General features: G+C 36.8%; 4 protein-coding genes and 1 pseudogene across 4 annotated transcripts in view; 2 read left to right on the top strand and 3 right to left on the bottom strand.

The window, feature by feature from the left end:
• LOC121421387 (SAM pointed domain-containing Ets transcription factor-like) overlaps positions 1 to 3,013 on the top strand; it is an 8,586-nt gene extending 5,573 nt beyond the window's left edge. The window contains exon 7 of the mRNA XM_041616083.1: positions 1,120 to 3,013. Coding sequence (XP_041472017.1) covers positions 1,120 to 1,298 — 179 coding nt within the window. The 3' untranslated portion in view covers positions 1,299 to 3,013. The remainder of the gene's footprint in view (positions 1 to 1,119) is intronic.
• An 8,191-nt stretch (positions 3,014 to 11,204) lies between these two features.
• LOC121421732 (synaptonemal complex protein 3-like) lies at positions 11,205 to 32,105 on the bottom strand. The gene is made up of 9 exons (XM_041616514.1): positions 32,007 to 32,105; positions 29,765 to 29,936; positions 29,106 to 29,208; positions 27,994 to 28,028; positions 27,203 to 27,320; positions 26,576 to 26,675; positions 25,153 to 25,251; positions 22,157 to 22,261; positions 11,205 to 13,555 (listed from the first exon to the last, which is right to left on the bottom strand). Exons 2-9 carry the CDS (start codon positions 29,901 to 29,903, stop codon positions 13,502 to 13,504), a joined length of 753 nt encoding a protein of 250 aa, XP_041472448.1. The 5' UTR covers positions 29,904 to 29,936; positions 32,007 to 32,105; the 3' UTR covers positions 11,205 to 13,501.
• Positions 32,106 to 37,876: 5,771 nt separating this feature from the next.
• Positions 37,877 to 57,752, bottom strand: LOC121421383 (annotated as a pseudogene).
• An 11,031-nt stretch (positions 57,753 to 68,783) lies between these two features.
• LOC121421433 (histamine N-methyltransferase B-like) lies at positions 68,784 to 98,105 on the top strand. The gene is made up of 4 exons (XM_041616126.1): positions 68,784 to 68,806; positions 90,054 to 90,288; positions 94,145 to 94,471; positions 95,585 to 98,105. The coding sequence occupies exons 2-4, from the start codon at positions 90,099 to 90,101 to the stop codon at positions 95,929 to 95,931; spliced, it is 864 nt and encodes a 287-aa protein (XP_041472060.1). The 5' UTR covers positions 68,784 to 68,806; positions 90,054 to 90,098; the 3' UTR covers positions 95,932 to 98,105.
• Positions 98,106 to 99,204: 1,099 nt separating this feature from the next.
• On the bottom strand, positions 99,205 to 129,395 carry LOC121421380 (hemicentin-1-like). Its single transcript, XM_041616077.1, has 14 exons — positions 129,264 to 129,395; positions 127,024 to 127,188; positions 123,571 to 123,775; positions 119,701 to 119,840; positions 118,450 to 118,588; positions 117,879 to 118,006; positions 115,710 to 115,834; positions 114,978 to 115,128; positions 113,973 to 114,263; positions 104,197 to 104,469; positions 103,001 to 103,084; positions 102,196 to 102,355; positions 101,223 to 101,387; positions 99,205 to 100,402 (listed from the first exon to the last, which is right to left on the bottom strand). The coding sequence occupies exons 1-14, from the start codon at positions 129,391 to 129,393 to the stop codon at positions 100,204 to 100,206; spliced, it is 2,355 nt and encodes a 784-aa protein (XP_041472011.1). The 5' UTR covers positions 129,394 to 129,395; the 3' UTR covers positions 99,205 to 100,203.
• Positions 129,396 to 144,179: the final 14,784 nt, after the last annotated feature.

The following is a 144,179-nucleotide window of genomic DNA, read 5'->3' as shown; positions in this document are numbered from 1 at the left end:
AAACAAGGGTGTTTTGTGTCAGGTGATATACTTTTTAGGGCCATCCATCTGTAATCTAATCATACTTGAACCTACCAGTATCAAAAATAGTCGAGAAATTTAGCCGAAATCTTGAGCGTCATAAAAATGATTAAGTGAGTTTCAAGAAACAATAGCCTTCATAGAAACAATGAAGAGTTTTATGCAGGCATAGGGATAGGTTTCCATGGCCTACGTGTAGTTTTGGGGTGATTGACATGTTTTTTGAGTGTCAGTTACCAAGACTTCTCAATCAGTTTGAAGTTCTAGGTCAAACTCACTTTTCAGGGCTACCAGCAGATATAAAATAAGACACCTCAAAATATAGCTTGGCCTAGTTGGTAGATATCCCTATACCAAGATGTTTTTTAAATATGATAGTATCATACACAAAGTGATATAAAAAGAACCTTAAAATAGGATTTTGTTTGAAAGTCTGTATCTCTGTATACTCTGTATACCATGTGACTAGTTTATGTTTTCTATAAAAGATCAAGCTTAAAGTTTTATTGATTACAAAGCAAATTTAGGGACCATGACACAAAGCATAGCGAAAGCTAGAGTGTTGGAAAGGAGTTATAATAATAGTTGTGGGGGGGGGGGGGCTTGCCTATGCTATGTCTAATGAATATTCATAAACCCTCAGTGAGTTCTGGAATGTGATTGGCTGACAATGATGTAATGGGTGTGGTTATGTGTCTTTGTGTTGACTGGTGAAGCTGTACTTTTTGTCTGCTTCTGTATTTATCCTTGTGGAACAAATCATAAAGATTTATGGCACAAGGAAAAATGGGAGATCATTATTGCAGATAAACTGCATATTCAATCATAAAGGATTTTTTCCCCCCAATATCCTGGAAGAGTAAACGGGATCCTGGTTTACTGTTCCTGTCTTTCAAACTCCCAAGGGTACTTGACAGGGTTTATGAAATATTGACAAAGAAATCTATGCAAATTCCTGACTCCAAACCCAGTCAGAAAAGATACAAAGTATAAATTGATTATTGATATTCATGCTTTGTTTGTCGTAACATTTCTCCTGTTTGGATTTAATATTTAACAATTTCTTTCTTTTCTTCTGTTTTTTTTTTGCCAAATTAGGTATCTTTAAGATTGAGGATTCCGTAGAAGTAGCCCGACTTTGGGGATTGAGGAAAAACCGACCGGCCATGAACTACGACAAGCTTTCCCGATCCATCCGGCAGTACTACCGCAAGGGAATTATGAAGAAGACCGAAGTGTCGCAACGACTCGTCTACCAGTTCGTCCACCCCTGCTAGGGAATGGAATAGTCCATGAACTCTCGCGATCATGTGCAAATTGAGAGAAGAGGGGAGCTGAATATACAACCCCACCCTGCACATAACATTGCCACGTTGTATTGCCAAGTCAAATCGTGCCTCGTCTTCAAACGCTGACAGGCGGCATAGACTTATTTTACTTGTTATAATAACATCGGTTTTTATATGTATTTTATGAACTTTTTATCATTCTCATTCTTGCCCAAAAGATGTGTTACCATGGGTACTAGATAATTGCAGTACTAGGGTGGAATGAAGTGTCGTATTTTTTTTTAAACCCTGATTGTGTCATAATCATGAATCATGTAGCAAATATCTTGCAATTATATTAAGTGGAGGGAGCGGTGGACATGGGGGTCTTTTCTATGGAAAGGATGGATGTGTTTTCCCCTCATTTTGGACAGTTCAATAGAAGTTCTTTCATAACTGTACTGAATTCTCACTTTGAGGGTCCATTCTCTATCTAATTTTGATGATTTTTTTTTAATTCTCATGTGATTTTTGTTGTACATATTCTTATCTTCTACTTGTATCATGATGATTTTGAGAGGAAAAAAGACTTTAAAAAAACCCTGAAGCACGTGCTTCAGCCTAATTATGTATGTTCTATGAACACGATGGCACGATGAGTGAAAACTTCATTAATTGCTTTAGATTAAATTAAATCAACCCATTTAGGCCAATATCAATTTTTTGTTCTGTCTTTTCGAAAGACTTGCTTCAGTTATTCTAGTTAACAGAGCATGAAAACAGAATCATTGTATGCTCTGTCAAAGAATTTCTGATATGCGTTAATTATCTTGCTGAATGCTGCTTGACTTTGGATTTAAATTAATAAGCAATGAACTTTGAATTGGCGACAAGTTTAAAACTTCAGCATAATTGTATCTTCATACAAACTGGCAGGTTTTGTGCCACATAATGTTCTGTCTGTAACTGAAGATACAGACAAAAAGTCGTAGCTTATAGTTGCCAATTTGAGGAGCAGCTTAGTGTTGCCAATTTGATGTCTTGTCCCAAATGAGTTGATTTTACTGATTTCCCTGCTTATCTTATTTACTCAGATTACGTTACACGTCTGCACAATTGATTACGTCTTTTCTCTAAATTTCCTACGCAACTCGCACACAGAAATCAATTTTTACATGGGAATCTGTTTCACAAAAAATGATGGCTCTAAATTCATAATGATTGCACCATTTTAGTATTCAATTTTCATCACACTGGAGCTTTGTGGGATAATTAGGTGCACATTTTCAAAGGTACAGAATATCTCAATTCATTTTTTAGTATAGGAAGGTATATATGCAGTATTTTCAAGACGTTTGGAAATGCTATGGTATGGTATCAAGCAATCTTTAAAAAAAGCATGGGTGCTAGCTTGTTTTTTCAATTTTTATTTTTACATCAACGCCGCTGTCAGATTTCTAAGGTGTCTTTGTACATGTATGTAAATATATGGGCTTTCGGTGCCTCTATTTATTAACTGTATAAACGTCAGTTATGATATTGTATGGAATGCTTTTCAATGTTTGTGTCTTAAATTGTTATCAAGCGAATTGAAATGAATCAAATGAAATGTGACAAGTACATGGACAAGTGCAGCTTAATGATTAAGTGGGTGCTTACCGGATAGTTAATTTTGTTATTTTTGTAATTTTATAATAAAATTGCTGCTTGCCTTTGAAAATCAATGATTTGTTGAATATTTAGGTTTCATTTTGGGTTGCTTGGGTTGTTTGCTAGTTAAGGGGAGGGGGTGATGTCACAGTGGTGGGGGAAATCGGGAAGAGTGGCAATAAAAGAGAGGAGAGAGAGAGGTTAGGGGAAGAGAGGTTGCATTTAGAGAGAGAGAGAGGGGGGGGGGGGGGTAATGTGAAGGACTCCATACATGGATGAAATATAGAAGAGGCGGGATTTTTCACAGGGGGGGGGGGGGCAAAACCATCCACCAAAAAATTGACAAGCCAAATAAAAAGTTCTTCAATCACAAATAAAGGATTTCGTACCGGAATAAAAATGTAAAAAAATTGGCAAGCAAAAAAAAAAAAGGTCTTTAATCACAAAGGATTTCGTACCAAAAAAAAATTAAAAGAAATTACAAGCAAAAAATGAAAGAGGTCTTTATTCGTACCCCCAAATTTTTTTAAAGAAATGACAAGCAAAAAAGGTTTTCAGTTTTTAATCACAAATAAAGGATTTTGTACAAAAAAATATAAAAGAAATGACAAAAAAAATAAAGGTCTTTAATCACAAATTAAAGGATGTCGTACCAGAAAAAAATTGACAAGCAAAAAAAAGGAAAGACATTCAAGCTCGTCAGGGGGGGGGGGGGCAGGGATACGTCATTTGCATGGGTTGTGGCTCGTCAAGGGGGGGGGGCAGACTGCCCCCTGCTCCCCCCCGTAGATACGCTAGTGGAGGGGTGGAAAGAGAGGGGGAGAGGGATAGGGAGATAGAGAGAATAAAAGATATAAAGAGGAGAGAGAAGGGGCGGAAATAGGGAGACAAAGAGGGTGGGGTAGGGGATTGAGCGAGGGGAATGGGTAAGTTTATTTTAGTATAGATGATAGCCTGTTACCATTTCTAATACATCGGATATGTCATTTTGACGGTAAAAAAGAAAAAGAAAATTCATTACTAAAACAAATCATAAATACAAATAAAATGGAAAAAGGAACAAATTGAGAAGTACAATATTATACAAACCAATTGCAAAGTAGGATACTCTCTATCATAAAATACAGACCACTTCATACTGGATGGACGCTAATAAACATAGCTATGATGTTGGGTCAGATGATTAAATAGTAGCATTTGTTCGCAAACAATAGTTGCTCAATGCTCATTCTTATGCATACGGAATCGAGAGGGGGGGGGGGATGCAAGCAAATGCCCAGCAAAGGCAATCGCTACCCTTTATTTGACCGTGAGTTCTTAACACTTTTAGTCACCTCTAAACTTTGTGTGAATTTTTCATCATAGATTGGGTTAAAAAGTAGATTGATTTTGTTTTATTAACAATACCTAGAATCAGTCAGATTGTTGCAATGTGGGGCTACGGGCCAGTCGTTGAAAGATTTACGTTTGAAATAACTCAAAATAACTATCAAGTGCAAGTCTCGAAAGGGTGCTTTTGATTGGTCAGAAGTCAGTGTGCGTTCAGTGACGTGCAGCGAGAGCGCGCAACCGCAAATCTTTCTCTAACGAGCACCAGAGAGGGCAAGTTTTCGGATCGGCGCGGCGTCTCACATCATATATTCCCGCATCTATTCAAATTATGTAAACTCTGGTATATTTTGAAACGTGTATATTGATCGCGGTGACTTGGCGAATCGTCCTTTATCATCAAAATCACTGAACCCACACAAAGGGATGAATGCATGGATGTCAAAACTATTAAAAGGAAGCCATTAACAATGGTGGTTTTACGCCACTCTGCTCACGTAGCTAGCCTACGTGATGTAGTTAGACCCAAATGGGTAACAATACAGTGACGTCACAATACTTTCTTCTTTTTTCCGCTTCAAATATGTTGGCTTGATTGTCATAATGGTGATGTGCGCAAAAGCTGGCTACTTCTAATTGGATAATGGATTTTATCTGACGATCTTTGAAAATTCCAGAAATTCATTCAGACAAAACGGGTTCGACTTACTAACGCCGAGCCTGGCTGTTCCACTACCATGTATCAAAAGAATTATATATATCCTGACGCCCAGTAACGGTGCCCGGAGGGGGGAGGCAGGGGCAACCACCCTTTATGGATTTTTTTGTCAAGGATAGCAGTGAAAATATAGAAGAAATGAGAAAACAAAAAATGAAAGATAAAGTATAAGAAAAAAAATCAGGGAGGTATTATCGGTCATATCAGTTACCCCTGTAATTCAAACGAGAGAGACAAAAAGGATCGTGCTTGTCCCCCTTCAATCTTATATAGCATGAACATAAGCCTTCAAATTAATTATGCGAGGTAGTTTCGAGATTTCATACACACATAAACATGGTAATGGTAAAGGTTTTTTTTATATTAAATTTATTTCCACAATAACAGCAAAGTATACAGTATACATCTCAACATCATTATGGGGGACAGACAAGCTACAATAACAATATAGTACATTCGTGCAAATTCAGTGAATCAGTTAAACAATAATGATCACGTCAGTTAAACGCTGACAGGTGGAGTAAACCTTGCGAAATTCGAAAGCAAAGCTTGTGAAAAAGGTTCACTATTCTATCTGCTAAATCATGATGATGATGATGAGGCGGTGATATCGGCAATGACGATTAGGATGATGGTGATGTCGATGATCATGATGATGGTGGCGATAATGATGATGGTGGTGGTGATGATGATAATGATGATGTTGGTGATAATGATGATGGTGGTGGTGATGATGATAATGATGATGATGATGGTGGTGGTGATGATGATGGTGGTGGTGGTGATGATGATGATGATGATGATGATGATGGTGGTGGTGATGATGATGGTGGTGGTGGTGATGATGATGATGATGGTGGTGGTGGTGATGATGATGATGATCATGATGATGGTGGTGATGATGATGGTGGTGGTGGTGATGATGATGGTGGTGGTGGTGATGATGATGGTGGTGATGATGATGGTGGTGGTGGTGATGATGATGATGGTGGTGGTGGTGGTGATGATGATGATCATGATGATGGTGGTGGTGATGATGATGGTGGTGGTGGTGATGATGATGATCATGATGATTGTGGTGATGATGATGGTGGTGGTGATGATGATAATGATGATGATGATGGTGGTGGTGATGATGATGGTGGTGATGATGATGATGATGATGATGGTGGTGGTGGTGATGATGATGATGATGGTGGTGGTGGTGATGATGATGATGATCATGATGATGGTGGTGATGATGATGGTGGTGGTGGTGATGATGGTGGTGGTGATGATGATGGTGGTGGTGGTGATGATGATGATGATGATGATGGTGGTGGTGGTGATGATGATGATCATGATGATGGTGGTGGTGATGATGATGGTGGTGGTGGTGATGATGATGATCATGATGATGGTGGTGATGATGATGGTGGTGGTGATGATGATGGTGGTGGAGAAGATGATGGTGGTGGTGGTGGTGATGATGATGATGATGATGATGATGATGATGATGATGTTGGTGATGATGATAATGATGGTGGTGGTGATGATGATGATGATGATAATGATGGTGATGATGATGGTGATGACGTTAATGATGACTGTTTGGATTTGGAGTTCCAATAAACCTTCCATTTCATCCAAGCAACATTATGCGTGCTGATAATTTTAGGAACATTGCTAATGTGATCATGAGACTCAAGGGGACTCAATGTACTCCCAGAAAAACCATTAAGACATGTTTGACCCTTTGTCGTTTTAAATAATAAAAAAACAACACTATATAAATATAAACACTAAATTCAGCTAGTCCTTTTCAATAATATTTCATTTCTCTGGTCTCTGGAGGCGACAGAGTTGGTGGGCAGAGGAAAACGCCCCCTCCCTGGTTTTCAAGTAGTAAAAAACGGGAAACGGGAAGAAATCGAAGAAAGAAATGCATGTAAAACGAGTATGAGAGGGGTTCTCTCAAGCTCTGTTTTCCTAACGACGTTGAAACAGATCATCCCTCACACGCCCTCGTGTATAACCTAAACAATCGTTTATTATAAAAATCTATATGAAAACATATATCACTACAAAATGATGATCAAGTATCACCAACGAATAACAAAACAATCATCCACGATTTACAGAGGTGTCGATCAATTGTTAAGCTGATATATAAACAGCATGGAGAGATAGGGGCGCGTCTACCCCTCCCCCTATTATTTCCCATTCAGTAGCGAAAGAAGGACTTCATGAGAAAAAGAATTTTAAAGAGAGCCCTGATTGTACCCCTCTAAAGCGGCGGCGGGGGGGGGGGTAATATGCCACCACTATGACGTCTTATCCCCCCTCCTAATTTCATAGCCTGCCGCTCTTGTGGACAGGGGATATTTTCATAGATCTAAATTATTATCAAAACATGTTCGACGAACAGATAATTAAACAATAAAAGACTTTACATATCCACCAACACGAGGAGAAGTCGTGTTTGTTTTGCAAGTCAGAGAAATAAACAAGGAACTTATTGTATAGCCAGAAGGAAATTATATACCCTTCCCTTCCTACACGAAATAAGCAATTAAAAGGAAGTAATTATTCATTCATTTACTCTCTTTGAATACACATAAACCCATGCGGGCCATATAGTACCATACATTATTAGATTTGCGTAAAACAACTACGGCTTATAGTACATTGTATGAAGGCACAGACCCTGATTGAAAATTTGATCAACAATTGGGTCTCCACGCAAAGACTAGCAGTATATAACGGGTTTTCAGTACACAGGTCGTTTGTAGGCTGCACATTCAGACCCTTAACTTGAGGGAAGGGTTCGCACAGCAGACTACCTCTGGCTAACAGTATATGGTGGTTTCAGACTTGACGAAATTGAAAGTTTCACTAAATAAACAGTAAAAGGGAGAAAGGGGTGTCAAAATTTGGAGGAGGCATCTGCCCCTAAATGATTTTAGCCCCATCCCAATGAATCATCATGCATGGGGTTTCACCAGATAGAGAAATCAATATAATAACGATAATAATAATAAGCATTTATATAGCGCCATCTATCTAGAAATATTCTATTTAGTTAAATTTCATTAGATGCTATTATCATAATTATTCAACTGATTAATTTGCAATGATCATGGTGATAATCAACAGGCCTAATTATGGTATAGATCCCGGGAATTACACGGATTTAACATATTAGGAGGGGCGCCCAAATAGACCCAACATGATCGCCGCCGGGTAATTTTTCATGTGGGCAGCTAGGCGTTGGGCACACCCAAACTCGCAATTTTCCATATTTCATACCATGAACCAAAACCATATCATACAAGATCTCATTCAAGTATTCGTAAAGGCCTGATACACCCTAATTTATAATTGCCTGGGGAATCGCAAAAAGTATTCCCGGTTGGTGATGACTTCGTCAGTGACAACACAAAATTACAAATGATACAGTAATAATTAAAGGATATATTGAAGCAATGGAAAGTGATACTTCCATCAAGAGACAAAAAACATTTTAAACTTGACTTGCAGCTGTCAGCTATTGTGTTTAGAAACATATTTCAGACGAGAGTTGATCTCTGCAGTTTCACTTCTGCAGTCTTGCCGAAATCGTTCACAAAACTGGGTCATTATTATTCATAGTGTTTCGATCGTTACATAAATTCAGCGACATATCACCCCTTCGTCCATATCATTTATTATTACAGCGCCTGGGTATTTTGATAGGTATATATATATATATATATATATATATATATATATAAAAATATAATATGTTACAACAGGGGAAGACTATAAATATATATATTTTTTTCTAAATGGAATGCTGAAAGATTATTGCCATCACTAAGGATTTATTCCATCTCAATTCTTCTCCCTCATCATCTTCTCATTACAACAAAAACAAAAGGGGCGCCCCCATCTCCTTTTTGCCCGTCGCACCGCCTCTGTCTGTTCACTGATAAGAATAATTCGATTGTAAGCAGTATATAGCGTACAGATGGGGGGGGGGGGCTTGCCCCCTAAAAATGAGAAAGGGAAAGAGAGAAGGGTGGAATATATTATCTGAATATCTATAATGTCAAAATTGATCATAAAATTGGATTTTGGTAATGAAGATATCAAAATTTTTATCAAGATTTTTTGCCCATTACGCCACTGGTTGTAAGCCTCGCTAAATGAAAATGGGAACAAGTTTTGCATTTATCACTTATAGTTTTAAATATGGAAGAAAACGTGTCTTGAAAATAACAAAAAAATTATCTATCATACATGTCATACACGATTGACACTTCGATATCCAAACTTTGTTTTAATTATGTAGGAAATTAAACAGATCCCATCATAACATTGGCTTATCAATCAAAAAATAAAAATATACAAAAAAAATATCCTGGTCCCATATATCATTCTAGAGGGGTCTAAGATTTCTTATGGTGTTTTTTCCCATCATAATACAGGATAGTTTATTTGTAATGTATAAACACTGATAAATAATGTAGGCTTAGATATATCCATTGCTATTTTAGATGTCAATTATAGAATACTGAATGGTAAAATTCCCTTTCCGTATGAAATATGACAGAAGAAATAAATTGCAAAATCAAGTTGCAACCACTAAGCCACACAAAAATGTAAATATAACAACTAAATTAAACAAAGGATTGCAACATTCATGACAATATTGGTCATTGTCACCGTCATCCGCATCATCATCACCATCACCATCATCACCATCACATCACCATCATCACCATCATCATCATCATCATCACCATCATCACCATCATCATCACCATCATCACCATCATCATCATCATCATCATCACCATCATCATCATCATCACCATCATCATCATCACCATCATCATCATCACCATCATCATCATCATCATCACCATCATCATCATCATCACCATCATCATCATCATCATCATCATCACCATCATCATCATCACTATCATCATCATCATCACCATCACCATCACCATCATCACATCACCATCACCATCATCATCATCATCTGACATCATCATCACCATCATCATCATCTGACATCATCATCACCATCATCATCACATCACCATCACCATCATCACCATCACCATCATCAACATCATCATCATCATCATCTGACATCATCATCACCATCATCATCAGCAGCAGTAGTAGTATATAATCTGATACCATCATTATTATTCATCACAAAATCAGAAAATCCATCAAATTAGTCTACCCTCACCCCCGGGATAGATGCATCGTGAACCTTCTATACAAGCCTCAATCTACATCATTAATACCATAAAATAATGCAGGACAACTATATCAGAGAACCACAATGCTAATTATCTACCGTTTATTGTAAATAAGGTCACACACTCGATAATTATGTGAAACAGAGAGGGAGGGAAGAATAAGAGAACAAAGAGCGGGAAGGGAGAAAGAGAGAGATTAAGCAAGAGTACGTCTAAAAATACAACACTTGAACTTAGAATGCCATGGAAAATGGTCTCTCAATATTAACGAATATTTGAATACAAACAATTGTTTTCTCTGCATTTTTTTGTATACCAAAACATGGTTTTGAAAGTTATTTGATCGATTTTTTTTCTGTGAAAATGGAACATTAAAAGAAATATATTTTCCAACGCTATTTACAGAAATACATGAACATTCCCATTTACAAAACAAATACAACTCTTCAATGCAATAATTAAAAGTCTAATAAATTTATATGAAATAAATATATATATAAAAACTCATCATTTTGCGTTAATAGAGCAATACTACAAAACTTATATCAAATAAATTTTTATTAGAGTTCATGAAGGCAAGATTGCATTTGTAAGAAATTCACAAAAGTATGATAAATAAATCATAATTCATATTTCAGGTGTAGAATGGCAAAAGATAATAAATTATAAAACGTGATGTATTTTTAGGAAAACAGGTTATATTGAATTTCATTATATAATGAATGCAATCAGTCTCTCAATATATGAAATAACCATATCTAGGGTGCATATAATGCATTCATATGAGATTAGAAGTTTATAAAGGGGAAATGTCCTGCACAGCAAAAACTGTGGTACATAGAGGACCACACCAGTTATTTTACACTGGTGTTAAATTGGTGGTGTTAGTTTTACACCTATAGGTGTTATTACAACACCTATGGTTGTTAAATTTACACTCTTTGGTGTTATGTTCAATCTCTCTCTAGGGTGTTATTTTAACACCTCAGGGTGTGGTCCTCTATTAACACCAATTGGTGTCAGTTTTAATACCAGTTTTTACAGTGTGTGCTTGTACTTTACAGTACAGACCAATATCAAAGAACATGTATTCTCATACATGTAGAATATCAATAAACCAAATGGTTTAACAATATTTACATATATTCACATTTGATATAATAAAATACAATGTATTACTGTGAGAATGGGGAAAGGAATGTCTTTTTGCTTGTACTTTTGGGTACAGACCAACATAGAAGCTCACAGCATACTCTATCAAACTAAATGGTTTCCAGGTTATAAACATTATTCATATCTGAAATAATCATACCTGTATATATTTAGGATGCATACAATGTGTATATTTTGTGAGAATAGAAGAAGTTCAGGGGAAGATATGTCATTTTAGTTGCTTGTCCCTTTCAGTACAGATCGATTTGGACAGAAGCTTGAGTTTACTCTAATTAAACAAAATTGTTTCAGGGTATAAAAATATTTATATAAACTATGAAATAATCATATCTAGAATGCATACAGAGTGAGACTAGAAATTTGAAGGGGGGGGGGACATGTCTCCTTGCTTGAACTTTTACCAATTTGAAAGCTGGCTTCTAGAATTTAATCAAACCATATGGTTTCAGTGCATAAAAACAGGGCCGGAAATCTCCCCCTAAAGGTAGGGGGGACAAGGGGCTGGAAAATTTGACCCCCCCCAAAAAAAAAGTTATTACCCCAAAAATAAGCTCATCTCATCCTAAAATACATACCATCATGAAAGACCAGTGATGTATTTCTTACCATCATAAAAGACCAGAAATAGTAGGGGGACATTAATTGTGTCCCCCTGGGATTTCCAGCCATGCATAAATATTCATATAAACAATGTTTATATCTGAAATAACCATATTGAGGGCGCATACATTGCACTCACGTGACACTGGAAGTTTGAAGGGGAAGGTTATGTCCTTTGCTTGCACTTTTCGGCCCATACCAATATAGAAGCAAGCTCATAGAATACTTCAAATCAAACCACAAGTTTTCATGTTGAACTTCCCCTTAAACGTTGACAGAAACACGTGAAGTGCTAAGTCATTTCATACAGAGTATGTACTTAGTGTCATCTTCAGGAAATACTACTAATGGGACAGATAATTCATTCACACAATTTGGCCTACATCCAACTGGAGTAGTTGTGATCTCCATATAGTACTAACAGAACATTCTAATTTTAGATTATATACACGTCATACTGGAATTAGATAAACACGGAATGATATTAATAAAGTAACAAATACCTGATACGAAATAAGTGTACAGTTTGACTTGTGTTTTGAGAGTAAATGTGTAGCAAAAGTTATCAAAATATTGATGGAATTGATTTTGGTTAGTAAACATTTTTATTACATCACACAGTAGAGGTGTCAGAGGGTCAGAGCCTATAACATATACTCTATGCCCTTTTTTAAGTGGTAATTTTTACATGTATTATAAGTGATTTCTAAAACTTTTGACAACTTCACACAAACACATTTTTAAATGCAAGAAATATATTGAATCGAAGTAACAAAATTTCCTTCTTTTCTTTGGCCATTTCCTCAGTTTTTTTTTAATATTTTCATTCTATCTGCTCATTTGAGTATGACCAAGACAGGTCAGAAGTGTCACAGCCTAAAAAGGTTTATTACTTTAAAGGGGAGTTCACCCTGATGAAAAGTTTGTTATAAAAATAGAAGGGAAAAAAATATTGGTGAAGGTTTGAGGAAAATCCATCATAGATTTATAAGAAAGTTATCAGAATTTTAAAGTTTTGGATTTGTGATGTCATATACCAGCAGTTGCCCTATGTTATGTAATATCAAATGCATAAATTTCAATTTTTTAATGGTTCCCTATGACTCGATCATTTAAAAAATTTCTTCCAGGATCAGTCGTGAAATGATTTGTCTATTGATATACTGAAGGTACAATAAAAACTATTTTCTTTTTGCCCAATAGAAGTGAACACCCTGTATAATGTTGGTAAGCAGTTTCCCTAAACAATTGTCAAATGGTCATAACAATGGAGACATCCTGTCATATCTTCATTAATGATTGTTTGCATTCAACATTAAAGGATTTTTTTATGAAGAACTGCACTGAAAAAAATTCTGCTATTGGGAGAGGTTACTCACCCGGGATACTCATGCACTTCTGTTGGATATAATATGAACGATAACTTGAGTGAGTTTCTTTGAGTATTCATGAGTGACCAGTGGGTGAACTTTGACCTTGAAATGACCCCAGTTTGACCTCTAGAAGAACATGGATTGTAAGGACTTTCGGAAGTTGGCCATTTCTTGATGTTGCTGCATGGGATGAATGAAAAAGGATATAAAAAGGATCAAAGAGAGCACATTCATGGCACAGTCACAATTTCCCTACGTTGGCCGTACAGCAAGTCCAAAACAGCCGTTTCAACATTTTTTGTACCAGCTACATATGGGTGGTTTGAATAATATTAGTTAAAACGATCGTTTCCGACTCGCCGTACAGCGGGCGTAGAGGAAGTGTGACTGCGCCATTACCAATAGAGATACGGTATACAGCTTTTATTATGTCAATATTGTTATTCTTTTGTCCTCATATTGGCAGCATTCTTGACTTTTCCATTCATTTTCATATTAAAAAAGGAGAATATATTAACAAGTCAAATCTAATGATAATAATATATACAAAAAATTTCAACAAATTTTTCAATTACATTAAAAAAAAATCATTATTTGTTTTTAATTTGCTTTGTCAATTTTGAGTGTAATGATTAGCATATAAAACAGAATTTAATGAAAACACTGCACTGGGAACATACGGGTATGACATCACAATGAGAAATTGGGGGAAATCCCCCTCATCAGCAGCATGCTGTGAATGACCTCACTAACAAATGACAGCTCTCCCATGATTTGTTCCTACATTTTCTTAACGATCACCAGTTTGTTTGTCTAACACTTTTTGTGTTTCATTCAAGGCAAACATATAGAAGGAAATTACCCTTGACTGGTCATTTTTTTTTTGCTTGGAATTTAATTTTCCAATTCCTGGGTTGCACCACAGATGGTGAAATAAAATGGGGAAATAAAAGAGAAAAAGGAAAATAATTGAGTCAACTATTTCCTCAAGGAGCAGGGTCTGGTATAATAAGTGTACAACTTTCATTTCATTGTGATGAGGTAATGATATTTATATCATTAATACTAATCATAATTTATAGTGAAAAAGGGCATTTTGAGTTGACTAATCATGCCATATTCCATAATGCTTTTAATTCACATTGTAAGAATTTCCAAATCTTCCCTTCATCTTTGCTTTTTCTTTGCCTTTTGCAAAAACTTGCCCCATTTCCAAGTGACAAAACAATATTGACCTAAATCAAAGTGAAACATTTACAATTAATTTAGTCAGGAATTATTAGGGCATATAGTACATGTATTCATATGGAAAAAGGCATTGTTCAATACTTTATGTTTCAGTCAAGACAGTCCTTATTGTCAAATCTGTAAAAAATGAAATATTATATTATTCAAACAATAAAAAGCAAAACAAATAGTGAGTGAGGGACATCAACTGTCTCATTTGCATGTGACTGAGTTGTGCATATCAATATTTTGTGAAAAATAAAATAAACTTTAAAATGTCAACTTTTTTTTTTATTTTTCATCCGATTTTGATGAAATTTTCAATGTTATGCTAGTTTGATTTTTCTCTATTTACTCAAATCATATTTTTTCTGGGGGTGTACTTGACCTTTAAATGAGAAATAGCTGAGCTACCATTACCAAACTGATCAAGAACATTTCATTATTTTAAAACCTGAAAACCAGTATTTTGGTGAGAAATCAGTATTTTCAAAGAAAAAGCATAAGACAAACATCTACAAATAAAACTTTAGAAATCGTCTTTTTCCATGAAACCATCAGTATAAATTCTCATTTCAGAGTTCGTATTACAGAAACCAGTACTACTTGGTAGCTTTGATATAGGAATAGTCCTTAATTTGGACTGACTCCCTCCCAGTTCAAACCTCTCTTGTGAATTCCATGCAGCAAAAGTGGCACTTTTTTTTGGTCAATGGTTTATTCTTTGTCTGCTGGTATAATGGATTGCCATCAAAAAACAAAATCATTAATAATACTGATGAATGATATTGAAGCTATAACCCTTGAAACTTGGTTTTGATACCATATTCAATAACTTACTGGTATATTAGGTTACTATTGTTTACAATAAATGCCTCTAAATGATAAACAGAGCATGGTCATATTAAATGAACTTGATTCCATATCGGTGGGTATTATTGAAATCTAACACATTAATAGCGACCAGTCATTCACTAGTTTTCAAGCCCAGACCCTTGGTTTTCGCCCGGGAGGGGGGGGGGGGCAGTCAAATATATTGCTGTACACACACGTGATCAAGGAATTTCCAAACACCCCCTAAACAAGTTGTCGCCAAAATATGACCTCGGGGAAAAAGCTTGGGGGAAAAATACTCTTATCAGTTTGGCTAGTCTTAAAAAAAACTTTGGGGAAAAAAAATACCTAAAAATTTATACATTTGACCCGTGATTGACCAATCTTTCAAAACCACCCTTTTTCTTGAAAATCTAGGTTTTTGATACCCTAACGAGTCCATGCACAGACCGCGTCCAAAACTGAAAAAACACCCCTTTAAACATGTTTTTTGGGTCCCGCATGTGTACAGCAATATATTTGACTGCCCCCCCCCCCGGGGGTGTTCGCAATTCGCATGATGCAGACTGTTCAGCAGAGTCTGAATTAGTGAGACTATATTCACTATGTAGAGAGGTTGGCTCTTATTTGACATAGACAGATAGTTTGGAGTCTAGTCTTTACTCTACACATGGTATAATTGGTTAATGTGTCATATCGTGTCATATCAAGCACCACGAACCGTCCTCTCTGCGCACTTCGATGCGAAAGATAGTTTGGCAGAAACGCACTTACAGAAAAGTTTTTTTTAAACCAGCAATAAGTGCACCTTCAAGGAGAGCAAATTGTTTACTGGTGTCTTCGTTTTATAGTTCAGGTTACAAAGTGTTGTCCCGTATCTTTAAATTTTCTTGAAGTTAATTATTTACGCTACAGTGGGCATCGTAACAGAGCGGACAGTTTGTGGGAAATCGCGAGGCGCGATAGTGCACTGTATCTATTCCTCTCTGTTACGATGCCCACTGTAAATAACTTCAAGAAAATATAAAGATACAGGATAAAACTTTGGAACCTGAACTTTTGAACGAAGACAACCGTAAACAATTTGCTCTCCTTGTAGGTGCACTTATTGCTGGCCTGGTCTTAAAAAAGCTTTTCTTTAAATGCGTTTTCTGCAAACTTAACTTTCGCATCGAAGTGCGCAGAGAGGACTGTTCGTTGTGCGTATGACGATATAAGAGTCTGTGCATGCAGGCTACTAGTAGTAGTAGTCTTTCACAGTGACCATTGTATGTCTTTTCATTTGCACAAGTACTAGTACAATTTTATGATGGATCATTAAGAGGTAATTGCCCTCTGGTCTTCACCCGGACCCACTGTGTCTACTTTCCGTTTGGCTGGGCCGTTTGTTCTCATTCCACATGCTACATCTTTGTTTGTCAACAAATGGCAGTTCATCTACTAACCATTTGTTCTCAACCCGTATGGTCTAATTTTATTTTTTTTTCTCTTTAAAATCAGTTCATCAAATAACCATTTGTCCTAAAGTGCCATTTAGCCAATTTACCATTTTGTCTACCATGTCTACATGTATACCCACTTGGCTAATATCCACTTGATCTGACACATCTTTATAGTTCATCATCTACTATTAAACCATTTGGTCTCATCCCACATAGTCTAATTTTAGTTTACGTACACCGCACACCTTACGACTGTTCGCGATCCGATTTTGGAACAGATCGCACTTTGCTCATTTTCTGAAAATGTGAATGGAACATATCATTTTATTTGAGGTTAAAATTAATTGAAATAATACTAATCAATATCACCATTTTGAAAGATTGCAAATCTTTATTTCGGAGTAAAGGCCAACTTAGTTTCAAATCGTAGCCAATCGTAATTACGACTAGGTATTACATTCGCTTTTATTCTAAGACAGACGATAGCATAATCACATATTTGAACATCTAGAGGTATTCGTCTGACGATTTCCAACATTCACAGTAAGATATTCCAAGTCTCAATATTAGCATCAAATTCTACAACATTTTATTCCGAAATCGGGTCGCAGACCAATCGTGAGGTGTGCGGTCGCCTCTACATCAACTACCATTTGGTCTAATTTCAATTTAGCCCACATACTTATGTATAATTTCCAGTTAGGCTTTACTGATTTGACTAATATTGACCTGACCTAACACATCTGAGTCTATACGTATAAATTTTAAATTTTATGAACCAGACTTATTTTGAAGGCAGACTAAGCAGTGATTAGACATTGTGGATTCTGGCCTTTATGGAGTAATGATGAATAGATCAGGGATGGTTTGACAAAATGACAAAGACTGAGAAGAAACTGAGGGCCTTTTCACACGTTAATCTTGAATCATAGTATTCATGATTGCATTTCATCTTAAGAATTATTGGACCTTTCACACGCTCACTCGAAAACTGTGATTTGAATTTGAATTCCTGAGCGAAGGCGGAATGCGTCCTGTGACTTGTCAATCAAAGCACTGCATTGATACGATGAGTGCATGACAATTGTATTACCTACGGAAGTGCTTGAAAAAACATGTAAGCTCCACCCCCAAAGAAGTTTTGGAGGTCAAGCCTTTCACAAGTAAAATTTGTACCATGATTTGAGTGAAACTAAATTGAAATTCACCTCCGGAGTAGAATTTGAATTCATGATTGTGATTAGCGTTTATGATTCTCCTTTGATTTCACGTGTGCTAAAAATTCGTAATCAGCCTTATTTTTCACTGGAATCATCATTCAAATTAATTTTTTTTTACCGTGTGAAAGGGGGTAAGTCAGTTTAACCAGGATGGTGTTAAGATGACCTGAGAATGAGACTCTACTTGTGGTCCAAGTGAATCAAAACCATAATACAATGCCAAAGAAGACAACTTCTTATTTTTACATAAAAATGTTAGATTAAGAAACTACAAAGGCGTTTTATTTCTATCATGGTTGGACTCGATGGGGGTATGATCTGATGACAACAATGACTATCATGATATTTATGACAATCAGTGAATTAAACCATTTACATTGCCTGAAAAGACAAATTATTATTCTTATATAAAAAGGATAAGTTGGATCAATGACTTCAAAGATTGGTTCTTTCTATAGCATTGCGCTCAATGGGAGGTACGTTTTAACAATGGCAACAACAATGACTCTCATATTTACGACAATGAATAATAAAGAGAAAATATCAATCATACGAAAACAATCATAATGAAAGAGAAAGAAATATAAGAGGTAGAAGGAAAAAAAGGAGGATAACAATGCATGGTGGAAGGAGAAGGGGGAAAAAAAGGGGGGGGGGGAGGACCAAGAAATTATGAAAAGCCCCCCCCCAAAAAAAAAAAAGCAGATGAGGAGAAAAAAGAAATGACAAAAACAATGATGATGAAGATTGAAGAAAGAATTGGCCCTCTTCCTATTGGCTGTAATAAATTTCAGGGTGCTACATAAGCACTTGCCCGATTGCCCGGGGCAAGTTAAAGTTAGAGTCGGGCAAGTGTTTTGAAGTAAAGACCAAAACTACTTGCCCGAATTGGGTAAGCAAAATTTACACAGTAGAATGACCAAAATGTCGACATGATATGATATTGACCATAATTTGGGTCAAGGCAGGCGAGATAAAATCACTTTGGAAAAGGAAATGCAATAACAAGGTAGATCAGTTCATGTCAAAAGAGAGAAAAGGGCCAATGGTTTATAAAACCAAACAAGTGGAATGCCTCTGGCCGTCTCACCTGCACCACGCGGTTCAATATAGCAGCAGTGCTGACTTTGAATACTACTCTAACTCGCACAAGATGTTCAGTGATACATGGTTACTCTTATGTCCACTTTTTATGAACTAGACCAATAAACTTACAGAGATATGATGGTTATTCAACAAAAAACCCCAACATGGCCAAAGTTCATTGACCTTACATGACCTGTGACCTTGATCATGTGACCTGAAACTCGCACAGGATGTTCAGTGATACTTGATTACTCTTATGTACAAGTTTCATGAATCAGATCCATAAACTTTCAAAGTTATGATGGTAATTCAACAGATACACCCAGTTCGGCCAAAGTTCATTGACCTTTGACCTTGGTCATGTGACCTGAAACGTGCACAGGATGTTCAAAGATACTTGATTAGTATAATATCCAAGTTTAATGAACTAGACTAATAAACTTTCAAAGTTATGATGGTAATTAAACAGATGCCCCCAATTCGGCCAAAGTTCATTGACCCTAAATGACCTTTGACCTTAATCATGAGACCTGAAACTTGCACAAAATGTTCAGTGATGCTTGATTACTATTATGTCCAAGTTTCATGAATCAGATCCATAAACTTTCAAAGTTATGATGGGAATTCAACAGATATCTGCAATTCGGCCAAAGTTCATTGACCCTAAATGACCTTTGACCTTGGTCATGTGACGTGAAACTCGTGCAGGATGTTCAGCGATACTTGATTAACCTTATGTCCAAGTTTCATGAACTAGGTCCATATATTTTCTAAGTTATGACGACATTTCAAAAACTTAACCTCAGGTTAAGATTTCGATGTTGATCCCTCCAACATGGTCTAAGTTCATTGACCCTAAATGACCTTTGACCTTGGTCATGTGACATGAAACTCTAATAGGATGTTCAGTAATACTTGATTAACCTTATGGCCAAGTTTTATTAACTAGGTCCATATACTTTCTAAGTTATGACGTCATTTCAAAAACTTAACCTCAGGTTAAGATTTGATGTTGACGCCGCCGCCATCGGAAAAGCGGCGCCTATAGTCTCACTCTGCTTCGCAGGTGAGACAAAAATAGCGGAAAAATCTGAAAATTTACCTTACTATATACTATCGCCAAGCCGCTGCATTTGCCCATCACGATTCATGGTGTATTCTAGACCAAAAGCTTCAGTCTCTGTATTTTGGTTGTTCCGCTGAACTGCGTTGGCTCACTCGCCAATACATAGACTGAAGAGCTTGGAGGCCCGTACGTACAGACAACGTATTTTAGCAGTAACGTTAGATCTAACAGTGGAAACCCGATTTTCCGATCGTTTTTTTTGTACATAAAATGTCACATTATGAAAAAGAAATCACATCCACATTTACGAAAAATGTTTAAAATTCAGAAATATCATACCTTAGACCGCAGTTACCGCTAATTCCTTTGAAATAATGATCGAAACATCGTCATCTTCGATCCTTTCGTTGGTCAACGTAAGTTGCCATCTTGGATGACGTCATCATCCTTACAGACGTATTTACCAGTCGCAAAATATCGCGATTTGAGCCGCTGCTTTGCGCTTGTATGCCAACAACGGCAACGGTGCATGGTGTGATCCGCAGCAGTTTTCACAGAGTTACTAAACATTCGAAACTTCGCGAAGGCAAAATACAAGGCCCCGTATTCACAACACACACATTCTGCTCGCATCCATTTACCTAGACTTGTTTTCCAGCCGTTTTGGATAAAATAGCGGAATTTTGACTTAGAAAAAACGGAAATGGAACACAGGAAAAAAGCGGAAATTGAAATCGGTCTTAAAAATGAAAATAGCGGATTTCCGCTAAATAGCGGAGATTTCACAGGCCTGTAAACTAGTACTATTAGTACTTTGACCACTGGAGTAGTGTTGGAAGACATTTCTATCAGTATTATCTTTATTAGTAGTACAGATGTTGTTAGTAGTTGATGTATAACGTGTAGTAGTAGTAGTAGCAGCAGCAGCAGCAGAAGTACAGTTGTACATGTATAGTAAAGGATGCATTCATATCTAAGGTTATTTCCCGACCTAATTATACTGTTATAATTCATATAAAGAATATATTTCCAATCATGAACTCAGCAAAATCAGATCTCTTCAGCCCATTCAATTAGTGATAAACAGTATGGATATGTTGCAAAAACAAAACTCAACAAAACAAACATTACAACAAGAAAAACTCTATAACAATTGAGCAAAACAAAGCTAATAATGGACGGTTGTTAAAAGTATGAAGTACTTGTAGTCCAAATTAATAAAAGGTACGTCTAAAGAGGGCGCTAGTCCAGAATTTGCTACAGTGCCCCAATACAGTTGAGAAGAGGGAAGTGGTACTTCCTGCACTATAGGCAAGATGTAAATGTGTTTTAGGGGCAGGGATTGAACAAAAGAATGAGTGCTACATGGTTCCAACTGGATCCAACTCAGGCACTGAATATTTAAGACTCTAAATATTCATGCACTAGACTTGCTGTAGAAGGCCCATCTCAGCAATAACCACAAATATCAACTGATATATTTTAGAAGATACACAAGTCTTTCTCCTCCTCTTTTCCTCCTCGCTCTTCTTCCCATTCCTCCTTTTCTTTTCTGTCCTCATGGTTATTGTTTTCATTTTCATAATTACTGAAGATTTCTCTCTTATTTTTTCCCTTCCCCACTCCTCCCTCCCTCCTTCCTTCCACCCACCCACCCACCCATCCATCCACCCACCCACCCACCCACCCATCCATCCACCCATCCATCCATCCATCCACCCACCCACCCACCCACCCACCCATCCATCCATCCATCCATCCTCTTCCTTTTTCTCATCACTTCTTGTCTTCTCCCCCTTCTTCTTATTCTTCTCCTCCTTCACTTCCTTTTCCTCCTCCTTCTCTTTCTCTCATTCCCCCTCTTCTTCTCTGTTTTCTCTATCTCCTATCATCTTTGATTACTCACTGTATCCATGAGGATCTTCTTATGAAGGAGGTTCAGCTCCTTCTTCAGTTCTCCTTGAACATTGGTCTGCTGGCCTTGATGACACTGCTCCAGCTCTCCCATCGTCTGCAGGAACAGCAAAGAAAAACAACCGTCAATGAATAGGGGAAAGGACATGACATTGCTGGCATGTTTAAACCTTGTATCTCAGAATACAAAAGTTTTGAGGGCAGTAAAGAATAAACTATTTCCCACTGTCTGTAAGAACAGAAAACAAACAAACAAAAGAACAACAAACAGTCAATGGATAGAGAAAATAATGTAAAAGTGCTGGAATTTCAAATCCTTGTATCTCAAAATTTAAACATATTGACGGCAGTACAGGATAAACTATTTGGAAAGTTTGCAATGGTGGTAACCTAGAATTGTCTGAAAAGAGCCTTCTACTTTTTGTGGAGAATTATTCTAGGTAAATGCCGGTTACGATTTGTACGGTATTCATTAATTTTTGTTTTTCGTCAAATCTTTAAATAAACATGATTGATGTGGGTAAATGACAGTGGCCATAGGTTTCAAGCAGGGTTTTATTCCAAGTATATAGAACTACACGTATTGCTTGATGAAATTTGCTTTTGCTTTGTGATTTTACAAGAAAAACTGACTGTAAACCACAAGGTCCAGGTTCAAACCCCACCGCAGCACTGGCGTCCTTTGGCAATGCATTTATCTACATTTGCCACTCTCGACCCAGGTGTAGTAAATGGGTACCCAGTAGAAAGAAATTCCTTGAATGCTCAATGCGCCCGATCAGGGTAGCCGTACTAAAACCGGGGTAATAGTACGCAGCGCTCAGGAACATTTGTATTAAGCGCTATATAAATGTTGCATATTATTATTATTATTAAGAAAAACTTCACCTTTGCTCTCAATATTGGCTACTACATGGAAGAGTGACAGTATCAAACTACTTTGAAGTTACCTTGATGGCCACATCTCACATCTCATGAGGGTGTACAGATGAGTGTGGCAGGGTTAAGGAGGCTCTTAGAGCCCATTTAAAAACCCAATTTTGTCTTAAATTGCAGGAGTGTTGGTGCCTCAATTGTGGACTGTGGGAGTTTATTCCATCGATTGACAACCCTTTGGCTAAAGAAGTGTTTCCTTATATCCAGTCTAGATCATTGCTTGGCAAATTTAAGGGAGTGTCCCCTTGTTCTGGCACACTCTACTCTAGGCCCGTTTTGAAAGTCCATTTTTGATGCACGTGTACACGGCGTGTTTTTCGGTCGTGTACACGTGTACACGTTGTAAACACTGTGAGAGCGAGTTCTGTTTTCATGTCGACACGGACCCGCATCAATATGTCATAAAAAGGGGTCTATATAGCCTAAGTCACGGTTTTAAAGCTTACCTGAGAAGTTTGAAGTATCAATCCACAAAAATTGGTGCAAATTAAAAGTTTACTCGGCTTAGCAGCGCATTAAATTAATAAAGAATGCAAAAGAAAATCAGTGCAGGGCCCTAGCTATCGCCGACGCTCGGTGGATGCGCATTTTGTATACTGTACCGTACATGCATGCACAGATCGCTGCAGAATAAGTGTAACTGAGGTTATCGATTAATTTTCATTATTATGTTGCCAATTTGAAGAGCGTTTGTTTGTAGGCTTGTGTGCGAGCGTATAACACGTAAGTTATAGCGATGATCGCTATCGCAATTGGTGATTCTCAAATTGACTCTGAGTGTGATTGAGCAACGCTTTCGAGCTTTTGAGACCGGAGCAGACCCATTTCGTGCCGATTTCATGGTACAAAAACGTGAGTCTCCAGAAAGAATGTGGATTAAATTGGCGATTTTGGAAGTGAACTCACTCTGGATTAATTGAAATATGTTGACATATTAGTAATTAAAACATGTGCAGTGTCTGAGAACTAAGATTTAATGTGAGGCTGTGAGCTTGTTTATGCAGCTGCTACCGTGTACACGGTGATGGAATTTAGTACACGTGCACTGACTTGACCGTGCGTGTACCCGAAACGGGCCTACTCTACTCTCTGGAAGTAATTGTCCGGGTTTGATTTGTCCATTTGTGTAATGATTCGTTATGTTTGATTGAGGTCTCCCCTTTCTCTCCTTCTTTCTATCATCTTTGAGCTGAATGGTTACCAATGATATTGTGTGTGAACAGACTGAACATACTAGGCCCGTTTTGAAAGTCCATTTTTGATGCACGTGTACACGGCGTGTTTTTCGGTCGTGTACACGTTGTAAACACTGTGAGAGCGAGTTCTGTTTTCATGTCGACACGGACCTGCATCAATATGTCATAAAAAGGGGTCTATATAGCCTAAGTCACGGTTTTAAAGCTTACCTGAGAAGTTTGAAGTATCAATCCACAAAAATTGGTGCAAATTAAAAGTTTACTCGGCTTAGCAGCGCATTAAATTAATAAAGAATGCAAAAGAAAATCAGTGCAGGGGGCTATCGCCGACGCTCGGTGGATGCGCATTTTGTATACTGTACCGTACATGCATGCACAGATCGCTGCAGAATAAGTGTAACTGAAGTTATCGATTAATTTTCATAATATTGTTGCCAATTTGAAGAGCGTTTGTTTGTAGGCTTGTGTGCGAGCGTATAACACGTAAGTTGTAGCGATGATCGCTATCGCAATTGGTGATTCTCAAATTGACTCTGAGTGTGATTGAGCAACGCTTTCGAGCTTTTGAGACCGGAGCAGACCCATTTCGTGCCGATTTCGTGGTACAAAAACGTGAGTCTCCAGAAAGAATGTGGATTAAATTGGCGATTTTGGAAGTGAACTCACTCTGGATTAATTGAAATATGTTGACATATTAGTAATTAAAACATGTGCAGTGTCTGAGAACTAAGATTTAATGTGAGGCTGTGAGCTTGTTTATGCAGATGCTACCGTGTACACGGTGATGGAATTTAGTACACGTGCACTGACTTGACCGTGCGTGTACACGTGTACCCGAAACGGGCCTAGAACATACCTTATTGTATTGTTCAAAGAGTTGTCGGACGTTCTTGAGGCGCTGATTCATGGCTATGCAAGACTGCTGAACGACCCTCTGCTGCTGCTTCAACATCGTCTGCATCAAAAACATGGGATGCTTAGTTAGAAAATTATTTCAGACTACAGTTACCACGGGGGTGCTCACAAAGATGTGTAACATCAAATGCAGTAGTCATTATGCATATCCTCTTTTGAGCAAGATTTGACCAATATGGTGATCCATATTTCTAAATTAATAAGTCACTTTTAAAGAGAAATTCCAGTAGTTGCAGTAAACATTGATTTCATGAGAAAGTCTGTAAAACAAGGCTTAATTGTCAGTATATCATCGAGGATCTAGATCTGGTACAGTTACATTAACTGAACTTTGTGAAATCTTGAAATCTATGCTGAAAAATGTTCACACCGAAGATCCCCAACACAGATAAGTGCACGTAGGACAATGTATAATTATTGCTTAGAGCGTCGGGCCTGACACTCTACCCGAATCCTGTGCTTATTTGCTGATTTCTCAGCAATTACACAATTTCTTCCAGAATCCTTTGGCACATGCGTTTTATTTATACAAACAGACACTTTGGTGATTTTATTGGATTCTTACGAACTTATTTTGATTTCGTTACCAAAACTAGCATTTACCTTTTGTGAGACACCTCGCTGAGGTTTGATACCAGAGGGGTGTTTCACAAAAAAAAGTCTGATTGAAATCTAGTTTAAAGGTAAATGCCAGTTGTGGTAACGATATCAAAATGAGTTCGTACAGAATCCAATGAAATGACCACAAAGTGTCTGTTCGTATAAATAAAAATATGTGCCAAATGATTCGGGAAGAAACTGTGTAATTTCTGAGAAATTAGCAAATAAGCACAGGATTCGCGTCAAGCATCGGGCCAACATTCAGAGCAATAATAATACTGTCCCACGTGTGCTTATCTGTGTTGGTAATCTTCAGTGTGAACATTTCTCAGTGTAGATTTGAAGATTTCATAAAGTTCAGTTTATGTAACTGTACCAGATCTAGATCCTCCATGATATACTGACAATTAAGCCTGGTTTTACAGACTTTCTCATGAAATCAGCGTTTACTGCTACTGGTATTTCTCTTTAATTAAATACCCGGGTGTGTGCAGTGGAATAAGATGCATCAGGGTGTTGTTAAAAATAATTTTTTCAAGTTTGGAGAAGAAAAACATCACAACTTTACTTTCAAAATCAATCAGGAAACAGGCCTGTATAACATGATAAAGCTACCAAATGTGGAGTTGAGTGAATTCTTACATTTAAATTAATGACAGGAATGAGTCTCGTAATCATACGCTAAGGTTTATGTAAGAGGGTCCTGTATATTTATTGAAAAACTAAATGTAAGAGGCCCAAGAGGAGTTTAATGATTATCATACCTGAAGCTTTTCCTCATTTTCTTTCATTTTCTTCATATCTGTATCCCATTGGTCTAGTACTGTAGTCAATTGCTTGGAGTACTCGGCATGTAGTCTCTGTCTGTAGGAAACAAGATAATTGCATTTTTTATTCAGAAACATGATTCTTAGAATGGTAACAATACTAGGCATTTAGTCATCTATCTAGAAAAATGAATAATCCGAATCACGATTGGCAGCTCATCATTAAGAGAACTTTAGAGAGATCCCAGGACGAGCTTTATTTCAATCTTTGCCCGACATATCAACATCAAAATGCAAACACGTAAGTTGAAATTAATTACTAAAGGGCCTATTTAAACAAAGTTCTTTTATCAAGTCCATAATGACAGAAGCAAGGTAAGGAGACATCACCAAATCCCATGGGCATCCATACTGCAATCATCTTTCATCCAATGATTTATTCGTAAGATTTCCAGTTTCTCTTTCCAAAATGAGGCACAAGATCCTAGTAAAAATATATTCATTCAAATATCCATCCGTTTGTCCACACCAGGGGCAAACATGCACAAATGAAATAGAAATAAAAAGATGCACTAAAATAATCAAATTTTCAAGACTGATCCTACTGATAATTTGGTGTCATACCTTTCCGTCTGTTGCATCTTCCAGATCTTTTCCACTTTGACGTTGGTGGATTTGAGGGTTTGTTGCGTCAGCGTTTCCAGACGTTTCTTTTTACCACTCATTGATTTCCTCATATCGGCTACAGCAAAGCGGTGACAGAAGTTGGAGGACAAAAAGGGAAAGAAGTTACATTTAAAAATGAATCCTGACAACCTTTTTTGAGCAATCTCTCCTCACTGATTGCATTAATTATCAAGTTATTACAATCTACATGCATTTCTATTTGTATCTGACTTCATAATAGTTTGTGAAAAAAGATTATAAATTTATATACCAAGTTAATTTAATAATAATAATAACAGGCAATTATATATAGTGCCATCTAATAGAAATATTCTATTCTGAGGTACGTTGTTATTATTATTACCCCTGCTTTAGCTCGAGCTGCCTTTCAGCACTCATGCAGTCAAGGAATTAATCCTGCCGGGAACCCATTCACCTCACCTGGGTCGAGTGCAGCACAAATGAGGATACATTTCTTGTTGAAGGAAATTACGCCATGGCTGGGATTTGAACCCACAACCCTGTTTAATTCAAAGTCAGAAGACTTATCCACTGGGCCACAACGCTCCACAAACATATATGTGGATTTCTCTGCCCTTTATAGCAATAAGAAATATCTCATCCCAATTATTAGTATGAATACAGTAATATGTTATCTTTACATTAGCTATGAATAAACTGGGAGAGGACCACCCCCCCTGAAATTTGATGCTTCGTAATAATGATAATAATCCAAAAAGTTCACTTACCACCAAAAGACTGGAGTACTGTCTGCATCTCTCCACTTTAAACATATATGATAAAAGGAGAAAATTTGTATCATTATGCAAATATAAAATCATATCTCTTTTTTTTATCAAGTTAAAAAAGAAAAATTTGGAAAAATTTCAATAGCAAGTACTGTAGGTATCGAATGATTTCATTGGATTTCTAAAGCAGAGTTAAATGATACAATGGCTGTCAATTTCACTTTATAAGCCATATTTCATTTGATCAACAACAAACAATTTATGCTAGAAATCTCCTAAGCTTTCTCTTGACCAATTAACTTGCAGAATGAGCTTGTAAATTTACATTGAAACAAGCTCTGTGAAATAAAACAATGTTTTAACTTTAATACTGATTTGCATTAAAGGAATAGTCAATTTGTTGGGGATAAAAAAAGTAAATAAGATATTCATTTTTCTCCAACAATGGCCACAAGGGTTACACATCAACTGCTGTGTGAGGTCTCAGGTCAGGAGGTTATGGGTTCAAATTCCACCCAGTCTGCCTGTGATTTTTTCACAGGCAGAACTAGACTTGCTGCGTTACCTATGTGGTATTGTTGGAGAAAAATGAATATCTTATTACTTAAATTTTACTTGTTTCAACAATTCGAATCTAGTGACTTTAGTGTAATTAATAATGTGGGATAAACATGCATTTGAATTTATGAAAAAAAAACGTCTGAAATTTCATATCAATTATTTGTATGATAATTTGCATCTCCAGTACAGTGGCAGTCAGCAATATTTGAGCATAGTTTACACTCGAATTTTACACTCGGGTCCACAATAGGAGAACAATAGATTCACTGGACCACTTCCTTTGTTCTTGCTCGAGTGTAAAATCAAGTGGAAATTATGCTCAAAGATTGCTGACTGGGTCTGTATGTAGCAAATGTTAATTGTTTCATGATAGCAGAACTTCCAAATGCTGATGTTATTTCTAGTCTTATCCATACATATTTTTCTCTTTCGGTTATTCATTTTGTTTCATCCATTAAAAATCAAACTCATTGCATATTATAGGAAAACGAGTCCTTCAATTTTTCTTGATGTGAAACATCAACATTTCACTTTCTTGTGACGATACTCACTCAATATTAATTCCTGGGGCGTTGCATTCCAATTCTTCTTCTTCATCACTGTCGTCATAGGATCGCTTCTTTCCTGCCTTCTTCACTTCAGAATCGTCCTCATCTGACCAAAGAAAAAGAAATATGACACAAAACTGACAAAAGAAAAGACAATTATCTGTTTGACATGTTCTAATAAAAGTCACTTAATCAACTACTTTGTCAAGTCCAGATGCAAATGATAGAGAATAAAAGAACACAAATATCAACAAAACAAAACAAATTCTGAGTTGATCAACATGTCATCACAAGAATCTTTTTGGAGAATGTAAACATGGTCTGAAAAAAATTATGGTTAATACATGTAATTAGTATTACATGTATTAACCAGGTACAGAATATATGCAGCAGTAGATAGCATAGACCAAACTGTAACTTAGTATCAAGACTTATACCATGAAGCTAGGCAGTCCCCAAAATAGATTTGCAATTCATTTTTGCAATGGCCTATGAAACAAACTTTTGGGACCCGTTTCATAAAGACTTGTTGTAAATGCAGTTTCCATAACAAGTTTACTATCAGCCAATCAAACTGGATGATTTCATTAGCTTTAAACTGTCATTGCCTTAACAAGTTTTATGAAAGGTGCCCCTGTAAATAAGGTAGACCAACTCAATACCTTTATCATTCTCAAGGGGATCCATACTGCTAGCATCGTCTTCAAAATCCATCTTGCTTGTACTGGCTCCTTCGGCAGCAGGCTTCTTCTTTCCTCCTCCCCCACTCTGCTTCCGGGAATTGGATGGAGCTCTGGGCATGGTGATCCTATCTAACTCGAATCCAACTTGAATCTACAAAAGTAATGGAGAAAAATAATGGCACCGATAAGTAAAATGTATTTGTATGGATCATCTAGATCTGTAATAATAGGCATCAAAATAACATCAGATCTAATTAGATTAGTCTTTGCCAGCCAAAGGTAGGTATATCTCTAGATCTAGACTTTTCTAGGGATCCAGAGTCTAACGTTAGACCCTACATGTAGTTCTGATCTAGATTCTATAACATACTTTATCAAAAGATGTGTGTTATTTAGACCTCAAATCGATCTCTCTAAAATTTCTTCAGGATGATGGATCTCTGACAAGATCTATATAGACCTAACGTTATAGCTAGACCTAGGTCTTTTCTCCGCCAGAGTAGGATTAGGAGCCAGGACATTTTGTGAAAACAGGTTTAGATCTAAGACTAAGACTAAACCACCAAGATATAGACTAGGCAAAGTTACTAGTTAGGCCAGATCTAGATTAATTTTTAGGACTAGATTTAGTCTAACTTTCTGTCTTGTCAATGTCAGTGTTTAATGTTATTGTTTAGATCTAACATTAAGCCTAACGTTTGATCAATCAATATCATAGCCTAGCTAGACCAGTATGGCAAGTTCCCCTTAACATTAGTCTGCGCAATTCTAGTATTATTAGATACGCAACGAACACATACTTTACTGGGCTGGGGACCACAATCAAAGTCTTAGAGTAGATCTAGGCCTAACATTAACAAGTTAGGCCTAGGTCTAGAAAGAGCCTACTCTAGATCCAACAACACATACCGGACTAGGCTAGGCCTAGTAGAATCTAAAAAGCTCTAAAAAGTTGGATCTCAGATCTATGACATTAGATTAAGTCCAGGCAAGTCCCACTTTTTTGTTCACATCAAGTTCAAGTTCAACTTAGTTAAACTCAGTATGATGGGGTGTCCAAACTTCGCGCACTTTTCAAAAATATTCATCAGGCTTAATTTTGTCCACAAATTATTCATAATTTATACAAAACCAATTCAAGAAATAGTAACCACATTGACGGCAAGATCGTAAACTATAAAATCATAGACGAAAATGTAAAGTAGGTCACGGGGTTTCGCCGGTATCGCGATCTCAAAAATCTATTCCGATCGGCGAATGCGGGCTGTGCTGGAAAACCGTTCAGAAAAAGTGTGACCTAACTTCGCGCACCAAAGCTTTTGTGGATATTTAAACAAAGACTCAAGCTCAAAAAGTGAAATATTTATATCAGATTGATGGCAAAATGCTATGGAATCGGTTAGTACCACATTTAACTCACATTTTTTATGATTTCTGCTTGTAAAATTGTGATATCGTGATGCTTGTTGCTTTCTTCAAAACGGGCGCTAACGGTGACAAATTTGCCGATCTTTTGCCAATATTTTCATGAATACTGGACTAATCCTAAAGAAACTTTCAGCGAAGGGTAATTTTAGGTCGCTTTTCACATTGATGATGTCAGATTTTAAGGATATTGGCTAGTTTTGGAGATAATGACCGTCCGCAAAGTTTGGACTCACTGCCATACTGTAACAGAGTAGGGTCTAACTCTAACATCTATAAAAGGGCATTATCGTGAAATTGGGAACCACTGTTCACTTCTTTATTCAGTCACACGCACGGTTCCCTAGGCTAGGGCTAGGCCCTAATTGATTCCACCTCCATTCACTTTGTCTTTGTACACAAGTGCTCGTATACAAATCGACGAGTGGTTCCCGAAACCACGATTTAGCCCTAAAAAGTAATATTTGGCCCAACTTAAAATGCCGGCCAGGTCGCACTAACGTTATATTACACGGATAATCAGTTGGTTGACTGCCGGAGGATGCCCGGCTAGCTTACCTCGAGCGAAGTTCGTGCAGGCTCCACTCCACTTCACTACCTGCACGAACTTCGCTCGAGGTACGGCTAGCTCAGCTTTGCCGGGCCGGCCCGGGGCGCCCGAGGTGTACCACCGGTGGACTACCTCGTGAAACTCGATCGCGCCGCGTCTACACAGAGTAACTTTTAGTTTTAAAACTTTTTCTCATTCTCTCATCTCATCATTCTTTACAGGAAAGAGGGAAAATAAATACATTACCGGTTCCAATACACGACACGTTGTAGAAGTTACCGAAATTTCAAAGAAAAAGTTGTGCTGCTGCTTATTTCTTTCTTTTTGGGGGTCAAGCTTCTCTTCCACTGCGATCTTTTCGATATATCGATCATGGATCATATGCGCGTACATATCGATCATCATGCACGAAATTCGCGCGTTCGCGCCGTACATATACCGCGCGCTGCGCAGTGGAGTAATAAAATTTTGCGGCAATCAATTATGCAAATAAGTTTCCATGTCGCGTCGTCGAACGTGGTCAATTAGAATCAGAATCAAGGGACGCACAACTGACGTTGGAAGGCAACAATTTGTACGGGTGACTGCGATTGCTAATCAATTTTTCCTGGCTGATAAACAACTCCTTGTTTGGCAACAGTATTCGCCAGATTTATTTAGTTATTTATTTATTTTTTTTTGGGGGGGCTCGTAAATATTTTGTAGATTTTGGGCCCCTCTATCCTCTTCACATGAAAAGGTCAATAAACAAAAAAAAATTACCTAAATCACAATGACTTGTAGATGATGATCAAATTCAAACTGAGATTGATTTCATAATAAATTTAGATCAATCTTAATTTCAGTATGCAAGAAAGATTTCAATTAATGTTACCGAGAGGTAAATGCATGCTTGATACTAAGAATATGAAGAGCACCAGTGATCCAATTAATTTTGCAAATTTTGATTAAATAATTCAACAGTGGACTCATTAATGCTGCCAGCAGATCTCACAACACATCTAAATGCAAAATAAGAATGATTTTGCTCAAAAATAGGAAAGAAATTGCAATTCCCATAGGATTGGACATAAGAGCTAAATATATACGGTACGGTAAGTAGCAAAATCCTATCAAACAAGAGATGGTTCAAATGCAGATTCTTTTTTCCAAATTCAATATAGTTGGAGGTCTGCCTCATATAGCAACAAGTGTAAACTTGGTATATACCCAATGACAGAAGCTAACTTCATTACTGAACACTATGTCAGTGTACTAGCCAAATTACATAGGGGGGGGGGGTAATTTGTCCCCCTTAACATCTTTCTTGATATATATCTATATATATCTATTATTATTTTTTTTGCTACATTGTTGAAAAAATCATTTTGCTATCCAACACATGAAATTAAATTGGAAAGTAAATTATAAAATGATTGCATCCCCCCAAAAATTGTGTAGAGTGATTTTTTTTTTTCAAGTTTACAAATATTGTGGTGCAAGTTTTTCGCATCTCACATTAATCGCACACAATCTCGAGGGGCGGGGGTAGAGGCTGATTCAGCCCCCCTCCTCGAGTCCATAATATGGCTAAGGCACCTCACCATGAATCAGTGCCATGCCTTTAATGCAGAAATTAAAAAAAATCTTATTTCTTCATACCCAACTCCATAATATACAAAACAATGCTGATATGTGAAAACCTTATTGAAAATGTTTAGAACCTTCAATACCTGCTAGAAGGAGTCTCACTTCAGGGCCACGTCTTACAAAGAGTTACAATTTATGTGATTAACCTCAAGCATATGGAAATCCATCCATGTCATTATTTTTTTATAGGAAATTTGCACAATGTCCTTTACAAACGAGAAGCATAACGAATTGTCCAGAAAACAGTGAATGTATGAATATACATCATATTTAGAAAATATCTTGAACAAACATTTATTTTAGATGTTAACCTTGCAGGCTGTCCATAGCTGTGGTTGATTGGAACAATCGTAACTCACTTTGTAAGACGGGGCCCAGCAGAATTATTTTCCTGCATTCCCAACTGATCCGTCTTTTACAAATATTATGAATATGTTACATATGCGTGGCTTAGCGATGCTGATGGTTGCTTCATAAAGCTGTGCGCAAGATATGTTTGAACTTTACGAATGACTGGTTCACGAACCTTTCTTGTGGTACACCCAATTTTCAGTGATGTTGATTTAGTACGTAAGAAAGGATCACAAGTCATTTGAAAGTGTGCTCGTAACTTGCAAACAGATTTCTGAAACACCTACCAGCCGAGATTTTAGGTATGGGCCTAAAAAAGTTGTGCATATACGCCAGTGACTAACCCACTTATTCATTGGCACACGTGCACAATAAGATAATACGATGACCAGTATTCTGAAACCTAGGTTAATTTGCCATGGCCTAACTGTGCTAATAATATGGGAAGCCCAAAAATGTCATCTTGTCCAGTGTTTACTTCTTATCTTTACCGTGTCCTTTCCTAATGCTTAAATGATGAAGTACTTCAGTTATTCCCAAATAGTTTTAAGTGATTTGATTGTCAAGAAAGGTGATAAATTGAACTTATCCTGTTAGTGTGTCGCAACTGGCTTTCCATAGTTAAACACAGAATTCGGCTAGAATTTATTCAAGCCACAGTTCAGAATACAGCCCTAAAATTCAAGAATAAGCCTACCAGCCCCCACACTTGGAAATCAGCAAATTACAGACAAAACAAAGTATACTGGCGACAAGTCTGTGTTATTTTCTTGAAAATAAATAAAGTGTATTAATTTCAATCCAGGCATGACTAATATCGACTTAATCAAGACCAAGACCAAAGTCAAATCGGAACAAACACTATTCTCCAGAAAAAAATAACAAAGTATCATTTTTTACAAAACATATATCTAGCAGTGATACGTTATTGTACAATCCCATTTCTCAATTCTCATCCAAAATCCAGTGATACAACATGATAAAAATAAGACTTCTTCCAAACCTGACTGAGACAGCTTGGTATCTACAGAGAATGTTTCCAATGCATAATTGTGTCTTTTTCCTTTTGCACCCTACAAACCAAAGTTCAACATTTGTTATTAAAGGGATGGTCTGGGCTGGAAGTAAAATTCACAGAGCAAAATGCTGAAAATTTCATCAAAATCGGATAACAAATAACAAAGATACTGAATTTCAAAGTTTATCATTATTTTGTGAAAACACTATACATGCAGTTACGTGCACATTGTAATGAATAATCATTAGGTGGGCTGATGTCACATCTCCACTTTCCTTTTTCTTATGTTATTACATGAAATCATAAATGTTTCATATTTTCATACATGTGTAAATGATGTGTCTCCATTAAGATGAAATAAGTTGCGGCAATAAATAACTAATGCACTTAATCAGTTGTCAATCCAATTGTTTTAGTTCTTGGTAGAACATTTTTGAATAAACCTTATTTCATATAATAAAATACAAAAGACCAAGTGGGGATATGACATCATCAGCCCATCTAATGAATATTCATGAAGACATGCCTAGAACTGTTTCACCAGAATTATGCAAATCTTTTAAAGTCAATATTTTGCTTTGTGAATTTTACTCTATTTACTGAGATAGAAATATCTCCAGCCTGGACCATCCCTTTAAAGATGCAATTGCTCCAAGGGGATGTTTCACAAAGATTAATAACAAGTTGCTCTTAAATGCTTACAGTATAAAAGGTATATCGCATTGGTTGGATCATGCTAAGATGACATTCACGTGATCAATAAAGATTGCACATGTATACGCGTCAGCATTTAAGTGCGTCCCTAAGTCACACTTACATTACATCTTTGTGAAACACCCCCCTGATATACCAGTGCAACATCCTATTCTTAGCTGTATATTTGCAGTTAATATTAACCCGGGTCCAGTCTCACAAACATGCAAAGAATAATTTTGCTTTACATTTTTGGTCATAAGAGAAAAGCTTTCAACTAAGAAATGTACAGTCATATTTGTAAAAATATGCTATACAAAAATGTGTAGCAGTCTTTAAAGGTCAAGTCCACCTCAGAAAAATGTTGGTTTGAATCAATAAAGAAAAATCAGACAAGCACAATGCTGAAAATTTCATCAAAATCGGATGTAAAATAAGAAAGTTATGACATTTCAAAGTTTCACTTATTTTCAACAAAAAAGTTATATGAACGAGCCAGTTACATCCAAATGAGAGAGTCGATGATATCACTCACTATTTCTTTTGTTTTTTATTGTTTGAATTATACAATATTTCAATTTTTACGAATTTGACGATTAGGACCTCCTTGCCTGAAGCACAAAATGTTAAAATAATGGAATTCCACGTGTTCAGGGAGGAATGAAACTTCATTTCACATGACAATGACGAGAAAATAAAAATATTTCATATTTCATATAATAAAATACAAAAGAAATAGTGAGTGATGTCATCAACTCTCTCGTTTGGATGTAACTGGCTCGTTCATATAACTATTTTGTTGAAAATATGCGAAACTTAAAAATTCCATAACTTTCTTATTTTACATCCAATTTTGCTGAAATTTTCAGTGTTATGCTTGTTGAATTTTTTTCTTTTTATTCAAATCAAGTTTTTGTTGGGGTGGACTTGTCCTTTAAAAAATGTGGAGCAAATTGCGATATGACACCGGGAAAATTATTCCCTGAACATGGGATCGTCTGCTATGCTAAAGCCAGGGTAATTACGAAGCATTATTGTAGAGCACTTAAAAGGGACTTCTGATGAAGTACACGTACATGATAACGCTACATCAGAATTGTTTCAAAAAATTGAGATCGATCTAAACTCTTTGTGAGACAGTGCCCTGACACAAGACAATACCTGAAATTTAACCAGGTAATTTGATGGTCATCACAAAAACTCCCCAAACCTTCCTCTATGCGAAGTTTCCACAATGAAACTTTGCTGCAAACATAATAGTAATACAGGTAACTCGGTATTCCATTAAGTTGAATATTTGCCAAAGTCAAATTATTTCTAAAGACAAGATGATTCAAAACATGTGTACCTCTTCTATTAAGTTAAACATATATCTGAGGTCCTCAAAGATTCAACCTAGGCAGAGAATACCTGTAGTTGCTAAATCCCAGTATTTTAAACCTGAATTTCATTAAAAAAGTGAAATTGACAACATATTTCAATTTGTACAGGTGTGCATCATAATCTTTTTTACACATAAAATATGTAAAGCTATAATTCATACATTACATGGTATTCTCCCAAGTTAAACCAGTTTTCAAGGGAGGAATTACTTAGTTGCAAGTTTAAATACCGGTATTCACTTTTGACGGAATGAGTGGTACATTATTTCCTCCTATAATCAATAAAAACCTGAATTTTCCTTACAAAATTGAATTCATTAACTATGTAAAAATATGACAAAATCTCAGAAAGGTAACCTAATTGATCTGTCACAACTTATTTTTTTCTACATTCCTAACAAAGTACAAAGAGAGCTTTACCACATGTCTGCCCCACTAGTGCTATACATGTTCACGTATGCTAAAGTGTCCCAACAAAACTGCCTCCAAACACAACCAGATACAAGTATGCCATTTGAAGTAGCGTAACAGCTTTGATCAATCAGGGGCCCGTCTTACAAAGAGTTGCGATCGATCTGATCAATCGCAACTATGGAAATCCAGCCACATCAACATCTAGAATGCATGTTTGTTAAAAATATTTTCTAGAAATGATGTATATTCATAAATTCATTCATTTCTTGACAATTGTGTTCCTCTTTGCTTACTAAGGACATTTTGCAAATTTCCTGCAGAACAAATTATGACATCGATGGATATCCATAGAGTTATGATTGATCAGATCAATCGTAACTCTTTGTAAGACAGGCCCTGGAATTGATGTTGTTGACGTGACTGTAACATTTTAAAAATATGACTGCAAATATTCAAATTACCAGGTAAACCTTCTTACACACACATTCATGATCAACTTCTTTTCCACATTGTAGGTCAACTACACGTACAAATCTATAGCGATAAGCCGATAACTAATACTTTAGCTACATGCATTTTCCTTGACAGAAAATGTGTGCCTAACACAGCAACAGTGCATTGTAAAAAACAAGATTAGGCATCGGTCAGTTCTGATGCTAAAACCGTGGGAGGTATTACACGTTACACACAGCCGTGAATGTCGGTTCATTGAATTGTGGCCCAGTGGATTAATCTCCGGACTTTGAAACAGAGGGTCGTGGGTTCGAATCCCAGCCATGGCGTAATTTCCTTCGGCAAGAAATTTATCCACATTGTGCTGCACTTGACCCAGATGAGGTGAGTGGGTGCCCAGTATGATTTTCCATGAACGCTTTAGCGCCTATCAATATGATACCAAGTATCAAAACGCAGTTGATGTGCACATGGCAACTGCGCTAAATAAATGGACTTACTATTATCAATATTATAGCTGAATATTCAGCTCTACTCAAAGGATCGTCTTCCAATTTCATTTCAGTGTACATGAACAACTTTGTATTCACCATCATGTCAAGAGGGTGGATAAATGGGCTCACAAAAGCCAATGACATTAACAAATTAATGTTCAGTGGAGGGAGAAGATCAGTCATTTGTAGGTGACCGATTCAAATTATCCAATTTGTAGCAAAATAATTAGAGACAAAAATATGAGAACATGACTACTTTCTCTTTATTTTATGAGGAAAATTGTAGTAGCAAATTGCTGCTTTAAAACTCTGGATACATTCATGGAGGGGGGGGGGGAAGTGCTCAGGCAAAGATACAAGTAGTACGTAGCATACTCAATATAATTCAATTCACTAATACAGTGTTAATAATTCAAATCACTAATACATGTACTGGTACAACATGGACCATTACATGTTGTACACTGAAACTTAACTCAAAAGACACGATTGCACATAACTTTAAATAAAGATAAAACGGAAAGGGTTAATAGAGGGGTCGAATACTAAGATACCCAGTAATCAAGTGATACATGTAATGTACATTCTGATTGTTAGTACAGGTAAACTAATACTCTCATACTATGGAACACGTTAACTGATCGTAATTACTTTCTTTGCAAACATCTCACACACTGACTTAAATATCTGCTTTAGAGTACTTTGCTATGGAGTGTTCAAAAGAGAACACAGGCCCCGTTTCATAAAACTTGTTACAGTAACAAATTTGCAATAACGGTTTAAAGCTACTGAAATCATTCAATTTGTTTGGCTGATGCTTTGTAAACTTGTAATAGTAATTATGCACTTGTTAATATAACAAGTTTTCATGAAACAGGACTTAGATCAATATCATCTTTTTTTATCAATCAGCAAAAAGGCGGATGAAGTAGAGCTCCTCGGCCATATTTCTGATATGCTAATTTTATTCCTTTAACATGAATCATTGACAAACTGCAGCTTAGTGAATACATTACATGGAAAAACAAGATTGTAAACCACACTAGCATTCAATAGACCTTATGCATGTGATGTCATAATCTCATGGCGCCCTCTCTTAGAGGCTATAGGAACATGCGTAGACAGAGTTGTCAAGGATGTGCCAGCTGCAGATCACCAACGCATGCAAGGCAATGGCACTGGTGAACTACGGCACTGACCTCTAAGATGGCAGCATGATGACATTAATGCATAAGGTTTATTGGGAATCAAAACAAATGAATTTACAAATACCTCAAAAGCAATAAGTTATAACGAAATTAGCAAGAAGGTACTGAATGGGGTTTTTCAAGATGGGAATGAGCTACTCCTCTTGGCATGTGAAATTGCATCGACTCCTGGCCGAACTTGAAGCGAACTTTCTGCGTCTCGATGCCAAAGGGTATTGCATCCACTGACGCATAGAGGCCATGCCCTTCCGGTTCCAGTGGAGGAAGGGGAAATTCAAACTCGTCCTCAACATCAATGATGAGGTCCTCGTCGTCGTCAATCTTTGGGAGTACGGGCGGCGATATGGACTCTGAGGATGCCTCTTCTGGTCTTTCTCCTTGGGAACTTGCAATCAAATTGGGAAGTTGGAAACGACTAGGTGCATTCTTTGTCTGATTGCCCTTACCCTCGAGCATCGTGCCTAGTTTGATCTCGGATTTCCCCGTGGCTGATTGTTTTCGGGTTTCTTTCTTGGGATTTTGCACAGAGTTTCTCTTTCCAGAGGATCTCCTTGAGAGGTTTGCTTTCGCACTTGATGAATCATCAAGTCTTCTGCTAAACTTGTGATGCAGTTGAGGACTACGTTCCTCATCCGATGACGACGTGACAATCTCCTCGATGTCCCCGTTAGGGTCCTTCACACGGATTTTAAGACGTGGCACCTTCAAAATAGTAGGTTTCAACTCTCTCTTGGGGCTTTCGCAGCTTGCTGCATCTTCTGAATCTGATTTACCCAGCTGCCTCTTTCGGGTGCTCCTTGTCAGGCTACCAAGTGTTGCATTTTTCGCAAGGCTTGCACTTTCACTCTGTAGATCTCCGTTGCACAATCCTCCAGTCTTCGGTGAACTGTCCACTGGTTGTGAGACCAGTTGGCGTATTCCACGTATTGTCAGCTTAGTCTTGCATGCAGAGATTTCAGACTGGTACGTCATGATTCGCTTCTGAGTCACACTGTTTGATTTCCTTGTATCTATTGTAGGTCCCTGAGCTGTGTCACCACTGCCCGATAATTCTCCGGATTCACATTCCTTTGGCGATGGGCAAGCAAGCTTTGGTGTACTGAATACAGATTCCAAGGCGTCCATATATTCGTCATCGGTATCCTCTCCATCATCGTCAACAACTATAAACTCATCATCATCATCATCATCATCATCGTCTTTCTTTGTCATGCTCCGAGTGCCTGCACTCGATGCCTTTGACTCAGAGTCTGATGAAAACTGCACCCCCTCTTTTGTCTTTGCAGTCAGTTTATCTTCACTTAGATTTGTAATAGCCTTGGTCTCTGCAAGTATAGAATTGGACAAAGTCCTACATGCATTTGTCAGGGTCAACGGAGCCGAGAGGAGGGATGATAACGTTCTGGCAGGCGATGCTGCGGACCGAGGCGACTGCGGTTTATGTGATGGTGACAATGACGGAGAATCCACAGTTGATGGGGACACTGACATTCTTCGTGATCGAGGCAATGATTGTGAGAGAAGAACAACCTTCTTCCTTGACCGATCATTGGTGTCAACCTGCAGTTCAGTAGCAACTGACAGAGGAAAATCTGCAGCATTTCCAGAATGGCGCAAAGGTGAACGCAAAGCGACAGAATCTTGCCGTCCAGGAGGGTTGCAAAGTTTCACTACATTGGTTTCTTTTGTCCTTTGGACACGGGAAGGGGAGTTTCTAGTCCTTCCCGACTGACGATCCTTTCTTTGGTTACTGGCTGGTTCAAGGGCATTCTCAAGTTTTCTTCGGCTTCGCAACGATCGTCCACTGCTACCAGCGACCACAACCCTTTTGTCTTTTTCATACTTGTGTGGCGTTAAGAGGACCTTTGCCTCTTTCAACTGAACAGGATTTGAACTCCGTACTTTATAGCCCTCAGCGAGCATGAGTTCCGCATCGCATCTTGAAAGACATTTCTGCTCGGCAAGGATGTCGACTAGCGCTTGATTGGTCGTCCTCGAAGGAGACAGCGGTCGTCGGTTAGAACGAGGTTTGGCGGTGCTTAGTACTTGCTTGGAGGAAGCTACCGTGTTGCTATTAGTTGAGCTCAGGCTGCTTTCCGAATCTGCAATTAAGAAATAACATCACATTATTCACATTAGAAAAAAAAAATTAAATATTTTAATTTGGAGAACTTATGAAGGATCAATAACTTTTATCCCAAAGACTGGGTAACTAATTTCACCTCGGTCCAAGATTTGTTTTTTTTCTAGGGCCACTTTTGAGCTCACCAGACCAAATTAGCCACATTGTATTAAAGTTTACATTGGACTCTATGACTTTTCTAGGGCTCTGTAGGGCATTTAAGGGCAAATTCGCCCCAAGTCCCGCGTGTAATTTTTTCCCTGCCTTGGTTGATATTTAAAAAAAAAAGTGTTTGTGCAGGTTCAAAATCTAAGTAACAGTTTAAATAATTGCTCATAAAGCAATCTGCTTTATCAATAAAACTCACTGACTCATGCCTTATCAAAAGTCAGAGCTGTATCTTTCCCTCAGGAATTCTCCAAGTGGCTTTTCATTACCAGTGCCCCACAAAACAAAGCATTAGCGATTTATCATGGAGGTGATTTGTACGATTGATCATACACAATAATCAGTGCAATTGATCGTAGAAATCAGTCTCATGATCAATCGCTAAGCTTTGTGTTATGGGCCCCAGGGTCTTGTAACACAAAGCTTAGCAATGATTGTAGAACATTTTAAATGATTGATTCCATTGACTAAAATGTACAATCAATCATAAAAATCAAGTGTACGATCAATCGCTAACCTTTGTGTTACGGGACCCAGGTGTCATATTCCATCGTAGCCAAAATAATGGAGAATGCAGGAAATCCTTTATGAAGAGACATGTGGCACCCTTATAGCAGGATTCCAGGGGCCCGTAACAAAATGCTTAGCAATGATCGAAGAACATTTTTCTAGAATCATTCCATTGACTACAATGTACAATCAACCATAAAGATCAAGCGTATGATTAATTGCTAACCTTTGTGTTCCGGGACCCAGATGTGGTCATACCTGCCATTAAAATGCCCATAAGATGAAAAATCTGGAAAACCAAAGGCCGGAGGTCCAGGGGCAGAGCCATATATATGCAGGGGTCAAGAATGCAGTGCCCTCTGAAGCTCCTGGCCTTGAGCAGCTTTAACCCTAAATGGACTGGGCTATTTGAGATGTATCAAGGAATGGGGGGGGGGGGGGTGAATTGGTCTATGGTGAGTTTTCCCACATGAAAATGCAGAAATCAGGACATCATGATTTTTAGCCATTTTGAAAGTTGAAATTCAGCACTATCCTGATGATATCACAACAGTTTTCAGGTCAGCATGGCACAGACTTTTGGCAAGTTGCATTACTTTGCCTCTTATCATCATAACAATGTCACAATAAAAAAACATACCACTTCTGTGTAAGATGTGCTTTGGTGGTTTATTTTGCTCCGTGCCAGAGTCCTTCTTTTGTTTCTTGAGGCGCATTATCCGCTTGTTGGTGTCCCTGAGACTGTACTTTGGCATTTCTTTTTTCTTGTCTGGAGAACCCTTAGGGGTGAACGCACCACTCTGTCGTCTATGAAAGAGAGAAAAGGGAGAGACAAAAGACAGAGATGGATATAAATAACAGTAAAACATGATGCATCAAGCACTATTCCGGGGTACCATGCTGTGAAGCCCCAGCTTGGATTCACCTCAAGAAAAACCATGTAATAGTGATCAATAATGCACATCACTTGTAAGTACTAAATCTAGAACATGTACAATATGTAAATGAGTAATAAAAGAGTGTTCATATTCCGCATGTATCATAGTCACCCTATGTGACAGAAATAGCAATATCATTTTGAACACATACATATTATAGGATTTGCATAGCACACGTATCCACCTCTAGGCGCTCCTATATTACCCCGGCTAAGCTGGTCTACCGATTCCTGTGCGCACAGCTTTTTGAGGAATTACTTCCCGCCGGTACCAATTTACCTCACCTGGTTGAGTGCAGCACATTGTTGGTAAATTTCTTGAAGGAAAACACGCCATGGCTTGGAATCGAACCCACGGCCATCAGATTGAAAGACGAGTCTTAACCACCAGGCCACGATGCCCCCACACATATTACATTTACATACACATTACATTCACATCAATCCCCTTATCTGCAACTCCTCCCCTATTTTCAACATGCTAATTTCTACTTTTTTTAGCTTTTGATCTGACTGCTTAAAAGCGCATCTTTATTCCTGGCTCCCATAATTGCTCTAAAATCATCGGGCCCTGTTGCACAATAGTTACTTCTTTGCCTTTGTCATCCCTTGAAACTACCATGGAATCCTTGTTTTTGATTGGCTATTCAGCAAATGAAACCTTGAAAGCTAACTAGGCCCGCCCGGTTCAGTATTGAACTAGCAACTTACCTTTCACATGTTTCACATTCACAATAACAGTTGTTCTCCCAAAGAAATCTTCTCCGTAATAACATGTGATCTCTTCCTCCGGCTCTATATCCCTCAACACCTGGACGCAAGCCGTGTCTCGCCCTGTAGCTACAAACTTACAGTTCGGCCGACAATCTGAAAAAAAAAAACACAAATCAATGTTTGGCACTGCAAAATCAAATCTATGGAATAGCCTCCCTCACAACGTCAAACAGTGCTTGACTTCTGAAACTTTCAAAAATTCTGAATTTCTTCTATAATTTCTTTTATAATTTCCTATAAAGCGCCTTGAGCACTCTACAGAGTGGATTTGGCGTGATATAAGTCTAATTATTATTATTATTATTAAATCATCATTCCTACATGGGTTTGAAGTTGTTTGTCAGACGATTCTCTGATTATAATGAGAATATTGTGCATACTGTACTTTGCTAGGTTTGAAGTTGATCTGTCAAACGGTTCTCTTATTGTGAGAAAGAAAACATGACAGATGGCCTGAAAACAAAATGCCTCCGTCAACCACTTATTTTAAAGGTAAAAGACAGTAGTTGCCGCAAACAATTATGGGCAATTCCAAGCAAAAGTGAACATTTTCCAAAAATTTATATTGGCTCTATTTCAAATCTGGATCAAATTTTTCTATCAAAACTCAGATGGAATTTCATAAATACAAAAGGGGAACATAATTAGCCACATTATTTTTTTCTTATGCATCTCCTTATAGGAGAATCCAAACCATACAAGAAATTCCATACATGGGACTAGAATCACTACAGAAAACTATTGCTTGTTTCGTAAAATTTTCTTCTAGATAATATGAAGGTCATCATTTTACATCATATCAAACAAAAATTTTAAATATAAGTTCATTTTACGTTGCCCATGAGTGGATATTTCTCATGTCACTCTGTAACCATCATTCCGTAGCCAGGTACGGGTTTACGTTTTAAGTCATAATTAATGAAATAATACACCAATTTCTTAATGTAATGCTGTTGGGGGGGGCTATGTAAAAAATTGCAGTCAGATGTTAATTTTCACATTTTTTACATATGGTTTTGGAAAAACAAGTGGGGAGGTGCCCACTTCAGTTTCGCAGCCCTTGAACACATTTATGTTTTATTAAGGAATTCTCACCATGGTTGATGAAGGCGGCAGGTCCGAGCCACAGCTGGGCACAGTTCTTCCGCGTTGAAAACATGATGCTGAAATCATTCTCTCCCGACTTGAGGAAAGTGTTCTCCTCGAACTCTGTCAACTCGGCAATACATCCCACCAAGTTATCAATCTTCTCATGCTTAGACCTAAGATTAAAGAAGAGAAAAATGAAATTGTTTATGTGACACAACCGGGCCCCGTCTAACAAAGAGTTACAACTGATACGATCAATCTCAAGTGTATGGAAATCCATCCCTACCATATTTTTTTTCTTCAGGAAATTTTCACATTGCCCTTTATAAACAAAGAGAAGCACACTGAATTCTGACAGAAATGATGTATGTATGAATATACATAATTTCTAGAAAACAATTAGAACAAATTTGCATTTCAGGTGATGTGGTTGGCGATGCTGGCCGTAATCGTAACTCTTTGTAAGACAGGCCCTGGGGTAGCATGCACCAGTAATTCAAGCTAAATTGGAGAAGTTTCAAAATGATGCAGAGGTTGGAGGTTCAAACACTGGTCACATATTTCAAATACATTCATAGTTTCTTGACAGTTTAGTATGTTTCTCTTTGTTTTCAAAAGGACATTGTTCAAATTTCCTGTCGGAAAAATCGACAATGATATATTTCAATATAGTGGACCAAGTACAACTCTGTATAAAACAGAAACAAATACTTCCTTGTATTACAAGATTGCTCATACATGCATGTGGAACATGTTACAATCCTGGCAGTGGAGAACTTTGATTCTGCATGGCCCCAACTCCCGCTCAGGACTATCAGGGTTTAAATGTAAGTCTTGTCAGTAGTAGATATTGATGGAAACAAACCAGGGTGCTACATAACTTTTTGGAAGAACTTGCCCTGTCGGGCAAATAAAATTTGAAGTATTTGGAATAAACTTGCCCGAAAATATCCTTAAAAAAATGAGAAAATAATGCAGTTTTATAAACCGTTGACCCTTTTTTCACTCTTTTGACATGAGCTGATGTATCCTTGTTATTGCATTTCTTCTCCAAAGTGATTTGATCTTGCCCGCTATGACCAAATTTAGGGTCAATATTGGTCATTCTACTGTGAGAATTTTGTTTGTCCAATTCGTTTTGGTCTTTACTTCAAAACACTTGCCCGACTTTAACTTCTACTTGCCCCGGGCAATCGGGCAAGTGTTTATGTAGCATCCTGCAAACTCTCATGGATGTGGGTTTACTGCAGTGTGGATGAATGTTTTTCAACTCTTACCAGTGGCATGTTGTAACAATCTTCCCTCCGGCACCCTCTAGTGAATATCGATAGCAAGGTTTTATCTCGAAACCAGAATCGGTGTCAAACATACCAAGGTAACGGAATACCTGTGAAATAGAAATGAAATAGAACAGAATCAGTGACCTTGATCCCGTAACAATAGCGATGAAAAGCAAATATGAGAGAACACTTCTGACTGGTTTCTGAACTACCTGGTCAGTATTTTGCGCCAAAAGCGCATGTAATATGGATATTGATTGGTCAGTTCATTTGGCGATTGACTGCTAATCTTTGTGTTACGGAGCCCTGAATTCATATTGGAGGTAGATCAGGTGTACATTGAGCTTCAAAATAATCATCTTGGTTCCAGTATTCTTGCTACCACATTAAACAAATCATATATATCTTAGTCATAAAATAGGTTTCTATGGTCAACATTAGACTTAACCAGGGCCCCGCCTTGCAAAGAGTTGCTGGTGATCCAATCAACCACAACTACGGACAGCCAGCAACGTCAACATCTATTATGCATGTTTGTTCGAAATATTTTCTATCTATAATGTATAATTCATACAATCATTGTTTTCTTGACAATTCAGTGTGCTTCTCTTTATCTAAAAAGTACATTCGTTCGAATTTCCTGTAGAAAATATTATGACAATGATGAATTTTCATAGAATTGGATCAATCGCAACTCTTAAGATGGGACCCAGGGCTCTGAAACATAAAAGGCTTGCGATGAATTGCAAATATTGAAGAACCGCACTGATTGGTTACCAATCAGTATTTTAAACAGAGTGCTCATGCAACAGCGATCTTGATTGGTCATTGATATTAAGATATTGATTGCAAACCTTTGCGTTACTGAGCCCAGGACAGAGTTATCTGCAGTTCTTGCAGATTTAATGGTACAAAAGCAATTGAAAAAGAATTATACAGTACAATCTCTTTTGAATGAGACAAGAGACATAATCTTGCACAATTATCTGCACATATTAAAGACTAGTGACTTACATGTTCTTTGAATACTTGTTTTTGAAAATTAGACTTGTTAGAAAGGAAAACTTTAGCCCAGTCCCCCGATGACATCAGCTTGTTGTAGGCCTTCTCATAGTTCTGATCTTCCTTGAAGATCCGTAAGATGTAGCGTAAATGCTCTGTCCGTGTCGTTACAGGCCGAAATCTAAATTAAAGAGAAAGAGAGATGAAGGTGATATCAGCAAGATAGTAGCAGGGAGTACATGTGTATGATATTGGGAGTTTCAGTGAATGGTGGAATATATGTACTACATGTAGTAGATCATTTATTCCATGACAAGCTCTGGCAACAATTTTTACGCTAAAATTCCCCAAACTAGTACTCGAATGACAGATTTCAACCATGGAGTTATAACTATTCTATAAAACACACCTAAACAAGAACCCAACAAAAAATCCTAATGCAACTGCAAACCTAAGCAGAGATCTTACACGAGATAAAGCCAGGAGCGATTGTCGCAGGAGCAAATCTTCTGTCACCAGAATATCATTCTGATGCTCAATGCGTGATTGCGTGATGACTGTTATATGATCTCCAATTAAGTGACATTAACAAAGTTTGAATTTGATTGTGAAAGCAAATAAGCAACCTCTTTCGTTCTTGCAATGAACGATGCAACTGATAAACTATACAGAATTGAACAGAAAAATGATTGAAAGCGAATGTTCTTTGAATAAAAGACGCAAGTGATTGAATTAAAAAAAACACAGAATAATGATGAACAGAAATGATGAAAAACAAATCCACTCGCCCTTCGAATGAACGATGTAACTGATAAAATAAAAATACAGAATTAATGAACAGAAAATGATTGAAATCGAATCTTCTTTGAATAAAAGTCGTCAGTGATGGAAAAACACAAAAATATTGATGAACAGAAAATGATGGTTAGCAAATCTAGTAATCTCTGTTCCATTCTGAGTGGATCTCATATCTCATAGGTTGTGTTTTGTTTATTTAAATGTATGATTATTCTAACTTAATTCTAAATCTCTATTTCATAACTTCATAATAAAACTCAAATCTGAATTAAACTCGTCCTTTGAATTGACTTCGTAACGATTAAATGAAAAAAAAGTCAATCAATGAACAGAAAAATGATGGTAATAAAATCTACTCGTCCTTTAAATGAACGACGTAACAGAAAAATAAAAATACAGAATTCATGAACAGAAAAATGATTGAAATCGAATCTTCTTTGAATAAAAGTCGTCAGTCATGGAAAAACACAAAAATATTGATGAACAGAAAATGATGGTTAGCAAATCTAGTAATCTCTGTTCCATTCTGAGTGGATCTCATATCTCATAGGTTGTGTTTTGTTTATTTAAATGTATGATTATTCTAACTTAATTCTAAATCTCTATTTCATAACTTCATAATAAAACTCAAATCTGAATTAAACTCGTCCTTTGAATTGACTTCGTAACGATTAAATGAAAAAAAAGTCAATCAATGAACAGAAAAATGATGGTAATAAAATCTACTCGTCCTTTAAATGAACGACGTAACAGAAAAATAAAAATACAGAATTCATGAACAGAAAAATGATGGAAAGCGAATCTTCTTTGAATAAGTGATGAAATTAAAAACAAAAAACACAGAATTGATGAACAGAAAATGATGGTTAGCAAATCTAGTAATCTCTGTTCCATTCTGAGTGGATCTCATATCTCATAGGTTGTGTTTTGTTTATTTAAATGTATGATTATTCTAACTTAATTCTAAATCTCTATTTCATAACTTCATAATAAAACTCAAATCTGAATTAAACTCGACCTTTGAATTGACTTCGTAACGATTAAATGAAAAAAAAGTCAATGTACAGAAAAATGATTCAAATCGAATCTTCTTTGAATAAAAGTCGTCAGTGATGGAAAAACACAAAAATATTGATGAACAGAAAATGATGGTTGGTTAGCAAATTTAGTAATCTCTGTTCCATTCTGAGTGGATCTCATATCTCATAGGTTGTGTTTTGTTTATTTAAATGTATGATTATTCTAACTTAATTCTAAATCTCTATTTCATAACTTCATAATAAAACTCAAATCTGAATTAAACTCGTCCTTTGAATTGACTTCGTAACGATTAAATGAAAAAAAAGTCAATCAATGAACAGAAAAATGATGGTAATAAAATCTACTCGTCCTTTAAATGAACGACGTAACAGAAAAATAAAAATACAGAATTCATGAACAGAAAAATGATTGAAATCGAATCTTCTTTGAATAAAAGTCGTCAGTGATGGAAAAACACAAAAATATTGATGAACAGAAAATGATGGTTAGCAAATCTAGTAATCTCTGTTCCATTCTGAGTGGATCTCATATCTCATAGGTTGTGTTTTGTTTATTTAAATGTATGATTATTCTAACTTAATTCTAAATCTCTATTTCATAACTTCATAATAAAACTCAAATCTGAATTAAACTCGTCCTTTGAATTGACTTCGTAACGATTAAATGAAAAAAAAGTCAATGAACAGAAAAATGATGGTAATAAAATCTACTCGTCCTTTAAATGAACGACGTAACAGAAAAATAAAAATACAGAATTCATGAACAGAAAAATGATGGAAAGCGAATCTTCTTTGAATAAGTGATGAAATTAAAAACAAAAAACACAGAATTGATAAACAGAAAATGATGGTTAGCAAATCTACTCGTCCTTTACATTAACGACGTATTACTGATTAAAAAAAAAAAAACAATGAACAGAAAATGATGAGAAGCATAGGCGGCGGAAGCGGGGGGGGGGGGGGGGGGGAAGATCCCCCCTAAATTTGAGGTGGGGGATGGTTTCCCTCTAAAATTTTAGTTGATAATCTTTTTTTTCTTGTCAAATTTTTTACCTGTGTCCATCACAAAATTTCAGGTGGACCCCTCCTATTTTTGTTGGCTTCCGCCGCCTATGATGGGAAACGAATCTTCTTCTTTGAATGATGAATAGAAAAATGATGAAAATATTCGTTCTTTGAATGAAATACGTACCTGATAAAAATTACAGAATTGAAGAACAGGAGATAAAAATAAAAGACAAATATGATTATCTACTCCTCCTTTTAAACGGAAGACGTCATTGATAACATATAAACTGAAAAATAAACCTTTAGCTAGCTTCATAAATAAACAGTGGAAAGAGAATCTTCTCGTCCTTTAAAGGGGAATCCAACCCAAATAAAAACTTGTTTTTATAAGAAAAAGAAAAATCAGACAAGTTGATAGGTGAAAGTTTGAACAATATTGGACAAACAACAATAAAGTTATGATTTTTTAAAGTTGTAAATATTGGTAATCACTATACCCATGGAGACTTCAAATTGGCCGCATATGGGATGTCATAGTGATGTAAGGACTTCTCTTCCATGTACTCCAATACATATTGTGGCTAAAATGTCATTTTCCCCAAAAGTTTTATTTAAAATTATATTTTTCTTTCATAAGGACATAAAACAATATACTACCTGGATTATATTAAGATTACTGCCCCAGGGGAATGTGTACTTAGGAGAAAACCACAAATCCCTGATAATAAAGTACATGGCCTATGGGAAAGTTGTCCTTGCCCCATGTCAAAATTTACTTACCCAGTTGCCAATTCGAAATCTACATACTACTAGTGATCTCAATATTAAAGCAGCCATAACTTTCTTATTGCTTGTCCGATTTCTTTCAAACTTTCGCCATTCTCTTTAATTTGTTTTTCTCCTTCCCAACACAACATTTAATGGCCAAGGCTGGGTTCCCCTTTAAGCCAAAGATGTCACTATAACTGGGTCACTCGGTCAGGAACTGGGCACATGGATTTTTAGCGGGAATTTTTCTGATGCGCGCGCTCGAGGCAGTTTTTCAACCCACTGTCTATCGGGTTGATATCTTGAAGTGCAAATGACTGGATAGTAGATTAAAAGAGAATTGAACTATTAAAAAGTGGGTTTAGCCATAATGTTGTTAGCCCATCTGATAAATAGACCAAGTGACAATAGAACATCCGTCAGTAAACTGACGGGATTGCTTGAGATTACGTCGTGTTTTTACCAAAAAGTGTCTAGTGTTGAGGCGAAAAGTACATGGACAAATGGTGATCAGATCTGACTAAAATCTCGTGTTTGACGTGATAATTGGGCCTCTCTTCAGCCAGCGGCCTGCGGGAATTACCGCGGGAATTTCACACGTGAAATCGGCTGGCGGTAATTTTTTGGTTCACGCCTGTCTCGCGGTAGGTGCGTGACCCCTCGGGAGGGTGTCAACTTTATTCCGAGCAATACTGTAGTTTTCCTGTTCTATCAGTCCTTCATGAATAATCAAACTCATCTGTAGATAAAAAATATATTTCTGGAGCTTCTTACCTTGTGTTCATCTTATGTGTGGTGAACTCGAGGTAGGGGTCAAGTATAAGGCTGGTTGCCAGATCATCGTTATCCGCGAGGTCTCTGGCATTCATCCCTGAGCTACAAGCGGGGCCTCTTGCAGGACCAGAGGCCCCTCCTCCGACCACCATCTTCTTCCAATCACAATCCCTGCACCTGTGGAATGATGGGAAGAGAATAACTATCAGGTTGTCGTTTGGTTAGGAGTGAAAGGCGAAAAGGCAGATCATGTAATGGGAAATTTCATGAGAATAAAAAGTCGACTGAGTAAAGGCTAATACTACAAATCCTTGCATCTGATTGGCTTGGCTATCAGCAATTTCCTTTTAGTAAGTACTAGCAATTCTGACTGAACCCTTCATGAAATGCCTTCCAAAACGAAGAAGCCAGTAACAAAATGGTAGACACTCAGTCAGAGATAAAGGCAAAGTCACCCCCTTGCATTTACACATCAGAAAATAAGTTCAATGCCCTTTAACACTTTTCAATATCCTTCTGAATGAAATTTGAAAAGAAACAGTGGCAAACAGGGGGGTGGAGGCAGGGGACACATCTAGCCCATGCCCCCCCCCCCCCCTTTGAGAGCCATAATGAAAATTTTTAATGTAAATATGCCCTTCTTACACATGTGTGCCCCCTTGAAAGTCACAGCATATGGTCATTTTCAAACAAAAGTGGACATGGGGGTGAAAATTAAAACTTGCTAGAAATCATTAGGCTTCAATGTTTTTTGAAACTAGACATCTTAAAGTATATTTTTCCATTACATTTACATAAAATTATTAATTATGTCTTGAGATACAGTGAATTTTATGCAAGGGAAATTAAATGTTACAAAATGTTGATTTTTGCATTAAAATTCACATATTGCCTATCACAATATAAAATTTGTATTAGAAGCACATTTGTTGGCAAGATACAAGCTGTGTATTGTATCTAACTCCTAAAAAGCAAAAAAAAATCTGTGAAGTGTTTTTCTGAAAAAAAATTGGGTTTCGAAGTTTTCAAAACTGGTTGTCGTGTCACTCACGTTTTAAATGCAAAAAGTTTTCTAGAGCTGTGTATTCTGAAAATTAATTTATCCCAGTACTGGAGCAAATACAGTTTATCTGTACCTTATTGTATATAAAGTAACTTGGTCCAATGTGTTAAGGTAAAGCTAAAATTAACTGTCAAAGTTGTGTCGTGTCACTCACAATGTCGTGTCACTCACAAAATGTCGTGTCACTCACGGTATTACATTGTGTATAAAAAAGGACATCCAGTAATTTTTGAAGCGTTTTACCAGGGATACAGTCAAAATGTTGTTCCTGACATCATTTAGGCCTATTTTAGGCTAACAATTTCCTCCATCTTCCCAATTTTACTCCTTTTTATGGAAATATTGAATTTGACATTGAGTTCATCTATTTTCTCTCCTCTCCGTGACTGCCTTGGTTTAAAAAATCCTGACAATTTTCCATTGCTGTGAAGACTCGGATCCTAATTCATATTTTGGTGAATGTACTGTGATTAAGAATATAACAACATAATCAACACAAAATTATGAATATATCAAGAGAAAAAACACTATACTTAAGCAATGGACATATTTACAATGCATAAAGGGTTGGTGATGGTGATGGTTCAAGTCATACAGGTATGACTTGAACATTCTCTGTCTCCATTTACAGAAATGAGCAGAAAGTTCACCTTTCTTTTTAGCAATGTTATTTCTTTGTTATACTCATTAAGAAAGCTAGAAAAGTCAGGAATCTTATTTTGAAATTTGCTGAAATTTTAGTGGTATAGTAATGTATGAGATAGAGATCACCATGAACACCAAACATTTTTTCAAATTCGGAAAAGAAAATATTTTTCTTTCCCTTCTTATTGATTAAATCAACCTTTTCATTTGCCATAAAGCTTGTATTCCAGGACATGAAATAAACAAATTTGCAAGAAAACAAACATTTCAGGTGAGAATGTACTGAGATTTGATAGAACATTATGGATATTGCTTGAAGCAGCTACATGCCAAGTTCAAAATCATTTATTCGGCCACCATTCATACCGCTAGTGATTAACTACATGTAGGGTCTGAACAGCAAACTACCATAAGTGGGCCGATGTGTGTTCAGAGCAGATTTGCATTTACACATATTCATTACAACAAAATGATGCATGTTCATGTAGGTCCCAACAAGTCCCAACCGAGACCGCATTTTGATTTGAGCAACTTTGGATGGGTTGCCATGTACCAGTAGATCAATTTTTTTTTTTTTGGGGGGGTTACCCTGATAAGAACAGAGCTGGACCTCGAGGGGAAAAAGCTATTGAGGTGTAAAGGGAGCCTGGTTGGGATGTTGAATTGGATTTTAGTGTGACATCCAAGGCTTAGAAAAGGAAAGGCTAATGACTTGTAGTTGTTATAAATGTAATAGTAGCAGACTGCAAGAATCAGGTACTGACTGCGTCTTTCACCTTGTGGCTTTCCCTGGATTCCCGTGGTATGGTATATGATCAAATAATTAGCAATGAAAAGGCACTTACAAATTCCAGCAAAAAGCATAGCTCTGAATTTTGGTACAGTGCCTACATGTACTGCCTTGGGAGGGTCCACATACAAGCATTGTTCACGAGAAAACCTACGCTTGTTGAGTTGAATTTCCAATTTTCTCAAGGCGATTTGCTGATAGTCCATCTGAAGTGTGCAGCAACGTGATTGTGGTTTGGTACTAAAAAAGACATTTAAACTGCCATGTCCTATTTGGACAATGCCTATAAAAATATTAAAGGAGGATAATATCCAATATTTCAAGAAAAGGGAGTCATACATGACATAATTGGCTTCCAGACCATGCCAGATGATGTGAGTGACTATTGAGAATACCTTTCTTACAAGGAAAATTATTCCATCCGTTGTGGATGCTGAATTGTATAAACCTGTAAACTTTCATATACAGATAGGGAGAAAGAGTTAAAGTTTTGAATGATATCAGGCCACAAAAAGAATGTTTGAGTTGATGTCAATGCCAAGACCTCATAACACCTCCTTCAAGTGCCCCCTCCTCCTCTAAAGAGGAGAGTGGTAGAAGCCCTAGTGTGACAATGTGGTATGGTATAGGGAATGTGAGTTGATGGGCAAATATGACCATAAACCAAGAATCAAACATCAGGATGACATTTTATGAACTTAAAAGAAAGCAGTTATTATGTAATTAAGCTTGTTTTTTGGTTAATGGTATTTTACTCTTCTACATCATGCAAAAAATACTTTCAATGTTGAGATAAATGTTGTATTTTTGCACTTGTCGTGTCACTCACGTTTTGGATGTCGTGTCACTCACGGTATATAGGAGGGTACCATTTTCCATAGAGAAGGTTTGATTGATTTTGGCTATATGTGTTAGATAGGTACACTATTTATGTCCATTTACTGGTACTCACAGTACTCCATGACAACTACTTGGGCACGAATCCAACCATATGTGTTAGTGGTCAGAAACCCATGTCCAAAATTTGTCGTGTCACTCACGCACCGTTTTTTAATCATATCTACTAAACGAAATTGTTGAATTCAAATCAAACTCGTAGTGGCCCATGCCAGTCCTACATTGTATATAATATAGTAGTCATGATTGATTCATAACCTTTAAGTTTGAAGATATGAGCCCTTAAACCTCTCCGATTGTCGTGTCACTCACGTTTGAAAATGACCATATATTTTTAATGGAAAAATATTGTTCACACAAAAGTGAGGACCTTTCTTTTGTTTTGCTTGTCAAATTTTCCTCATGAAAATATGCCCCCCCCCCTGGAAAATCCTGGATCCACCCCTGATGATCAAAAGGGGCCAAAACAGTACATTTTCAAAGTCTTATGCTCTAAAAACAAAATATGGTAAAACTAGGTGATCAGTAATTTTGTGAATTTTCCAATTTTTCCCACCAAAAACACTTGTTCCTTTAAGACAATATCCCTTAGTTACAGTGACCAAAATATTTCATATGTACATATAAAGAGGGGTGTGATTGGAAGCTGATATTGTGAAAATGTATTCATGGTGGAAGTTTGATGATTTTTAAGAAAAAAGTACTCTAGAGAATAGAGATCTACATGTACTTGATATGAATTAATTTATGATATAGGTTCTCTAAATTGTGTGGCAATATGGGCACTGACATAATAATGCATATCAACTATATGCATGCAGTACACTCACCTAGATTTACATATGTAATAGGCATGGCGACGTAACAGAAATGAAAAAAAAAAGCATTTATCATGATTTATCCAAGTGATCCAACAGAATTAATAAATAAGCAAAAAAATGAAAAAATAAAGAAAAATCTACGTTGCCAATATGAAAACTCATTTCAATTTTCATTTTACAATACGAGACACACTTAGTAGTAAAGTAAGATAGTAAAGTTAATAAAACTTCCGAGTTTTAGTCTAACAACAGAACAAACTCAATCATTAACAAATGCCATTGGCATTAACTATGATTGGATGATCAATTGAGAGAAATAAAAAAAAAACTCAAATTAAGCCAGATACAAGATCAGGGGTGGTATTCTGTTTATCTCAGATAAAATCAAATATTTTATCTCCGTTAAAATCAGTGAGATAAAATACCCTTAAAATCTCTCTGAATTGGTATACTGAGAACAATTTTATCTTCATTTTATCTCAGAAAGACACACCTATTGTTAAATCAATATCCAATTAGAAACGCTTCTGTAGCTCTCTCATACTACTTAACCAATGGAAATCCATTCCGCTAGCAGGTGTGGCAAAGGAGTGAGATTGCATCAATTTATTGACTTCAAATCCGCTTGCACTATGCGCTTGCGCGTCTTTACAGAGATTTCTTTGAAAAAAATGACAATCTCTAATCTTTTTTCAAAGTCTATATCGCATCTTTTCAAGCATCATTTCAAAGACAAATTAGTCAAGAAAAGTCTTATGAAATACTTCCTGATTGTACAGTACAGGAATAACGTTAAGGTGTTAATCTCAATAAATATATAATTTTTCTTAATTTTGTGTCAACATTTGAAGTTAATTCACCTAAAAATTATGATGAAAGCAATGTCGCAGAGATAAAATAGATCTAGCCCTTACCCTCTTTTGATTCAATTTTTTCTTCATCAAAGTATTTATGGGCGCAAGCACATCATCCGTGTTGTAATGGCCAGATACGCGATGGGTATGTGTACGCAGGCATTGTTCTGTTGCGCATCATGTAGGCTAGATACGCAAGATAAAAAAATAAAAAAATTTATCTGAGACAGTGAGACTGAGAGATAACATCTCATCTCAGAATACCAATTTCATTTTAAGTCTAGAGATCAAATACAATATTTTAAGGATAAAATGACCTCAGAATACCAACCCAGATCGAATTAGTAGTTCTAGAATCATAAAGAAGCCCCCTCCCGAACTTCCATGACATTGAGGGATTTCCCTTCCTTCATTCATCGTCACAGGGAAGGTTTCCCCGATGGCGATGCGTGACGTCACGATGACCTGAGAAAATGTCCGGATAATTACACTACAGAAGTCGAGGCGAGCGGCGAGATAAATTTGAATTCATGCCCGTACGAAAATGACATTTTCAAGTAAACCCAGCGAAGACGATTAAGATGAATGACATGAAAACATTGTTTAAGTAATGATTAACGGGTTTCCCGAGCATTTTTCGTCAGAAGTCACACATTACAACAAAACCTCCAAAATTTACAAACAGTTGCAAAACGAATAAGGACCACACCGCTCGCTGCATTTGTTTCTACCGGTACGAGTTCAATGAACAGTGTCGCGCCCACCGTCAACATTCAAAAATACACACACAAATATCGGTCCAACGGTGAAGAAAATAACACGATTTAACGGAATATGAAAGATATATTACGATTCTAAGGAGGCGAAAATATGTTAATTATATATTGGTATCTATAACTATAAGAAAAACTTACCAATAAGATGTTAATAAGTGTAGAAATTCCAAGATTCCCGACACTTTTCACGTCATTATGCGATTGATCGTTTACGAAAATGGCTGAGGGCAAAGTACTGTTGACAAGAATGTAATTCGGAATGAATATAGTGCGAAATTAGATTTCAATGTTTCCCTTTCTGAAACAATAACTTTCTAATTGATTCAAAATCAACTTCAAAGAATTGAATTCAATATGAATATTCAAATTGTTTACTTTATAATTGAAAAATAAACAGAAACAATGCAAAAGTTTATCGCGGATGAATATTAATAGCAGATATTGGTTACAACAGGTCAAAGGTTTCGTTGCAGACGACAACACTAAGTAGAATTCATGGATTGGATTATTGGAAACAAAATCATATTGACCATGCAGTGGTTATTAGGTGATGACTTCCTTATTTTTTCAGATTACTGAAAAAACATCTTCTTAAATATGTTCCATTAACATATATTTACATAGGCGGATCTAGGGGGCGGGCCCCTATTGGCGGAGCAAGGAAAAAGGGAAAGAAAAAAGAAGGGGGGGGGAGGAGGAATTAGACGAGTGAATAAAATAAGATGAGGGGAGACTTCGAAAATAAAAAGAATATTTCATGTCACTTCATAAAATTTTCGCTCGTGCTTCGTGCTCGCATTGCCTGTTAGGTGATTTTCATATCTTGTTCAATATGGAGTTTACCAAGTTTGGAAGTCAATATACAAAACATCTTTCACCTCGGAAATCGAACTTTCGATTATTTTGTGTGATTTCCAATTGATTTAAAAAAAATGCTCTGTGAAAATGTCAGTTTTATGCATGCGCAGAAATCTGTCCCGAAAGATAGGGGGGACCACAGGGGGCGGATCCAGCCTTCGCCAATAGGGGGGGGGGGGGGGGGCGAACAAAAATTTCAGCCATAAATCATGTTAATCCCTGATCGGCCGCTCAAAGATGATTTTTGTTTGTTTCATTAAAGGGGCAGTCCTCATGGTCACTTCTAAGCTTAATTCCATAGATATGTAGTATCATAATCCTTATTTATCTAATGCGAGCGCGAAGCGCGAGCAAAATTTGTTTTGGTGGAAATTTTATGTATTTTTTCCTAAAAATTGAACATTCTGGGCAAACGGTTTGTTATCCTGAAAAAGAGGTGTATGCAACTAAAAATACGAACACGAAGTGCGAGCAGAAATAAACTGATGGAAAACAGGAAAAGGTACCTGGTAAAGATTGCTTGCAGTTAGCCATGCATGAATACGTTACTTATTTCAACAATCAAACTAATGCGAACGAGAAGCGCGAGCGGAAAATTGTGAGATTTAGACCTAAGAGCGAGACACTCTATTCATGTTTTGTAAATCATGAAAAGGGTGAGTAATTGGGGGTCTTCCTTACATTAATAATGCGAGTGCAAAGTGCAGCCAGAAAATATTTATTACGTTTAATTTGAACTGATCGAAAAGGTACTTGTTAAGGACTGCTTGCACTTAGCCATGCAGACGTATGTTTCAACTATCAAGTAACGCTAGCGCGAATCGCGAGCTGAAAATTTTTGACATTTCTAAAAAAGAATTGAAAATTTATATCAAGGGGAAGTTCACCCTGACAAAAAGTTTATTGTAAAAATAGCAGAAACAATAATAAAAAATATTGCCGAAGATTTGAGAAAAATTCATCAAATAATTAAAAAGTTATTAGAATTTCAATTATTTGATTTGTGACGTCATATGCGAGCAGCATTCCTACATAGCGAATGGTAAAATATTAATGAAATGTAATTTTCTCAGAAAATTGAAAATGGTTTTCACTGTAACCTTTGTATATCAATAGACAAATCATTTCATACCCGATCATGAAAAGAAAACAAAATTATGTCATCAGGAACCATAAAAAATTTGAAATTCATACATTTTATATTAAATAACACATGGGGCAGCTGCTCGTTTATGACGTCACAAATCCAAAATTTTAAACTCTAATAACTTTCTTACTCTTTAATGGATTTTCCTCAAACCTTCACCAATTTTTTTACTATTTTTTCTGCCATTTTCACAACAAAGTTTTCTTCAGGGTGAACTTCCCCTTTAAATCAATTTTGGTAATCGTGAACAGGGTAGCTATACAGTGCGTACCAAAAAAAAGTTTACACTTTGAAAAAGCCCTGGGAATTAAAAATATACAACATGTTGGTAATTTTTTCACATATAATCTTGGGTTTGGGTCTCATCTATCTAATGAAAGGAAAAGTTTTGACAGAATGTTACGCTTGAGTGAGCTAGCACTGTCCATTTTTGTAAAGCTCGCAGAAATCTGTTTGCGCAGAGTGGGATGGGGCGCAATGCACTCGTCGAAGTGTTTTGGGCAAGGAAACAAGTTAGAAAAGGTAAAAGATATCATCAAATCAATTTTATTGGCTAAATTCCACGTGTTCTTCATGATTTAGGGCTATTTTTATTCGCATAACTATTTCTAAGTTCTGCGCAAATCATTTTTACTAACTTTTCTAAACTGAGTGGTGCTCACTCAAGGGGAAATATTTTTTCGACAGTTATATCGTCATTTGCTTAAATGGATCTGTACCAATGTTAAAATGTGGAAAAATCTTCAGGATATTACAAATATGTAATTTTACAGGATTTTTTTCTAAGTGTAAACTTTTTTGAAAAGCACTGTATAACTAAACAATTGATGCGAGCGCGAAGCGCGAGCAGAAAAATTCGAGATTTAGACCTAAAAACGGGACACTCTATTCATGTTTTGTAAATCATGAAAAGGATGAGTAATAGGGGATCTTTCTACATTAATAATGCGAGCAGAAAATTTTGATATTGTGATGTTAAACTGGATAATGAATTAAATAGAGAACAAGTTGAATATCTAAATAAAGATGCACGTGTTTCAGATTTAGACCTAGAATCTAAACATTCTACACATCTTTTATCATGGAAAATCAAAGCGAGCGCGAAGCGCGAGGTTAAACTATTTGATATTCCGATCAAAAAATAAGTCAATTTCAGCTATATATTTCAAGCACTTTATAGGAAATTGTGAGGTGGATATGGATCACACTTAATAAAGAGCTGATATTTTTCATTATTATTTGAGTTTTGACATAGGACCGGGACATCCTTATAGGACATGTCATATGAAAATGATGACTATCTTCCTATTCCTCTTGCAAAGCGCGCGATGAAACAAAAGGGACAATTTAATCATTAAATTAATATATTAGCTATCAATACTTAATGAGGGCGAGAAATCTGATGATATTATGGCCTGAAAACTGGACATTTCAAGCACTTCTGTAATTATTAATAGAATACACCAGTTAAAAACAATCAACCAATTGGTGAGATGTCTGCTCTTCATAAATTCCTAAAATCAGTCCTTAAAATGTCAACTTTTCTGATCTCAATATTAAAAATTTTCAGCTTGCGCTTCACGCTCGCATCATTTGGTAAGTGAAATACGTACGGTCTTAGTGAATCCCTGCAAACAAGCCTCTTCGGGTCTGAATTTCCTAAATTTTCAGCTCGCGCTTCGCGCTCGCAGTTTTTATTAGTGAGATGCGTATGACTATGACAACAAAATGTGCTTCATGTGTTAAGATGTAAATTCTAACAAAATCAGCAAAGGATGGCATTATAGCAATAGGTGACTATACTCTTAATGGATTCCTAAAATATAGTCCTTAAAATTTCCCTGTTTGGGGTCAATATATACAAAAATTTCAGCTCGCGCTTCGCGCTCGCATTGTTTGTTTAGTGAGAGGTACGTATCATGATTACAAACAAATTGCTTATAATGTCCCTTTTTAGGTCTGAATATCAAAAATTTTCAGCTCGCGCTTGGCGCTCGCATTATTTAATCAGTAAGATACATATCCGTTTAATGGCACTGCATGTCCTTAAAATGTCTCTATTAGGTCTGTATACCTGGCAACTGAGCGCGCTTCGCGCGCTCCCTGAGTGACTCAAAATTTTTGCTGGTGCCCCCCCCCCCATGCCGTGACCCACGGTACGCCACTGGCTGTTAGACTTAAATGAACAAACGGTTGAAAGCAATATAAATAGATTATTAATCATATTGCAAAATTTAATGAAATTCTCATATATTTTGACTGAGTATAATAGAGCTTTAAACTCATTGCTGTGCATCTCGTGAGGTCCAAAAATGCCAAACTCTTTTGAGTGCGCGATTCTTATCCATTTGGGTTAAATTTGAAGCTGTATAGCCAAAAAAAAAAAAATCGAGCACATATATTAATTTTTGCATATTTGGAATATGCAGGTGCTAAAGTTTCTATGTGTAAAGTATGAAAATGTCATGGATTTTCAATGAACCAAAGGAACCATTTGCATTTTAGAGGGTATTAAGAGACTTGCCTGTTTTCGGGCGCATTTTAGGCGATTTTCAAGCCATAACTTGCAACACTTTGGACACGGATAGTTTGAAAACGAGCACATGGACCCCACAGTTTAAATGTCTTAACTTCTTCAAAATATATTTCTCTCCAATCTGGAGTGTATGATGGAAATGACATGGATGTTGAATGCTTGGGAGCAGAACTACAGAACCATTCGTATATTAGATAGTCACGGTGTTATCCATAGAGATATATACTAATAACGCATCTCTGGTATTATCAGACTTTTGCTTAATTGTTTTTGGCGCATTTTCGGCTGTTTCAAGCCAACTCACAACTATTTAGTTTAAAAACGAGCATGGGCGGAAATCCCAGGGGGGGGGGACGCGTCCCCTGTCAAAATAGTATATAGGGGGGACACACTATAATGTCCCCCTACTATCTTTGGTCTTTTATGATGGTAAGAAATACATCATTCAAAATCGAAATAAAACATGTATTTTTGAACGAGATGACCTTGGGATGACCATTTTTGTTTGCTTGTCAAATTTTCCAGCCTTTTGCCCCCCCCTACCTTCTGGAAGAGATTTCCGCTCCTGTACGTAAGCATGCCTTACGTAGCAGGATGAAGAAATTGAATAGCATTCAAAGTAGAAACACTTGTTATGAAAGCTCAAAAAGGCTCAAATCACTTTCGATAAAAGAGAAATTATTATATTCTAAATTATTTTCTATTAGTACGTTGAGACGTCCACATATGGCCTGTTTAATATATATATATATATATATATATATATATATATATATATATATATATATATATATATATATATATATATATATATATATATATATATATATATATATATATATATATATATATATATATACATGTATATATATTTCATCTGGATGCTTCCTGCATTTTTTTGATGTGGGTGGATGTCACAACCCCACCTTCCGTTTTCTTATGTTATTACATAAAATCTTATTTTTTCATTATTTCATACTTGTGTGAATGAGATGTCTCCCTCATAATGAAATAAGTTGCAGCAATAAATATCTAAAGCACTAAATCAGTTGTCAATCCAATTTTTCTAGTTCTTGGAGGAAAAAAAATGAATAAACCTAATTTCATAAAATAAAATACAAAATAACAAGTGGGGATGTGACATCATCAGCCCACCTAATAAATATTCATAACTACTGTTTTTACAAAATATTGCTTAACTTTGAAATTCATTAATTTATATTTTGTTATTTGTTATCCGATTTCGATGAAATTTTCGGCATTTTACTTAGAAAATTCTACTCTATATTTATTAAGCTATAGATACTTTCAGCCCGGAACATCCATTTAAATGAAAGCTTTATCGACGAGTCCAACGGTCAAGCTCAAAGCAAAGGTAGGATTACTGTATCCGATCATTGTCGGAGCCGGGAATTGTTAAACATGTTAAAGAGATTATTCCCTGGTTGCTATGGAAGGTGTTTCACAAAGAGATCTTCATATTACAACCGTGTTACAAGCTATGGATATCCTTACATCTGATTGGCTGGTACCAACTTTGTCAATGTAAATCACTGACGTGTGCCGTGAAAATTCTCTGGTATAATTACAACCGGGACTTTTGAATTGAATTCGGTAGGTCGACGTATAGGCTCTTATATGCGATGTACAGCTCCCGGGTATACAGCTTCGATATGCGAACTTGATCTTCTGATCTCTCTCTCTCCTGAGTTTCTTCATCTATATGGATATATGGTGGCAATGTAAGTCAACTCTCATTCATGCACTGTATACAGTAGATTGAAAATATAGGCCTATATATTCATTTAGAGAGAGAAAGGGAGGGGGGGGGGGGTAGCCTGGAGCTAGCCGTCTGGGGAGTAAAAATCATAGTATACTATCGTACCCTTACTCCCCAAACGCCTGGGTCGGCTATATATGCCTCGCTGGATAGAGACGAGGATTACCTAGTCTGCTGGGCAAACCCTTCGCTCGAGTTAAGCCAAGGGTCTGAATGTGCAGCCTACTCATGCCTTGTGTACTGAAGGCTGAACAGCAAGTTTTGTATGTGCTAGTCTTTGCGTGGAGGCATACTTGTTGATCAAAGTTCCAATTAGGGTCTGTGCCTGCAGACTAAGGATTACCCATGGTGATTTAGGTCTAGTTTCACCAATCTGTAAAGCGCCCAAACTAAAGTACATGGGCAAGTTTTATGTTTACCCCCATTTTTTTTTATCAAATTTCCTAATTTTCCTTTAATACATATGAGTCAAATTGAAATCAAGAGCATGTACCGCGTCTGTTTACGTCGCCATTTTCCATTCTTTTGTTATTGTTACCTAGATGCCATACGCGTGCAGAGCTGCAACTTAGATTTTAAGAATACTTGAATTTGCCGATTAATATCACGATTTGTAAAATATTTCTTTCAATTTATTGAATAAAACAAATATTTTACGATTCCTGATATCTTTAGGAAGATGCAAGTAATTTTTTAATCCATAGGAGAACGAAACGCCCAGACAGATTTTTTTTTAAATTCTTAGTATTTGTAAGAATGTAGTTAATTTCTGTCTGGGAGAAGGTATCTTGTGAATGATGAGCCTACTGGGCTTGCCCCTTAAAGTGTAGGAGAACGGAACCCCCAGACAGATTATTATTTTTTTTAATTCTTAGTATTTGTAAGAATGTAGTTAATTTTTGTCTGGGAGAAGGTATCCTGTGAATGATGAGCCTACTGGGTTTGCCCCTTAAAGTGTAGGAGAACGGAACGCGGAGACAGATTATTATTATTTTACTTAATTCTTAGTATTTGTAAGATGTAGTTAAAGAAAAATTCCAGTAGTTGCAGTAAAGACTGATTTCATGAGAAAGTCTGTAAAACCAGGATTGATTGTCAGTATATCATCGAGGATCTAGATCTGGTACAGTTACATAAACTGAACTTTGTGAAATCTTGAAATCTACGCTGAAAAATGTTCACACTGAAGATAACCAACACAGATAGGCACACGTGGGACAGTGTATTATTATTGCTGGAATAAAGACCCGACGGAAGTGACCGAATCCGCGCTTATTTTGCTGATTTCTCTGCAATTACACAATTTCCTCCAGAATCCTTTGGCACATATTTTTTATTCATACAAACAGACACTTGGGTGGTCATTATATTCGATTCTGTAAAAAGTCATTTTCAGATCGTTACCAAAACTGGAATTTATCTTTAATTTGTGACTGGGAGAAGGTATCCTGTGAATAATGAGCCTATTGGGCTTTACCTTTAAAGTGTAGGAGAACGGAACGTCCAGAAAGATGATCATTTTTGTTGTATTTGTAAAATGTAGTGAAAAGTAAAGTCCACCCCAGGAAACTGCTGACTTTAATAAATAGAGAAAAATCAAACTTGCATAGGGCTTGAAATTTCATCAAAATGGGATGTAAAATGAGAATGACGTTTTAAAGTTTCGCTTTTTTATTTTTCGTAAGAAACAGTGACTTGCACAACTAGGTGACTCAGTTGATGATGTACATTATTCACTATTCCTTTTGTTTTATAATTTGACTGAAACAATATTTCATATTTTATTGATTTGACAATAAGGACCAACATTACTGAACCATAAAGTAATTTAAAATGCTTATTCCACATGTTCCGGGAGGAATTAATCTCATCACTTGACAATGAGGAGAAAAATATAATATTTCATATAATAAAATACAAAAGAAATAGTGACTGGATGACGTCATAGTCTCCTCATTTGAATACTAGCCAGGATGTGAAAAAAACTGTTTAGAAGAATTAAGCGAAATTTTCATATTTTACATCTGATTTTGATGAAATTTTCACTGTTTTGCTTGTTGGCTTTTTCTCTTTTTATTCAATTCAATGTTTTGTTGGGGTTGACATGTCCTTTAATTTCTTTGTATGAGATTGTATCCTGTGAATGACGAGCCTATATGCTGGGCTTGTCCCTTAAAGTGTAGGAGAACGGAGCGCCCAGACAGATGTACATATATATTTTTGAGTATTTGTAAAAAGTAGTTAATTTCTGTCTTGGAGATGGTATCTTGTGAATGATGAGCCTACTGGGCTTGCCCCTCAAAGTGTAGGGGAACGGAATGCCCGGACAGATTATCATTTTTTTCTTCAATTTTTTTGTATTTGTAAGAATGTAGTTAATTTCTGTCTGGGAGAAGGTATCCTGTGAATGGTGAGCCTACTGGGCTTGCCCCTTTAAACGAGTACAAGAACCCCATATTTTTAATATTTGGACGTCATCAGAATATATTCCTCTGTAAATCTAGAGAGCATGATGAAAATGACATTGATTTTGAAAAAATGCAGCTTACAGAATACTTAAAAAAAAAAATTTTTGAGTAGATTCACGTCTTTGAAGATTTGTTTTTTCCGAGTTTTTACACTATTCTTGCCAAATGAGGGCGCTGATGACAACAAATAGATATACTTTTACCAATTAAAAGACTTTCTCTTACTTTGGTATACACTTTGTTATAAATCTTGAAAATTTGATGAAGTTTGATGTGATATCCACTGAGTAAAGAGGATTTAAACTCTTGTTGAAACTTTTGTTGAATTCGTGAGGTCTATATAAGAGAGGCATAATTCTTTGATTGCGCAAGATTTGCATATCATTCAAATACGGCTACTTTGAATACCCGTAGAAGAAAAATAAGCACATGAACGTAAATTATTTTTTTGAATTTTCATAATGCATCAATAGATACCAAAGTAAATCTCTGCAAACTTTCGTGAAAATGACATGGACTTCATTTTAAAACTGTGGAACTTCCTTAAAATCCATGACAGTTTATCAAAAATTTTGACTCGCAATTTGCGCTTGTATCAGCATGATCAGTGGTTGAAACTGATGCATCCTATTTATGATTATAAAACGAAAGTGCTTAAATTGTTCAGTTTTCAGGCCATATTATCATCAGATTTCGCGCCCTATAGGCATTAATGAATAAAATATTAATTTCATAATCAAAATTGTCCCTTTTGTTTCATCTCGCGCTTAGCAAGAGGAAAAGGAAGATAGTCGTCATTTTCATATGATGACATGGCCTAAGGATATCCCGGTCCTACACTGTTATAAAAAAACCCTGATTTTACAGGAAAAAGGAAGAATTTGCGGAAAGCAATAAAAGAATCATTCTGTAAATTCATAAAACATTATTTTTTTTCTGCAATTTAACAGAACAGGTCTGTTTAAACGGGGGAAAAGGGTGTTTCTTTAAGGAAAATTGTAAGGTTCTATACATAATAACACCAAATACCAATTTCCTGTAAGATTACGCAATCTGGTAAGATAATGTCAAAACTCAAAAGTAAGAAAAATATCAGCTCTTTGTTAAATGCGATTCATATCCACCTAACAATTTTCCTAAAAGTTCTTGAAATATAGAGCTAAAATAGACCTTTTTTCCATATCGAAATATCAAATATATTAAGCTCGAGCTCGCTCTGATTTTCGTGATAAAATATGTATTTAGAATGCCTAGATTCCAAGTCTAAAGATGGAACACGCGCGCGCATGTTTATTTAGATACTCAACTTGTTCTCTATTTAAATCATTATCCAGTTTCAGATCACACTATAAAAAATCTGCTCGCGCTTTGTGCTCGCATTATTGATGTAATTGGAAGATCATCGTTTTCATGATTTTTAAAACATGAATAGAGTGTCTCGTTCAGTAGGTCTAAATCTCGAAGTTTTCCGCTCGCGCTTCGCGCTCGCATCAATTATTGTTTAGTTAGGCATATATAGCTATCCTTTAGATTTGAAATCTCATTTTTTCCGCTCAGGCTTTGCGCTCGCATCAATTATCAATCAAGGCCAAGTCCACTTCAGATAAAATGTTGATTTGAATCAATGAGAAAAATCAGACAAGCACAATGCCGAAAATTTCATCAAAATCGGATGTAAAATAAGAAAGTTATGACATTTCAAATTTTCGCTTATTTTTAACACTATTTCTTTTGTTTTTTATTGTTTGAATTATACAATATATCAATTTTTATGTATTTGACGATTAGGACCTCCTTGCCTGAAGCACAAAATGTTAAAATAATGTTTCACATGACAATGACGAGAAAATGAAAATATTTCGTATAATAAAATACAAAAGAAATAGTGATGTCATCAGTTCCACATTTGCATACCGACCGAGATGTGCATTAACTGTTGTCTGTTTTGTGAAATGAAGCGAAACTTAAAATGCCATAACTTTCTTATTTTCCATCCGATTTTGATGAAATTTTCAGTGTTATGCTTGTTGAATTTTTCTCTTTTTATTCAAATCAAGTTTTTTTTTTTTTTTTTTTTTTTGGGGGGGGACTTGTCCATTAAGTATCTCATTTCTTTTCAATGCCAGCATCTGTACCCTTTATTCGCGGGCCCTACACCCTGTCTCCAGAGTGTCCCTAAAATATTTTACTACTTTTTCCTCTACCCTGAATTCTCTTGATCCATTTGAAAGGAGATCTTTGTTATTCATATCAACTCAATCCACCACTTAGTACTCGAGGTTGACTGCACAACTTGTATAGGTCATGCAGGTAGTGGGTGTGGAGTTATGCTGGGCATATTGAATGTGCTGGAAAGGTCTTCACAGAAAGCAGGGACCATTTTGATTTATGCAGAGGAAACTATCAAACCCTCATTGAGAGGGTTTGTTTCGAGTTTTTGTTTTGCCAGCTTTAAAGTATCAACTGGCTGTTTAGTTTCCAACTTCCAAGGTATCAAGTGTAAGTCTTTGAAATTTCTATATGTTTATTAATTTGGACCATCAAACTTCTCGTAGAGGATCACTTGTTCACACTTGTTCACACTGCTTCACTGCTACCACCCTGCCTGTGGGGAATCTACAGGTAGGACTATGGTATGCCAATGTTGTACATAGCACACACTTTAAAAAATCATTAAAATATCACTTTTGTGATCAAAATTACTAATTTCCATACAGTTGCAATTTATTTTTCATTAGTAATTTGGGAATAATTTTTGTATTCACCAGAGCGCTCAAAAACTTGAATTTGGGGCATATTTTTGTGTACGCCCTCTATTGGTGGAAAGTAATATGGCAAGAAAATTTTCATTTTTTGATCTCTATTTTTCATCAAGAAAAAAATGATTTCAAGAATCAAATTTAAATAAGAGCCAAGTTGTATGAATAATAGGTGTAATGAAAACTGTCAAGTGTAAAAAAATTAAGCATTTGCCCCAAAGAAAAAGAGAAAATAAGCCAAACATTGCCACCCTTATTTTGCCACACATGGAGATATAACTGAGAACAAGGTTATATCATAACCTTGTTCATTGAATGAGTGCTTGTTCACTGCAACCATCCTGTCTGTGGGGAATCTGCAGGTAGGACTATGGTATGCCAATGCTGTACAGAGCACACACTTTGAAAAATCATTAAAATATTACGTTTGTGACCAAAATTACTAATTTCCATACAGTTGCAATTTTTTTCATTAGTAACTTGGGAATAATTTTTGTATTCACCAGAGCGCTCAAAAATGTGAATTTTGGGCATATTTTTGTGTACGCCCTCTATTGGTGGAAAGACTAATATGGCAAGAAAATTTTCATTTTTCAATCTCTATCTTTAATTAAGAAAAAATAATTTAAAGAATTAAATTTACATAAGAGCCAAGTTATATGATGAATAGCTGCAATGGAAACTGACAGTGTAAGAAAATCAAGCATTTGTCCCAAGAGAAAAAAGAGAAAATAAGCTAAACATTGCCACCCTTATTTTGTCACACATGGAGATGTAACGGAGAACAAGGTTATATCATAACCTTGTTCATTAAATGAGTGTAGAGGATATGATTATGTTAAGATGTTTTTATTTGATCGCATTCATTCAATTCATCATAAAAAACAAATACAAGGCACATACAAATTTACATAAATTACGTGAGAAAATTTCAGATATTACAATGAGAAAATCTGGAAAACAGATGAATAAAAAGAAAAGAGTGTACATGATTTATAAATGAATGAGGAGGCAACTAGAAAGGGATAGCCTTATCAGCGCTGCCATCACCTTTATGAAAGTATTAAACTATTATTGGTATTTATAACGCTACAAGATAAATATAATGATGGTATAACGAGTCGTGTGAAAATATATATTGAAATCACAAATTCATGCCCTCACAGAAAGAAATTTTGCTGAAAATTTGTTGGCCTGATTGATCCGGAAGGATAGATTTAACTGGAATATTAGATAAAAGCCTACTTGAAATAGATATAATACCATACCGGTCAGGTACATTGTGAGATATTATGTTGTACCGAGGTTTTTACCCAACTGCTAAGACAGCATGAATGCCTGTGAGCAAGCAACAAGGGGACCAACGGCTTAAGGTCCTCTCCGAGGGACCTGGTAATGAGGATAAATGCCTTACCAAAGGGCACTATAGCGCACCATTTGGGAATCGAACCCGGGTCACCGGAATCCGAAACCCCCGCTCTACCGACTGAGCTAAGGGCAATAACTTTGTTTTATTCTCAACCAGAACATGTTGCATAACTTATTCTGTCGCGGTATATATTTGGAGTTTATTTATATTTCACTCCCATTTTAGGTTACACTTCCTAATTCCGAAGGTTCTTTATTCCGAAGGTGCGTAATTCCGAAACACGTAAATTGACTATACATCGATGTTCGTTAATTCGAAAATGTAAAAGGGTTCGTCAATCCGAACATGTGTGGCGTTATTCCGAAGGTTCGTTATTTCGAAGGTTCGTTATTTCGAAGGTTCGATAATCCGAAAACGAAATGAGGTTCGTTGTTCCGAAGGTTCGTTAATCCGAAAACGAAATAAGATTAGCTGTTCCGAAGGTTCGTTATGTCTATTTCGAACAATAAATGGATAACATGGATAATGAATGAAAAAAACCTTGTGTTAATAATGCCTTAAGTTTCATGAGTCATGTGAGTGGGGTAGATATATATGACATTGTTTTCTCTGTTATAAGATCATGGCAGCGTTGGGGGTGGGGAAGGGGGCAGATGCCCCCCCCCCCCGAAATTTGAAAACCCATTTTTTTTTACTGTAGATTTTCACAAAATTCACCAAAAGTATGCACAAAATCCATCAATTTTAGTTAACAAAATGAAAAAGCGCCTCAATGATCAGCTCGGTCGCTTCGCCCCCTCGCTTTCAAGTTTTCTTCCAAAGAGTTTACGCATGCTGCCTCCCAGCGAAAATCTTCTGCATCTATGTTTGAGATAGTGCCCTTTTCCCTGTGCCCTTCCCCCACTTTCAGCTCCGCTCCGCCGCCCCTGTAACAAAGGTTGAATTTGCAAATAACTTAAATATCAAGTCCACCCCAGGAATATGCTGACTTGAATAAATAGAGAAAAATCAAACTAGCATAGTGCTGAAAATTTCATCAAATTCGTATGTAAAATAAGAAAGTTATGACATTCTAAAGTTTCGCTTATTTTTCACAATACAGTGATATGCACAACTAGGTGAGTCAGTCGATAATGTCCATCACTCACTATTTAATTTGATTTTTATTGTTTGAATTATACAATATTTCATTTTTACATTATTTGGCAATAAGGACAAACTTTACTGAACCATATAGTATAACAATGCTAATCCCACATGTTCCGGGAGGGATTAATCTTTGTATCACTTGACATGCAGTGAGGAGAAAATTAGAATATTTCATATAATAAAATACAAGAGAAATAGTGAGTGGGTGATGTCATAGTCTCCTCATTTGCATACGGATGTAAATAATTTATAACTGTTTTATGAAATTAAGCGAAAATTTAAAATGTCATAACTTGCTTATTTTACATCAGATTTTGAGGAAATTGTTTAGTCTAATGATTGTTGGATTTTTCTCTTTTTATTCAAATCAACTTTTTGTTGGGATGGACTTGTCCTTCAACACTGCCTAAGGAGTATATATATATATATATATATATATATATATATATATATATGAACCCATCGCGGAAGAGGGTTACGGTACACCCCCTGGGTCCGGGGGGGGGGGGGTGTATATGTATATGTATATATAGTCCAAAAATGTTAGTTTTATCAGTTTAAGCGTATAGGAAAAGCCACTCACGATCCCTATGTGAAAAAAATGAAGAAATTCAAGTGCGTTATCTGGAAAGGAAAGAGAATTCATCCAGTTTTTATGTGTACAAACCTATGTAATCACGATCCTAAAACAGAATGAAGTCACGTATATGTACCGAGACCTGTGACTGAACATAAGCCCCAGTCACATATAGAGCCCGGACCACCCCGGACCATCCCGGATCTGATCCGGGGTGGTCCGGGGAGAGATCCGTGTTGGCGCCTTGGGCATCCTTGGAGGTCCGGGGTGGTCCGTGTTGGTCCTTGAACGTCCGGGAGGCCAACACGGCAGTTTTTGACTGTCAAAAACATCCGGCGTCATCCGTGGACTGCCGGGTTGGCAAAGCCATCCGGGATGGTCCGTGTAAGTCCGTGTGGCTGCCGTGTAGGTCCGTGTAGCTGCCGTGTAGGTCCGTGTAGCTGCCGTGTAGGTCCGTGTGGCTGCCTGGAGTATCCTTGGCAGTCCGTGTTCTTTTTTCCCATCAAAATCATTACAATGCTATTTACTTTATGAACTTTTCAGTAGTTGTTAAATAGTTGACACAAACATGCTTAATTTATTTATGATTAAATGGATGATTAAATAATTCAGGATATTTTCTTACGCTTTGGAGATTGGCCCCAACCTAATATTTGTAAACTTAGTGCATGTATGAATAATTTCTTCTATTTTTTCTTTTATTTACCCCAACTTTGTCTGTTATTATTATTTCACATTTCATTTTTTTTAATATGTTATATGTATATGTTATGTACCTGTTACATCGAAATTGTACATTAAGTTTTATACTACTGCCCTTCATCGATAGTTATGTGTCAGGACCTGGGCCTATCTTAATTTTGATTATGTTTTCTATTGACTTTGTAAATTTCTTTCCTTTATTGTGATTTCAATAAAGTGATATCAAATAAAATATCAAATCAGTGGCTTACCTAGGATTTTCTAGGGGGCAAAATCGTTCTCCAAAAAATTTGACAAGCCAAAAAAAAAAAATAAATAAACGGTTTTCAATCACAAATAAAGGATTTCGTACCCGAAAAAAAATTGACAAGCAAAAAAAAAAAGTTTTCAATCACAAATATGGGTGGTGGCTCGTCAGGGGGGGGGGGCAAACTGCCCCCTCCCTCTGCCCCCCGTAGGTATGCTAGTGAATCGAATCGAAATTAAATTTGTCGTTCAAGATTTGAAGTACTTAACACTACTGTTAAAACCGTAAACTGTGTTGTATAAAAAACAGCGTTTTTACTGGTTAAGGAAGTTTTGAGTTTTGATATCTTTTTTAAAAACATCATAATATAATGTTGCGACAAGTATGACAAAAAATGAATAAATAAATAAATATCAGCTCATTATTATGAGCAGATTTAATTTGCCGTGCTGGTCAATAAAGCTGCCGTGTTGATCCTTGAGCTGACGTGTTGGTCCGTGTAGCTGACGTGTTGATCCGTGTAGCTGACGTGTTGGTCCGTGTAGCTGACGTGTTGGTCCGTGTTGCTGACGTGTAGGTCCGTGTTGCTGACGTGTTGGTCCGTGTTGGTCCTTGTCGCTGACGTGTTGGTCCGTGTTGCTGACGTGTTGGTCCGTGTAGCTGACGTGTTGGTCCGTGTTGCTGACATGTAGGTCCGTGTTGCTGACGTGTTGGTCCGTGTTGACGACGTGCTCTGCCGGCATGGTCCGTGTTGATCCGTGTGAAGCTGCCGTGTTGATGCCGTGTTTACAGTCATCCGGGGCAAAACTATCCCGGACCTCCCCGGATCATGCCGGCATTGCCGTGTTGATCCGTGAGGATCCGTGTTTATATGTGACTGGGGCTATAGGGAAAACACAATGAAGCCTTTTCGGTAAATGTAATGCTCGATAATTTGGTGGATTCACAATTATGGTGCGCCATTTATCGGTTGCAGCGGACAGGCCTGAATTCGCAATGCATCATAGGAAAAAGGTCGACATCATTCTGTTGCGCGTGCTAGCATGCATGCTTGAGATTATTCAAATCTAAAGCTAGCCGACCACTGATCTCTCCTCCTCTAAAGATCAGTGTAGCCTACGCGGCTTGACCGGATATGCTGTTTACTAGTGTCCAGGAGGTAGGGGGAAAAGAGTCCCGTACATTTCTTTCCGAAATTTAAACCATTTTTTTTCTATGAATTCTTGCCATATGGTTTTCATGTCTGAAGCACTCGCACTGACTGTGCGCTGCCTGCGCCTGACCCTTAAAGGAGAATGAAACCATTGGAACAAGATAGCTTGTGTGAAAACAGAAAAATCAAAGAAACAGATCAACGAAAGTTTGAGAAAAATCGGACAAATAATGAGAAAGTTATGAGCATTTGAATATTGCGATCACTAATGCTATGGAGATAGCAAATTGGCAATGCGACAAAGATGTGTGATGTCACTTGTGAACAACTCTCCCCATTACTTTAGTATATATTTCACTTGAATTGCCTCTTTTATCACATCTATCCATAAATCATGTGTTCTGTCTACATGAGGGCATGTAATATATATTTTTTAAGAATACATCATGGATAAAGAGTTTGTATCATCATAAGAAAAAGCAAAAAGAGACATTTTGAGGGTATTTTATAGTCCACCAAAGGGAAAGTTGTTCGTCAGTGACATCACACATCCTTGTCGCATTGCCAATGTGAGGATCTCCATAGCATTAGTGATTGCAATATTCAAATGCTCATAACTTTCTCATTATTTGTCCGATTTTTCTCATTCTTATTCTTTGATTTTTCTGTTTCTACACAAGCCTATTTGTTCCAAAGGTTTCATTCCCCTTTAAGTTAGAAATATGGCCTTTCCGTTGCAACCGATAGATGGCGCACCATATTGTGAATCCCACAGAGATACGATCTTACGTATACGAAATGACGTCATTCTCAAGAAAAACGCTCAGCAGCTGGCAAGCGGTGAAAAAGCAAAAGCCTTGTACTACCGTCTTTCTTTCAATTTATAAGCTTTCGATTTGTAATACCTAGTTCCCACTTTCACGATTTGAGCCACGATTCAAACGGCGTACTTAATCGTGGAGAGTCGTATAGTGATCGTATCAGATCGTATCAGATTAGTCGTGACAATCGTATTGATCGTAGAAATTTTTGGAATGGTTCAAAAATGTTCGCGCTGAGTTACGAAAGACCAATTGTGGATCACATGACAAGCGAAATACATTTATCAACTTCACTCTTGGGCCTGGCCGATGTCTTAAATCCTTCGATCCATCTCATTTTAAAATAACTCGTAAAACCAAGATGTATATTTAATTCATTGAGGCACCGTGGCCCTCGTATATATGGCAATCTTTCTAATATTATCAAGAGTTCAACTACATTAACTTCATTTAAAGCCAAGTTAAAAAACGTGTATATAAGTGAATATTCAAAATAATTTTTTCTGCCCAATTTTACACTTCCCCTGACTGTCCCCCTTGTATGTATGCTGGTGATTGCTGATGCTGTGTGTTTATTTTTCATTTGATCTTCATATTTATTTTTTGTTATTGTTTGGGAGCTACAACTCACAAGTTCTCGTGAACTTTTAGGTAGTTTTCCTTTTTTCTCTTTTCGTGTATTTTTTTACTCATGTACATATTGTATATTGTTTTTTATATTGATGAGAAAATAAATAAATTGAACTGAACTGAATATGAGTGTATGTAAGACTTTAATAGTTATATAAACATGTTTTCCAAATTTGAAATTTATCTGAATACATGAGCTTCATCAGCTGACATGCTGTCTCCTATTAGTAAGCCAGCCAGGATTTCTTACCAAATCGTTATATATTGTAGATAATCATGGCGGTGTTTAAGATAAAGAACATATTGCACAATATAAATCGAAGGATAAACACACATTTATAAATATTTCTTTTCAAAAAGTGAAAAATAAGACGCTAAGAAAATTTTCCATGTTTATATTCACGGCATGAGAGATTTGTATAACTTCTGATAAGTTTAAATGTAAAGAGTTTTGAATCCACATAACATCCTTAGTTCGAATGAGGTATAGTTGCAAATCATTAGGCCGGTTCGTAGTTCCACTCGGTGCATGATAGAAGATTCTGCGCATGATCAGCAGATCAGAGGAAGTTCATTGGTACCTATGCCTTGGTCACATTTGTTCTACGGCGGTCGTACGGCTAGTCAAAACAGCCGTTTTATTAATTTTGATTCAAACCACCCATATGTAGTTGGTACAAAAAAATCAAACGGCTGTTGTCGACTCGCCGTACGGCCGCCGTATGAGCAAAATATGTGACCAAGGTATTACGTGACACGGTAGTTTAATATCAAATGAGACAAGCACCAACTTTGTTGTCTTGATTATTCATATATTCCTTTGAATTGTGTTTTTCATTTACATGTACATCCACAAAAAACACCAAAATGCGTCCACGAACGACTGGTATTTGACACTTTGCCAAGTACGTTGTACAACATGCTGAAATGAATTAAAAGTATGTGTGTGCTACTCTGGTCACCTGGTCTATGCCATTTCTGCATCCTGCTATGTAAGGCATGCTTACGTAATATCTTGCTCTGAAAACTACCCATCACAATGAAAAAATGATCGGTCATTTGACCAAAATAACTACAACTACTCTATACTTAATGACTGTAATTCTAATTAACGATTATGATAATTACCCCTCAATATCATACTACCCCGAAAAGTTTCTGAATCTAATATTGACACAATTATCTTGATGCAAGTGCAATAAACTCTCCTTAAATATAGACAAAACGTATTAACCAAAAAGAAACAGGCCTGTATTAAGATGAAAATGCAGATATACTATCAAAATGGATTTTCATGTAAAATCATAAGATGTGTCCAACAAGCAAGGCATTGCCCGTGCATGGGTAAGGTATTTTACACAGTAAAAACGCTGTTTAAGATTTTATACAACACTGTTTACTATATGAACCTTACAGTAGTTGTTTAATAGTTTAAACAATCATGTTTTATTCATTGAAGATTAGATATTGAAAATTAAAATTTGTTGTTTAAAATTTTAAACACATGTTCAAACTGTTTAAACAATTACTGTAAGGTTCATATAGTAAACAGCGTTGTATAATAATTTTAAACAGCGTTTTTACTGTGTATGCTCTTTTATCCGGCATTTAAATAAATGGAAAGACTATACGCATTCTTTGTATGTATAGGTGCACATTATTTTGTTAACAAAAGACATAACAGCTTTTAGTTTCATCATGTTTATAGCAATCACAAGCACTCAGGAATTGAAATAGAGACACAATGCTTAAACATGTTAAAGGGGATTTCTTAATACCACCTATACGACTATACCGTACTTCTGTTTAAAGGACAAGTCCACCCCAACAAAAACTTGATTTGAATAAAAAGAAAATAATAAAAATTCAAGAAGCATAACACTGAAAATTCCATCAAAATCGGATGTTAAATAAGAAAGTTATGGCGTTTTAAAGTTTCGCTTCGTTTCACAAAACAGTTATAAGTACATCTCGGTCGGTGTGCAAATGAGGAACCGATGACATCACTCACTATTTCTTTTGTATTTTATTATATGAAATATTTTTACTTTCTTGTCGTTGCCATGTGAAATGAAGTTTCATTCCTCCCTGAGCATGTGGAGTTCCATTATTTTAACATTTTATGCTTCAGGCAAGGAGGTCCTAATCGCCAAAGTCATAGAAATTGAAATATTGTCTAATTCAAACAATAAAAAACAAAAGAAATAGTGAGTGAGTGACATCATCGATTCTCATTTGGATGTAACTGGCTCGTTCATATAACTATTTTGTCAAAAATAAGCGAAACTTTGAAATGTCATAACTTTCTTATTTTACATCCGATTTTGATGAAATTTTCAGCATTGTGTTTGTCTGATTTTTCTTTATTGATTCAAATCAACATTTTTCTGAGGTGGACTTGACCTTTAAGGACCCTTGCCAACGTAATCATCCACGCTGGTAATTATTGCATCCAAGAAAAAATGGAGCTTGAGGAGGCACCCATGCTAGCATCGCTACTAACATCACCTAGGAAAGAGGAGCTTGAGGAGAGGAAACTCGGCATCCAAGAGGAAGTTGAATACGAATTATCCGACGATGGTTCGGCGTCGTTGTCATCATCGCTCGCAGCTTCGCTACTGAAGAAAGAGGAGGAGGAACCCGATGTCCACGAGGAACTCGAATACGAATTATCCGACGATGGTTCGGCGTCGTTGTCATCATCGCTCGCAGCTTCGCTACTGAAGAAAGAGAAGGAGGAACTCCATGTCCACGAGGAACTCGAATACGAATTATCCGCCGTTGTTACGACGTCGTTGTCATCATCGTTCGCTGCTTCGTTTTGGATGTCGATCATGGGAAAAGCTGCAAAGCGAAAGGGTATGAAGGGGATTTATAAATTTTTGTTGAAGGGAAATCGAGGGCATTGGAAGAGGAAGGCTATTGTGCGAAAGAGACAGTGAGGAAGAGAAGGGGGGGGGGGCACACTGATAATTGCAAAAGCAAAAACTGCGGTGTTAAAACTGACACCAATTTGTGTATATAGAGGACCACACCTCGAGGTGTTAAAATTACACCCTAGAGATTAAACATAACACCAAAGAGTGTAAATGTAACAACAAAAGGTGTTGTAATAACACCTATAGGTGTAAAACTAACACCACCAATTTTACACCGGTGTAAAATAACTGGTGTGGTCCTCTATGCACACCAGTTAACACCACAGTTTTTGCTTGGGACAACAGGGCATTTTAAGGCCACCGCACACCTTACAACTGTTCACGATCCGATTTTGGAACAAATCGCCTTTTGCTCATTTTCTGAAAATGTGAATGGAACATATCATTTTATTTGAGGTTAAAATTCATTGAAAGAATATCAATATCACCATTTTGAAAGATTGCAAGCTTTTATTATGGAGTTGAGGCCAAATTCGTTTCAAATCGTAGCCAATCGTATGACTGCTATGACGTCATTACGACTAGATATTAAATTCGCTTTTATTCTAAGAAGGATGAAAGCATAGTCACAGATTTGAACATAGGTATTCGTACGATGATTTAGAACATTACACAGTAAGATATTCCAAGTCTCAATATTAGCGTCAAATTTTACATTTTATTCTGAAATCGGGTCGTAAACCAATCGTAAGGTGTGCGGTCGCCCTTAGCAGTCACTTTACAGACGCTTTCAACAACGAAGAAAATCTGTTTTCAAAAACAAACCAGCCTTTGTCGAAAATCGGTGAATGAAAGCAACATTGTCTTCCTGGGCCCCGTCTTACAAAGAGTTGAAATTGATCCAATTAATCGTAACTATGGAAATCCATCAGCGTCATAAGTTTTTCTACAGGAAATTTGCAAAAAGTCATTTGTTAACGAAGGAAAACGCACAAAATTGTCAAGAAATCAGTGACTTTATGGATATACATTTATATCTAGAACAATTTTTGAACATACATTCGTTTGCTGGCTTTCCATTGTAAGACGGGGTCCTGGACTCTGCACAAATGACATATTTGCATTTTTTTGTCCTGCCCGAATCTTAAGACGATGTGCTGTCCCTGTCCACCAACTTTCGACAATGACCTCTAACTTGTCCATTGTGATTTGCTTGACATTTTCAATAGATTCTGAACGTTGTAAAAAGCGTCTGCAATGTGGATGCAAAGGTACGCTATTACTGTCACTGAAACAGTATGAGCTGCCTTATTGAATTGTACTTCGCTTTTTATTTTTTTGTTTTTTTTTGGTTATGCCAATTTTATTTCGTCACCAAGAACTAAATGCACTTAGAAATGCCCGTATTAAAGGCCTTAAAAATATTGTACATTATTTTCATTCACTAGACCATCATTTGCCCATGTCAGTCACCATTTATGTTGTTTTTGTTTTATGTAATCATAAAATGAAATAAAAGAATAAATCGATAACAATTTTCTTCGGCTATTTTCTGAATAGTTGAAATACTGAATGAACTGTTATGATAAAACAAAGGAATAATAATAATAATAAAAAAAGTATTTTGAACTTACCGTTAATTTTATTACAAACACATCCAAACATCACCAACGCGATCAAAAAGCGGGCCATTTCTCTACTGCATGCAGCTTCCAACTTTTTTCGGATATTAAAAAGAAAACACGACGTCCCCGATCACGGACATAAACTGAAACAAAATTATAAATGATAATAATACCTTGGTCACATTCGCTCTACGGCGGCAGTACGGCGAGTCGAAAACAGCCGTTTTAACATTTTTGTACCAGCTATAGGTGGTTTGAATAAAACGGCTGTTTTCGACTCGCCGTAGGGCCGCCGCAGAGCAAATGTGACCGAGGAATAAGACGAAAACGACAACAGATAAGATGGTAATGCTGATATTAATAACAATGACGATGATGATGATGATGACAATGATGATAATTATAATATTGAATATAATGATATTGGTATCAATAGTATAGAAATTATTATATTATAACACAACAATATCAAAATTAATGAAAAATTATTTTGCTTTTCTGTTCCTACGACTAATACTATAATGAAGTTATGAAGCTAATGAAAATATAGTGAAATTATGATCATAATATAAATGAATATGCTACTAAAGATATCAAGATTTTAACATGATGAAATCCTTGTCTCGGATTTGCGTGCTAAAAAATTCGGTCTGAAGTATATATCTACCTTAAGCGTTGATGAAGGCGGAATATTATTAATATTATTGAGTAAAGATATCATGATATTTCTGCAGAATCCTTATAAAATCGAAAAGATTCGAGCGTTGTATAATAATCATGTAAGATAAGGTAACATGAATATATTAGAAACCACGATGAGGAATGAACTTACGTCAACTATCTATTTGATGGCCGAGCTCGGGTTCTGTTCCAACGCACGCCGTCAAGAATAAATTCCGAACAAAAGTACAAGCGAGTAAATAGCTGTTTTCATCGAATTTTCACGTTTGTAAAATGCTCTCGGGGGGGGGGGGGGCGCACGGTCCGATCACGAGTCCTCTACACGAGGCTACTTGTGGGGAGGGTGCGAGATTGGAGTGAGAGTTTAAACAAAGGTTGACAACACTGAGGGGGAGGGGCAGACCTTCTCCCCCTGACGAGTCACAACCCATGCAGGGGACGTGCCCCCCTTTTTGAGAAGCAAAAATAATTTTTTGTAATGTAAAAATGAAATGAAAACAGACGAAAGCCCCCTCTTTTGAACTTGACTACCTTTTTTTTGTTGTCAAATTTTTCTCTGTTGCAAAATCCTTTATTTTTGGCTGAAGACTTTTTTTTGCTTGTCAAATACGGAGTATAATAAACAAAAAAAAATGCCCCCCCCCTTTGGAGAATCCTAGGTACGCCGCTGATTGACAATAACGGTTGAGTTTCACAATAAACTGTATCGTCCTCAATGCAGTCACTATTTCAAAAAACAAATCTACAATGATTGCTAATCTTCGTGTTACGGAGTTGTGATCCATACCTGTAATCGGTATTTTCCCTCCATATTTCCAACTGGTTTAGTATTCTAAATAGGAGGAGATTGAGGGAGGGGTATCCCCTTGCTATCCCATGCAGACACACTGCACCTTCTACACTCCAAACCTACACAGCAAAAAATATGGTGTTAACCGGTGTACATAGAGGACCACACCAGTTATTTTACACCGGTGTTAAATTGGTGGTGTTAGTTTTACACCTACAGGTGTTATAACAACACCTTTTGTTACAGCTACACTCTTTGGTGTTATGTTTAATCTCTAGGGTGTAATTTTAACACCTCAGGGTGTGGTCCTCTATTAACACCAATTGGTGTCAGTTTTAACACCGCAGTTTTTACAGTGTACGGTGCTATGATGTGTTCTGTGGAGACTATGCATACATGTACACCAAGGAATTCGAGCCTAACACCAACAATGGCCTTGTGTTAAATTACAAAGGGAAATGTGGTATATTAAACACGAGTTGTTATATCCGGTGTTACTTAGCACTGGTGTACAATGCCTGCTTGTAAAGTCGTCCTCTTTTAAACACCGGCAGTGCAGTTATAAAACTACTTGATTGTTGTTTTCAATGTGAAACAAGCAGAAAATCCCAAACCAACCAATCATTCTTGTCTGGTAAGTGACGTGGCCGTATGTCCATAACTGACAACACTAAACAAATATGAAAGGAAAGTGGCAGTAAACAAATACGTAAATCATTTGAAAATAGGATAAAGTCAGTTCAATCGATGTCTGAATTAAAGGAGAATGAAACCTTTGGAACAAGATAGCTTGTGTGAAAACAGAAAAATCAAGGAAACGATCAACGAAAGTTTGAGAAAAATCGGACAAATAATGAGAAAGTGATGAGCATTTGAATATTGCGATCACTAATGCTATGGAGATCCTCAAATTGACAATGCTTCAAAGATATGTGATGTCACTTATGAACAACTCTCCCCATTACTTTAGTATATATTTCATTTAAATTGCCTCTTTTATCACATCTATCAGTAGATCATGTGTTCTTTCTAGAGGAGGGCATGTAATGCAGATTTTTAAAGGATACATCATGGATAAAGAGTTTGTTTCACAATAAGAAAATAGCAAAATGAGACATTTTGAGGGTATTTTATAGTCCATCAAAGGGAAAGTTGTTCACATGTGACATCACACATCCTTGTCGCATTGCCAATGGGGGATCTCCATAGCATTAGTAATTGCAATATTCAAATGCTCATAACTTTCTCATCATTTGTCCGATTTTTCTCAAACTTTCTTTGTTCTTACTCTTTGATTTTTCTGTTTCGACACACGCCGACTTGTTCTAAAGGTTTCATTCCCCTTTAATAATGATACAATCCAAAGCTCACATCAGTATGTTACATGATTATTGCTACACTACGTGTGAGTTGTCAAACATAAAGTAACCATTTTTGTTTACAGACTCAATTATCAATGTAATACTTGCGATTGTTCAGGTCTCAAACGAAATGCACGTAAGAGATTACAAATAGCGATTAAGAGACTGTTGTACACATAATAGACCAGTTCGTGGTTACTTCAGGGACAATTTTGGTCAAATGACCTTTCATTTCTTTCATTCTGATATGCAGATTTCAAAGCAAGATATTACGTAAGCTTGCCTTACATAGCAGGATGAAGAAATTGAATAGACCACGTGACCATAATAGACATGATAGAACGCCAATGAACACTTTATGAAGGTATCTGTTGCATTCCTACTGTGAAATACCAGTCGTTCATGGACGCATTGTTGTTTTTTGTGGATATAAATGAAAACCACAATTCAAAAGAACATATGAATAATCAAGACATCAAAGTTGGTGCTGATCTTATTAGATTTTAAACCACCATGTCACTTCAGTACAAATAATCTTCCTCTGATCATGCGTAGAATAATTTGATCATGGGCAGAAAGGAACTACGAACTGGCTTAAACAAGCCATAGGCCTACAGGTATAGCTTCCGCACCACTTCGATAGTTATGAAGTGTTCATCTAAATTCTTCCTAGTTTGTTTGATTTGTTTCGTTATTAAAATAACGGGATGGCCACCAAAATTGATAAATTAAATCCTATGGTCCGTATTCTGAATTCGGGTGTAAAGTTGTGTTTTAAGTATGGGAAGCCAAAAGTATCAAAGTGTTTATGAAGTTGTATGTTTCTTATGTTTACTGTGCTCTTTCCTGATTCATCGATGGTGAAGACAATCACCTATTTATACTTCCTATAGACAATTATGAATGATTTGAGAGCCAAATGAGCTGAAGCATGATATCGCTACTGTTACTGGTTTTTGTTACAATTGGCTATCAATAATTAAACCACAACTTTAAACCTCAGTTTAAGTTAAAGGGGAACGAAACCTTTGGAATAAGTAGGTTTGTGTCGAAACAGAAATATCAAAGAATAAGAATAAAGAAAGTTTGAGCAAAATCGGACAAATAGAGAAAGTTATGAGCATTTGGATATTGCAATCACTAATGCTACGGAGATCCTCCAATTGGCAATGCAACAATAATGTGTGATGTCACATGTGAACAACTTTCCCTTTGATTGACTATAAAATACCCTCAAAATGTCTCTTTCTGCTTTTTCTTGTGGTGATACCGAATCTTTATCTATGATGTATTCTTTAAAAATCTGTATTACATGCCCTCATATAGAAAGAACACATGATCTACTGATAGATGTTATAAACAATGAAATTTTGAGTGAAATATATACTTAAGTAATAGGGAGAGTTGTTCACCAGTGACATCACTCATCTCTATCGCATTGCCAATTTGAGGATCTCCATAGCATTAGTGATAGCAATATTCAAATGCTCATAACTTTGTCATTATTTGTCAAATATTTCTGAAACTTTCGTTGATCTGTTTCTTTGATTTTTCTGTTTTCACACAAGCTATCTTGTTCCAAAGGTTTCATTCTCCTTTAAACCTGCTATCAGAATACGGGCCTATTGGACCAATTTCATTCACTGGACGCTTGAGGCAACACTCTAAAAACAGGCTACCCAATGGTGGGTAAAATGGGAACATATATGCTTGGTGGGTAAAATGATGCCAAATACTTTGTAAATATTACTCAATGTTGCGTTGAAATATACCCTTTAAATTTGTATTTTGCCCAATATGGGGAAAAATTACACAGCAAACATGCTTGTTCCCTTCTAACCAATATTGGGTTAAGTTTTACTCAATCTTTTTTTTAGAGTGAATACGAAAAAATGTTGATTAAAATGTCCGATAGCCACTGACCGTTGACCACTATGCCAGACTATATGGGCCAAGAACAAACTGTTTTGGAACCCTCCATCTATATTTATGGTATTGATAGAGAATTTTCGCATTTACTACGGAGCCGGTCTCGACAACGCACCAAATTATTTGAAAAAGGAAGTCAAATCACAATGGACCAGGAGAGCTGAGAGGCTGTTGTCAAAATTTGGTGGACAAATAACAGCTGCGTAGTGTCTAGACCAATTACAATTGTTCGTCAGGTGCAAATCTTCGGATGATCTGAAATCCCGGTCCACCGCCTTTCGACAAAAAGCCTCTCAGCTCTCCACTTTGATTTGTTTTATTTATTTATTTATTAGAACATATTTAATCAGGTACAAAAGATCAGTATAAAACTGTTTTTCATCAATGACCTGATGAAAACATAAAGAATAACATAAATCATCACATCATACATGAAAATATAGTCAAAATCTAAATCAAAGATAACAATACTTAGTAACATAAATAAATAAATATTGTTACTTAAATGGTAATATTGATCAAACTAAAATATTTCAAATTATTAAAAGAAACAGTTACTAATTTTAATACTACTAACTGTATAATTTATTCGCTGATAAAAACAATGAACAATGAAATAATCCTGGCACAATAGAAAATCGAGTGAAAAATTAAAAAAATGGCAATCAGTTATTTGACTTGCATTTTTAAAGGAATTGGTGCGTAATTGTATCGAGAGCAGCTCCGTAGTAATGCGAAAACCCTCTAATGTTTAATTTGTTATACTAATTGATAATTATGTTTGTATGAAACTCTCTGTTGCAGTGGGTTGATTGCATGATGCCAAGCCAATAGCGAGTTTTCGCTCTGGGACGCGGAATGAATGGGGGAAGGAGGAGGGGTCTAAGGGAGCTGAAGGGGTTAAGCTTCTTCAGGGGCTTGTTTCTCTTACAAGTGCGTCTTTTTTTTCTTTCGGCAAGCCCATGCATTCTATTGGCCAAGGTTATTTTTTCTTAATCCCAGCTCTCATTTACCCTCCCTGTCATCTCTATGCATTTATTTGGATTGACATTGAAATGTTTGTGACATTTGACCATGTATTGCATTTTTGTTGTAATTTGGGAAGAGAGAAAAAAAGGAATACAAATCAATTTCAATATCACAGAGAGATACATGTTGGCATAAACAAATGTCCTTTTGCAATACATTCCTACCATCAACTCCATATGGCAGTATTGCCAACAGGGATGCAAATTTGGCTAAAAAACAAACACAAAACAGTACGGGGTGTTGCACTCTCAGGTCTTTGCTGCATTCAGACCAAGAAACGTAGAGGGCGTTAAACTCTCTGATGTTGTTGCACTGGGCAGCGTTTCATCAGCACACAGCAAAAACTGTGGTGTTTAAGCGGTGTACATAGAGGACCACACCAGTTATTTTACACCGGGGTCAAATTGGTGGTGTTAGTTTTACACCTATAGGTGTTATTACAACATCTTTTGTTGTTACATTTACACTCTTTAGTGTTATGTTTAATCTCTAGGGTGTAATTTTAACACCTCAGGGTGTGGTCCTCTATTAACACCAGTTGGTGTCAGTTTTAACACCGAAGTTTTTACAGTGTACTTTTTCTTTGTGAGACAAGGTGTCAGATCTGACAACTTTCCTTAATGTTGATTGGCTGTGAAGCAGTGTTACTTTGGTATTTAGGTTTACACTTCCTCACCTTAGACGTAATCATATTTCGATTTTTTTTTTGTTACTGGTCCACTATTGATCACATGATTTTATTTTGACTTCGTTATTCTATTCTTTTCTTTAAGCATGTCAGGTATTTCGAATTTCAATTTGTACATCTTGTTTTTCAATTTATTTCTTTCTTTGATCATATTACTGATCTCAGAACACATCCAAGGGAGTCTCTAGACTTAATACGTTTATGCCAGATAGGCAAGTGATTATTAATAATATCTTAAATCAATTCCTCCCAGATTTTAACTTTGTCATCTAATTCTTTGGTTCTTTTATAGCTTATCGTTCGTGGAATATATCTTTTCACATGTAAATTCCAAATAAAAAAGCAGAAGGAATGATCACTGATCCCAGTATGTATAATGCCATATGATTTAACATTTTCCACTGAATTTGATAGCATATATTAAAGTGAATCGCCGGATATTCTCGTACATGTAGCTGTATTCATCCGCTTTAGTGAGATTAAGTCGTTTTGTAATGTTAGTTAACGGTGATCTTTTAAGTCTTCTAATATTCTTTTTACACTGTACTTTTTTCCCCTTAACCCCGGGAAATTGATGGAGCTATGGCGCCATCCTTGATGTACCGGCGTGTCCGGGAGAAAAATTGAACATGTTCCTTGTAAAAGCTTAGCTTAAGCTTAGCCCTCTCCGTTTTCACACTACGTTTTAGCAAAGTGGACTAGAACGGTAAATGGTATATTGTACTATCTGTCCCTGCAAAAAAGCAGGGTTAACCACAATTGCGGTGCTAAGAGATGCAGTGTGAAACGAAACCGGGCTAAGGAAAAGTATCCGGGGTTAAGGCGTTAACCCCGGCTAAGCAGATAGAATGGGATTAAGAAAGACAGTGTGAATCCAAAAAAAAGATAGTATGGGGTTAAGGATATTCCGGGGTTAAGGATAGTATGGGGTCAAGCCCCTTTTACACCTTCACGGAAGCAACACGGATCATCCCGGATTGTCAATCCGGGGTCATCCGTGTACAGTCCGGGACTACCGTGTACACTCCGGCTACTCATCCGGCGCCATCCTTGATGTACCGGCATGTCCGGGAGAAAAATTGAACATGTTCCTTGTAAAATTGAACAGGCTCCTTGTAAGAACCGGGTGATCCTTGTTGATACCGGCTTTATCCGGGGTCAAATGTTTGTATTGTTTGCGTACATGAACAATAGTCCGTATTCATAACTAGACAAGACCAATATTGGGAGAATTTGAATTCAAGGAGCATTTTGGGGTAAAAGTTGGAAACCGGTCTATTTCACCTAATTTGAAGGTGCTGAATCTGATAAGACCGGTTCCCAAGCCAATTTTTAATGTCTTGACCACCTAATTTGCATAAACAAAATGGCTGCCAAATTGACCATTTAAAATCTTATTTCTACATTTTTCGGGAAAATTTGTTATTTCTGTTTGCAGCTAGTTAATTATGCAAATGTATGCATATTTTGCAATATTATGTATAATTTGATAATTACACCTAAAAAGTTTATCATTTTGGGTACAAATAGCATTTGTATCATTATGATAATTGTTTGGCCCTTAAATATAATATTTAGGTCAATTTTCTATGTATTTTATCGTCAGAATACTTGCCTAATGCACTTGATATATCCCAGTACAGAATGTGAGCAACCGTGAAGGTCCGTGTAAAGACCCAGTAACATCCGTGATCATCCGGGTATTCCGTGTTGGCTCCGGGAGCATATCAAACAGGATCCCTATTGCTACCTTGCCTATCCTTGTAGACTCCGTACTTTTCCGTACATATCCGTGTTAATAACCAGTTAACTCCGTACTCACTCCGGGAATGCTAGGAAAATACAAATTTGGCACCCCGGACTGAGATCCGTGATGATCCGTGTTGCATCCGAGAAGGTGTAAAAGGGGCTTTAAGGAAATGCAATGTGAAAAGCATAAAATTCCCCAGTGGTAATATTACGATGAAAACTATCGAGAATTGTAAGCAATTCCTTATAATAAAAAATACTAATTGTACAGTTTGGAGGACGATACCAAGACATGAAAATAAATGGTTTGGCATGGTTACTATCTACCAAGATTGGTAGTGCTTCGATGTTATTCCGACAATGGTGTTCTAGTATTCTAAAGCTTAAATCATTCCTGATGTACAATAAAACACCACCTCCATTACGATTTCTGTCTTTACGAACTATACGATAACCGTTAATATGTATTTCATTATCATGCACTGATGCATCCAACCATGATTCATTGATGGAACATAATTATATGTACTTCATTTTAAGAGAGTCAAAAGGGGCCTAAGCTTTCGATCCTAGCAGAATCTTCTTCGGAGGCAAAATGACAAACATATAAGGTGAAACAACCATAATATAGACCACAGACATTCAACAGCAACACTGGAACAAGGAGACAAAACATGCAAAAGGGGCATTAGTGAGAAGAGATGACCAATCAGGTTAATGAAGGGGATGAAAGAAAAGGAGTAGGCAGACACAAAGGGAAGTTAGTGTGAGTAAGGCCAAAGAAAGACCTCAAGCCAAGAGGGATTAAGATAATGAGGCAGGCAACATCAAACAGGATCTATAACAAAACATGAGGAAGATATGAATAACAAGAAAATTTTTAGTCAGCAAAAAGTTAATTTCATCTATGTGTCTGAGTAGACTCCTATCATTCAAGCGCAAAAATTGGCCGTTTCTGCTGTAATTTTACAAACTGTAAATCAGCATTAAATTCCAAGTTACGGTTACAATCAATGGTACCCTGACATGCAACGTCATCGTTGATTTCTGTAATTTCGTCGTTTTCAGATCTCCCTCCCACGTCCCTGATTGAGGCAAGTATAAAAACATTTTTTTGGCATTCCCAGTTTAGGAATTCATATAAAGGATTGTCAAAGCACTTCCTATTGATACCCACACAACCAATGCGTACCCATTAATGACATTTTGTACATTTTATCCTTTTTTTCTTAAATTTGTTTTAACAGGTTTACGACAATTTACACAAGAAAAAGCCATACAAAATAAAAATAGTAATTGAAAGACAAGAATACAGGAGATTTGGAACACACAATAATTTATCATGATTATAGCATAATCGTTTAGAAATAAAATATTTGGTCATCAGTCTAGTTTACAGTCCGTGCTAGACCTCATTCAAAAGTCATTTTCACATGTGATCAAGTAACCGTTTGATTTGCCTGCCTCCACTCGACGGGAAGAAGCCAAGTACTCTACCATCTGCAGACCATGCGGTAATTGCTTTCGACATTAGGCTAATGTTTGAATGTGTGAGATCTTCTTCTATCCCCCATGCATATTAACCGTATTCTTGTGATCACTACGCAGGAAAACCCATGCAAACTGGATGTGCGCGGACATCGTCACATCAGCATGGAGAAAACCAAACTCAGTGCGGATTATTACTCGAAGTCTTTTCAGATCTATGCAAAAGCATGTAACAAGTTTGCAGAGTTTGAACAATGGGTGGAAGACGTATTTCCAAAACTGGTATTGGATAAGATGACGGAGAGTTTTTCGGTGGACACCAAAATCAACGTACTTGGAGTTGGCAGTGGCTCGGGTAAGAAAAAAAAATGGGAATAAAACGTACGTTTTGGGACGAGGTGACATTTTTTTCATTTTTTTTATTTTTTAATTTTTTTTTTGCGTGTCAAATATATTTTCATCAAAATGACCTTTAATTTTAGGTAATATCCTTTTTTTTGCTTGTCAAATTTTCCAGACCCTTGTCCCCCCTACCTTTTGGGAGAGATTTCCGCCCCTGCTTTATATACTTATTATTGGAATTACTGTAGAAAGGCCCTTTTCCGACTGAGTTATAAGTAAAAGTGCAAGGAAGTGTTTGTGCACTTAACCATAGCGGAAAAAGAGTATATGCAAACTGCTTGAAAACACAGAGCGCACCGAGGACGTCCTCGGTTTGTCAGTATACAGATGCACTGACTGCAAGTCATCCGAATTTGTGGGACGCAGTGTATGTGTAAGTTTGTGAGGGTGTGTGTCTGTTTGAATAAACAGTGGTGCGAAAAAATAAGTGAACACCAAGCATGCACAGAATAAGAACATATTTCAAGTGTTCAAATTCTGCCATGTTTTTCAGTTAATAGCATATTACATTCAATAAGTTTTTACTAGGCTTGCCAAACATTGTACTTGTTGTCTGTATATAACACTCAACAGGAAGGAGTGCATTTCGTTGTTGGTTTCTAATAACCTTTGAGCACAGCTGTATTATGTTTCACATTTGCGAGACATAGTTGAAGAGCTCACTTGCAAAAGGGGTTAGGTCCATTTTTCATCAAATTTGATTTTATGTCTTGGTGTATATATTTTTAGTAGCTCTATAAGTTGATACCAAAGACAATGTGAAATTCAAATGAAAATGAGAATGAAAGTGGCAAAGAAAAATAATCACTTTGAATAAAAAAAGATTGGATTCATTTCAGTTTACTTGCAAAAGGGTTAGGTCCACAATGATAATTTTGTAAAAAGAATAATTATATTAAAAAAAATGAAGACGGTAGATTTCTGTTATACCCAATTTTATGTTCACATGATAGAATAGTACATCATGACAATTAAGTTTCTCATAAGAATATTGCAATAAGTGAGAAGAAAAAAAACACGTTTTTTCTCTGAATGGTCCAAAGGGGACCTAACCCCCTTTGCAACTAAACTCTTCAATTATGGCCATGCCTCATAGGTTCTTATCATATCTCGCGGGTAGTTCATAGACATTATAATATCAATGAACAGGTTTGCACTTTTGGGCTTGCTTTCTTAAAGGGGAATCCAGCCTTGGCCATAAAATGTTGTGTACGGAAGGAGAAAAATAAATTAAACAGAATGGTGAAAGTTTGAAAGAAATTGGACAAGCAATAAGAAAGTTATAGCTGCTTTAAAATTGAGATCACTAATACTATGTAGATTTCAAATTGGCAACTGGGTAAGTAAATCATGACAAGGGGCAAGGACAACTTTCCCATAGGCCATGTACTTTATTATCAGGGATTTGTGGTTTTCTCCTAAGTACCCATTCCCCTGGGGCAGTAATCTAAATATAACCCATGTAGTATATTGTTTTATGTCCTCATGAAAAAAAAAATTGAAATAAATTTTTGGGAAAAATGACATTTTAGCCATAATATGTATTGAAGTACATGGAAGAGTAGTCCTTGCCTTACATCACTATGACATCTCATATGCGGCCAATTTGAAATCTCCATGGGTATAGTGATTACCAATATTTGCAACTTTTAAAAATTCATATCTTTCTTTTTGTTTGTCCAATATTGTTCAAACTTTCACCTATCAACTTGTCTGATTTTTCTTTTCCTTATAAAAACAAGTTTTTATTTGGGTTGGATTCCCCTTTAAAGACATTGTAGGTTTGACAAAGGACCCACTCCCTATTTTGCTCGTCCTTGTATAAAGCTCTGGGGCCCGTCTTACAAAGAGTTGCAATGGATCAGATTAATCGCAATGTCTACATCTAAAATAAAGTTTGGTCAAAATATATTCTAGAAATGTTTAGTATTCTTATATTCACTGTTTTCTTGATAATTCAGTATGCTTATCCTTGTTTTTTAAAGGACATTGAGCAAATTTCCTAAAGAAAAAAAAAAACATTGATGGATCTCCATATACTTAGGATTGATCGGATCAATCATAACTCTTTGTAAAATGGGGCACTGGGGCCTGTTGCAGAAAGAGTTGCGTTTAAACGCAAGTCAAAATATCAAGCGCAAGTCCCGAATACGGTGCTTCATTGGCTGAAAATAAAGTTGGGCAATATATTTTGAGTTGCGTTTGATCGCAACTCTTTCTGCCGCGGGCCCCAGGTGATTGTCAGTTTCAATTTCCTGAAAATAAAATTAAGCGATTAAAGGGATGGTCCGGGCTTAAAGTATTTATAGCTTAATAAATAGAGTAGAATTCACGGAGCAAATGCTGAAAATTTCATAAAAATTGGATAAGAAATAACAAAATTCTTGAATTATAAAGGTTAGCGATATTTTGTGAAAACAGTCGTCATGAATATTTATTAGGTGGGCTGTTGATGTCACATCTCCAATGGTTCTTTTGTATTTTATTATATAAAATAGGTTTGTTCAATTTTTTTCCTCTAAGAACTTGAAAATTGGATTGACAACTGATTTTGTGCATTATATTTTTATTGCTGCAACTTATTTCATTACCAGCGAGACATATTATTCCCACAAGTATGATATAATGAAAAAATATGATTTTATAGATAAAACAAGTGGAATGCCTCTGGCCGTCTCACCTGCATCACGCAGTTAAATATAGCAGCAGTGCTGACTTTGAAAACTACTCTAACTCGCACGAATGTTCAGTGATACATGGTTACTATTATGTCCACTTTTTATGAACTAGACCAATAAACTTACAGAGATATGATGGTTATTTAAAACAAAAAAAACCAACATGGCTCAAAGTTCATTGACCTTTGACATTGATCATGTGACCTGAAACTCGCACAGGATGTTCAGTGATACTTGATTACTCTTATGTCCAAGTTTCATGAATCAGATCCATAAACTTTCAAAGTTATGATGGTAATTCAACAGATACATCCAATTCGGCCAAAGTTCATTGACCTTTGACCTTGGTCATGTGACCTGAAATGCGCACAAAATGTTCAGTGATGCTTGATTACTATCATGTCCAAGTTTCATGAATCAGATCCATAAACTTTCAAAGTTATGATGGGAATTCAACAGATACCACCAATTTGGCCAAAGTTCATTGACCCTAAATGACCTTTGACCTTGGTCATGTGACATGAAACTCATGCAGGATGTTCAGTGATACTTGATTAACCTTGTGTTCAAGTTTCATGAACTAGGTCCATATACTTTCTAAGTTATGATGTCATTTCAAAAACTTAACCTCAGGTTAAGATTTTGATGTTGATTCCTCCAACATGGTCTAAGTTCATTGACCCTAAATGACCTTTGACCTTGGTCATGTGACATGAAACTCTAATAGGATGTTCAGTAATACCTGATTAACCTTATGGCCAAGTTTCATGAACTAGGTCCATATACTTTCTAAGTTATGATGTCATTTCAAAAACTTAACCTCAGGTTAAGATTTGATGTTGACGCCGCCGCCGTCGGAAAAGCGGCGCCTATAGTCTCACTCTGCTATGCAGGTGAGACAAAAACGGCAAGTGGAGATGTGACATCATTAGCACACCTAATGAATATTCATGACGATTGTTTTCACAAAATATTGCTTAACTTTAAACTTCAATAACTTTATTACTTGTTATCCGATTTTGATGAAATTTTCGGCTATTTGCTCAATGAATTCTACTCTATGTATTACGATATGAATATTTTCAGCCCGGATCATCCCTTTAATGATTTTGTTCTTTGTATGCTACACAGGGGAGATGGACAGTAAAATGGCAACAAGCATCAAATCCCGTTTTTCTTCTGTCCGTAATGTCATCGTTGATCCCGGGAAGAAACAGCTCGATCTCTACCGCTCACTCGTCGAGGTCAATGACTTCCCAGCAGGCATCGAGTTTGACTTCCATGAAGCGGGCATCGATGAGTTTCTGATCAGTGAGGGCGAGCCCCCGACTAAATACCACTTCATCAACGCAGTTCAATCTATTTACTACGTTGATGATATGAAAGGAACTGTAGATAATCTGTACCGTCGCTTGGAGGCAGGTGGAGTTTTTCTGATAACTATGATTTCATCTGAAGGTATTGCCATGTATATTAGCATTATTAATTCATATGAAATAATTTTTCAATGAATTTTGTGAAAGTTATATATGCAATCATATTAAGTAAATACGTCTGCCATCGTGGAAATTTTCGTCGCTATCCGTATACCGAGATCTTAATGGGGGGGGGGGGGGGGTTAAATATTTTAATCTCTCCATTTCAACTCTTATTAGAAAATAAACATAACCCCTGCCTTTTCCCATCTTAGTAAGAAAGTTCTGGACCCTATTAACAAATAATGTTATTTGTGATATCCGTGCTAAAAGGAGTGGTAATTTCATGTTATAAGTTTTGGGAAGGGGGGGGGGGTACCAAAGTACACTGCCTAAAATGTGTTTCCAGAAATCATAGCGGAATAGTTGACATTGTGTAAGTGAGCGAGTCGAGCGAGCTGAACAAATATTTTGCGAAAAGATAATGGACAAAGACCAACGGTGCCATGAAAATCGACTCTTGACCCATATGAAGCGTTTACAGTAATGATTAGAATATAAAATTTTGATCAAGTTCTTAAATCATTATATTATGTCCAATGCTATCAACTGTCATCATCACAATCTAAAAATGAATGTGTGGGACTGAAATATAGATCATCACCCGAAATGATTCCGTTAGCTCATCACCATGTAGAGGTGGGGTGGCTCTGAGTCCTCCGAATATCTTTACCCGATAGCATCTCCTAGATAATGCGGGCGCGTCGTGGTCTAGTGGTTCTGACTCTCGCCTTTCAAACAGAGGTTCGTGGGTCGAATCCTAACCATGGCGTGTTTTCCTTCATCAAGAAATTTATGCGCAACGTGCTGCACTCGACCCAGGTTAGGGGAATGGGTACCCGGCAGGATTAATTCCTTGCATGCACTGAGCGCCAGTGATGGTACCTCGAGCTAAAGCAGGGGTAATAATAGCAGCGCTTTCTATCCTCGGGCAAAAGGTGCTTTATGAATATAGCTATTATTATTATTATTATTATTATAATGTTATTTTTTAAAGAATTATTTGATTTACATGTATAGTTTTGATGTTCACCGTTGTCATTCTTTTTCATCAGGACATTGATGAAAAACTGTTTTGTTTTTGTTTTGGTTGCAGCAAGAAATGCCAGTATGAAGTTATGGGATCGTTTCCCGCCTGCGCAGAGGTACGACTCCTCGGACTTCTTGAAGCAAATCTTATCGTCGCTCGACATCGCCTTCGAAGAACACCATCACGTCAACAACCTCGACATCGCTCACTGCTTCGATGAAGGATCCGAGGAGGGAACCTACCTGCTGGATTATCTGACCAAGACCTTTGACTTCCGGGGCACGGTGTCACCCGAACATTACAAGGAAGTGAAGGATTTTATGGTCTCTGACCAGTGCTCGGAGAAAAAAGAAGACGGTGCGATCATGTATACGAACGATTGGGATGCTATCGTGATACAGAAACCACTCTGAATTCAACATGTTCAACATGTTCAAGAAAGAAATACTTTAAGTGTCCGCATGATCATCTACGGCAAATGTTGACACACATTCCGATTTCGATAAAATTAGTAGGGGAAGGCGGGGTAAGTTGAGCATAGGGGCAAGTTGAGCCACCACCCCAGGCCAATAATGAATGAGTCGGACATTGTGATAGTGCCATGTATTGATGACCAATTGCATAACCCCACCACATTTTTTACAACTTTGAAACAAAGGGTACCTTTTTTTAGAGGGAAAAATGCAAATTTCAACCCAAAAAGTAAAAAAAAGGTGTGAAATAGATAGGCCTAGGCCTACGTGCTTTTTACACGCACACGTCTTAAAATATAATAAAGACATAAGAACAACATTGTTAGTCTAGGTATGGATCTGCATGCTTGTAGCTTTTTACATGATGGATGCATAAGAAATATGCGAAATTATCGTATTAAGTTAGGACTGGGGTAAGTTGAGCAAACCAACATGGAGCAAGTTGAGCTACGGTAATTCTTATTGTATTGTATCTAAAAACAAACCTTAAAGCCATCGATATGCAAGCAGAAAGGAGCAAATTTATATGAATTCCTTTTAGAGGATGTTGGTATTTATAGAGAATAAGCGATTTAAAAGACTTTAAATAAAAAAAATGACCTGGTGGTTCTTCCCCCATATATTTTGTACATAGTTTTTGTGTCTCAACTTACCCCACAGATGGGGCCAGTTGAGCCATTTGACATCTCTTTTTTCAAAGGTGACAGTGACTGTCAGTGTGGGGGTAGAAAATCATATATACGTGAAAAATATTTCAGAAGAATTAGATTTTAAGGCAAGGTACTTATTTATTCAAGATCATTAATCATATCAATTCTAACATGCAAAAAAAGTCACAACTTACCCCGCCTTCCCCTATACTTTAAGGGGGGATGGGAATTCCCTAATGCAAACATTGGTGTTCGGAAAAAAAACACAACCACACAACAAAAGAAACAATACAGTGAATGTTTGGCCAAAATCTGTAGAAGAAAAAAGAAGTTCAAGTATGCACCCTAAATGGAACACTTATAGCTCCTCATAGAATGTAATTTTGCACCGTAAGTGGCAAAGATGCAAAATTGCCGCGTGCATCCTTAATGTGCAATTTGGACTTCTTGGTTTGCAAATATTTATGCATCCAAAAGGTGCAAATTTTTAAAAAGCACCATAGGGTGCAAAATTGCACACACAAAGGAACTCCCAGAATTTCAATTTAAATGGTGCAAACTTTTACATTCATTTATAAGTGTGCACATAACTGGATAATCACATTTATGATAGTATAATATGATAAACTCGTAAATAAAACACAGGCTTTTACTTTGAGGTATATCGAAGATATTTTAATAAAAACAATACTGTACAACAACGATAACGGATAAGAAAGTTTCTACGACAAATATATTTACAGGTAACATTCTTATTGTATACTCCAATGAAAACTGCTTATACATGTTACAAGAAACAAGTACAAAGCACAATCTCTATAACTTTTCAGATAGTAAAAATGAGACAAAATAAAATGTACAATGGTATGTAAGTAATTAAATAATAACAGAAACCTTCTTAATTAGTTATCATATACAATGTATATATGCATTGCGTCATTATATGTTAATGTTTGGTATTGGCAGAATAATTAGTGATTTGCACCCATTCCATATCAAGAGTCGCTATCATATTTTTTTAAAATTTAGATTTGCTATCATATTCATGTTTTAATCAGGAAATATGTGTTTAAAGGCTTCTAACAAAATTATTTTTTTTCAATTAAGAAGAAATATCTTCCCTCTCCAGAAAACGAGAATGGTTATAAATATAACAGTGTTCTATGGTGGGGAATGAGGGGGGGGGGGGGGGGGGTTGAGGTTCAGTTTTGTGCCAATATTCCTCTTTCATAAAAAGCTTATGTTCTCTGTCCCCTTTCCCTTATGAAAATACGGGGGAAGTCATGAATGTATTTTCAAAGTATAATTCTTAATGTAGCTCCAGACGTGATGGACGCGAGTTTTCGCAATTGCAGCGGGGACGAATTCTACAACATAGCCAATCTTTATGAAAACAATCAACAGCTGAGAAGTCTTTGTCCGAAATTAGTGAACGGGAAAAGTTGATCGTTGTAAGATTCTGAACCAACGAACAATTTGAGAAATCGTTTGTCCAGAATCGAGGATGAATCTAATGTTCCAACTAACTTATTTTGACAAAGACTGACTGCTTTGTCATGAAGTGCTTTGACAACAATAGATTTTCTGTGTTTTAGAATCCGCCCCCGTTGCAATTGTCGAATCTCCTTAATATACATCACAGTAAAAAAAATTATACAACGGTGTTTACTATATGAACCTTACAGTAATTGTTCAAACAGTTTAAACAAGTGTTTAAATCTTAAGCAACAAAGTTTAATTTTCAATAAATTAAACATGATTGTTTAAACGGTTAAACAAATACTGTAAGGTTCATATAGTAAACAGATGTATAGAAGCTTAAACAGCGTTTTTACTGTGTACGCTGTGAGCTAGAAATCTTACTTTATTGGTATAATTCAAATAGAATTACAAATTTGGAAGACTTTGATCACAATCTTGTTATCATCAAATCATTCAATGTGATCCACAAGATTAAACAACCATATCAGAACACATTTATTTGTTTATTTCTCAAAAGAATATGAACTAAAGTTACCAGTTAGCCGACATCCATTTTCCTCTCATTCTAACAAATATTTACACTTTCTGTTTCTGTTTATGGCAACTCCCATAGGAACTGGTAAACGCCAAACTGGTATATGACTAATTACCTAGGAAGCATTTTATGTCTAGGTTAATCAGTCAGTCTTTAGTTATCATCTTCAGTCGTATCGAACATTCACATCAGAGTTCATAACACATAATATAGAGGACGTAGAATCAGGCCTCCGTGGAAAGTATGATGGTAGTTGATTGAGGGCGATTACATACGTGTCGTACGGGACATTTTGACAACAATTTCTTGTTTCCTAGCCGAATGCTTGAGCAATAAAATATCATTTTTGTAAATGATAAAGCTATAGTGGGTAGTCATATGAAGAACTAACAACCAACACAAGTAAATTGATTATGGGTAAATTATAGGTAAAATGTTGTGTGTCGTACGGGACGCAGAAATATCCCGTACGACACGCAACATTTTTTAAGCTCTAATTCACCTATGGACAACATATTTTGTTGGTTGTCATGTTTTTTGCGTGTCTACCAAGTAGTCGTTTAATATTACCACAAAGCAAATTGAAGTTTAAGTTCTTCGTTTGGACAGCAGGTTGAAACATGTTGTGAAAGTGGCCTATCGTTCTAGCATGGAAGCGCCCTTCATCATGCCCATGCTTGTAATCCAGTTACTACATTAATACTCAAGTCTTGTCTCAAAATGACAAAAAAGAGAGTCGTTTATACAGTTCACAACTCTTATCAGGTGCTAGGATCGTCAGCGACTCTGAAAAGTCTAAATATTTCGTATCTAGAAACATGTTATTTTCAAAAGGCAAATGAGAATAGGCCTCACCTCTGTTATAATAGCCATTTTGGCTGATATTTCTCTCACCCAACGGTGTCTTTTATGAAAAAAACATACCACAGGTGTAAATGAGATGAAGGAAACTGGTAGGCCTCTTGTCCAAATTCAGAAAGATCACATATCACTTACTGCATGCGGGGTATAAGAGTCACAAGATCAGTCTTTTAGTCAGTTTACAGACAGAGTCTTTGACTATCAGGAGTACCAGCAAAACGTTCCTACTCTACCAGAACAGGAGGAAGAGGGGTAACACGTGACCATAGCGTAGGAGAGGACGGGTATAATAGATGGACGTATACCTGGTAAAAGAGGAATGACAGGCACTAAAATCGTGGTAGAAAGGAGGGTAACTGATGATCATCCTGGTAAAAGAGGGGTAATAGGTGAACCATGGATAATGGGTGAACAAACCCTGATAGGAGGTAACAGGTGCTGACCTCCTGGAAAAGGAGGGGGTAATAGGGGACACACCCTGGTAGAAGAGAGGTACATGCACTCACATCTTGGTACAAGACGGAAAATAGGTGGATACATTCCGGTATAAGAGGGGTAAGAGCTGGACACATTCTGGTAGAAAATGGGTAATAGGTGCTCACATCCTGGTAGAAGACAGGTAATAAGTGGACACACCTTAGTGTAAGAGTCTATTCCTCTGGATTCCAGAGGGGCAATTCCCTTTTATTCCACCGTCTCCGGTAGGCCAAAGAATGGATCCACTCTTCTCTTTCTGCATTTCCTCAACTCGTCCTCCGGTCCAGGGGCTCGGAATGTTACCTCGTTGGTTTCAAACTCCTCGGCGTCAGGGTTGCCATAGAAACCATTCGTCCCCGCTTTGGTGCAATAGACCCATCTTCCTTGACCCGCTTCTCTCATGCATCTAAAAAAAGAAATGGATTCATGATTTTTATTTCACATATGAATGCACATCATGGTAGAAGAGGGGTAATAAGTAGACATATCCTGGTAAAAGAGGAGTAATCCATACTTTTAGTCCAACTAACGTGGGTATTTCCACCATTTACAAGGATGGTAATGAATCAAAAGGTCATAACAAAACCTATTTCAAGATAGCTGCCACGTTATAATTCAAGATGGCAGCATAATGTGATGAGTAACGATAAAAATTATCTACATGAAATTATTGGTATCACCAGCTTGGGTTTGGCCAACATCTTTTTCATAGCTCACATTCAAGATATACATTATAACAAAATGCCTCTTATACCGGCGGCCAGACTGAAATTCAAGATAGCAGCAAAGCTTTAATAATGCATTGGAAGAAAACTAACATGAGTATTTTCACCATTAATGGCTAAAAAGGTCAGGACAAAACCTTTTTCAAGATGGCGACCATATTGAAATTCCAGATTGCGGCCTAATTTGATGAGTTACAATAAAAGTTATGATCCATTTTAAATAATTGGTATCACAAACATGGGTATTGCAACCATTTTTATTCATTTTGAAGTTCACAAGTCAAGATATATGACAAAATGCATCTTAAAACGGCGGCCATTTTGAATTTCTATATGACGGCAAGACTGAAATTCAAGATAGCATCCAAGCTTTAATAATGAATTGGAAGAAATTTTGTGATCTAATTGTACTTAAAAAGTTATGGGAATTTCGAATGGCAGAAATTATATGCATTTTATGATTTCAAATCTATTAATCCAAAACGACTTGAGAAAGCCTACCTGCAGTAATCGTCTCGTCCATCGCCATCTTCATCCTTCATATACCACGTATTTCTTTCTCCAACATCGAAACCTAAGCGGGTCGTGTAGTTACCTTTGACCTCTCCTTCACTTCCGGCCAGGACACAGGAGAGCTGGTATTGACCCTCCTCGGGCTCGATCACTCTACGATTGTAATGATAATAATGATGATGATCAAAATAGCAATTATAATAATTATAATAATACAATTGTAATTTTTTAGTAATGATGGCATTAATAATACTGATGTATTATGATAGTATCAATAATTCTGCTGTTTAACCAAAATAATAAAGGTCTTTGAAATTCAATAACTTCGTTATTTGGTACCCGATTCTGATCAAATTTCAGCAGTTAATTTGCTCTGTGAATTTTATTCTATTTATTGAAGTATGATACTAATGACAATGAAAAGGATGATAGTGATAATAATAATATAAGTAATCATAATCATAACACTAATGATGATGATGATGATAAACTAACAACACGCTTATTATGATGATATAACAATTTGAATAATCATATCAATAATTACAACAACAATAATTATGATGAATTATAATAACATGATAATTATAATGATAAACATATTGGAATGATATCAAAATATAATTTGATATTTATGATTTGAAAAATGATAAAAATTATAACGCCATCGAAATCATTGAAAGCTACAATCTTAGACTGAGATTTAAAGATATCATAAATATTCTAACATGTTCACATCTACCTGAGATGGTCCTGGTAGCGTCTAGTGAAATGGCTTATCTGACAGTTACCACAGAAACACATCTTCTCAGCCAATCAGAATCAAGGAATTTTTCAGATTCAACAACTCAACTTGTTGGACATGTTAATAGGGCTCGTTAGAAATACACTCATCGTATGGTTGTTCTATAAAACAAAGCTTTATGGAATATTCAAATTTACATTTATTCAATGTGTTTACCTGCAATAATCGTTGGCGGCGCCCTGCCCCTGGACATCGGCCCATCCACGGAACAGGTCGGGTATTCCCGTATCTGTGACGTCATAACGACGTAGTTTAAGCTCCATAAGAGGTGACGGGGCAGTTCCAAGATCTGACAAATCAGGATCCGAAATACCATCTTAAAATAAAAAATAAAAATGGAATAATTGTATCATCAATGCAATGGTGAAATACGAATCATTAATTTCTCAATATAAATCATTGCATCGAACCAAGCGTTTTTGAGCATGCAATGTGAGTGTTTACTTTATTTTTGCAGTAGAAAACAAAATGTTAAGCAATAATATATTTTATCGTTACTCGGTATCAAGTTTCCTCTTCAGTTTACATCTTTTATATTTTTTCGTTTTCCCCTTCTTGCTTCGTCATCTCCTTCTTCTTCTTTTCCTTCTTCTTCTTCCTCTTCTTTTCCCTCTTCTTCTTTTCCTTCTTCTTATTCCTCGTCCTCGTCTTCTTCTTTGCCTTCTTATTCCTCCTCTTCTTCTTTCATCCATAGTTAATGCAATATAAATCGATAATTAAAAAAAGTCCACATTTTAAACTTGCAATTCCAAGAGCAACTGGAGCAAAATGATACAAATGCTGCATTTTTTCCTTTTTGAAAAGCTGGCTTGCAATTACATTACATGCTGTTTGAACAGTTACAGCACCAAAATCATCCCCAATAATCCGAAATCATTATCGATAGCATGAGAGCTTCAAATCGGTTGGGGTTGTTTTCGCTGGCGTAACTACTGCACATACCCCTTAAAGACATGCTTACTTGTGCGTGATGGCGGTGGGGTGACTGTTGTTGAGTTGGACATAGGGGGCGGCATTGATGTGGCAGGAGTGTGAGCAGTGGGCTCTGCGATGGAAAATGAGCGAATGGATGAAAATTAGTTTTTTATTTAAATTATCCAAACCACCATTTATTGCCATGAGATGGCTTGACGAAAGGCAAAGAACTCCATATTTCTAAAGATTAAGTTTTATACATTTGCATGGAAACTGAAACACAGCTAGAGAAGATAGGAAGAGATAGAAAAGAAGGAAAAGATATAAGGTGAGAGAGATAAAAGAAAGATAGAGTTTCTGCTACCAGACAAAAATTCAAAAGAAATCATCTGCTTTATTTACTTTTGGCTACACAAGCAATTTATTTGGAACCTGCGTTTGACCCTTTTTGAATATGTTCGAAGTCAATAGGACCCCTGACAATTTTACTGCTTCAACAGTCACAATGGAATAATTTTGAATTACTAGTAACTCAAATCTTATTGACCAAGCTCATGCAAAAACAACAATAAAAAAAAGTTAGTGGAAGATGGGAAAACATTAAAATGCAGACAGAGCAATACATTTCAGCCTTTTTTAATCACAATTTGATGTCATACAAAACGCCCATGACGCATGGCTTGACAAAATCATGAATTGATACCGCAACGAAACGTAATGGCATAGGTGCAATGAATTTTGATGATTTTTTATGACGATTCAAAATACCAATAACCATAGTAACTATATTGAAAATGTATGATTCAGATACCTAGTAAAATAAAGGACATCAATCTACACAACCCGAGCGCAGTTCTAATTGGAAGTTACAATTATTCATTTATGGAAAGCCAGCAACGTCATGATTCGTTACGTAGAAGAGGAACACATTCATTGGTCTAATCATGGAGCTATAACGCAGTGTTAATAGCTCCATGGTCTAATTGATGGTACAAACAAAAGCAAGAAGTAACATCAAATCAAAAGTTGAGACTAATGTTGTGGGATATGCGTTTTCGAATCTTGATGAGGAATTATGGCGTTAGCAGCTTTCCATATTTAAAGTGCTTTTATTCTGTCGCGCGTTATTTGTTAAAGTCATCACTAACGAAACCGACCTAAACGATCAAATCAATAACGTTATTTCAAGTGTCATGTCATCGGTCGTTTGGAGTGATTTATGGCATGACGTCATCAACCAACCTAGGATCTCCACCATCGCCGACGATGACGCCGTCAGGACCCCGTTGTCATAGATACACTTGTAGGAACCGCCCATTTTGGTGGTGAGGATGGGGATGATGATGGAGTTTTCCTTGATGGAGAAACTCTGAAGGGTGTCGTTGATAGGAAGGCCGTTACGGTACCAGGTCAGGCTAGGCTCAGGTTCGCCGTGGGCCTCGCAGGTCAGGACGAGATCGTCGCCGATGATGACGTTGGTGTCGCTGATGGCGGTTTCCATTTCGAGTGTTGGTTCTGAGTGTGAGGGATGGGAATGAGGTGTGTGAGGGAGAAATGGAAAATTGGAAATGGAGATGGAAAATCGTCCTTGTATAACTGATGGTGTCAAAGAAGAGTGGTTTGTCGTTTGAGATGGAGCAACAATGAAGGATGTATAATTTTACTAGTGCAAATGTTAACATTTATTGACATCATCATCATGGACATCGTCGTTATCATCATCACCAATGTCATCATCATCATCCTCTTCATCATCACCAATATCATCATTATCAGTGTCATTGTCATCATCACCATCATTATGAATATCGTCATCATCAACTTCATCTTAATCTTTACATCATCAGACTAGGCTCAGGTTCACCGTGGGCCTCGCAGGTCAGGACGAGATCGTCGCCGATGATGACGTTGGTGTCGCTGATGGCGGTTTCCATTTCGAGTGTTGGTTCTGAGTGTGAGGGATGGGAATGAGGTGTGTGAGGGAGAAATTGACAATTGCAAATGGAGATGAAAAATCGCCTTTATAACTGATGGTGTCAAAGGAGAATGGTTTGTCATTTGATATGGAGCAACAATGAAGGATGTAATATTTTACTAGTGCAAATGTTAACATTTATTGACATCATCATCATGGACATCGTCGTTATCATCATCACCAATGTCATCATCATCATCCTCTTCATCATCACCAATATCATCATTATCAGTGTCATTGTCATCATCACCATGTTACGATACTGCAACAAATAACAAGTAAATCTGATTTTTAATTTTCCTTTTTTTTTATTACAGGAAATAATTATACATAAATAAAACAAATAATGATCTTACATAAATCTCTTGAAGTGTCCGATGTAAAATCCCGAAGTGATGATGCTATATCCAAGTAATAATCCAAATGATAAAAATCCCAGTTGACTGGCGAAAATTCACAATGATGGCGATGATGAAACTGAGGTTGAAGTCCGATGAATAATAAGAGTCACTGCAACGAGTTGAAATGTCCGTGAAGACGATGTTGATGATGATTAACAGTCAATTTCAGCAATCCATGGGTTGAAGCGTGTTCATTGAACAGGTTGATGATGTTGATGATCTCGATGAGAACTGATAATTTCTCAAAATAACTGCAAACAGTTCATTGATGCATAAACTGCTCTGATCTGATCTGGTGAAGTGATCTCATATGATGTGATGTGATCTCCTGCTCTCATATGATGTGATGGTGTGATCTAATATGATGTGATGATGTGATGATCATCTTGAAAAATCTGCAGCTTTATACTAATTACAAGTGTTCTAGATCATTCTCAAATTTCGACTAATCTACAAGCTTCTAGAATTGTCTTCCAAAAGAACTTTCTCCTTTCAGGAGCAGTCAAAATCCAGAACACTCTTGAATGACCTCATTGAAATCAACAGTGTAAACAATTCAATTTTTTTTTTCAATTCAAATAAAACATTTATTTTCTTCCATTTCAGTACATTTTTTCATAACATAAATTCATACATAAATCAATTTGTTATATAAACAAAATATATATATATATAAATATGTACATATTAGGTTTAAGGAAGAAGGCGTATACCCTAAAAGCTGAGGCTTGTGGCGGGATACGCAAAATACCTAAGCCTATTCATTTCCACTACCAATACAATTCTATTGTTTGGCTTTTCCTTATTCAACAATAAAACTCCTTGGCCTTTAAATAGGCAAGGCCTGCATAATAAAAAGACATCCTGGAATGTTCTTTACAATTCTTGGCTATCCTTAAAGGGAAATAACTAATAGATAAATGTAATTGCTTTTAAAATTCTTTTACAATTATTCATATATGTAACACCTCCCCCACCGGGGAAAAGAAAGCTTTACCGTAGTAAAGGTTTCTTTATGATTATTTTTTCTTTTAACTGTTCAAAGTCATCTTGATAAATCATTTACAGTTATCGTGTACAAAGATATAGTACTTAACGAACATGTTAAAATAAATGAACATCAAAAGATGTTTTCTTCAAATGACACACTTGGTCAAAATCATGAATAATTTCACTTTTTATACTCTTGATAGAGCATCAGCAATTACATTATTCTTTCCCTTTATGTGTACAATTTTCAAAGGGAATGGTTGGAGCATTAGGCTCCATCTATACAGTCTTTGATTCTTTGTTTTGAATTTCTCCAAAAACACAAGAGGATTGTGGTCTGTATAGACTGTAATCTCTCCATTGGTTAGATACACCTCAAACTGCTGAAGGGCTAGTACGAGACTCAGGGCCTCTTTTTCAATAGTTGAGTATTTCTTTTGAAACCGATTGAGTTTCTTAGAGAAGTAGCACACTGGTTTTTCGATGCCTTCTTCATCTTCTTGGAGCAATACTGCTCCTACTCCAACATCACATGCATCAATAGCTACTTTGAATGGCTTTGTGAAGTTTGGAGCTGCCAAAACAGGCTCATTCACCAAAATGGCCTTTAATTTCTCAAACGATCTTTGACATTCGTCAGACCAAACATACTTCACGTTTGCCTTCAGCAGGTTTGTCAGGGGACTAACCACTGTACTGAAATTTGGAACAAATTTCCTGTAGAAGCCACTCATACCTAAGAATCTGAGCAATTCTTTCTTAGTTGTGGGAATTGGGAAGTCTAAGATAGCTTGTATCTTGGCTTCTCTTGGTAGCACTTGCCCTTGACCAACCACATGACCAAGATATGTGACTTTTGCCTTGGCAAATTCACTCTTCATCAGATTCACTACTAGATTGGCTTTGTCCAGCCTGTCAAATAGTGCTCGCAAATGATTCAGATGATCATTCCAAGTATCACTGTATATTAGGATGTCGTCAATGTATACGACACAATTGTCAAGTCCGGCAATCACTTGATTTGTCAACCTTTGGAAGGTTGCTGGTGCATTTTTCATTCCAAAAGGCATGACTTTGCATTGAAACAAGCCTTCAGGTGTGACAAAGGCTGATATCTCTTTGGCTCGGTCAGTCAGTGGCACTTGCCAATATCCTTTAAGCAAGTCTATCTTTGTGATATAGGCAGAATTTCCAACCCTATCAATACAATCTTCTAACCTAGGAATTGGATACGAGTCAGTCTTAGTTACTGCATTTACCTTTCGGTAATCAATGCAAAATCTCTGAGAGCCGTCTGGCTTTGGAACCATTACAATGGGGGAACTCCAACTACTCTGACTCGGTTCAATTATGTCATTATCTAACATAAACTGTATTTCCTTATTCACCATTTCCAACTTGCTTGGATTGAGCCTATAAGGATTCTGTTTGATAGGTCTTACATCACCTACGTCTACATCATGTACAGTTAAAGGTGTACGACCTGGTTTGTCTTTACATACATTCTCATATTCTCTTAACAGGCCAGATATATCATTTCTTTGATCTTCAGGCAGGTGTTTTAATGCCTCATCCATGTTTCTTAACATCTCTGAGTTAGACAACTTTATACCACATGGTTCGTTCTTAGATACATCTGTATAAGACAATTCATTATCTGTCTTTCCATAGCATTCTTCTTCATGTACATCTACATGTTTTTCTTCTTCTTTGACCTGTGTTGTACCTATTGGCTGACTAGCCTCTCGCTCAAAGTATTCTTTTAACATGTTTACATGACAAACTCTTTGAGACTTTCTTCGATCAGGGGTACTGATCACATAGTTGACATCATTCAATTTCTTTTTGACTATGTAGGGACCACTAAACCTAGCTTTCAAGGGCTCACCTTGCAAAGGCAACAACACTAATACTTTGTCTCCAGGCTTGAAACTTCGCTCTTTTGCATTTTTGTCAGCTTGAGCTTTCATTTTTCCCTGCGACTCTTTCAAGTGTTCCTTAGCCACATCACAAGCTTTTGAGAGCCTTTCTCTAAACTTTGACACATAGTCTAGAAGGTTTACATCATCATCCTGAACCATAAACCTCTCTTTGATAAGCTTTAGAGGACCCCTAACCTCATGACCATAGACCAATTCAAATGGACTGAAACCTGTGGACTCATTCGGGGAATCCCTGGTTGCAAACAGTAGGAATGAGATCCCTTTATCCCAGTCATCGGGATAGTCTTCACAATAAGCCCTAATCATGGTCTTCAAAGTCTGATGATAGCGTTCTAACGCTCCTTGGGACTGTGGGTGATAAGCAGAGGACTTGATCTGCTTTATTCCCAACTCCTTCATAACTTGCTGAAATATTCCTGACATGAAATTTGACCCTTGATCAGATTGAATTTCCTTCGGCAGACCGTACCTAGTGAAAAACTGCACTAACGCCTGCACCACTGTCTTCGCAGTGATACTCCTCAAAGGTATCGCCTCTGGAAACCGTGTAGACAAGTCCATAATCGTCAGGAGAAATCTGTGACCCGACCTCGTTCTGGGTAAGGGTCCGACACAATCAACAAGAACCCTAGTAAAAGGTTCATCAAATGCAGGAATGGGTATCAATGGAGCAGGCTTGATAGAAGGCTGTGCCTTACCAATAATCTGACATGTGTGACATGTCTTACAGAAATGCACAACATCTTTGTGCATCTTAGGCCAATAGAAATGCCTCATAATTCTATCTTCTGTCTTCCGAATACCGACATGACCTGCCATAGGTAACTCATGAGCCATTTTCAGAATATCTGTGCGGTAACAAGGAGGAACTACAACCTGGTGAATTATACACCAATCTTCATCAGCTGGTCTCCGGGGAGGTCTCCATTTCCTCATCAAAATGTCATCTTTGACATAAAAGCACTCAGGAACCTTATCAGCCTCAGCCTCAGAACATGCTTTTTGTGACAAGCTTTTTAATTCTGGGTCTGCCTGTTGTGCCTGTACAAGGGAGGATTTACTAAACAAACTACCATTGTTAGCAACAGAGCCTTCAACACTATCCCCATTCAAATCCTTGAAAAAGGTTTCAGCTAACCAGACATCAGTACTCTCCTCTACATCAGCAGATTCCGCATCATCCTTTTCAGCTCTACGAGTCTGAGACCTAGTAACAACACAATCCGGGAAAATCCCTGGAAAATCTTCCTGCAATAATTCAGTTTCAGCTACCTCAACGGGCTTTTCCGAAACCACTGGAGATGCAACAACTTTATCTCCAGCCAAGTCGTTACCTAACAAGAAATCAACACCTTTCATGGGTAATTCTGGAACGACACCAACAGTCACAGGACCACTAACTAGGTCACACTTTAAGTCGACCTTATGCAAAGGAACCGACATGAAATTTGGGCCAATACCTTGAACTAAGACGTTGGCATTCTCTGAACTCTCCGGAGGAAGAGCCGAATCACCTGGCACCATCAGGGACTGTGCAGCCCCTGTATCCCTAAGGATCACCACTGACCTACCAGCAGCACCAGTCGAACAAGGGGATACTTCACCATCATGCAAAAAACTTCTAAAAGTTTCATCAACCTGCTTGACTTTATCAGCAAATACCAGAGAAACACTCTCAACATCTCGATTGGGCTCTGATGGAACAAACTCCATCGAGGGAACACTTGTTTGCTTGACAAAACCCATGTCTTTCTTAACCTTGGTTGGCATTCCAACCAATTTCCAACATGATTCTTTCAAATGTCCCGGTTTATGACAATGAGTACAAATTTTGGAACTACGACTCTCAGACCTTTTGGTTGATTCTGTGCCCCCACTAGCCTGATTCTTGTTAGTGTCTTTGTCCTTGCTTGCATATTTTCCCTCACTAGGTTTATTGTGGGATTCAAATGACCCTTTTCCTTTCTTTTTCCAATAATTCTTGAAAGGAGGCCTATCTCCACTACCTTTATGTGTGACCTCAAATTCATCAGCTACTATGGCTGCTTTACTGACTTCAGTAACTCTATGGTCATCTAAGTGAGATTTAATGCCAAAAGGAAGACTCTTTTTGAATTCTTCTAGGAGGACAACTTCCCTAAGGTGAACAAAATCTTTGTCAACTTTCAGTGATCTATACCACTTATCGAACATCATCTCTTGTTCCCTAGCAAATTCAACATACGTCTGGCCTGTTTGTCTTTGCATGTTCCTAAATTTATGTCTGTATGCTTCTGGTACCAACTCATATGCATTGAGAATTGTTTCTTTTACTGTAGCATAGTCACATGATTGCGTTTCAGAGAGCGAAGAATAGACTTTTGCAGCCTTTCCAACAAAAACACTTTGGAGGAGAAGAGTCCAGTATTCCTCAGGCCAATTCAGTCTCTTGGCCACTTTTTCAAATGACACAAAATATGTATCAACTCCCTCTTCATCAAATTTTGGCACAAGGCGAATGTTCTTCGCCACATCAAAGCCTTGGGGAGATTTATCTTTAGCAGAGTTAGTATTTGCATGAGCTAACTCCATTTCTTTCAATTTCAACTGGTACTCTAATCTCATCTTCTCCATTTCAATGTTTTCTCTGATTCTTTCCTTTTCAATCTTTATTTTCTCCATTTCAAGGTTTTCTTTGATTCTTTCCTTCTCAAGGTTTTCTTTAATTCTTTCCTTTTCCAATTCAATGTTTGCCAGTTGGATCTGAGCATCCTCTGACATATTGATAGAAGTTTCAGACTCCTCTGTAAGCTTCATGTGACTAGCTAACAAGTCAATTATCTCTGCCTTCTTTAAACCTGGGGCTAGAGATACACCCAAATGATCACAAACTGTTATCAAATCATCTTTCTTCAGTGACTTCAAATGATCATATGACAATTCTGTCCTCGCAAGAAATTCTTCAACATCAAATGTAGCCATAGTGAATATACACAAATACAAGCACGTAATAACACAGTACAGTATATTCTAGAACTTTCCAAAATGTTTCCAAAATGTTTCCAATTCAAATTGGCTTTTGTTTCAAACTGACTTTCGTCTCAAATTGGCTTTCGTTTCCTGAAAAACTGTTTTTAGTTTCAAATTGGCTTATACAAATTTGGTTTTCGTTTCAAATTGCCTTGGCTTGTACAAATTTGGTTTCCGTTTCCCGGACAAGCCCCCAAAATTATTTGTTACGATACTGCAACAAATAACAAGTAAATTTGATTTTTAATTTTCCTTTTTTTTTATTACAGGAAATAATTATACATAAATAAAACAAATAATGATCTTACATAAATCTCTTGAAGTGTCCGATGTAAAATCCCGAAGTGATGATGCTATATCCAAGTAATAATCCAAATGATAAAAATCCCAGTTGACTGGCGAAAATTCACAATGATGGCGATGATGAAACTGAGGTTGAAGTCCGATGAATAATAAGAGTCACTGCAACGAGTTGAAATGTCCGTGAAGACGATGTTGATGATGATTAACAGTCAATTTCAGCAATCCATGGGTTGAAGCGTGTTCATTGAACAGGTTGATGATGTTGATGATCTCGATGAGAACTGATAATTTCTCAAAAATAACTGCAAACAGTTCATTGATGCATAAACTGCTCTGATCTGATCTGGTGAAGTGATCTCATATGATGTGATGTGATCTCCTGCTCTCATATGATGTGATGGTGTGATCTAATATGATGTGATGATGTGATGATCATCTTGAAAAATCTGCAGCTTTATACTAATTACAAGTGTTCTAGATCATTCTCAAATTTCGACTAATCTACAAGCTTCTAGAATTGTCTTCCAAAAGAACTTTCTCCTTTCAGGAGCAGTCAAAATCCAGAACACTCTTGAATGACCTCATTGAAATCAACAGTGTAAACAAAATACCTAAGCCTATTCATTTCCACTACCAATACAATTCTATTGTTTGGCTTTTCCTTATTCAACAATAAAACTCCTTGGCCTTTAAATAGGCAAGGCCTGCATAATAAAAAGACATCCTGGAATGTTCTTTACAATTCTTGGCTATCCTTAAAGGGAAATAACTAATAGATAAATGTAATTGCTTTTAAAATTCTTTTACAATTATTCATATATGTAACAACCATCATTATGAATATCGTCATCATCAACTTCATCTTAATCTTTACATCATCAGACTAGGCTCAGGTTCACCGTGGGCCTCGCAGGTCAGGACGAGATCGTCGCCGATGATGACGTTGGTGTCGCTGATGGCGGTTTCCATTTCGAGTGTTGGTTCTGAGTGTGAGGGATGGGAATGAAGTGTGTGAGGGAGAAATTGACAATTGCAAATGGAGATGAAAATTCGCCTTTATAACTGATGGTGCCAAAGGAGAATGGTTTGTCATTTGAGATGGAGCAATAATGAAGGATTGTTATTGACATCATCATCATGGACATCGTCGTTATCATCATCACCAATGTCATCATCATCATCCTCTTCATCATCACCAATATCATCATTATCAGTGTCATTGTAATCATCACCATCATTATGAATATCGTCATCATCAACTTCATCTTAATCTTTACATCATCAGACTAGGCTCAGGTTCACCGTGGGCCTCGCAGGTCAGGACGAGATCGTCGCCGATGATGACGTTGGTGTCGCTGATGGCGGTTTCCATTTCGAGTGTTGGTTCTGAGTGTGAGGGATGGGAATGAAGTGTGTGAGGGAGAAATTGACAATTGCAAATGGAGATGAAAAATCGCCTTTATAACTGATGGTGTCAAAGGAGAATGGTTTGTCATTTGAGATGGAGCAACAATGAAGGATGTAATATTTTACTAGTGCAAATGTTAACATTTATTGACATCATCATCATGGACATCGTCGTTATCATTATCACCAATGTCATCATCATCATCCTCTTCATCATCACCAATATCATCATTATCAGTGTCATTGTCATCATCACCATCATTATGAATATCGTCATCATCAACTTCATCTTAATCTTTACATCATCAGGCTAGGCTCAGGTTCGCCGTGGGCCTCGCAGGTCAGGACGAGATCGTCGCCGATGATGACGTTGGTGTCGCTGATGGCGGTTTCCATTTCGAGTGTTGGTTCTGAGTGTGAGGGATGGGAATGAGGTGTGTGAGGGAGAAATGGAAAATTGGAAATGGAGATGGAAAATCGTCCTTGTATAACTGATGGTGTCAAAGAAGAGTGGTTTGTCGTTTGAGATGGAGCAACAATGAAGGATGTATAATTTTACTAGTGCAAATGTTAACATTTATTGACATCATCATCATGGACATCGTCGTTATGGACATCGTCGTTATCATCATCAATATCAGTGTCATTATCACCATCATTATCATCATAACCCTCATTATGAAGATCGTCATCATCATCTTCATCGTCATCATCATAATCATCCTCATCATTATCATTCTAAACTTCCTCATCACCACAATCGCTCTCGTCAACACGAAAGACCCAAGCATCACCACCATTAACACGATCAGTTACAATATTAACACTATATGATATGTTTTAAAGGGGGTTCACTTATAAGAAAAATAAATAAATTATGGTTCCGTAAATAGAATCCACGGAAGAAGAATGAGTGCAAACATAGTCGAAATTTTCCATTTTTCACAAAGAGTCCTCAGTCAGTATAGTTCTGAAGCTCTTAAAACTTACCTCTAATAAACAGGTGCGCACTGGCTCGTTCAATGCCGTGAGGTGATGAGACAAGACACGTGTACTTCCCAGCGTCACGGACATTCACGTGCGTGATCACCAAGTCGGTTCCGTTGAACGTATAACGCATGTCACGGTCAAGGGGCGGGACACCGATCGTGAAACCGTCAACAAGCCAGCTAACCGTCGGAGCCGGATCACCGGCACCTTGGCATTGGAACCGGGTCGATTGTCCGATGTAGACGGTTGCATTGGACGGGCGCTCGACGATTCGTGGCAACGCTGCTGCGGCTGGAGAAAAAAAAAAGAAAACATAAAATGTTATCAAATGGATATTTGATTCATGACTGAAAACAACAATGTCAAATTTGATAAATCGTCTACCGATAAAATTCATATTTCTAGTAAAGTTCCTATTCAATATAACATGTAATTATTCCGTGTTTTCCATTTTGCCCTTAGTGTTCTTCGTTTTTTTTAAATTCTATACACCAAAATTATGTTACCAACAGGCAATACAGTAGCGTACCTAGGATTTTCCACGGTGGGGGGGGGGGGGGGCAAAACCGTCCGCTGAAAAATTTGACAAGCAAAAAAAAGTATTCAATGAAAAGGTCTTCAATCGTACCAGAAAATAAATTTGACAAGCAAAAAAAAAGGTCTTCAAGCTCGTCAGGGGGGGGGGGGGGCAAAATAGGTATTCAAGTTCGTCAGGGGGGGGGGAGGTTTTCAAGCTCGTCAGGGGAGGGGGCAGGGATACGTCCTTTGCATGGGTTGTGACTCGTCAGGGGGGCAGACTGCCCCCCCCCCCCGTAGTTAGTGAGGCAATGCCAACCTGGCTGGCAGAAGGGTGATTTTCAATTCGCATATACGGCGCGGCTGATGGTTCAGCAGCGTGCAACTCCCTACTTCCTGGCCCCCAATCTATGCCCCCACTAAGAATTGACCTACGCCAAAAATCAAAACGCCCTTCACTCTGTCAGCCACGAGACTTGTCATGCTTACCAATAACTTGGAAGTATACATCATCCACGATCTGACCCACAGAGTTGGACGCCGAGCAGGTGTACCGTCCAGTGTCGCTGGGCGTGGTCGACGTGATATGAAAACCCGTCCCGTTCTCGAAGAACATTGTTCGGGAACCGTCTGGAACAAGCTAACAAATTTAAACCAAGAAAATGAATATTAAATTTGTGGACAGTATTGACGGTTCACCATGTGCTGAGGCCTAGAAAGAGTAAGAAATGAGGATAGAGATATAAGTATATATATAAATGCAGAAGCATTGGCGGAAGGTTGGAAGGTAGACTGTTCTTTTCTGAAATGAGTATTCTTCTTAATGTTTTGATTGATCCAGGAACAAAGTCAAATTACGAAAGAGAAAACGCATCTATTCATCAATTCAGACGAGCTGAAGAATCGACCCAGATCGAACGTGAAACTATTCTCCAATTCATAAAATTAAGTCCAGATGAATAAATTTATTGTCTCTTTCGTAATAGCAAATACGTCAATGTGAAGCTGCCACACATGGTGCATCCAAAGAAACACAACAAACATGACGAAATAATTCCTATGTGGCTATTCAAACACATTTAGTTGTTGCTTTAAAAATCAATTATGTTACTTCAATCTCTTAAGTTCAAATTTAACCCCTCGGGGCGTGATTCTCTAGGGAAACTACCTGGTATACATATATTTTTTACACCGCAGTTCTCACAGTATATTTATATTTACCGGACTGCCATCCTTGTACCACGATATCGTCAATGGCCGTGTACCTTCTGCTTGGCACAGGAAGTCTGCCGTTTCGCCTTCGTTCAGCGTTCGGTTGCGTGCGAACGCGGTGAAATACGGTGGAACTATATTTAAAAAAATCGAGGGCATACGGTATAATTATGATTTAGAATAACGTGTCATTCAGAAACAAGACAATTTTTTTTAGAACAATGGAATGACATGCGTACCCCAGCCAAGAGGCGATCACATGCATGCTCTGGAGAAATATTCCGTGCGTAGGCAGACTTGGCCGCATCGCAATATAGACCAACGTTTTAACGACCAATTTTATCAAAATAATGTAAAGGAAAACCAAGACCATGGCGTGCGGTAGCGTTCATGCCATCAGAAGGAGCATTCTTTGGGGGGTAATTACTTGATTCATTGTTCACAGATCCGTTGCTGGAACGATTGCCATCAAGAAGAGCTCCGCCTTTACTATCTCGTTCTACAGAAAAATTAAATTTCATTTCGTTTTAATAAAATTTGATTTATTATTCTTACTGTGACGACAGTCAACTAAAGAGTAAAAAAGCAGAAATACGCCTTGAAATGGGCTGTAATTTATTTATATATTCATTTATTTACTTACTTATTTATTTATTTATTCAAAGTTTGATTCATTAAGTCAGAAAAAAGGATATAATATATCATATTGGGACAAAGCTGAAAAATGCGATGGAAAAATCAAGCGATCTAAGAAATGAGCTAATCTTTATGGACAATATTTACAATAGAAATATAAAAGTAAAACAACTTATGTCTCCGACGTAAAAAACTATCACTAGTATTTCTGGTATAAACGCATTTCTCAATATAAAATGGAACCAACATATCAAAACATCGCTTAAATTGTAGTAGTCGAAAATACAGTACCGGCATGACCGGTGGAAGTCTAAGATAATGTTCGAATAGTTTTTTTTTTATTGGGAAAATGGTTGAAAGTACTAAATTAACGGCATAACTCAACTGTTAAACATTATGACAGTATTTTGAATCACACCATTAAATGGTCTGGAGCCCGATCGGAATACTTTATATTTCAATTAAAATTATGAACAATCATACCATTATCTACGCTTAATCCGGGGGGGGGGGGACTTACATTGACGAGTGGATACCATGCGTGACCAAAGAAACACGTAAAAAGGATGTCTTTTTCCAGACACAAAGGTGTCAAAAACACGAAAATAATGAAAAAAGGGTGTCTATTTCGTTAGAAAAGTTACGTGTTTAGGGTCAAATTTGAGGGGGTAATAAAACAACATTAAAATGTCTTAAAAACGATGTCCTTTTTGCGAGCCGATTTGTGCGAGTTGTGGAAGCTGGGCCGTACGAAACCAAGTGGTGCGTAAAGGTAAAACCAACGACCGACGGACCCGTGACAAAAATATATCGCTGTACTTGTTTAGGGGGTCATTTCAGAGAATACTTGCCATAAGTATCGTTTTGTTTTCAATACTTGTTAAGGGTAGGGTTTGAGACGCCAATACTTGTTAAGGGGTGCATTTTCAGAATATGGAAAATACGTGTTTAGGGTGCTTTTCGAGACCCCATGGTCGCGCATGGTATCCACTCGTCAATGGAATAACACCATTGAGTGGTCTTGAGGCCGACCGAAATACTTTTTATTTATATTAAATATTATAAATAAATACTTTTTATTTATATTAAAATTATGATAAATGATTCTATTATCTACCCTTATACATACTATAGGAACCTGTATCACAAGCTTTGCTTCACAATGTTTCCTTCACATGACAACTTTAAAGTTACATGATCATTGATAATTATGCAACTGCTTTACCAATACATTGTATTGTTTTATTTCAGTGTAATTTAAATTGTACCTTTTTCATTATTACGTAGAGATGTACAAAATGTATTTACATTGCTGTTAATGTCGAAATAAATGAAATGAAAGGAAATAAAAAAATTTTGATGTCAAACTTAAACAATATAAAAACACTTTTGGTTTATATCCTTCATAATTATCATAAACAATTGAGGGCACATGCATTCATATTATCTAGTAATATGACTTAGAATAGTGACATTCACTTTCATGACTTGGGGATTTACCGAAACTAAAAATAGACTTTAACTATTCCTCTCGCATCTTACCTCTCACTTCGACGTCAATGAACCGCTTGTCGAGCCCGGCTTCGTTCCGCCCGACGCAGGTGAATCTCATACCGCTTTGGATGTCATTGATCTCGCTGATGATGACGGTGGATTCAGTACCGTTTACCCTGATGGAAATACGACGTCGGATTATTCAAAGAAAATGCATCAAAAAGTTCTCTCTTTAAAAAAAAACTTGTGCTAGCTAACATTTCTTACATAAAAACTGAAACATTACATGAATAACCAAGAGGTGGGAGAAAGGAGTGACAATCTTTCCTAGATGTTTCTTTTACAATAACCTCCACAAAGTGGGCCCTATAATTCCCACAAAACTTAACTGAAATCTCATGTATTAACTTATAGTATAACATCCTTATGTCACATGCAACTTCGATGATATTTTCAATGCTACACTTGTTTAAATTTTTCTTCCAATCTGCTCTTATAATCATCTTGTTTTTAAAGTGTTAATTAAGGACAGTGACAAGGAAAATGTTGTGTGACATCCCTACCCCATAATGCAGGTTGTCCTACAGCTCCTAACTCTAAAAGTTAACTGAGTTCTCACCTTTGTGAAACGAATTGACCATCCTCCCTCTCCCAGTAAACCTTGGGAGGGGGAACCCCTGAAAATTCACATTTCAGCTCTAATGTCTCTCCTTGAATGATGAGGGCGCTCTCCGGAAACTTCACGATCCTTGGAGGGACTGGGAAGAATGAAAGATACACGAGGTTCAATCAAGATAAATCAAAATCTACTTGAAAAACGGAATCTTGTGGCAATAATACGAATTATGGGAGCTGTAACTATCTCGATATTTCGAAAGGTTCAAATTGTTGCAGCTTAATGATACTAAAGAGAAAATGCCAACATTTTTTTACTAGAATGTTTTCATTTTAGTTATGTCCACGTCAGTCTTATTCAAATTGAAAGACCCCCCCCCAAAAAAAACAACATTGAAATCGGTCAATCACTAACAAGAAATCATGTCACAAAAAAGCGAAAGATGATGACAAAAGAAAAAAAATATAACCCAGACATTTAAAATAAGTCCATGCTGGTATTCATGGTAGTAAGAATATGCGTGAATACCAAGAGCCAATGGCACAGAGGCGTATCAGTGATGTACCCAAAGACTTTGACAACACAATTCATCAATCAATATTAGATTTCTTTTATTTATCCATTCATGGTTTATGTCTTTAATATTTATTTATTCACCAATACTGAATTTTCGTGTTCGTTTTGGTTGACTATATCACCTCTCTCCTGTTCTTTCTTTAGCTTTATCATCTTCATCATAGTAATGCAAGAAAATGTCTCTTTCTTAGGAGTGTCTTTAACAGAAATGTGGAGCAAAATAAATGATGTGTATCATCATCATCGTCTTAGACTTTGTCCCGTTTCATGCACAGCAAAAATTGTGGTGTTAATCGGTGTACATAGAGGAGAGGACCACACCAGTTATTTTACACAGGTGTTAAATTGGTGGTGTTAGTTTTACACCTATAGGTGTTATTACAACACATTGTTGTTACATTTACACTCTTTGGTGTTATGTTTAATCTCTAGGGTGTAATTTTAACACCTCAGGGTGTGGTCATCTAATAACACCAATTGGTGTCAGTTTTAACACCGCAGTTTTCACAGTGTGGAGACTTGCTATACTGATAAATACATCATTATTTAACGAGATTACCAACAGCCAATCAAATTAAGTGACTTCGGTAGCTTTAAACTGTTAATTCAAACTTGTTATTATGACATGTTTTATGAAATGGGCATTTGATTTCGACGATGGGTGAAACAAAGATATACCTAGAACTGTAATCGAAGCAACGCTCTCCTCTACCCCCGCCTGGTTCTCGGCGATACACATGTATAATCCCGCATCCTCTGGCATCATGTCTGCTATTATCAGTATAGCGCCCTCTCTGCTATATTCTTCGGCAAGGATTCTAAATGTGAAGTGAGAAAACAAGATGAAGAAAGAAGTAAAAAGTTTTGTGTAGACCATAACTGCATGACAAGCAACAGGAACGGTATTCATGAAAGTAACATAAACACCATGCAAATTGAATCTGAAAAGAGAGAAACGGAGAAGGAAATGAGAGGGGAGAAGGAGAATGAGGAGGAGGAGAAGGAGAATAAAAAGGAGAATTAAGAAAAAGAAGAAGAAATAGAAAAAAAACGAAGAAATAGAAAGAAAAAAAAGAAGAAAAAGAAGGAGAAGAAGAAGAAAAAGGAGGAGAAGAAGAAGAGGAAGAGGAGAAAGAAGAAGAAGAAGAAGAGGAAAGAAAAAGAAGAAAAAGGAGAAGATAATAAAGAAGACATCTAAGGTATATTGGAAGAAAATAAATCGTACATGCAGGAATTAACATCAACTTTTATACAACAGGTTAACGCACATAAGACGAGTAAAAAGAACATACATTTCTATTCAATTCTTGGTCCCTTGTTTGAGGACATAAAGTCATACCTCTTGTGGCTCAATAAAGTTTTCTAGGTAACAACAGTTTGCCAATATTCTTGGTGTATGCTTTTGTTCAGAACAAACTGCTTCCCGTCGATATGATATTTTACTATTTCATAACTCTACATCCTCACCACTCCCCCAAGCCTAAACTTATATTTCCAGTTGTAACTCCCACTGGACTATTCGGAAATTATCAACACGAGAACGAGATCATTCCTTATAGGAAATGGATTTATTCAATATAAGTCCTACGGTATCGCGGCCTGGCATTCACCTTATTAAAATGTATGTATATGGGGGGGGGGGGGAGAGTCATCGAGAGAGACATACCGGGGGGGGGGGGGACTGGAAGTTTGGGTTGATGCATTTTTTTTCTTTCATCCTTGAGTAAAGTTTGTTTTTCCATATTCCTTTGAGACAATTTTTCCCTTTCAGATGATTTGTCAGTGGACCATTTTTTTTACTCTGATGGTAAGCCAATTTTTATTTGCTCACATAGCAAAAAAAAAAAATTGGGGGGAAAAACTTCCAGCCCCCTAAATATCTAATGGTGCGTCCCTAAAGATGTAGAGCGAGATAGAGGGAGAGAGAGAAGGGAGGGGGGAGAGAGAGAGAAGGGAGGGGGGGGGGGCAAATGAATACAATGATAGAGAGGGGGATAAAGTGGGAACAAATTGGGAGGGTGAGTTTTTATAAATAGGGAAGGGAACAATAACCTAAAAAAATGAAATAAATAGATGACATGTGTTTATTATAGAGATAAAATATCAGAATGAATTTTTAAGGTTTAGATTTAGGCCTATCAATATTGCAAATCGAAAATATTAGAGAGATAAATCCAAATGCAAGAAGGGGGGAGGGGTGGGAGGTAATGGATGAAGGAGAGTGAAAGGGATAAGGAAAGTATGTGTGTTTGGGTATATGTGTGGTAATCATTTTAGTCTCTAATTTCAGTTTTTACAACCCTTTTGTATCAGAAAGAAAGAAGAGGAGAGGAAGAAAGTTCGTGTGTGCATATGTGTATGTGTGTGTGAGAGAGAGAAGGGGGAGGTGAGGGAAGGAAGGGGTAGAGTTTGGGTGTAGGGTAGGGGTGAGTGGAATAAAACCCCTGATAGATGCAGATGACAAGCTGACAAGACCGTGAGACAAATATACATGTCTCATCAATTTCCCCCTCCGGCAAAACACTCAGTCTCTCCATATTCATAGTGACACATGCACAGATACAATGCCAAATATTCTTATTCCATCATCGGACAGCGAAGTAATTAGACTTCTCTAACCCCCTATTAAAAACAAATCATTCAACTTTTCGGGAATGACTAATAGTCCTCTCGAGGCGTCCTCGTTACACGATTCCTACCCTTGATTTGACAAAAGGAGGAAAAGGAATGAAATATAATCCCGTCTCAGATTTCACCAAATTTCCGTCAAGACCTACGGGCAACCGCCATCGTTGTCAATCTTAATTCGCCTGACATTAATCGTTATAGAGTTGATTTTTGAGGTTTGAACCTTGTTTGTTCTTAGAATGTTTTAAGATCACGTACTGGTCATGCGATTGCGCTGAGCATGAGACTCGGGAAGTTGTGTGGAGAAAGAGGAAGGCATAAATAGTCCCGGTCGGGAGTTTGGAAATTTAATGATCAGAATGATCTTGTTTGTCAATTTGAAATTCCCGTAAAAAGAACATAATACACAATTGGATTGTGTAACCACGTTAGGTAGTCCAATGTGTGATGCTGTTAAATGTATTTTATGACTCTTTGATTAAATCTTTAGACCAGCGGCATTTGATAGAACAGCTTAAACAGCTTTTCGAGGGATCAAGGTAAATTTAGATTGATAATAAAATAAAGATATCTTAAATTTTTGTAGGGGCTCATCCCGAAAGGGAATACATAGCTGGGGCTTATGATAATTCATATTTTTATTCTTAAAACTCCAATCTCGCTTTAAAACATTTCAGAGTATGTTGCAGACTTGATCAGGTTTGATTTTATTTCCGATGTATTACATCTAATGATCGCTGTCCGCTCTCACCTTTCGGTCTTCATGCGCCCCTTGCCCGAACATCTTGCTCGAATCATCAGTAAGATATAAATCAGATATGTTGCAGGATAATTAAAATCATACTTTTACAATTTCTCGTTTCGGAACTTAATATTCCGCCCTCTGTTGGCTCAATTTTATTGAAGCAGGAGTGGCATCGGGATATTTTGAAGGGGATAGGGGTAAGATAATGTACAGGTGAAATCATTATCTTTCTTGATTGGATAATAGGGGTATTCTCGAGTCACCCAACCCATATATTTTCTCTATACCATTCCCGCTTCCTTTTCCCTCTACCGTATTATATTGTCTCTACTTGAAACATTTAGGCATCGGATTACAACATTCATTGCATCCTAGATTTCTTAATAACAAGAAATAAATCGTTTTGGGCAATAATCAAGTTTCATCAGGAATCTAATAACAAGAAATCATATTAATAAATTGAGTATTATTGAATCATATCTATTACAGAGATTCAAGGAAATTAGGTGAAATGAAATCGAACCGGATATTTGAAAATATCAATAAATTTCCTTTGCTCTAGCTCTATATAATACCGCACATAGGGAACACCCATATGCTTTCCATAATGATACTTTGTTCTTTAGGTAATGAATTACACAATATATTAACAAAATATCATCATTTTAACAAAACCCCACAACAACAATGATGGCTCATGTACCAAACTCTTAGAAAAACAAGGTCCGAATTGGAACCCTTTCATTCCGCAGTTCGGGAACTCTCGAGAAAAAAGGTTCCCAAAAAGATTATTTACGTGCTAAGGAACCTTAATAACCTTTATACAGAAACCAAAAGTTTTCAAATTGGGTGTTTAAGGTAACAGACCTTTCTAGAGAACCTTTAAACTGGGTCCCAATACGGGACAAGCATAGAACCCTTTACATGCTTTCAGTTTAAGAAACCCCTTTTTTGCCAAGAGTGAAGGATTCGTGACAATTGGACAATAATTTGGGCCTGTGAGAGTATACAAACAACGACGACGGCAAGAAGAAGAAAAGAAAAAGAAGAAAATGAAGAAGAAGTAGAAGAAGAAAATAACGAAAATGAAGAAGAAGAAGAAAAAGAAGAGGAAGAAGGAAGGAAGAAAGAAAATAAGAACGACGACGACAACAAACAATATATTTCAATCATACTTATGTTCCGGCATTGGCCCTGCTATCCTCCTCCACGCATACTCCAGTGCGCCCGATGCAAAGCAGTTCAGGGTGACGGTCTCCCCTTCGAAGACAGTCTGGTCCATGGGACGCTCCAGGACTCGAGGGAGGGGCGGGGGAGTGGTCGCCTCGTTGGAGGTGATATCTAGGGTGGTGCTTAACATACCAGGTGCTATGGTGCTTTCTAATTGATCGGAGAGGATCAAAGAAAATCAAACCGTTTTTAAATGATTAGAAGTCTACAGTGCCATCTAATCTCTAATTTTCAAAATTGACTTAACCTTTGGGATATTTTGTGTATGCTCTATATGATGCTAAATCAATTTGAATCACATAGCCTCCAAGTTCTGAAAATACAAAAGTTTCTAAAGTAAGTAACTACACTCTAAAAAATGAAGTGCTAATTTAGCTCTTAAAGAGCGTGTATAGTGACTGCACTTCTGAGTGCTGATTTGTCTAGTTTAAATTTGAACGAGAAAAATCAGCACTCCGAAGTGCAGTCACTATACACGCTCTTTAAGAGCTAAATTAGCACTTCATTTTTTAGAGTGTATATACATTTCCACATAAAATGACAAATTTTATGAAGAAACTCATTTCACAGATTTTGTCATGGGATGGCAGTAGAGCATGCGTACACTCTAAAACAAACTAGTCAAATTGACTAATCAGTAGTCAGCTGGGTGCAGCTGATATGTCTGGTCGCATTTACATTCTAGTAAAAAGTAAGTAAAAATAGTCAATATTGCTATAATAACAGTTGCACCATTTTAACTAGGAATGAGTATACTTTAACTTGCACATACATTGCATAAGACGTACATGTATAACTGATTTCAATTACTAAGAAATATTTTCTGTGGACTCAATATATGTATAAAATACTAATTCGTTATTTATCCATTAAACATTTCATCGAATGACACAAGTTAGTTATCATAAAGGAAAATGAATAATATTATATCAGAAAATGAATAGTACGCCACTTTTAATGAATGGAACATAGTGAGAGATTTTCAGTTAAAAATGATAAAACAAAGAAAATACACAAAAGAACTGAAAAGAAATGTGACAAATTAAGCACAAATTTATAAAGTAGCGAAATATGATAAACAAAACAGGCGACGGTGAAGACGAATGAAGTGATACAGCTTTGTAAAACATGGAAGAAATGAAATGTTTAAAAAATCAATGGCATGAATGTCTGGACTATTCAATGTCTGGACTATTCAGTGAGAGCTTGATGATTATTCGGATTGCGTAATTGTAATGAAAATAAAATGAAAAAAAAGAGAAAAAAGAAAATGAAAGGATGAAAAAGATTAGGATGGCACATGGTGAACAAACCATCAAACCATACATACTTGGAACAAACATAGATGATGGAAAAAATGGTGAAAATGAAAGCACGAACAATTATACATGACGCATTTATGAAGTTTATGGAAATTCCAAATTCAATATACGCATGAATAAGATGACAAGGCATATAAACGACTCTGGAAAGTGCGAAAGAAAATATGACGCATTTGTGGAGTTTAAAGAAGATTGTGCGTATGCATGAGAAGAGAAAAAAAATGAATATTTGGAGAGACTGAAAGCAAACACATACGGGCTCAAGGGGAAGGAATTTTGAACGTATAGTAAATTAAAACTATAATTTGATACTGGGATTATAATATTTTTTAATAGACTAAGAGACGTCTGCAAGTCTGCGAATTAAGATGAATTGCGTATGTCATGAGTCAGAAAAAGGGTGTTAGAAAGTGCCTAAAGCGATCGGTGAAGAGAAACACATAAAATCAAGAGTTGAAGACCTTATAAACCACGTAATGGCGATGGGACGGTCTTTAGTCAAGTTAATAAGACATAAATGATTTGCAAAATGGAAAGTGTTTGGTGAAATACATAGAAAACGTGAGAGATTGGGGAGGAAAAATGTTTGGTATCAAAGGAGAATAATTTTTACAACTTAACAATTTGATAACGATAAATAGGAGAATACCAAAAAGGGCGGGGAGATAATTAAAAAGGGTAGAAAAGTAAAAGTGGGGAAACATAGGGAAAGATACAACAGAAGTTAAAGATAGAGAGAGAGGGAGAGAAGGGGGGGGCAGGAAAGCTAGAGAGAGAGAGACAGAGTGAAGGGGGGGGGGGCGAATGGAAGGTATATAAGATTACAGAAAAAGGATTGTATATTAGAAAGAGAGACTAAATAGAGGAAAGAGTGAGGGGGGGGGGGAGGGAGGGATGGGAGAAATGGAAATGAAATATAAAATACAGAGAAGAAAGAAACAAACTACTACCAAGGGATGATGACGAAGGCTTTGGAAGAATAATACTGTGATCGGCGCAATCATGGCATGCATGAGTCACATGAAAAAAGGGTAATAAAGTAATCAATTAAAACGTAATTACAAATTAAATATGAATGAACTATGCACAGATGAAATTGTTTGGCTTGCGGGACCAAGAATATTGACACATCTTCGTATTCAATCAATCAAATTGAATTATTTCATTTTCACAAATAGTGGAATAATGAATGGTGCACCGAGTTTACATTTATAATTAGATTTCGAAATATTCAATATTCTAGAGTTCAAAAACTCTGTTTCCATATTTTTCGTCTAGAATCATAATAAAACTTTTGTCCAACGTGATTATGCAACCTTCATCCATTTTAATCGACATTCCACTCCTTTAAAATCATTTCTGTGTACTTTATTCATCATTTTTCATTATCATGATTATAGTCTGATAGTATAGTTAATCAATTCGTGCGAAGCAAGAACGTGGAAGCTATAATTTGAATTGAAGCTGAAAAGGGCGTTGATGTGAGAACACACAGGAAATAAAAGAAGACAGACAAGGATGATAAAAAAAGAGTGCATGGTGACGTCACTGTGGTAACATGAGTCACGTGATGAAATAGAAAGAGCCAATCACCATCAATCTGTATGAGTTAACTGTTGTGAAATGATGTGATTGTGCCAGAATGACGGGTGGAAGAGCAGAAAACAAGAAATAAAATGAAAAAATAATAATCATGAAAGGAAAATAAAAAAGGATGATGAGCAACAGAGTGGAGTAATTTTTCCGGTGACCTTTTCAAAAATGAGTTAGACAATGAGAGAAAAGCTTAAGTTAGGCAAAAGTTTGGAAGATGACGTAAGCAGCTCTTATGCCACCTATGTACACATAAAGTTAGATGATGTGAAATGAAAAATGAAACCAGAACAAGCGTGAAACAATGAAATGGATTGATGGATTGGAGGTGCACCGTAACGAGGCGCCACTAGCGTGACTGGTCACGCGGATGACCTATGGTAGGCCAATCAGAGCGCAGCATTAGGGAGCGAATGGAAAAGGTATCAAATGAATGGCGATGATGGACTGGCACGGTAAGGGGTCGTTTACACAAACAAATACCTTGCCCACAGGTACGGATACAAGCCTCCTTGGTTTCGAATCGATTCTTGTTGCCAAGGCACCCGCCATAAGTGAAAGTCTGGCAGGTTTTTGCCACTCGGTCGAAGTACCAGAAAGGATGATACGTGCTACATGGTCCTATCTCTTTGTGTAGTCTACAAAATGCTTTGGGAGAAAATTTAGGAATGAACACGAAGAACCGTATGATTTTAGTATTCGAATGTGAAATACTCTTACAACACACACATTATTTTAAAGTTCAGATTAAAACCAACTTGTCAACGTATATCAACATTCATTTATACGTAAAACACATTTGTAATGTTAGTCGGTCAAGCATATTATTATTCAAACCTTTTTTAAAAAGGACATTATCATTCCTACCCTGAGCGACATTATTATAATGTATATTAGAATAATGAAATCGTAGGTTGATTAAAGATTTAGTGTATTTTGCTATGATTTTTATCATTATTTAACTCTATTATTGTTTGATTATTTTGTCGAGAGCAGAGATGATCTGATAATGCATAACAGAGTAACCGAGATTCATATGTTTACGACGTCCGTTAAAATAGAATATCTAATACTTATTCTTTATCATGTTTATACTGAGAAGCTAATGTAATACAACATTTTCTGATTTAGTATAGTTACTGGAAAAGTTACCCCAAGGTTGAAAAAGAACAAAAACAAACGAATTATATTGAATTATATTTGCACCTTTTCCACATATGTCTTTTAAGATATCTCACCATTAATATTTTCCTTTGCCAATTCACATGTTTTATATTGAAATACAATAATGTATACACACTTCATAAAGAAATAGGAAATGAATCATTCACGCAATAACACAAATATGATTACTGTTTCTGCACCATCAAACAATGGCCTGGAACAATGGTAGCGGAGGTGTGAAGAGTCTTCTATATGGGTAAGCCTTTACCCCTAAACAAGTCTTGTGGGCGGCTTCCACCTCCCGCGGAAGAAAACCCACTATTATCAAACCATTGACAAAGGCCATACATCCAAACTGTTCAGATTCGCCAACTGCAGCGGCGATAATTTATGTGACCGTTATTTTGTAACACTTTTCTTGATGTTTTAACCTTTCCATTTCGACAATTTCCCACCAGCAGTACAATCGATGTGGCACTCTTTACTGCCTTTAAATAAACACGTTCTGCCGATTTTATACCGATTAGGTTGCGTTTTCTTCCCTGGCGGCACAAAAGGGGTACTCGTGAGTGACGTCCGGGGCACAGCGGGGCAAGATATCCCTCCACGCCCGCACTCCTGCTCCATGCCAATCATTCTCGTTCTCTTACGAGTTATATACACTCCGAGTGGTCCCCAAAGTCAAGTTGTATGCTAATGGCATATTTGAAATGACGTATCGGAATAATGCCACAGTAACATCGGCGAAACCGGCTCCAGACCGATCAAAGTTATTACGTTATTACCAATGATCGGTTTGGAATCGGTTTCATTTGTGGGACCGTGTCACAAAAAATAGGATTGAAGAAAAGGCGTATCGAGGAGAGGGTGAATTGAAGTTTTGAAATGCATATCTCTTCAATAAAACTTGGAAATAAACGTTCAAAATAAACCCTGAAATAAGATAGAGAAAGCTTTATAGAGACAGCACGTTTTCAGAGAAAGATTATACTATCTTACACTGTAAAAACTGTGGTGTTAAAACTGACACCCATTGGTGTTAATAGAGGACCACACCCTCATGTGTCAAAATAACACCCTAGAGATTGAACATAACACCAAAGACTGTAAATGTAACAACCATAGGTGTTGTAATAACACCTATAGGTGTAAAACGAACACCACAAATTTAACATCGGTGTAAAATAACTGGTGTGGTCCTCTATGTACACCGGTTAACACCACAGTTTTTGCTGTGTACCATCGTTTTATTTTTAGTTGCCCTTTAGAAAGATTTGGTGACATTCAGACACAGAATGTGTGATGGGAAATAATGAAATACTGTTACCTTCTCTCGAAATTTACATCAATCTGTCATCATCATAACAAAAAAAAAACACAGGTTAAAAAAACTGATGTTAATAACACCAAAATTAGCTTAAAGTCAATCAGTATTCACTATATAACCTATCTAAGATATAATAAAAAACACCAAGCAATATAATCACAGTCTAAAAGGCCTGATGTTGATTCAAAACAATATAGTACTAGCATTGTAGTTTATTTATGGAAGTTTTTACCTGGTTTTGGTGGCTCATAATGAATACATTTCGGTGTTTTTCTCTCGGGATTGTATGAGGGTAACGTATCGCAATTCAGCTCTTCAGGCCATTCCAGAGGAGATTCTGAGATCTGGCTCTCGCATTCCATTTTAGCCTGGAAAATGATAATAATAATAACAAAAATCGATGAACAAAAGGCTAATGAAAGTCATGAATAATTCCGCAATTGTATTCCACTGCAAGTACGTATGCTTATTTGTTTCAACACTTTTTATTGAATGAAATATTTCAGTTGCAGTAATGTTTTCTAAGTAAAAGTAGTAAATCAATCGTGCTAATATAACTATGATAAATAACAATGAACACTTGCGGATCCAAGGGGGGGGGGGTAAGTCGTCCTGTCCCCCTCCCTTGAGAGGCACAATTAAAATGTATAATGTAAAAATGCCATTAAAACAAAAGTGTCCCCCCTCCCTTTGAAAGCGAAGACCTTTTTTTTGCTTGTCAAATTTTTCCTCGGGGTGCCTCCCTTTTGGAAAACCCTGGATTCGCCCCTGGAAAGGAACATAAAATCAAGTAAAAACATGAGTACATGCTCTATGAGACTCTGTTGGACCAAACTGTTAAAATTCTACAACATGATACATAAACATTGTGTCTAATCACAATAGTTTACAGCAAATAGAAAAAGGCAACTCCACACGCACTTAATGAGAAGAAAATATTTCACATTTCATTTAATAAAATACAAATGAGATAATGAATGGGCGATCACATTGTTTACCCGTTTGTGTACCTACCGGGTTAAATGAAAATTCAAAATGAAAAAAAATCTTATTTTATATCCGATTTTAATGGGATTTTCAGTTTTAAGCTCATTCAATTTTTCACTTTTTATTCACATTTGGAAAGGGGGTCTTCCTTTTTAAGGGTGACTTGCAAAAGGGTGCAAATATGCATGGACTGAGATATAAACATTGAAATATGCATTTTCCATAATTTTTCTGTATATTTTCAACGAAAAGAACGTCCCTAAATTACCAGACGATGCTCTAATAAATAAGATAAAATTCCAAAGTGATATATATATAAAAAACACACACGCAGATAGATCAATATTCAATTATATTCCTCTCCGTGAATTGCCCACAGATAACAATCTAGAAATTTGTCATTCATAAATTAGGATTTAACCTTCGCACTTGGGCACTATTGAGGCTTTAAGACCTCCTAAATATCTTATTATTCAATATTTAATGGGTATCTTTCATTCATAAGTGAGCTTTTTATTCAAAGAAAGCGAAATGATCTCTCTTCTGGGTTAGTGTACCCTTATTTACTCTGAACTGTCGGACGCATTTTAGCATTTAGTTGAACGACCTACTCCGACCCATTTTTTTCTTCATTATGCATTGATGACTATTAGTAAAGCGCGTTTTAATACAAATGCGATACAATATTGGGGGCCCAATTGAGGATAAACGGCCGTTAAATTCACAACAAAAGGGCAGTTTATCGAATTATGATTTCGTAAATTGTGGATTACCCGTAATTGTTGTTAATAGATGGGTGGAAAAGATAAGACATGAGTGAAGATGAATGAAAACTAGGGAATGATACGCTGTGATTTGTGAGCTAAATAATAGGGGGCAATCGTGATATGAAGTATGGCGAGAAAAAGGAACGGGAGGAAGAGAGGAGGGGGGGGGGGGGTTGGGGTAAGGGGATGGGAGAGAGAGAGAGAGAGAGTGAGAGAGAGGGGGGGATGGGTGGGTGGGAGAAGGAGATGTTGAAAACGGGGGTTGAAATGCTGAAAGGCTGTCGTAGAGAAAACGAAAAGCCGATTCTCCTAATCAATTTACAAATATCATTCAAATTAATATAAACAGTGATGAATAAAATTGAATACCTTTATAGATATGAAGCAATGAGCAATTTTTGTTTAACAAACTGACTCGACGCCATGATCACAACATCTCTCGTTCTTTCCTCTTTCTTTCCTTCCCTTTCAGCTTAATTTTTTATTTTTTCAACTTTTCATTCTTTCTTTCTTCCTACCTTCCTTTCTCTATCCCCCTCATGTCTGTTTTTCGCCTTATTGTTACACCCTCTCTCACACTAGCGTACAGAAAGGGATGTGGGGCCATGGACCGCCCAAAATTTTCACAACCAAGAAAAAAGGGAGAAAACGAAAGAAGAGGAGCGGGAAAAGGGGGAAATTTAACATCAATCATCTATCACAGAAATAGATATTTGTATTGAAAAGAACATTTTTTGCTAGCTCGTTCCGCTCACTCGCAATATGTTTAGAAATCTGCCCCAAATTCCAGGTCTAGCCCCCTTATCTAACTCATTCCGTCACGGCACTCTCTCCCCTTATTTCTTTCACATTCGACATGTTCGAGTGAATAATTGACCAACTTGACGCCGACTTAGTCATATCTTTGCTCACTCCGGGCAAGAGAATTCGGTTAATTCATGGGTCCACCGGTTAATACAAGAGAAATTTGATATAGCTCCATCTTTTAATCAAAATTTCACACTTCATCCCCGAGGAAATACTTTCGTGGGGTTAGATGATGACGAATAAGGCCGAAGACAACCGATTCTGGGAATTACAGTAAAGGAATGAATAGCTATTGACACTGTTTTCTTCAAATTATGACTCAAACGTTTGCTCATCATTAAATTGGTGACGTTTGAATTTACTACTTGGTTCAACTTTAAAACCATCCATTATCATGATTATAACGTGTATTAGAAACTAAATGAATTTGCTGCTCACAAATTCGATATTGATTGCACAAGAAGATCGTAATGTCTTCTATTCGAATTATATTATGTACATCAAAGAGAAACTCATGTTCTGGGAAAATACTATTTTCCAACATCTGAAGTTTCAAAATCCCTTTAATGTTAACATGGTTTAAGAATAAGGATACTCATACTAAATTGGTCATCTACTTTCTCTGATACCCTCTGATTAAAAGTATTCTCCCAAGAAAAAAAAATTGATATACATTCATGCTGAACAAGAATGTCTCCCCCAAAAGACCACAAAAACACACACAAAAATACCCAAAACAGCGGAACATTGATTTGATATATTTCTTATTTAACGATATTTGCAATCACGACGGGGAAGCATTCTAAAACATGGAAAATCCATTGTCAAAAGCCCTTCATAAAAAAGAAGTCTTTGTCGAAAATCTTTGAAACATAGCAGCAGTTCCGTCCTGGATTCTGAACATACGACATATTTTGCCACATGTCGTCAATTCAGAATCTTACGACGATCTGCTGTCCGGGTTCACAAATTTTTGACAAAGACCTCTCAGAGCTGTTCACTGTAATTTGATGGGCATTTTCAACAGATTTTCTATGTTGTAGAATCCGTTCCCATCAGCACTTTTGCAAAACGCGGTATTATGCGCTACGGGCCAAATTACTGAAACACAAACATTTCAAGCCCCGATTTGTATTACCCAGTTTTCATTTCGCAATTTCGAGCCATTATTTTACCAAATCTCCCATCGGACAGTTCCTCTATGCGATCCACATTGCATGCAACGAACAAAATTTCACCTAGAATCGTGTATTCTGCATATAGGCAAAACTGGCGCCACTTGTCAACCCCTCCTACACCTGCTCCGAATCGCAGGTGGGGGACGCGTGGGAGCGAAGCCCTGGTAGAAGGGGTGTACCACCAAGCCCACCTAGAGAGTAAAGTGGTATCCATTACAATTCAAATAAGAGAAAATGGCGTTTTAATCTGGACCACTGTTCACCCGCCAACCATGGCAAATCCTGAATAGGGGATTTACGGGGACGCTAATTTCGTCTCCCCTCACTCTAATTTGCCGACAAACTTCATTTGATTTGCCGGCAAAAGTTGAATGGGGGGACATAAATGGGGGTGTAGAGTTGTTGACTGCAAGACTTACGAACGCCTCAGAAGTGCAAATTGTAGAATCGGATTTGAACTGCAGAACATGAAGAAAGAAGAAAGCGAATACGGAAAGAAAAAAAAATTGTAGGGAGTAGGGAGACACGGTGATGGGGGGGGGGGGGGCTGAGAAGAGTGAGAGTATTAGTTCCTCAGTGATACGAATCGAAGAGAATTAAACTAGGTAGGGGTTCGGAGAAAAGGAATTATACACAAACAGAAAAATAAAAAATGATAATTAAAGCAAAATTAATGAGACATAATAGGGTTCCAAGGGAGGAGAATCTGTACTAGTACTAGTCATATAGTGTTTGTACATCAATATAAGCGAGGGGAAAGAGTGGGGGTTATAGAGGGGGGGGGGGGGGCGAGGGCGGCGAGGCAAACGAGACGAATATATTTACTTTATTATATCGCATTAAAAATGAGAAAGAAAAGTGGGTTATGGTTGGAGCAATGTATGACCGGTGGATTGAGCCGTTTCTGAGAAGAAATTAAATTGACCTTGACTATTCTGGGAGAGTTTCCACCGAAGAAAAAAAAATAGTCTGACATAATTGGGACGATGACATCAGCGTGAACTTGAAATCTATTCATATCGGACGGGCAAAGAACTTTTCCTTCTTATCCTCATCTTGTTAAGGCCCTTGAAAGCAAAACTTTATCCTTTCGTACCAGTTAAATTATAACAGTGTCGGGACACTAATGCAAAGACGACTCTGAAACCATTTCAATCATAGATGAAAAGAAATTAGAGAATAAAGCAGTGTAAATTCAATAAAAAAAATTGATGTAGAACAGTGGATTGGAGACATCGTAACATTTTGGAATGCATTAAAACAATCATAGACTAGGGTCACCAGCAAATTAAAGGGAAAGTTCACCCTGAAGAAAACTTTGTTGTAAAATTAGCAGAAAAAATAATAAGAAATATTGGTGAAGGTTTGAGGAAAATCCGTTAAAGAGTAAGAAAGTTATTAGAGTTCAAAATTTTTGATTTGTGACGTAATAAACGAGCAGCTGCCCCATGTGTTATGTAATATAAAATGTATGAATTTCAAATTTTGTATGGTTCCTGATGACTTAATTTTGTTTTTTATTCACGATTTGGTGTGAAATGATTTGTCTATTGATATACAAAAGTTACAGTGAAAACCATTTTCAATTTTCTGAGAAAATGACATTTCATTGATTTTTTCCATTCGCTATGTAGGAATGCTGCTCGCATATGACGTCACAAATCAAATAATTGAAATTCTAATAACTTTTTAATTATTTGATGAATTTTTCTCAAACCTTCGGCAATATTTTTTATTATTTTTTCTGCTATTTTTACAATAAACTTTTTGTCAGGGTGAACTTCCCCTTTAATGAGCTAATGACTTCATAACCTCATGTTTTCCAATTGTAAAATGATTATTATATATCTACTCCTAGAATCTGAAAAGACTTTTTTACATCTAAGTATATCTTTGAAGAAATTATCTTTTATACACTGCAAACGATATTGGGTAAAAATTTTACCACCACGAGGTAATTATGTGCCCATCCAATTTGGGGCAGTATTTTACCCAATGCGGGAAGCATATTGTCAAGTTAGGTTAAAAAATAAGCAGCAATTACTTTAGAATGGGCAAAATTTTCATCACACTGGATAAATAAAAATGCCCCCAAAGAAATGCCCAATGTTGGTTGGATACATAATTACCCTCATGGAACAGTTTTATCCAATATTTTCCAATAGTTTAGAGATTAATTCTGTACAAACCCTCATTCCGAATTATCGGTATAAACTTTAATGTATAATTACCGGAATACAAAATATATCTAACGTATAAAGAATCAATGTTAGAATTTCAACGTCTCTTCTTTCAATGTATACTACTTACTGTTTAAAAATGTGTTTTAATGCTCATGGCTATACGTTGAAAAACTTGAATTGCAACTTTGGAAAGTGTTGGCCGAAAGAAAGTTTTCGACTGAAACCAAAATAAACTGTTAATTTTGGCGCCTGTTAATGACAAAGAGTATTGATGTCTAAGATGTGTAATCTAATTCAATTAACCTTTATTTACGGTGTTTTCCGCCAATCGGTGACGAGACACAAAACATTTTGACCAATCAGACTTTAAACCCATTGTCAATTACGACAGTCTATAATGTGTGGTGGTCAGTGCCTTTTGTTCACTGTAAAAACACACCTTTCATCAAAATTAGCTTTCGGCATTGTTACAAATTCCAAAGCCGAACAAGAATTTCTGTTTTCTTTTTAACAATGGGGATAAAATTTGTTGAATTACATGACTTTGAGGAGTAAAACCACTCTCCAAACAGGCTACGTGAATAAACTTTGAAGGCAAAGCAAGGAAACTATAGCCTACTAGTTTTTAAAAGATCTCGTTCTCGGGCAATTTTTCTTTAATCACCCGCAGTCGTTCTCATGTCACAACAAGAGAAAACACTCTCTTTTCAAAACGGAAGAAAATGGAGCAAAGTTTGTTTTAGCCATCGATCTGAACTTTGAGGTTTTTAAGGACAATGCAGTGATTTGGTGAGAAATATTTTGCTTGCCTGAAGCCAGCGTTTGTAACTGGTCAAAACACTGAATCGATGGGGGTTTTTTAACAAAAAAAATCATCGCGTTTCCCAATTGTTTTTTACCAAACTTTGAAACTTGTCAATGTAATAAATTGGTACAAATTTCTATATGCTTGTTCCTTTTTTTAATGGATAATTCAGGTAAAATAGTTGTGTTTCTATCTTGTTTAAGTAATGAAATCTGAGGTTATTGAACTCCAAGTGTTTGAAAAATAAGAAACACTGATAAATGTGGAGCGTTGTGGCCCAGTGGATCAGTCTTCTGACTTTGAAACAGAGGGTCGTGGGTTCGAATCCCAGCCATGGCGTAATTTCCTTCAGCAAGAAATTTATCCACATTGTGCTGCACTCGACCCAGGTGAGGTGAATGGGTACCCGGCAGGATTAATTCCTTGAATGCATGAGCGCTGAAAGGCAGCTCGAGCTAAAGCCGGGGTAATAATAATAATAACGTGCCTCGGAATAGAATATTTCTAGATAGATGGCGCTATATAAATGCCTGTTATTATTATTTTATTAATATTATTATCATCATTATCATTATTGTTGTTATTATTATCATCATTATTATTGTTGTTATTATCATTATTAATATTATTACTATTTCTATCATCATTATTATAGGTAGATTTTCCGGAATGAGAAAAAAAACTCTATATAGTTTTTTCATAAACCCTCTCAAATTACTGCTTTTTTTAGAGTACATCTTGGAAAGAAAAATATCCGTCCAGTAGGATACAGAAGGAATACCTTGAAATACTAAAATTATATTTTTTGTAAAATGCACCAGTGAGAATGTAACTCTAGTCTACCTATCCCAACTGTACTTCATAACATACTAATGTCAAAAGATAAGCACTTGAGGATGTAGATGATGAAATCGAAGAATGGGGCCGTTACGATTTAATTGGAGACAGAAGTCATCCAAAATGTTATATTACATAGATTCTGGTATATTACAATGCCACTATAATCCCACCACAATTACTGCGTAAATCCAGATACTCTAAAACAGTTAAGTGAAATCCCGGATCGGCCCCTTGACGATACATAGAGATATGATTCACATGACAATGGCCACTGGCACCGATATCATGAGCGTTTATGATCCGTCGGGACAAGGGGTGGGGGGGGGGGGGGGGTTGCGGAGGGATTCGCTCCCATATTGGCTGCTGTACAACTTTGCAACATTGGAATTTCGGGTGGGGGGATGGGCACGTCTACCCATCCTCGGGATCGCCGCCCATGACAATAGCACTAAATGACAATAGCACTAAATACATGAAATAAGATGGGAATTTTTTTTCTACCAGTGAATGTCTTCTCTTCCAAGTATCAATTAAGATTTTATCTCATATTCCCCACCTCAATCTATTATTGAGAGGCTGGCCATCAATAAATCATACAGTAAACAGATATAAAGAAACAAATATACAACCATCAATTAGTCTACGAAAGTTCCTTTTTTGATAGAAGATATTGAGAAAAATATAAAACTATTGTCATCATGGTCATTAACTCACTACAGCGAAAGTTTCGGCCCTCCTTTATGGTCAACTGCAGCCTTTATCAACGATGCGCATTGGCGGCGATAGCCACAAATTTTAGGGGGGGGGGGCCATCAAAATTATTGACAAGCAAAAAAAATGTATCAACCTAAAATTGTAGGGGACGCCGGAAAAAAAAATTGACAAGCCAAAAAAAAGGTTATCAACAAAAAAAAATTAGGGGGGGGGGGACGATGGTGATTCAATGATGAATGACTCCAGTGGATAGTCGAACTCTTGAGATGAATTTTCGGTGTTTAGGTTTTAGGGTTAAGTTTGATAGGTGTTACCTCGAGGGTTGCAGTTAGCACATTTGGTCATTCCATTACTGGTTAATGTGTGGAATTTACAGAGGAGAACAGAAATTGTCGTCGGAGAAAATGTTATGCACTAATTTTTTCAGGGTTTTTGAGAACAAAAGTGGAACTTTTCAACATAATTTTTTTTCTTCATAAACCTGGATTATGGGGAAAGAAGTTAACCGAATGTAAATCAACTTGGAAAGCCCACGCGCGTAACAACATTCCCCTGCACTCCAGACCGATAAAAGCTTTTACGTTATTACCAATGGCAAACCGTCAGTCGGTTTGGAGTCGGTTTCGGTTACAGTCACACCAACGAAACCGACTCCAGACCGATCAAAGCTATTACGTTATTACAAATGGTAAACCGTCGGTCGGTTTGGAGTCGGTTTCGGTTACAGTCACACCAACGAAACCGACTCCAGACCGATCAAAGCTATTACTATGGTCCTACTAACACAGTTAGTAGGTCCATTGGGTGTAACAGTAGCATAAGATTTTAAGATGTCACAAACAGACATCAATTGACCCTGGTGCATCCCAAAGGAATACCCTAATATTCAGCAATACTATTACCAGGGAATTGCGAGTGATTACGACAGATTATGGACTTAAAAGATAATGATGACGGTCGGCTTCTTCAGATGGGAGTTTTCTTCTTTCTTGAGATTTTCATCATTTTTTGTCCATGTAGATTGAATAAGACAGGTGTGTATATATATAACATAGTTACAGAACATACATAATCTGCTGTGCACATCTTTTACTTGAGTTAAGGGGTTGAATAGGCAGCCTATAATGCCTTGTGTACTGAAGGCCCTCTCGCAGTAAGTTTTGAATGTATGCGCTAGTCTTTGCGTGGAGACCCATTTGTTGATCAAAGTTCAAATGAGGGTCTGCGCCTGCAGACGATCAGAGTTTAAAAAATGAGTTTTCGCACTTGGACGTAGAACGTTTATATTGTCAAATGCCATTCATGATAAAGTGTAACCAAGAGGTCTTTGTCGAAAATTGGTGAATCAAAAGAAAAGTTTCATCCTGCACTCTGGAAAATGACATAGCCTATTTGCAATTCTTCGTCAGATCCGAAATATCTGCTGTTCTGGTTTCCCCATTTTCGACAAAGACCTCCCACCTTAACTTTGTCATTTGACGGACATTTTCAATATACTATATATAGCGGCGTATTGGGGTGCTGCAAAGTCTGTCGAGGTTGCTTCCTAAATCTAAAGAAACTAGAGCGTATTTGAGATACCATTAGAATTAAAAGGGAGAGGGAAAGGGGATGTCATTCAACTCAAAACGAAAAACATGCCCAAATGAAAGTGAAAGCACAACTCGCGAGAAAGCTTTCTCTGCAACAACAGCATCGTAAAAAAGTTTTCATGTTGAACTGTAAGCGATGGAAAAAGAATTGCGTACATTAGTCACTTCATTCAGAGTCAATATGTAAGATTAAGTAGATAACAAAATTATAATGAATCGTATTGAATTACGATTGCCAACCGTTAGTGTGATGACCGAAACCTTTTGGAGGACACTTTTTCTACTGTCACAAAGCCTGCAAATATGAGAATTTTTGTTCAGAATACAGCATTCAATACATTAACAATGATGATTCGCAATCCGGGTCTTTAGGCAGTATTTCATGCCAATTGAAAAGCCATTAATCTACATTTGCCACGCTATATCCGGGTTTTCTTAAGGGAATTAATTTCTAAAAGGCACCAATAAAACGTGATTTGTATATCAGATTGATATTTGAGAGAATGAAATGCTTTACAGCTTCAATGACAGAAGCTGTGCCACGTAAACATTCCATACTATTATCAGTATCATTAATATTACAGTCAGATATTTTGTATAGATATGTTGACCATTCAGTAGACTTTGCCGAATAATAGCAGGAGTCATGGTCGGTAAGATTGAAACAAATTATTTGTTTGATTCTCGCTTCGTGATGATGTATTTTGGGTTATTAGCTTTAAATCCTCTTGCACCCAATAAAAACAGAACATTATTACTAATCGAGCGATTATACGAGTTGTATGATAATTTTGACTTATTTGGAAGTCATCAGAAACTTGGGAAAAAAAGTGGGTTGAGTTTAAGCTCCGTGATTTCTCTAGGGAGCTTGCAACAAGAAAGACGAAAACAGTCAAGGATGAAATAGTTGAAATGGAAAAGGAAAATAAATGGTACGAAGAAATGAAAAAAAAATATAGAAAAAAATCTGAAAGAAGAATGTGAGGATAAACGAGAAAGAAAGAGTACGATTTAAAGTAGAACATGAAATAATAAAAAAAAAATATTTCTAAAAACACGAGGGAGCTTTGGAGTCAGGGTGACCAGACGTCCCGTATTTCCCGGGATTGTCCCGTATTTTGCTTCTTTGTCCCGGCGTCCCGACAAACCCTTCCCGGGACGCCTATTTGTCCCGTATTTCAGAATATTGAACAAAATGTATTTAAAAGTGACGAATTTTCATCAAAATAACCAACAGATGACGAAGCAGAGACAACAATAAAATCGATAAATAAACTTTTGCAAGTTCTGCGGCGATTTTCTTGCTAACCAAATACATCGCAAACGAACTTGCCTCCTGCCATTGTGTGGCAGGCTACTATAGCTAGGCATGTAGGATCTGAGCAGTTTCTCTCCACCAATATGCCAAAATAATCACAAAATCGGCGGGAAATTTGTATGACTACATTATGGGTTCTCAGATTACTGAGTTGGAGATGTAATCTCGGAGGAACAAGTTATTGATTTTTCACAACTAGATCTAGTTGTTTCAGCTTTCGTTTTGAGTCTTGTGTATGATGCCGCGATGTTTCATCTAGTTTAAGTAAAAAAAGATCACCTTGAAATTTTAGTCATATCTAAAACATTTTATTTTCTTTTAAAAATATATTTGAAAAACACCGAATATCATTATGATTTTTGTTAGATGATTGGATTTTTTTGCTTCAAATTTGAACTTTTTTCCTCTTTCTCTCTTTTCTATCCTTGTTTCTTCATCCTTCTATCCTTCCTGCTTGCCTGTTTTTGTTTCATCTATCTTTATTTCCTATTTGTCTTTCCTGATCCTTTCTCTCTCTCTCTGTTCATTTTTCTTTCCTCCTTTTTCTTATTACCCGTATTCTTTATCAAATTTCCCTTTTTTATATGCTTTCTTTCTTAAAACTTCCCCCTCCCTTCCACTCCTTTTTCTTTTAATTCTTTCTTTTCTTCCATTATGTTTTCATACCCTCCTCACTTCAATTCTTCCTCCCTCTCTTTCCTCCTTTCTTTCATTCTTCATTTTACTTTCCTTCTAATTCTTTCTCTTATTCTTTCTCTCCCTCCCTCCCTTAATTTCTTCCTTCCCTCCTCCCTTACTGCTTTCCTTCTTTCTTTGTTTGCTTCTTTTTTCAAAGAATGAAGGAAACATTTTCTTTATTTCATTCTTTCTTTCCTCCTCTTTAAGTTTTTTCTTTTTCTCCTTTATGTTGTCTTTCACACATTGTAATCTTCTTCAATTCCGTTCCTTTTCTTTCTTTCTGTATTCAATTCAAAGAATGACAGAAACATTTTCTCTCTTTTATTCTTTCTTTCATCCTTTAATTCTAACTTTTATTCTTTTTTCCCTTCATTTTCCCCTTAATTTTTTCTTTCTTCTCAATCCATTTCTTTTCTTTCTCTCCTTCATTCTTGGTTCACCCTCCCTTCCAATTCTTTATGTTTTTTTTCACAGGTGTAACATTGTGTAGCCTTCTTTGTTGATCTTTTTTGTCGATTGTCCCGTATTTCATTTTGTGAAATCTGGTCACCCTGTTTGGAGTAGAAATGATAATGAATCAAAAGGAAGAAATATTGTTATTTTTACAATAATAAATGTGTAAATGGCTAGAATTTTGTAAAGCGTTAGTAAAAAGCATATGAGCGGATAAAAAAAAACATGAACCATAAAAACACCAATACTCGCAGATCTTTCTGGGATGCTTGACAGAATTATCCTAGCATTGAGAAGATAAGGTCGAAATCCATACCGTGCATTTTTATCATTGACCGTGAAAAACAGCAACGACTTGCTGCCTGATCCTTATAAACAAATACACTATACATCATCACTGACTTTGATAAATGGTTCCAAACATGCTATACACCCTGATGTACACTATGCAAAGGGTACCTTCCAGCTAAAGACCTTAAAGGGGAATGAAACCTTTGGAACAAATAGGCTTGTGTAGAAACAGAAAAATCAAAGAATAAGAATAAAGAAAGTTTGAGAAAAATCGGACAAATAATGAGAAAGTTATGAGCATTTGAATATTGCAATCACTAATGCTATGGAGATCCTCCCATTGGCAATGCGACAAGGATGTGTGATGTCACTGATGAACAACTTTCCCTTTGGTGGACCATAAAATACCCTCAAAATGTCTCTTTTTGCTTTTTCTTATGATGATACAAACTCTTTATCCATTATGTATTCTTAAAAAATATGTATTACATGCCCTCATGTAGAAAGAACACATGATCTATGGAGAGATGTGATAAAAGAGGCAATTCAAGTGAAATATATACTAACGTAATAGGGAGAGTTGTTCACAAGTGACATCACACATCTTTGTCGCATTGCCAATTTGCTATCTCCATAGCAATAGTGATCGCAATATTCAAATGCTCATAACTTTCTCATTATTTGTCCGATTTTTCTCAAACTTTTGTTGATCTGTTTCTTTGATTTTTCTGTTTTCACACAAGCTATCTTGTTCCAATGGTTTCATTCTCCTTTAATCACATAGGCCCATGTGCTTTATGATAGTCTAAAAAAAACAACAAAAATAGAATCATGGCACAAGCACATAAACAAATTTAAAAAACTTGAAATCGCAGGGGCAAAGCGACCGAGCTTGTTTAGAGGACACTTTGGTATTTTCTAAAGTGAAATTAAAGGGTTTGTCTACACTTTTGGTAGATTTTGTCAAAAGAGTTTTCGGAAAAAATGTAAGTTTTCAAAATATCAGGGGGTAACTGCCCCTTGCCCCCCATGCTGCGTCTATCATGAATTGAATGGTATCATAATATGTTGCCAATTTGGTTTAATAATGTTATAGTAGCAACTTATTATTACCAATACATTCCGTCTTATCTCTTTGGAATTTGATGGCTATGAAATCACAGCGTTTGAGAACAGGTGGCGATCATTGGTGAGTGTTTAAGTCACGTGACCACGATAGCCATGCAATGGGAGGCGTTGATTGGTTGTTGACATCTCTTAGATTATACGTCACCAATGTTTGCGCAAGGTGGCGTGCACATGTATGCAGTCGTGGGTATGAAAGAAAAGCAAGGAATTACAAAAAAAAACACGAGCATCTGAGGGTTGGTGCACATTTTCTTCGAAAAATCCAACGCAAGGGTATGAAATTTCAATAACAGTTTTGGAGCTAACTTGTATAGTCAGGAGGTCAGGCGTGGGTTGTGAGTATACAAATCCCAAAGTAAAGAAATGAAACTTGAAAGAAATGGATGTAGCCTGTAACTTTCGTATCGTGACAATCAAATAAAGATTATCTCCATATTTTGCTTATTAAAAGGGCATTAATATGAAAAGTCTCCCTATACTGTCTTGTACTACTAATAATTAATAAATAAGTCTCTGGTGCACAAAAATAACCTTAAAAAACGAACATACTTTTTCGACATGCACTCATAGGAGTAAAATCGCATGAATTTTTAGTCATTAATGCCATCTTACTACGATGAGAGTATGTCGAAAATCTTCAGTATGTCCATTTTTAAGGCTATTTCACGACTTCACAAATTGAAATATACATAATTATACAGTATATGATAATTCGTACTACCGCTTTTGAAAGCCGGGTCTACAGGACATTGTTCATTTTGAATATACTGAAAAACAACAATAAAATGAAACGTTTGATAAATTTAGGTATTAGGTGACCGTTGCTAATAATAGGTACGATTCAACATTACCTCATATTTTGAAACCACCAATATAATTATATACATTTTATGTAACGAAATGTCTGTCATAGGAATTATTCCTGCTAATCCCGAAACCTACAACCATGCATCGAGTTATTATGTTATAACCATGGCAACCTAAGACCGTGAACCTTTACATGTATATACGACTAATTTCATCTGTAAAATAATGAAAACTCAACTGATGGTGAGGTAAATGACAAAGAGGGTGCAAACACACAGAATTTTCGACAATCATGTTCATTTTCCAATAACAAGCGAACACGCGAGGGCAACGAGGGTGGCATGACAGGTCCACCATGTCCACGCACTGTTAACTTCAGGCGCCCCGTGTTACCAATTTCTGTCAATCAATCAACCAGGTATTAGAATCGTATAAACGACTTTATGATCGCAAACAGGGTCTTGCACTCGATGAGGGATTAGTTAAGACGGATTCATTTCTACATTGTCTGCAGCACCCCGTGTTTTAGGAACGCCCAGCCCACCTTCGAGAATTCGGAATACTGTTTACACTTTTATAATTGTTTTAACCAACCCAAAA

Source organism: Lytechinus variegatus, chromosome 9 (assembly GCF_018143015.1).
Source record: "Lytechinus variegatus isolate NC3 chromosome 9, Lvar_3.0, whole genome shotgun sequence".
Classification (NCBI taxonomy): domain Eukaryota; kingdom Metazoa; phylum Echinodermata; class Echinoidea; order Temnopleuroida; family Toxopneustidae; genus Lytechinus; species Lytechinus variegatus.
Note: the sequence above shows the minus strand (reverse complement) of the source record. Positions and strands in the feature narration are given on the sequence as shown.

Bases quoted from the DNA above. Each gene is read 5' to 3' on its own strand.
- LOC121421380 (XM_041616077.1), bottom strand. From the start codon at position 129,393: ATGGAATGCGAGAGCCAGATCTCAGAATCTCCTCTGGAATGGCCTGAA. The intron at 118,589-119,700 runs GTATATCTTTGT...CATTCTTCCCAG, and splicing joins TGCTTCGATTACAGTTCTAG to TCCCTCCAAGGATCGTGAAG. The intron at 115,835-117,878 runs GTAAGATGCGAG...TTTTAAATATAG, and splicing joins CATTGACGTCGAAGTGAGAG to TTCCACCGTATTTCACCGCG.
- LOC121421433 (XM_041616126.1), top strand. From the start codon at position 90,099: ATGGAGAAAACCAAACTCAGTGCGGATTATTACTCGAAGTCTTTTCAG. The intron at 90,289-94,144 runs GTAAGAAAAAAA...TATGCTACACAG, and splicing joins TGGAGTTGGCAGTGGCTCGG to GGGAGATGGACAGTAAAATG. The intron at 94,472-95,584 runs GTATTGCCATGT...TTTTGGTTGCAG, and splicing joins AACTATGATTTCATCTGAAG to CAAGAAATGCCAGTATGAAG.
- LOC121421732 (XM_041616514.1), bottom strand. From the start codon at position 29,903: ATGCCCAGAGCTCCATCCAATTCCCGGAAGCAGAGTGGGGGAGGAGGA. The intron at 28,029-29,105 runs GTGAGTATCGTC...ATATGTTTAAAG, and splicing joins GCCCCAGGAATTAATATTGA to TGGAGAGATGCAGACAGTAC. The intron at 25,252-26,575 runs GTATGATAATCA...TTTTTGATGCAG, and splicing joins AAAATGAGGAAAAGCTTCAG to ACGATGTTGAAGCAGCAGCA.